Here is a 107265-nt window from a genome sequence, read left to right as displayed (position 1 = left end):
TGGAAAATTTCCAAGGTTAAGTGAAGCTAAGATAAAGGAAGGTGTCTTTGTTGGTCCTCAGATTCGTGAACTTCTTCAAGATGATGCATTTGGCCATGCACTGCGTGGCAAGGAAAAGACAGCATGGAAAGCCTTCCAGTTAGTGGCAATAAATTTTCTCGGAAACAACAAGGCAGACAACTACAGGTTGTTGGTGGAAAACCTCCTCAAGGCATACAAAAGCCTTGGTTGCAACATGTCACTAAAGATACATTTTTTGCACTCTCATCTTGATTTTTTTCCACCGAACTGCGGAGCAGTGAGCGACGAGCACGGCTAGCGATTTCACCAGGACATTTCAACAATGGAGAAATGCTATCAGGGCAAATGGAGCCCATCAATGCTTGCAGACTATTGCTGGACAGTGACAAGAGATGCTCCATTTAAGGAATACAAGAGACAAGCCAAGAAGCGCTGAGTAGACACTGAATAGGACTAAACTGTGTACATAATAGTTTTTGCCTTTTGTTTCATAATAAATTTTATTTATATAACCCTTTTGCTGGTTTTTAAAGTGTTACATAAACAGGACAGGTGAAATATTATCATGTAAAGCAACCATAAACACATGAAAAGACCTAGGTTTACAATTTAGGATTAAAACTCTACTATCTACACAATATACATAGACATAAAATGTAAAAACTAAATATCTTAGAAACAGTAGCCAATCAGTTTTTTAATTGTCATATTTGAATTCAGCACATCAAAATACATAATAAATAGCACATTTTATCTCTGAAGCAGACGACTTCTCAAAAATTGTAGACCAGTGTAACCTGCCGTTTAACAACAGCTCTTCTTACACAATCACCTTTTTTCAATAAACCTTACCCAAACTTTAAACTTGTCTCACTCTAGTCTTTTAACCTTTTTCTCTCACAGCTCTCCTTACTCAACCTCACCCAATAACCTTTTTCTCCCTTTTTTTCTCTAAACCTTACCCCAACTTTCTTTTTCAGCTTTAAAACTTCTCTCGCTCTAGTCTTTCAACCTTTTTTTCTCAATGTATCCAAGCACAAACACACACACAACACTTCCCGCATTCAAACACACACACACAAAAATAAGAAAAAAAAATCAAAATGGCCAACGGCGCCAAACTTCGGCGCCAACAGAAATGGGGTGGGAGGGCGGAACAAAAGCCGCGAATGGGGCATGGAATCCTGCCAAAAAATGCATGGTGATGAAAGCTATCAAACCATATACTACTTAGATGACCTTCTGAGGTCCCTTCCAACTCTGATATTCAACGATTCTATGACCTGAAGTGTTGGCATCTCCCCATTGGCCCTGGGGCCTGTCAGTCTCAAGATCCTGCTTTCGCTTCGGCCCTTCCCCTTTATTTTGGTATTGGGAGAGGGTCAATCAAACCCCCACCCCCACCTCCATTGTCCAGTTTCAGTGAGGGGCCAGCAGCTCCCTGGAACTTCCATGGGAATCTGTGAGGAAACTTTCCATCACAACTTTTTTTAATGGAAAAATCAGGGTTTTTTTACTCAAACTTTTTCACAGCAAGGGCCCCTGCATGGCTCCTAAATTTTAATTTTTGTATCCCCCTTCCCCCCAAAAAAACAAAACTATTTTTTTTCTGTTTTCAGCAGGTTTGGGCCATGTTCTTTTCATTTCTTGGCTGAAAATAGTCACGTTTTCTGAAGATTTGGACTAAAAATTGTCCAAATTTGAGTCCAAAGATTTTGGCAGGTTTGGGCTAAAGATTGCTTGATCTTTGCCTGAACTCGTTTGGTTTTCAGCCGAAAATTGTTCAGCTTCCAGAACATTTTGGTTGAAAATAGTTGGGAACTCAAATGTTTTTCAGTCTGTGACTTTTTTCAGCTTTAAGGTGATTTTGATTTTGGCAGTTTCTGGGCCAAAAAATTGTTCAGTTTTCAGCTGGAAACATTACATTTTTCACTTTTTTTTTCTGAAAACTGTTTGGGTTTTGATAGTTTGGCCTCAAAACATTGTTGGGTTTAGGCTGAAAATTATTCACGTTTAGGCCAATCATTGGTCACTTTGTAGCAGTTTGTAGCCAAAATGTATCCAGTTTTTAGCGCTTTTCAACCAACATTATTTTATATTATCAGCTGGACAATTTTCATTTTCTGGATGAATTTTTTTTTACCTGCAATTTTCCACCAACGGTTTTATGATTTTCAGATTTGTGAGGTTTTCGGCAGGGCTGGGTGTGTATGTTTCTGATTTAATCTGACATTTCCTCTTAGACTGGGGGCGGGAATCCATCTCTACGCTTGCATAACGTTTATGACACAGTGTGAGGGAGCTGGGGCTGACGAACAGAAGGAAGAGATGCAGAGGTCAAGCTCAAATTACAACCAGCTTGAAAATTGAGCTGTTGTCAAGGTCATTAGGAAGGTGATGGGAACCCCGGGCATGACTTTACCAGCCTGGTAGAATCTCAACTGCATTGCAGGGCCCGGGATGCTCTCCATGTTCAGGTTCCTCTGTTCCGTTCTGCATTTAAATGGGGCTTAAATTGTGTGTCAATGGGATGAACAAGGAAAAGGATCAAAAACACCCTCAGCGCTTTGGCCCTCATGCCCAAATGTACCAAGAATTTTGCAAAAGTTATTACAAGAGCTGGTGGAGGGGAGCAATGTTGTTATAACATGTGCAACGAAAAGGAGAGACAGATCCTGTGACTTTCCCAAGGACACAGAGTGATTGGAAGAGCTGAAAAGGGAAACCAGGTTCCTAGCCCTGCTGTAACCCATGAGCTCCTGCTTCCACCTAAGAGCTGGGCCTAGAACACAGGAGTCCTGACTCCCAGACCTTTGTTTTAATCCACCAGACCACACAGCTGGAGGCAGAATGTGGAAGTCCAGCCTCCCAGGCCCCCTGCTTTACCTTACTAGCCCCCACTCTCCTCCCAGAGCTGGAGAGAGAACCCAGGAATCCTGGCAACCAGTTTTAACTACTAGCCTCCCTCCCCCTCCGCCCCTATGGAATCCAGGAGTCCTGACCAGCTGGCCTCCTTCCTCCTGCATTAACTAGATCCCACGTTCTTATGGAACCCAGATTTCCAAGGCCCACCCAACCCTACTCCACTGTGCCCTGCTTCCACTCTATAGAACCCAGGCGTCCTGCTTCTCCCAAGGACATGACCTAGAAGTCCATCCGCTCTGTCCCTTGTGTGACCCGCTGCCTACGTTGCCACCCCAAGCCTCTTAAAGGGAGTTGGTTTCACTCATTCCTCTAATTTGATTCCCTGGCAGGAAGGGAGGAGAATTTGTGTGCACAGGTGCTGAAAGGGGGGCAGGGCCAGTGAGAAGAATAGAAATGTATATATTCTACCTGATGAAGCATGCAAATCTTACAGATTTCTATATTGCATCACAGCAGGTATCTGAGCCCTTCTATAAGAAGAGACAGAGAGAGCCCAGGTGTGACAGGCCAGAACGAGAGACGGGTGCAGCTTTTCCACTCTGCAGAGTTTTCACCGACTTCACCCCACGCAAATTTTACTTTAAGGAGCATTTGGGTAAGTGATACCCCTTCAGTCTGTTGATGCTGTAACCACTAGACTCCACTCCCCTCCCCAAGCCAAGATAGAACCCAGGAGTCCTGGCTGCCAGCCCCACTCCTCCACTCTATGAATGCTGATGAAGGCGAGAGCCAGCGTGCAAACGGGGTAACTGACAGCTGCAGCGGGGTCGTATCAAGGGAGAAGCACGGTTAAACTCCAGTTCTGTACCCAGCGAGTGCAAACAGCTGCCTGAAACTGACAGGATGTGTCAGGAGAAAGCTGCCTGCTGCCACACCGGAGAGGGGACTCTGACTTCAGTGTAAACTTTTGGACTCCTTCTGCCGGGAGCAGGGAAATCAGCTCTGCCCTGGCACAACAGAGCATGAGGGTGGCTGAGAGTGGGGAAACTGAGGCAGCTGCAGAGCACTGGCAATGCTGTGACACCCTGCAAGGGTGGGAAGTGCCCCAGCACAGTGCATGGGGGAAGGGGAGGCAGAGGTACCTGTCACCAGGAGGGAGGGGGAATGTCTCCCCCCAGCCTATGGCTCCCTGATGGCCTGTGGCAACGTGAGGGACCCCAACTGGGTGGGGGAGGTGTCACAGCTGTGTGGTGTGGAGAAAAAAATTCACCTGAGTGTGGGGAGGGGTCAGTGCAATTCCTCCTCCCCCTGGGAACCTGGGGTGATGGTGCAGGGGCCCCAGGCCCTGATCTGCAGGGTGGGGGCACAGAGGGAATTTGGCTCTGGAGGAGGGATACAGGTTTTCCCTTTTCCGGGCCCAAGGATCCCTCCGCTGTTAAAAATAGTGCGTGGCTGAGAGCCGCTTTGCAGAGACCTGAACTCTGTGTATCAAGCACTGTTTGCATTGGCAAGCTATTGCTTTAAGAGTGGGTGGGAGTGGGGTTTCCTGGTCCTTTTGGCAGTCGTGGGGGCTCTGCAGGGAGACATGGGACCAGATGCAGTCTGGAAAGAACCAGCCTAGAACAAGGTGGGGTGAGTTGTCTCTCGCTGCCACAGGAAGCAGCCTGCTTTGTCTCCCTCTGTTTAGAGAGCAGCCTGCTTTGTGTCCCTCTTGTTTGTGTTCTTGTCGGTGATTGTTCTGGATTCCCAGAAACAGAGTCACCTCACGCTGTAACCTTCCAGCAGGAGCATTTCAGGTTTGCCTCTGACTTATCTGTGTGGGTGCCACGAACATACCAGCCACCAAGGGCTCAGTGCTACGGCTACCCCAGAGCTGTAGCAAATGACTGTGGTTCCACCCACCGTGTCACCTGGATTGTGCATGTACAATCCTTCGTCTGATCTCATTTCAGCCTGTCTGTGATCAATCCCCCTGTCAGAGATTTAGCTGCATCCGAGACCCCAGCGCCGATCTACTGCTTCCCCATCACCATGGAGGCTTCTCTTGTCATCTGCATCCTCGCCGCTCTCCTGGCTACGGGTGAGTGGGGTCCGTTCCTATGGGGCTGATTTCCTAACTTCTACAAAGTACCAACAGCTCAGAGCCGCCTGCTGGGTAAAACTCTTAATGAACGTAACCAAAAAGAAGCCAGAAAATAACGGGGGCTGAGCTGGGGGCGTCTGAGTGACAACGTCCGAGAAGGAGAGGGCTGGAAGTCACGAAGTCCCTGTGATAAGGAGTGAAACAATTCTGGAAAAGGGGGGAAATATTTACACTTTAAATCACTAAAACCGAGTCGTGACTGGGCACATTTCAGAACTGGCCAGAAACCAAGGACATTCCTGAAAGGGGATTTCCACCAGTGCAGGGTGTAGTCTGCCTTTGCAACCAAGTCCATGTCTTCCGCCTCCAGGCCCTGCAGAGACTCCTTTATGGTGCAGGTAGTCCAGCGTGGAGCATGTTGGCGCACGCCTTCCTCCGCCACCTCCGAGGGCTCCGATATGACTGGCAGCTTTTTTCTCCACCCGAGGGGTCTTCCGCGAGACCTCTCAGAGCTGCCGGTCTTCTACCAGGACCTCCTCCAGACCTGGAAGCTCTTTTCGGTGACCAAGTCCTTTGTGGCCACTGAGGGGGCAGACCTCCTCGCAGATTCCCTGCTACACAACCCTGATCTACGTGTGCACGTGGCGGAGTCTCCCTCAGTGCGCTGGAGGTTGGTCCTGGCAGAAACCGCCAGGGTCGGAGACCTCCTGGACTACGATGGGGGGACTGGGTGGATCCCCATGTGCTCGGTCAACGCATGGGGATCTCCACCCTTCCGACCCCCCTGCGTGTACTTTGGGAAGTGGAGGCCGCCTTGTCACCCGTTTCTCTCGTCTTCTTTCAGTGGGCCCTGCAAGACAGCACTCCCCGCCCACCCCTCCCCCCGGGCCCTCCGGACATTTTTATTCGCCCCTGTTTCGTGAGCCACCCCGGCCTTCCCGTTCTCACACCCTGAGCCAGCTGCACACCCTGAGGCTGGTCCGGTTCCGAACCGTGCCTAGAGACCAACTGTACACGCTCGTGCTCCACACACTGCATTTCCTCACCCTCGCGTCCTGCCCCGACACCAAGTGGCGGGACTATCTTCCACCTAAAGGGGGTGAGAAGCCCTGGTGGGCCAGCCTTTATTCCACCTTGGTCCCACGGCTCGCCGAGGACATCAGTTGGCGGCTCCTTCACGGAGCCGTGAGCATGGGCGTGTACCTGGTGCAGTTCACACCCGTACCTGAGGCCTGTCCCTTTTGCGGCGTGAAGGAGAACCTGGCACACGCCTATCTCGAATGTGCCAGGTTGCAGCCCCTATTCCAGCTCCTCCAGAACCTCTTGTTGAGGTTCTGGCTACACTTTTCCCCACACCTGTTCCTTTTTGCACACCCCATCCATGGCCCCACGAAGTCGCGAGATCTCCTCGTCAACCTCCTCCTGGCCCAAACTCTCCATCTACACTACCAGGAGGAGGATGCTAGACGAGGGGGTGCTCTGCGACTGTGGGGCCTAATTCCGATCCTCCATCCGCTCACACATCCGGGCAGAGTGGCACTGGGCAGCGCTCGCTGGCTCCCTCGACGCCTTTGAGGAGCAGTGGGTGCTGTCCGGGGTTCTCTGCTCGGTGTCCCCATCCGGTACCCTTGTTTTGAACCTATGACCTTCACCTCAGTCCCTGTTTTTCTCATTGGTTGTCTCCTGTATTCACTTGGTCCCTGGGTCCAGTGGTCCCTCCTGTTAGGCTGGGGGAGGGTTTAGAGGACCCACCTCCCGGGTTTTCCAATAAGATGAGTTTGTCGGAAAGGAAACAGATCTGAATTTCATGCACGTGAGCTCAAGGCAATATAAAAGGCATTTCTACATCATGATTCCCAGTTGGGGTCAGTGGGCTCCACTGGTGTCAATGGGGCCAGATCCTCAGCTGGGGTCAGTTAAATTCAGGGGAAAGTGAGGGGGCAAGGAAGGGACAAATCTAGACCATCATGTTCTCTCTCCTTCTCCAGGGACCTGTCTGCAGTGTGAGGTTTGCAATGGACCAGGGAACAACTGCACGGGCAGCATGGAGACCTGCCCAGCTGGGCAAGACTCTTGTGCCATCTTCCTTACCGAAGTCATACTGGATAGGTGAGATGGACCCTAACCAACCTGGGTCAGGGAGGAGACTGGGGAGCCAGGACTCCTGGGTTCTGTTCTACACTTTCCTCTGGGACGGGAGTGGGGTGGCTGGGTTCAACCAGGCAATGGCTGGGAGCCAGGACTCCTGGGTTCTGTGCTGCACCTTCCTCTGGGATGGGAGTGGGGTGGCTGGGTTCAAACGGGCAATGGCTGGGAGCCAGGACTCCTGGGTTCTGTTCTACACCTTCCTCTGGGACGGGAGTGGGGTGGCTGGGTTCAAACAGGCAATGGCTGGGAGCCAGGACTCCTGGGTTCTGTGCTGCACCCTGTGGGCTAGTACACCAAAGGGGTCTCAGTCTCGGTGTTGCAAGCAGTGGGTCTCACATGAAAGGCCCAGCAAATTCACAGTGGCTGCAGTTTTTACAGTTCAGACACTGTCCTGGCGACAGGTTGACGTGCCGGCAGTACAGGCAGACACCCGGACGGTGTGAAGAAGAAGAGGTGCTAGATAGAATACCACCAACGGGACACAGTTGCGATGAACTGTATGAACTGAACAGAAGGAGTTTGCTGTAAAAAAGCGATTCAGACTTTTTTGGTAGCAAAGCCGTTGTAAATATCAGGGAATGATTTTCTAGTTCATCCGTGGCAAAGGGGGAGAGGAGAGAAAGCAAGATCCTCCCTCCCCCGGACAGAGCCAGCCTCCCTACGGCTCTCTAAGGAAACACCACCGCCCCCACAGTGCTGCTCCAGGGGGCAGAGCCAGTGCCAGGAGCTTGGGGAACGGGCTCTGGGACCCCAAAATTCACGGCGGCCACAATTGAAGCCTCTGGTGGCCACATGTGTCCACTGTAGCTGCGCCTGGGAATCAGTCCAGGTGACTAGCCAGCCCGTGGGCCGGGGCCCACTCAGGATGGGATCCGCAAAAGCCAGCACAGCCAGCAGGAGCCGCCTAAGCCAGCCAATAGGAAACGCCGAGGAGAGGGGTGTGGCCTAAGCCCCGCCCCTCACTCGGAATTTGGCCTTACCTCTTAGCTTCACGGAGGCGCCCAGCTCTGGTTGGGCTCCACAGCTGGGAACCCCTCGCCGGTAGTCGGGTGTCTGAAGGGTCAGTCCTTCCTTGCAGAAGACGGCATTGGAGGAGGGGCTGACAGGAGACCCCAGTAGCTTGGCCCTGGGGGAGCCAAGATCAAATCTCCACTTGGCCAAAATCAGGCTGGGGACTTCAGCCCAGATCTCTCCCTTCCTACGGTCTTGCCTGGCCCCCTGGCCTCTGGGTGGGTCTCCCCTGTTGAAAATGCCGCACGTTGTATTAAATAGTTAATCATTCCCTGGACCCTGATTCCCCCACATCCACGGGAAGCGTCCAACCCACTGGGCTCCTGGGTATCCGGGGGGAGCAACCCAGCATCTCCTCCCCCAGCTGGGCTTAGTGCAGGGCCGGATCTGGTGGGCGTGCTCCGAAGGCATCCCCTGGCTCCGGCCCTGCAGGTGAGATCATCAGGGGAACACCTAGTCTGTGAATCCCGCCGCGGCTAAGGGGTGGCTGGATGCCCAGTGTCGGGATCTCGGCGGCCCGGCACGTACCCCCTGGTGGGAACGTTGGCAGCGAAAGGACTTTCTGGGTAGGAGATTCGGGGCCCCCAGGGTTAGGTGGCAGCTGAGTGGGGAGCTGGAGGATCTAAGTGCTGGGTTTTGGTGCTGTTATCTCTTTGTCAGGCCCTGTGGGACCTTGGGTGAGTCACTTCTCCTCTCCGTGCCTCAGTTTCCCCATAGGCAGACGAAAGATAATGGCACAGGGCATTGTTGTACAGAGGACATTGATGGGGTGGGAGTGGAAGGGGAACAAATCTCAGACTTCTCCTCAGGTGCAGAGGGAATGAAGAGTCAGAGCTTTCTCAAGGGCTGTGTGCCATCCAGTGACTGTAAAGTTGGCACCATCTCCATGAATTTTGGATATGGAATGGCAACAAGAACGAGCGTCGTTTGCTGCGTGGGAGACGCCTGCAGAACAACCACAGTTACAAGTACCTATCCCCATGTCCGCCTCTCCTCCCCCATCCCCTGCACCTCCTGCCCCACGTTACCTTCCTGAGACTGGTCCTCCTGCCTTGTAGGGGCCACCCCATGGAATAATGCTGAGTCCCAGGATGGGTGGAGTTTAGTGGGGGGGGCTTTAGGGTCCTGCCAGGTGTGAACCCAGCTGGCCCCACCTGGGGCGGGGTCCAGGGCTCCCTGCTGCAAACCTCTCCCCTGCCCCTGCTGCCCCCGGTGTCCCCGGAGCTACAGCTCCCCCTGCAGGGGGCGCCCAGGGCTGAGCTGTGCAGCCCCCCAACTGCTCTCCCTGCCCCGACGCCGCCTGGGGCGCGTCCCCCGAGCTGACTGCGTTTGCTCCGCTTCTTCCCAGTGCCCCCGGCTGACACCAAACCCAACGGCCGGAGCTGCCGTGGCTGCTTCCCCTCAAGCCAGGGTCCATGCAAGGAAGGAACCATAGCGTGTACTGGACCTGAGACGCATTGTATTGACCTCGCTGGGACCGTAACGATAAGTAACTTCAGTTCATTTATTTTGGGGTTATTTTTCCTTTGCTGTTCCCTCCCCCCGCCCCGTAGGGTAGAAGCGAGACGCTGGGTGGGGGCCGTTAGATAACGGTATTGGCTGCAGATCAGGACACCTGGGTTCTGTTCCCAGCGCTGGCCTCCACTGTGAACTTGGTGTGACGGGTTGGATCACAGAAACCCCCTGGGGAACGGCCAGCTGATGTGCCAAGACTACTTCTGCCCCTGCTTTCCCTGCCCTGCCAGCTTGGGACTCCAGCGCCCTGCCTGGCTGTGCCAGACACGCTTGCCGGCCACAAACACAGCCCCAGGTCTGAACCACGTCCCACAAACTGCAGGCTTCACTGAAAGCAGCTTAAGAAGTGTTCCTGTCTTTAACACTCAGATGCCCAACTCCCGATGGGGTCCAAACCCCACATAAATCCATTTTACCCTGTATAAAGCTTATCCAGGTAAACTCATAAATTGTTTGCCCTCAATAACACTGCTAGAGAGATATGCACGGCTGTTTGCCCACCCCCCCCAGGTATTAATACATACTCGGGGTTAATTAATAAGTAAAAAATGATTTTATTAACTACAAAAAGTAGGATTTAAGTGGTTCCAAGTGATGACAGACAGAACAAAGTGAATTACCAAGCAAAATAAAATAGAACACACAAGTCTATGTCTAATACAGTAAGAAAAATGAATACAGATAAAATCTCACGTTCAGAGGAGTTCCAATAAGTCCAGCAATCACTCACACCCCCTGTAGTTCCTGTCCTTTGTTCCAGTTTCTTTCAGAAACAAAGAGTCTGGTGGCACCTTAAAGACTAACAGATTTATTTGGGCATAAGCTTTCGTGAGTAAAAACCTCACTTCTTCGGATGCATAGAGTTTCTTTCAGGTATCCCTTGGATGGAGAGGCTATCTCTTTAAACTGAAGACAAAATGGAGGGGGTCTCCCAGGGGTTTAAATAGACTTCCTCTTGTGGGTGGACACCCCTCCTCCCCCTGTGTAGAATCCAGCTACAAAATGGAGTTTTGGAGTCACATGGGCAAGTCACATGTTCATGCACGACTGAGTTCCTTACCAGCCAAGCCACGTTCCTGGGAAAGCTCCGATGTGGATTGGCATCTTCACGTTCATTGTTGGCTTAAGTGGTTCTTGATTGGGCACTTAATTTGCACATTCATTTCTCAAGAAGCTGACCAAATGCTCTACTAGGTTACTTAAAATCAAGCGAGTACACAGCCAATATTCATAACTTTGAATACAAAAATGATACATGCATATAAATAGGAGGAATAGATTCAGTAGATCATAACCTTTGCAGAGATATGTTACATAGCCTATTTAGCATAAAACATATTCGAGTTATGTCATATATACATTCATAAGCATATTTCCATAAAGCTTTATGGGGTGCAATGTCACACTTGGGCCGGTGTCTTCCCCTCCCTGTGCCTTTGGTTCTCCTCCATCCATTGCCTGTCAATAGTTCAGTCTCTAAACTCCTTATTGTAAGGCCTGGCTTAGTCCTGGGAACCCCTGTTGTGCCCGGCACTGGACAGACCCCTGAGCAAGATTTGGGTCCCTCTTGTGCTGGGTGCTGCAAAGACCTTTGACTGAGATCAGGGTCCTCTCTTCTGCCAGATGCTGAAGGAATCCTAGTGAGACACAGTCCCTGCCCACAAAGAGCCTGCAATCTAAGCAGGCAAATGAAAGATCTTTCACACCCATTTTAAAGGTGGGGAAACTGAGGCACGGAGCAGTGCCTTGACTTGCCCAGTGTGGCACAGAAAGGTTGTGGCAGAGCTGGGAACTGAACCTAGTTTTGTGGAGTCCCATCATGGTGCCTTAATTCACTACAAAGCTGCCCTGCTTAGAGATCCCACTACTGCCACCAGCACTGAGCTGCTGCTTTGTAGATGAGCCACGGGGTTAATACAGGCCTCATCCAATTTAGGAGTTGTCAGTGGGCTCTGGATTGGGGCTGCACGTGACTGGTTTACAAACACAGAGTGAAACTCTGTCCTAGCGGAGGAGAAGGGGGAGGCCATCCAGGGCCAGGAGGCTGGGGGGTCAGGGGAGGTTGGTGGGGCCATGAGGAGCGGGGAGGCCGTTGTGTCCTAGTCCAGCTGGAGGAGTGGAGCTGCTCCCCTGACAATCGCCTGTTTCTCCCAAACACGCAGGTGGAAGTCAAGTGCAGACCATCATGAAGGGCTGCGCTTCCGAGTCCGTCTGCGCCAATATAAAAGTGGGTTCAGGGACCTTCACAGGGATTAGTGCAGATCTAACCACAGCCAAATGCACAGCAGCCTCCGGCGCGGCGGGCGTGACTCCGGGACCAGCCGGGCTCCTCCTCCCGGCCCTCGCTGGGCTCCTCCTGCTGAAGCTTCTCTCCTGATTCCCCACCCGGTGCAACGGCGACATCGCACTGAAATACACCCTGCAGCCTGCGTTAGTCCCTCTCCCCTGCGCACGGGTTTTCCTCTCCAGGACGGACTCACATCCCCTTGATGTTGCCAGTGGCGTAGCCAGGATCCAAGAGCAGGGGGAGAAAACATAAAAAAGGCACCCCCCTTGGCTCCTCCTCTGCCCCCCCCCGTTTTGCTGGCTCCTCCGGCTGTGCCTTCCCCACCATTGGCTGCCGGCCGCCATGCTGCACCCCCCCTTGCTCCTCCGGCCACGGCTGCCGGCCGCGCTGCGGGCCACCTTGCTGCGCCCCCCGCCCCTTGCTCTGCCTCCTCTGGCTGTGCTCGCCACCCCGGCCCATTGGCTGCGGGCCGCCCTGCTGCGCCCCCCCCCGACTCTGCCTCCTCCTCCTCCGGCCGCACCGGCCGCCCCTCCATTGGCTGCCAGCCGCGCTGCGGGCTGCCCTGCTATGCCCCCCCTCGCTCCGCCGGCCACGGCTGCACGGGCTGCCCTGCTGCGCCCCCCCCCCGCTCCTCCGACCGCGGTTGCCGGCCACGCTGTGCGGGCCGCCATGCTGCACCCCCGCCCAGCTCTGCCTCCTCCTCCGGCCGCACCAGCCGCCCCCCGATTGGCTACTGGCCGCGCTGCGGGCTGCCCTGCTGTGCCCCCCGTCGCTCCTCCGGTCGTGCCGCGCCCTCCCCATGGCTCTTCCGGCCGTGCTGTCCCTCCTTACCTGCAGGTGGTCAGCGCCGGCCGGCAGGCGCGCCACTTTTTAAAAACGTGCTGAGGGGAAGCGGCTGCTTCCCCTGCACCCCACTAGCTACGCTACTGGATGTTGCTGCACTGAATAAAACACACTGGAGACCAAACTCTCTGCAATTTTTATTTATTTATTTATTTCAAAGGGGAAAAATTTAATTCTCGTGGGTGGGACCATCAAGAAGCCTGTTAGGAACAGAAGAGCGGCCACAGCTAGTCCGGTGTCTTGTCCCCGACAATGGCACAACCAGAACTTCCAGGGCAGTGCCTAGAACACAGCCATAGTGGAGGGACCCATCCCTGTCTTCCCGTCCTGGCTTCTGGTAGACAGAGGTTTAGGGACACCCAGAGCAGGGGGTTGTGTCTCTGAGCAATTGGCAAATTGCCATGGATGGCCCTATCCTCCAGGAACTGATCGAGTTCTTTTCTGAACCCTGCTATACTTTGGCCCATCCCCACATCCCCTGGCAGTGAGTTCCACAGGTTAATTGTGCATCATGGGGAAAAGCATGGCCTCTTCTTTGTATGAAACCTGCTGCCTGTTCATTTCATTGGGTGACCCCTGGTTCTGGTGCTGTGGGACAGGGGAAATAGCAGTTCTCTCGTCACCTTCTCCACCCCATGGCATGATTTTCTAGCCCTCTGTCACATCCCCCCTGAGTAGGGTTACCATACATCCGGGTTTCCCAGGTCATGTCCGGCTTTTGGGTCTTTAAATAGCCGTCCGGGGGGGATTTGTAAAAAGCTAAAAATGTTCGGGATTTCTCCCGGACGGCTATTTAAAGATCCAAAAGCGGCTGACAGGGCAGCCGCGCCGGCGGAAAGCGGTACTGGGAGCAGCATGGAGCGGCCGCGAGAGGTGGGTGCGGGAGGCCTGGCTCCCCCTGTCTGGGGCTCCCCTCGCCCGCCATGGGGCTGGGACTCTCCCGGGGCTCTGCCCTGCATGTGCCCAGCACCTCCGGGGCTGCTCCTGCCTCCCCGGGCTGGCCCCAGATCCCCTCCCCCGGGGGGGCTGGGGTCCTGTTGCGGCTTGCGCCCCTCTGCCTCCTCCGGGGGGCAGGCAGCCCCAGGGGGTTGAGGCCATGCCACCCCTTCCCCAGCTTCCCCCTCCAGCAGCCCCCGCACCGCCCTGCCGGGCCTGTTCAGCCCTCGGCCCCACCGGGTCCTGCCCTGCTTCAAGCAACCCCCCCGACCGTGCGGCGGCCCAGCCCGGCCTGACCCGGCCCGGGGGGACTGGGGGAGCCGCAGCAAAGCCTCGCCCGGAGCTGGTGCAGGAGACGAGTCTGGCTCCGGCATCGGCCTGCAGCCGGGAGCAGAGCCACCCCCCGCCGGCTCGGCTCAGCCCAGCCCGCTCTTAAAGGGACAGGGACCCTACCGCGGCTTGGCCCGGCCTGGGGCACATGGGGGTGTCACCTCACCCCCCGCCTGGGGGGCCCGGTGAGGGGGGTGCTCAGCCCCATAGCAGCGCAGCGGGGAGGCCAGTGATGCACCTTACTCTCTCCTGCACTGCCAGCCACGGTCTTGCCTCCTTTCCCCAGCTCTGTGAGGCACTGTACATCTCAGAGCAGCAAATGGGAGCAGATTCTGCTGTCTCCAAGCAGAGTCTAGCCCTGAGTGTTTATTTCCGCAGCAGTGAGTTTTCGGTTTGGTGCATTCACTCCTGAGCTCCCTGGTAAAGTGTAACAAAAGCCCTTGGCATTCATTGTCTCAGTGTTTCTGGGAATACCCTTTTCGGTTTCATAGATTGATCTGGGATCTTTCTTTTGCTGTTTCCGGAGAGAACTGTTGACAGCAGGGAGATACGTCCCTGACTAGAGGGCAGGAAGCAAATTTGACTAGAGCAGTTGTGACTTCCTTTTTATTTGTTACTATAAAATGTATTACACACACATAGATTGCTAATGAACTTTGTGAAAGTGAAATGAATTCTATTAAAGAAATAGAATGAATTAAAGAATGCTGTATGTACCTTTAAGTAGAAATGAGAAATGCTGCAAGCCAGGGGGGCAGGAAAGCAGACATTAACTGCTTAATGAATTGCCCCACTTAAGGGCAATTGGTGAAGCATTAGCCTTAGATCGATAAGAGTTAATAAGGAAGCAGGATATGCATATTGTGCCCTATGCACATTTTACAATTTTGCTCTCTTTGTCCCTTTGTTTAGTTTGCACCCTTTTATCTGTATAAATAAGACTGTTTGAATCTTGCATGGGGGCTCACATTCTCTGAATGTATTAGCAGAGCGCTGCGCTAATAAAACAGAGTGGTCTGACAAACTATGAGTCCTGAGTCTAACTTTGACAACTTCCACCTTTGGGTTTCTGGAAAACAACTCACTCTAATACTTGGAAGATGCAGGGACCTATGGTCTTAAAAAATGAACCATCAGACTCATTAATTTGGGGGAAGTGCAGTGGTCCATTTATGAAATGTCTTAAAAACATGATTCAAAAAATCCTTCTGAGACTGTATTTTAATGCTGAGATCCCAATAGCCTTACTATAGAAATAGAAAGTAAAACAAAGACATTCTTGATCCAGGTCGATTACAGCAGTGGTTGTCAATGTTTCCAGGCTACTGTACCTCCTTCAGGAGGCTGATTTGTCTTGGGTGCCCCTCACTTAAAAACTACTTGCTTACAAAATCAGACATAAAAATACAAGTGTCACAGCACAGCATTACTGAAAAATTGCTTATTTTCTCATTTTTACCATATAAATGATCAAATAAATCACGACTCCCAGATTGAGAAACACGATAGTATATAGAGCAGTATAAACAAGTCACTGTCTACGATGATGGTTGCATATGCTTCGAGAATTAGTTTGGCAAGGCCTTCTATAGCAAAGTTACACACATTTTTACCCAATATCAGGCAAACCAGCTTGGATCTCTCACTATTCATGTCTCTGTACTAATTGTGCTCTGCATCATTTCACAAAAAAGTTATTTAACTGAGCTTGAAATTTGTCATTATACTGAGATTTCTAAAAATACCCTTCTAGAAAAACTTCCATTTGGCTTCCCAGTAAAGAAAAGGAGTTTATATAGCTTGTTTGTTTGAACTTCGAGGCCCATACAGTCCTGAAATGACACTGCCTTGGTTAGTGTTGGGCCCCATTTCTCACAGTATGCATGATGGGTTGGATTGTCACAGCCCAGCTCAGCCACACAAGGGAGTAAATATTATCTTTTCCAAGTAGATCCCGCTGATATGCGGATGCCCCTTTAAAGGAAGACCCTGGGACAGGTATGGACAGGGGAGTCCCTCCAGTGGAGGGAGAGGTGAGTGTCAGAGGTAGGGTTACCATGCATCCGGATTTTCCCAGACATGTCCGGCTTTTTGGTCCTCAAATCCCCGTCTGTGAGGAATTTCCAAAAAGCCGGCATGGTAAGGGGACCGCCTCCTCCCCGGGCTCCAAATTTCCCGGCTCCCGCCGCTCTCCACCGCGGCGGGGGCCGAAGCAACTGCCCCAGCGCAGCAGCAGCCGGGGGGCGGGAGGGAGGAGGGGGAATGTGGGGTGCTCAGGGGAGGGGGCGGAGTTGGGCGGGGGCGGGGAAGGGGCGGAGTTGGGGCGGGGGCGGCGTCCCGTGGAGTGTCCTCTTTTTGCACTATTGAAATATGGTAACCTTACCCCTGAGTCATCTCTTTGCCAAGCTGAACGACCCTAATCTTTTTAATCTCGCCTCCTATGGAAGCCGTTCGGTGCCCTGAGATCAGGCTTAGAACGACCCCAGTGGGGACTTAGGCAGCACCGTGACCCGGGCACCAGGCTGGGGGCTCTGGAACCGCTTGGAATAAAGTTCAGACAGGCCCCTCCTGCAGTGACCCACCTCGGGCCAGCCTCTCACCAGGGCCAGCCTCTGCCCTCGGCCCGCTCAGCCCCCTGTTCACACCGCGAGCTCCCCGCAGGGAGTGCCCCTGAACCATACACCTGTGAAAGCCGTACCCGCCCCCGCAAAGGGACCTTCCACCCAGCGTGGCAGTCAGCAGTGACTCAGCCAGCGTGTGACACAGAAGGGTCGATTAGGCTACGGAGATAATGGAATCTGTGACTTCCAGAGACCTCTGTGACACTTTCTGCTTCAGCCCCGGGGCAGTGGGGCTGGAGCTGTCAGCCAGTGGGGACCCCAGAGCTCTGAGCTACCGTAGGCAGCAGGGCCCCGTGCAGCTCCCGGCTGCCAGCCCCAGAGCGCCAAACCATGGCAGGCAGAAGGGGGCTCCCACTGTTCACAGTCACTGTGGGTGGAGGGGGACCCCCGCAGCTCCCAGCCACCACGGTGGCGGGGAGGAAACCCTGAAGCTGGAGCTGCGGCGGGTACTGGACCCCCCCCCATGCCCCATTTTGTCAGGGTTATTTTTAGTAAAATCAGAGACAGGTCATGGGCTTCCATGAATTTTTGTTCTCCAGCTCCTCCGGCTGCCTCGTGCAGAGGATGGGCCCCGGCCATCAGGTGCCAGGGAGGGGGTGACTGAATCGGGGTGCAAGGACACATAGGGATGGGGGAGGAGGGCTTAGGGTGTATTAAACTCAGGACAAATGGCTGAGGGGGGGGAGAGTAGAAAGCAGTCCCAGAAGGTTAATAGGCCCTCCTCCCTATCAACTGGGGAGGGGTCACTATGGTTCAATTAGGTTCAGCTCAGAAGGGGTTACCAGAGGTCAGTTAGGATCAGCTGATTCCAAGGAAGGGCTGCCTGAGACCTTTTTTAAACCCTCCCCTGGGGGGGGAAGTGGAAGAGAGAGAGAAGGAAGGAGTCAAGCTACCAGTCGGTGAGTAGCAGTGACCGGGGAAGGCTCTCTGGGGGGGGGAGGCGGCATCCCACCCATAAGGGAGAAAACCAAGCCTAAAATACTGGCTGAGAGAAGGGCCGACTGCCCCTGTGCAGCCCAAAGGGATTGTTTTACCCCAGGCCCATCTCACCAAGGCTAAAAACAGTGGAGGCTCCTGAGACTGAGAAGGTGCCTTGCCCCAAGGGACACGTGGACATTGGCAGATCAGAGAATCTCAGGCTTGGAAGGGACCTCAGGAGGTATCTAGTCCAACCCCCTGCTCAAAGCAGGACCTAATCCCCAACTAAATCATCCCAGCCAGGGCTTTGTCAAGCCTGACCTTAAAAACCTCTAAGGAAGGAGACTCCACCACCTCCCTAGGGAACCCATTCCAGTGCTTCACCACCCTCCTAGTGAAATAGTGTTTCCTAATATCCAACCTAGACCTCCCCCACTGCAACTTGAGACCATTGCTCCTTGTTCTGTCATCAGGTACCACTGAGAACAGCCGAGCTCCATCCTCTTTGGAGCCCCCCTTCAGGTAGTTGAAAGCAGCTATCAAATCCCCCCTCATTCTTCTTGATGTGCTTGACTGAATGGGAGAGGCCAGGGGTCAGTCAGGGTCTGCATGGGGCAGGCTCCCCAACTCCCTAACAATCCCTCCCCCCACTCCCGAAAAAACCTGTTCCACACTTCTCCCACCCGCACCCAACAACCCTCCAGGGTCACTCCCAGGCTCCTTCCCTCTCCCTCAGCTCCTCCGTTACCCTGACTCCCCCCAGCCTTTGCCCTGCTTCTGAGGGGTACGGGAAACACATTGAGTGATAATTCATTTAAACTACAACACAGCAAAGTTCAGTATTAATGTGCCTAGTAAGGAATCTATTTATCAAAAAACATTTCCTGAATCTTTTTCCTTGTCTGTACTGTTACAAACATACTTGCTGACAGGTATTTTGAAATAAATTACCAAAATAATTGAAAGTGATTAGATATTGTTGTTTGACAAAGAATATGCAGAATTTTGAAGAATTTTACAATATTGTGTGCAGAATTTTTAATATTTTGGTGCAGAATACCCACATGCGTAAATAATTTAAATGATCGTTAACAGAAATCAGAGGGGTAGCCGTGTTAGTCTGTATCAGAAAAAACAATGAGGAGTCCTTGTGGCACCTTAGACTAACAAATTTATTTGGGCATAAGCTTTCGTGGGTTAGAGCCCACTTCATCAGATGCATGGAGTGAAAATACAGGAGCAGGTATAAATACAGGAAAGGTTGGGGGTTGCTTTATTAAGTAGGAGGTCAGTCTAACGAGATAAATCAATCAACAGCAGGATACCAAGGGAGGAAAAATAATTTTTGAAGTGGTAAGAGAGTGGCCCATTACAGACAGTTGACAGAAAGGTGTGAGTAACAGAGTAGGGAGAAATTAGTATTGGGGAAATTAAGTTTAGGTTTTGTAATGACCCAACCACTCCCAGTCTTTATTCAGGCCTAATCTGATGGTGTCCAGTTTGCAAATTAATTCCAGTTCTGCAGATTCATGTTGGAGTCTGTTTTTGTAGTTTTTTGTTGAAGAATTGCCACTTTTAGGTCTGTTATTGAGTGACCAGGGAGATTGGAATGTTCTCCTCCTGGTTTTGGAATGTTATGATTCCTGATGTCAGATTTGTGTCCATTTATTCTTTTGCGTAGAGACTGTCTGGTTTGGCCAATGTACATGGCAGAGGGGTATTGCTGGCACATGATGGCATATATCACATTGGTATATGTGCACATGAACAACCCTGGACGGTGTGGCTGAGATGATTAGGTCCTATGATGGTGTCCCTTGAATAGATATGCGGACAGAGTTGGCACCGGGGTTTGTTGCAGGGTTTGGTTCCTGGCTTAGTGTTTTTTGGTGTGTGGTGTGTAGTTGCTGGTGAGTATTTGCTTCAGGTTGTGGGGCGGACCTCGCAAGTTCAATTTTAAAATTCTTTTTTATGTTTTTACACTGTTAGTACCTTGAACTGAAGTGTGTTTTCATTTGTGCTGGAGAAAGATCAAAGGTGTTGTATAGATAGATTACAATGTTTAAGAGTTTATTTCTAGTTCCTGGGCAACTTAATAGGAAAAGAAAGCACATCACCATTGGAAAAAGGTGATAATGTATGTATTTACTGGAAACACACCTTGAGGTGTCCTAGAGCTGATTGGCCAACATGGGTTTCCCATCTATTGTAATATTTTCTTTCCAATTATCACTTTAAAAGCTTTTTGTCTTTCCTTGTTTTTATAAGGTAGTGCCAAAACAACTTTCTTCAATCACTTATTAGATATTCCATTTGTTTTAGAAGAATGTGTGACGGGGAAACTCAGCATCTTTAGACTTCATAACTTTTTCATGAGGAATGAGATGCACTTTTAATTTGTGTGTATATTTGCTTGTATATCATTTTTCAAAAGGCAATATAAATGAAAATAAACAAGTGTGTGGGTGTTTGAGGGGGATTGGTGGCACATGGTAAGGACAACGATATGGAGCAAATATTCTGCCTGGATTTTATTTACCAGTTAAAGTTATTAGTTTTTGTATTAAGGCCCCAAAACTGATATAGGAAAGTAAATGCAAAGTAATGCACATTTGAAAACCGAATCCAGCTATACATATACAATGATTGCGTCTAAATTAGCTGCTACCATCTAAGAAAGAGATCTTGGAGTCATTGTGGACAGTTCTCTGAAAACATCCACTCAATGTGCAGTGGCAGTCAAAAAAGCAAACAGAATGTCGGGAATCATTAAGAAAGGGATAGAGAATAAGACAGAAAATATCATATTACCTCTATATAATCCATGGGATGCCCACATCTTCAATACCATGTGCAGATCTGATCACCCCATCTCAAAAAAGATATATTGCAATTGGAAAACGTACAGAGAAGAGCAACAAAATGTTTAGGGGGCATGGAATAGCTTCTGTATGAGGAGAGATTAATATGACCAGGACTTTTCAGCTCGGAAAAGAGATGACTAAGGGGGGATATGATAGAGGTCTATAAAATCATGACTGGTGTAGAGAAAGTAGATAGGAGAAGGAGTAAATAACACTTTCTTAACACAAGAACTAGGGGTCACCCAATAAAATTAATAGGCAGCAGGTTTAAAAGAAACAAAAGGAAGTATTTCTTCAGACAACGCACAGTCAACCTGTGGAACTCCTTGCCAGAGGATGTTGTGAAGGACAAGATTATAACAGGGTTCAGAAAAGAACTAGATAAGTTCATGGAAGATGGGTCCATCAATGGCTATTTGCCAGGATGGGCAAGGATGGTGTCCCTATCTCTGTTTGCCAGAAGCTGGGAATGGGTGACGGGATGGATCACTTGATTCCCTGCTCTGTTCATTCCTGCTGGGGCATCTGGCACTGGCCACTGTCAGCATAGAATCATAGAATATCAGGGTTGGAAGGGACCTCAAGAGGTCATCTAGTCCAACCCCCTGCTCAAAGCAGGACCAATTCCCAACTAAATCATCCCAGCCAGGGCTTTGTCAAGCTGGGCCTTAAAAACCTCCAAGGAAGGAGACTCCACCACCTCCCTAGGTAACGCATTCCAGTGTTTCACCACCCTCCTAGTGAAATAGTGTTTCCTAATATCCAACCTAGACCTCCCCAACTGCAACTTGAGACCATTGCTCCTTGTTCTGTCATCTGCCACCACTGAGAACAGCCGAGCTCCATCCTCTTTGAAACCCCCCTTCAGGTAGTTGAAAGCTGCTATCAAATCCCCCCTCAGTCTTCTCTTCTGGAGACTAAACAATCCCAGTTCCCTCAGCCTCTCCTCATAAGTCATGTGCTCCAGACCCCTAATCATTTTTGTTGCCCTCTGCTGGACTCTTTCCAATTTTTCCACATCCTTCTTGTAGTGTGGGGCCCAAAACTGGACACAGTATTCCAGATGAGGCCTCACCAATGTCGAATAAAGGGGAACGATCACATTCCTGGATCTGCTGGCAATGCCCCTACTTATACAGCCCAAAATGCCATTAGCCTTCTTGGCAACAAGAGCACACTGTTGACTCATATCCAGCTTCTCGTCCACTGTGACCCCTAGGTCCTTTTCTGCAGAACTGCTACCAAGCCATTCGGTCCCTAGTCTGTAGCAGTGCATGGGATTCTTCCGTCCTAAGTGCAGGACTCTGCACTTGTCCTTGTTGAACCTCATCAGGTTTTTTTTTGGCCCAATCCTCTAATTTGTCTAGATCCCTCTGTATCCGATCCCTACCCTCTAGTGTATCTACCACGCCTCCTAGTTTAGTGTCATCTGCAAACTTGCTGAGAGTGCAGTCCACACCATCCTCCAGATCATTAATAAAGATATTAAACAAAACCGGCCCCAGGACCGACCCTTGGGGCACTCCGCTTGAAACCGGCTGCCAACTAGACATGGAGCCATTGATCAGTACCCGTTGAGCCCGACGATTTAGCCAGCTTTCTATCCACCTTACAGTCCATTCATCCAGCCCATACGTCTTTAACTTGGCGGCAAGAATACTGTGGGAGACCGTATCAAAAGCTTTGCTAAAGTCAAGGAATAACACATCCACTGCTTTCCCCTCATCCACAGAGCCAGTTATCTCATCATAGAAGGCAATTAGGTTAGTCAGGCACGACTTCCCCTTCGTGAATCCATGCTGACTGTTCCTGATCACTTTCCTCTCCTCTAAATGTTTCATAATTGATTTCTTGAGGACCTGCTCCATGATTTTTCCAGGGACTGAGGTGAGGCTGACTGGCCTGTAGTTCCCCGGATCCTCCTTCTTCCCTTTTTTAAAGATGGGCACTACATTAGCCTTTTTCCAGTCATCCGGGACCTCCCCCGATCGCCATGAGTTTTCAAAAATAATGGCTAATGGCTCTGCAATCTCACCCGCCAACTCCTTTAGCACCCTCAGATGCAGCACATCCGGCCCCATGGACTTGGGCACGTCCAGTTTTTCTAAATAGTCCCGAACCACTTCTTTCTCCACAGAGGGCTGGTCACCTTCTCCCCATACTGTGCTGCCCAGTGCAGCAATCTGGGAGCTGATCTTGTGCGTGAAGACAGAGGCAAAACAATCATTGAGTACATTAGCTTTTTCCACATCCTCGGTCACTAGGTTGCCTCCCTCATTCAGTAAGGGGCCCACACTTTCCTTGATTTTCTTCTTGTTGCTAACATACCTGAAGAAACCCTTCTTGTTACTCTTAACATCTCTTGCTAACTGCAACTCCAAGTGTGATTTGGCCTTCCTGATTTCACTCCTGCACGCCTGAGCAATATTTTTATGCTCCTCCCTGGTCATTTGTCCAATCTTCCACTTCTTGTAAGCTGCTTTTTTGCGTTTAAGATCAGCAAGGATTTCACTGTTTAGCCAAGCTGGTCGCCTGCCATATTTACTATTCTTTCTACACATCGGGATGGTTTGTTCCTGCAACCGCAATAAGGATTCTTTAAAATACAGCCAGCTCTCCTGGACCCCTTTGCCCTTCATGTTATTCTCCCAGGGGATCCTGCCCATCTGTTCCCTGAGGGAGTCAAAGTCTGCTTTTCTGAAGTCCAGGGTCCGTATTCTGCTGCTCTCCTTTCTTCCTTGTGTCAGGATCCCCTGACAGGAGAGGATCAGGACAGCAGACAGGATAGTGGGCTAGATGGACCTTTGGTCTGTGCCAGTATGGCCATTTTTAGGCTGTTATGACCCCTCAAGGCTTGGGATTGGGAATATCTTGCTGTGTTACCTCCTGATTGTTCTAAATTTACACACAAATGTAAAATATGGCTCTAAACTGGGCTTTATCTATAATCTTCTTTCTCCAGAAAGGAATTAGACACCGTGCTCCTGTTAGCTATTCTCAACAGTTGACAAGAAGGGGTGAATATTGGCCTCATTAATATTCACCCCTTCTTGTCAACTGTTGAGAATAGCCCACTTCCACCTTCATTGAATTGGCCCTGTTAGCACTGACACACCCCCACCCCCCTCCTCAGTGAGGCAACTCCCATCTTTTCATGTGCTGTGTATTTATACCTCCCTACTGTATGTTTCACTCCATGCATCTGATGAAGTGGGTTCTAGCCCACGAAAGCTTATGGCCAAATACATTTGTTAGTCTCTAAGGTGCCATAAGGACTCCTCGTTTTTTCTCTAACCTAGTGGCTCGCAACCTTTCCAGGCTACTGTTCCCCTTTCAGGAGTTTCCTCTCTCGAAAACTACTTGCTTACAAAAGCAGAAATACAAACACTAACATCACAGCGTTTTTTCAGTCCGTGTCTGACTTTTCTCTAAGCCAGTGGCTCTGTATCCCTGGTACACAGACGTCTTCAAGGGGGTAAATCAACTCCTCTAGACATTTGCCTCGGTTGTCAACAGGCTACAGAAAAAGCACTAGTCAAGTCAGTACAAACTGAAATATCAGACAATGACTTGTTTACCCTGCTCTATAGACTATCCACTGAAATGTAAGAGAAGTTTAAATACTGACCCTGCAGATGGGAACACAGGGACGTGAAAACGTCCCACCATCAGCCCTCAATACACACACAGACACACACACACACACCCTCAACACACACGCCCTTGACACACCCTCAACACACACACACACACACCCTCAACACACACACCCTTTACACACCCTCAACACACACACACGCCCTCAACACACACACACACACACACACACCCCTTGTCTGCCAATGCTCATGTAAGCAGAGGTGTTCCCCCCAAGTTTCCCCTCACCTGGAAAACTAAGACAAATCAGAGTCCTGCAATGGATACGGGAGTCTGGAAAGGTTGAGGGTCTAACCCACAAGATCCTGCTCCCTCTGAGAGCTGGGGATTGAGCCCCAGTGTCCTGGCTCCTGGCCCCCTGTTCTCACTCACTAGCTCCTGTCCCAGAGCTGGGAAGAGAGCGCAGGAGTCCTGACAACCCGTTTTAACTACTAGACCTCACTCACTCCTCTATGGAACCCAGGAGTCCTGACCCGCAGGCCCCTTACCTCCTGCATTAACCCACTAGACCCCACATCCTTATGGAACCCAGATGTCCAAGGCCCACCCAACCCTGCTCCCCTGTGCCCTGCTTCCACTCTATAGACCCCAGGCATCCTGGCTCCCACCCCCACTTCTCTAACCGCTGGTTCCCGCTTCTCCCAAGGACAGGAGTAGGATGTAGGAGTCCTGCCCTTAATCGACATGGCACCAGGAACAGAACCCAGGAGTCCTGCCGTTCCATTCCTTTGCTCAGACCTGTGACCCCATGTTTCACCCCAAGCCTTCCAAGGGGAGCTGGTATCGCTCATTCCCCTAATTCAATTTCCCGGCAGGAGGGGGGGAGAATTTGTCAGCGTGCAAAGAGCCGGCAAGAGGAACAGGAACGTACAGACTGTCCCAGGAGACGTGTGCAAATCCATTAAAGTTTCTATATTGCATCAGAGCAGGTCCCTGAGCCCGTCTATAAAAGGAGAATGAGACACAGGGATAGCCCAGGTGTGACAGGGAACAGGGAGAGACGGGCACAGCTTTTCCACTCTGCAGGATTAGTCACCAACTTCACCCAGGCAACTTTCCTCTAAGGAGCATCTGGTAAGTGATCCCCCTCCGGTCTGTTTGTGCTCTAATCATTAGATCCCACCCCCCTTCTGAAGCCAGGGATACACCCCGGGTGACCTGGCTCTCAGCCCCTCCTTCTCTAACCACTAGACCCCACTCCTCCACCATATGACTATTATTTGATGTTTTGTATTGAGGACTGTTTGCAATGGCACGCTCTCACTTTAATGGACTGGGGGAGAGTGGGGTTTCCTGGTCCTGCTGTCTGGCTTGGGGGCTCTGCAGGGAATTGTGGGAGCAGTGGCAGTCTGCTAAGAACCAGTCTGCTAAGAACCAGCCTAGAACAAGGTGAGCTGAGTTGTCTCGCTGCATAGAGAGCAGCCTGCTTTGTCTCCCTCTGATTTGTGGTTTTTGTGGGTGATTGTCCTGGATCCCCAGAAACAGTCACCTTACGCTGCAGCATTCTGGCATGAGTATTTGAATTTTGCATCTGACTTCTCCATGTGGGTGCCACGAACATACCAGCCTCAAAGGTGTCAGAGGTGCAGCTACCCCAGAGCTGTGGTCAATGTCTCTGAGGTTTCAACCCCCCGTCAATGGGTTCATGCATGTGCAATCTCTCTTCTGATCTCATTTCAGCCTGTCTGTGATAAATCCTCCGGCCAGAGATTTGGCTGCATCCAAGACCCCAGCACCGATCTACTGCTTCCCCATCACCATGGAGGCTTCTCTTGTTGTCTGCATCCTCGCTGCTCTCCTGGCTACGGGTGAGTGGGGTCTGTCCCTACAGGGGCTGATTTCCTAACTTCTCCAATGTACCAACAGCTCAGAGCCGCCTGCCGGGTGAAACTGCTACTGAACGTAACCGAAAAGCAGCCAAAGGATAACGGGGGCTGAGCTGGGGGCGTCTGAGTGACAACGTCCCAGGAGGAGAGGGCTGGAAGTCACAAAGTCCCCGTGACAGCAAGTGAAACAATTGTGGAAATGGGAGAAAATATTTATTCTTTAAATCACTGACTGGGTGTGTTTCAGAGCCGGCCAGAGGCCAAGGATATTCCTAAAGGGGATTTTCCCCACAAGTTTGTCTGAAAGGCAGATCTGAATTTCACTCACAAGAGTTGAAGATGATATAAAAGGCATTTTACTCCATCCCCAGATGGGGTTAATGGGCCGCAGCTCCGTTGGTGTCAATGGACCTCAATTTCCTTCAGGGGAAGGTGAGGGGACAAGGAAGGGACAAATCGAGACCCCTCATGTTCTCTCTCCTTAGGGTGACCATATTTCCCTGTGCTGAATATGGGACACCTGGTCAAATTACTCGTATTCCAGCGGCAATCAATCAGAACTGTGCAGTATAAACGTCCAAATTAACGTCAAGCTGGCAGAGCTCCTGATAAAAAGAAATCGGGCGTAACTGGATTCTTTCTACTTACCTTCTTATCTTTAAGGCTTTATTGTTTAGACAGGGAGGGGTGACACATGCACACCCACATGGGGGAGGTCACACACACACACACACACACACACCTCTTTCACATGGGCGGTGGGGGTGACCGACTGACCCTCCTCTCCCTGACTGGTGCTCTCCACCCTCCATTACTGGCTGGGCCCGATTTTCCCAGTACCCGGTGCTGCATCTTCCCAAAGCAATACGCGGGGGAGGCACAGGGTCAAATCCCCCCCGCCCCCCCCAGATTTCTGCCAGGGTTCATACTGGAACATGGCCAGCAGCAGCCTTTCGGCCCTGTGTGGGAGGGAAGGGCTGGGAGCTGCTGCCAGCCACAGGGGGTGTTGGTGGGGGGAAGAGATGACCTGGCTTGTGTCTTTGCAGAGTTCATCTCTCCATCTCAACCCCCAACCCTGGCTTCCCTGTGGCTGGAAGCTGGCCACAGACATAACCCAGCCATCCAGTGCCCTGGTTACACCACGGGCAAGAAGGGGTTAAGCCCTAAGGATGCAGTTTGAACCCGGGCCAGGGAACCTGACCGCAGGGGCTTTAGCGAACCCGGCCAGAGAGATGTCTCAGCGGGGCGGGTGCCAGGGAATGGAGCAGCCCCGTGTTCCCTGGGGGCAGGACCCAGGGTGGGGTGGGGGTCCAGTGAAGACGTTGCTAAGGTCCTGCTCCAGGGATGCTGTGAATCCTGCAGGTTCGGGGTGGGAACAGGCTGGAAATCACTTCTTCCCCCCCCCCCCCAACTCCAGAGCTTAGCTGAGGGGCGGGGCGCCTTCCCCGTGCCAGCGCTGGGCGGGGCTTTGGCACACGCTGGGCTCGGCTCCTCCTGGCCAGCAGCCCGAGCTGGAGAGTTTTTGGCTTTCCCAGGACACCGGCCCAGTCAGAGGCAGTGGGGGAGGGAGGAGCTGCCGGCCAGGCTGTGGTGAGCTGAGCGCTCCGACCGGGGGCTGGCTCTCTGCACAGCGCTGGGAGCAGGACCTGCTCCGCCGGGGGGATATGGAGGAGCAGCGGGGCAAGGGGGTTGAGGGGCAAAGCAGGGAGAGGACAGCGAGAGGGGGAGCATGTGAAGGGCAGCAGAGGTGACACATAACCAGCTGGTGCCTCCCCGCTCAGCAGCGAGCGCCGGCCGGAAACAAGACGGAGGGTGGGACCCTGCTGTCTGAGAGCCGACACGCAGCGGGGGCTGCACTGACAGACCAGCGGGGAGAGCAGCCGGCCCCGCGCGCTGCATCTTCGCCCCACCACCAGCCTTGCACACCCACCCCCATCGTCAGCCACTGGACCCCCCCACTCACCGCTGGTGGGTGGGCAGCTGGCGAGCAGGAATCCGGCCAGCAGCAGGACCCGCCAGTACTGATGGGGGAGACAGTAAATACGGGACATTTTGTCTGTTTTTAAGAAAAATTTGGGGCATCTGCAGGAGGCCTTAAATAGGGGACTGTCCCTTTAAATACTGGACGTCTGGTTACCCCCTCTCTCTCCTTCTCCAGGGACCTGTCTGCAGTGTGAGGTTTGCTCTGGAGTAGGAAACAACTGCACGGGCAGCATGCAGACCTGCGCCGCTGGGCAAGACTCTTGTGCCATCTTCCTTACCGAAGTCATAGTGGGTAGGTGAGATGGACCCTAACCAACCTGGGTCAGGGAGGAGACTGGGGAGCCAGGACTCCTGGGTTCTGTTCTACACCTTCCTCTGGGATGGGAGTGGGTGGCTGGGTTCAAACGGGCAATGGCTGGGAGCCAGGACTCCTGGGTTCTGTGCTGCACCCTGTGGGCTAGTACACCAAAGCGGTCTCCGTCTCGGTGTTGCAAGCAGTGGGTCTCACATGAAAGGCCCAGCAAATTCACAGTGGCTGCAGCTTGGCCAGTTCAAACACTGTCCTGGCAACAGGTTGACGTGCCGGCAGTACAGGCAGACACCCGGACCATGTGAAGAAGAGGTGCTAGATAGAATACCACCAACATGACATGGTTGCGACTAACTGTTCTGAACTGAACAGAAGGAGTTCGCTGTAAGAAAGCGTCTCAGACATTTTTACTAGCAAAGCCGTCGTAAATATGAGGGAATGATTTTCTATTTCATTCACGGCAAAGAGGGGGAGGAGAGAGAGCCAGATCTTCCTCCCCTGGACAGAGCCAGCTGCCCTACGGCGCTCTAAGGAAACACCACCGCCCCCACAGTGCTGCTCCAGGGGGCAGAGCCGGTGCTGGGGCTGGGAACTCGGGGACGGGGCTCTGGGACCCCAAAAGTCACAGCGGCTGCAACTGAAGCCTCTGGTGGCCACATGTGGCCACAGTAGCTGTGCTTGGGAATCAATCCAGGTGACTAGCCAGCCCGTGGGCCGGGGCCCACTCACGATGGGATCCGCAAAAGCCAGCACAGCCAGCAGAAGCCACCTAAGCCAGTAGGAAATGCCGAGGAGAGGGGTGTGGCATAAGCCCCACCCCTCACCCAGAGTTCGGCGCTAAATCCACGCCCAGCTCTGGTTGGGCTCCACAGCCGGGAACCCCTCGCCGGGAGTCGGGAGTCTGGACCGGGTCAGCCTTTCATTGTCAATGGCGGGTGTGGTAGAGAAAGGGCTGCCCTGAGACCCCAGCAGCTGGGCACTCAGATGGGCCATGGGGGAGCCAAGTTCAAATCCCCACTTGGCTGAAATCAGGCTGGGGACTTCAGCCCAGATCTCTCCCCTGCTGTGGTCATGCCTGGCGCTCTGGTCTCCGGGGGGGTCTCTCCTGTTTGAAAACGCTGCACGTTTCATGAAATAGTTGAACATTCTCTGGAACCTGATTCTCCCACACCAATGGGGAGCGTCCGACCCTGGGTACATGGGGGCAACCCCCCACCCTGCCATCTCCTGTCATGGCTGGGCTTTGTACGGGGTCCGGATCCGGTGGGTGTGCTCCGAGGGCGTCCCCTGGATCAAGCCCTACAGGTGATATTGGCAGGGGAACGCCTAGTCTGTGAATCCCGCCATGGCTAAGGGGTGTCTGGACGCCTGGCATTGGGATTTTGGCGGCCCGGCACGTACCCCCTGGTGGGAACTTTGGCGGTGAAAGGATTTTCTGGGCAGGAGATTTGGGGCCCTCAGTTAGGCGGCAGCTGAGTGGGAGGCTGGATGATTTAAGTGTTCAGTTTAGGAGTTGAAATTGCTTTTTTTTTTTTTTTATGGCCCTGCAGGACCTCTGGTAAGTCACGTCCTCTCTCTGTGCCTCAGTTTCCCCATGGGTAGAGGAAGGCTAATGGGCATCATTGTGAGGTGGACGTCAATGGGGTGGGAGTGGAATGGAATAAATCTGTCTTCTCCTCCTGTGCAGTGGGAATTAAGAGACAGAGCGTTCACAAGGCCTGCGTGACGTCCGGCCAATGTAAAGCCGACCTCGTCTCTATGAATTTTGGGAGTGAAATGACAACAAGGACGAGCGTCACCTGCTGCGTGGGAGACGCCTGCAGAACTGACAACGTTACGTGTAAATCTCCCCATCTCCGTCTCCCCTCCCCGTTCCCCTGCACCTCCTGTTTCCTGGAATGTACCCCACCTTAACTTCCTGAGTCTGGTCATCCTGCCCTGCAGGGGGCACCCCATTGGATAACACTGAGCCACTGGGGGAGGTGGAGTTTGGTGGGCGGGGCTCTAGGCTCCCACCAGGTGTGAAACCAGCTGACCCCACCCGGGGCGGGATCCAGGGCTCCCTGCTGCAAACCTCTCCCCTGCCCCTGCTGCCTCCAGCGACCCCGGAGCTACAGCTCCCCCTGCAGGGGGTGCCCAGGGCTGAGCTGTGCAGCCCCCCAACTGCTCTCCCTGCCCCGACGCCGCCTGGGGCGCGTCCCCCGAGCTGACTGCGTTTGCTCCGCTTCTTCCCAGTGCCCCCGGCTGACACCAAACCCAACGGCCGGAGCTGCCGTGGCTGCTACAGGATGAACACTGATCATTGCAATGAACAAACCATAGCGTGTACTGGAAACGAGACCCAATGTATTAACGACACCGGGACCATAACGATTGGTAACTTCAATTCTTTTATTCTGGGGTTATTTTTCCTTTGCTCTCCCCCCTGCAGGGCGGAAGCGAGATGCTGGGTTGCTAGGGAAAGGTATTGGCTGCAGGTCAGGACACCTGGGTTCCGTTCCTAGCCATAGGTGCTGGAGCTCGGGTTGCTGGGGGTGGTTTCCATCATATGCAGGTTTTGCAGTTTGGTTCCATGGCTCTCAGCACCCCCACTCTCCAAACTGACCCAGCGTGCCTGTTCCCAGTGTATCCCACACACCACCTGGGAGTGGGGTTCTGCCCCGTCTAGTGGCAGAGACCACTCAGAGAGAGAGAAAATGAGTCTGGTTTAAAACCTTAGCTAAGCATTAGTTGGCTTTTAGCTCATGCAGTAGGGACTCATTCACTAAGCTCCGGAGGCCCCAGGTTCAATCCCGCCTGCAGACGACCAGGGTCTGTCGGTGTTACACCAGCACTGGCCCCCGGTGTGACCTTGGACTAGTGTCTTCCCCTCCCTGTGCCTCTGGTGCGCCTCCATCCATTGCCTGTGTCTAGTTTAGTCCCTACATCAAAGACTTAGAGACTGGTTTAGGCCTGGGAGCAACTGACATGCCAGGCACTGACAGACCCCAGTGAAGATAAGGGACCTGAGCTGTGCTGGGTGCTAAAAACTCATAGGAAGATATAGTCCATGCTGCCAAGAGTCGCTGTAGGCATAATGAGGATCATTGTCACCATTTAAGTGGTGGGGAAACCGAGGCACGGAGCAGTGCCGTGACTTGCCCAGTGTCACACAGGAAGCCTGTGGCAGAGCTGGGATCTGAACCTAGTTTTGAGGAGTCCCATCATGGTGCCTTAATTCACTACAAAGCCGCCCTGCTTAGAGATCCCAGCGCTGCCACCAGCACTGAGCTGCGGCTTTGCTAAATGAGACGTGCTGCTAATCCAGGCCCGATCCAATGTGAGTGCTGTCAGTGGACTCTGGCTCGGGGCTGCAAGTGACTTGTTCAAGGACACACAGTGCATCTGCATTGGACGGGGAGGGCATGCGGGGCCAGGCAGGCTGTGGGGAGTAGAGCAGACAGGGAGATGGAGGCTGTGGGGAGTTTGGATGGGCCCCAAGGAGGGGGAGGCTGTTGTATCCTACTCCAGCTTGAGGAATGGAGCTGCTGTCTTGACAACAATCGCCTGTCCCCCAACCACACACAGGTGGAACGCCAACGGAGATGGTCATGAAGGGCTGCGTTTCTGCATCCGTGTGCTCCCACTTAAAAGTGGGTTCGTCGGACTTCACAGGGATCAGCTTCAATCTAACCAGGAACAAATGCACAGAGGCTTCCGGTGCGGCAGGCATTGCTCCGGGACAAGCCGGGCTCCTCCTCACAGCCCTCGCTGGGCTCCTCCTGCTGAAACTACTCTCCTGATTCCACAGCTGGTGCAACGGTGACACTGCAGTGAAATACACCCTGCAACCTGCCTTAGCCCCTCTCCCCCCCGAGGGGTTCTCGGCTCCGGGATGGACTCACATCCCCTTGATGGTGCTGCACTGAATAAAACACACTGGAGACCAAACTCTGGAATTGTATTTATTTCAAATGGAAAAAAGATAGTGAGTGTGTGTGTGTGTGTGTGGTGCCATCAAGAAGCCTGTTAGGAACATAAGAGTGGCCACAGCTAGTCCAGTGTCCTGTCTCTGACAGTAGTACAACCAGAACTTCAGGGGCAGTGCACAGAACACAATAATTTAGGACAGACCCACCCTGGTCTTCCCCTTCTGGCAGTCAGAAGTTTAGGGACACCCAGAGCAGGGGGCTGTGTCTCCGAGCATCTTGGCTAATTGCCATGGATGGCCCTATCCTCCAGGAACTGATGGAGTTCGTTTCCTTACCCTGCTATACTTTTGCCCATCCCCTGGCAGTGAGTTCCACAGGTAAATTGTGCATTGTTGGGAAAAACACGGCCCCGTGTTTGTTTGAAACCTGCTGCCTGTTCATTTCTTTGGGTGACCCCTGGTGCTGTGGGACAGGGGAAATATTATTTCTCTGGTCACTTTCCCCACCCCATGGCATGATTTTCTAGCCCTCAGTTGCATCCGTCCCTCCATTGTCTCTTTGCTGAGATAAATGGCCCTAATCATTTTAGTCCCACCTCCTAAGGAAGCTGCTCCATGCCCTGAGATTAGGTTCAGAAAGACCCCAGTGGGGAAAGCAGGTACCACAGGATGGGGGTTACACAGCCCAGGAGAACGTCAGTTCAGCCTCCGACGGGGGCTGGGAGCCAGGACTCCTGGGTTCTATCCCCGGCTCTGGGAGGTAGGTTGAAGTGGGGAGCTCTGGGAGCCAGGAGTCCTGGGATCCATGCAGAAAGGACTGAGGGTCCGGTGACTGTCACACCCTCCCTCCTTCCCCACAGCACAGTGCCCGTAGCCCTGCTGCTGCGTCTGACCACAGCGAGGCCCAGCCCAGGGTGTGAGCAGGTCTCGGATCCATCTCCCCAGCGTCACCGCAGAGGACAGTAGTTTGGAAGTGAAGTGGGGGGGTCCTTCCGGAGCACGTACACACGCACAGGGCGACGTGGGGAAAGAAGACCAGAGTGAGAGAAGGCCGACGTAGCTGTTCGGAGCCCCGTTTTCACGAGGAAGTCCAGCCAGGGAAAGAGCAGCTACCTGTCCGTGGTCCTGTTGCCTCCTGTCCTGCTGGGCCTGCGAGCATCCATCGTTCCCGTCGTCTGCGATGGTAGAGTGACATCTTAGCACTCCTGGCCACTGACCTTTGTGCTCAGGGTGGGTCTGACCTTCATGCTCTTGTGTTAACTGCCGACGCTGGTTTGTATTTGGCCCCTGTAGCAATGCGGGACTCACCCCGCGGCGCCTCCTGCTGGTCGTCTCTGGGAATTAGCATTTCCAGCCCCCGGAGCGCCCTCTGCAGGCTGGTGTCCCGCTGCTGTTGGCCCACGTGTCCCTCCTAGGACTCCAATGCCCCGTTATCTGGGGTGCTGCCCCCTGGCAGTACATCCCTCAGTCTCGGGGTCTCCCCTCCCTGGGGAACCCCCACCCACTAACCCCACCTCACCTCAGTATAAGGCTACTGCCAGTCACCATCTAGCCCCACTCCCTGGGGCAGACTGCAGTGTCAGCCACTCATCATAGGGAAGGTTGGGTCTGGACCTGCTGCCTCTCTCTGCAACCCAGTGCCTGTATGGGGCCTTGGACAAGGCCCTCAGGCACTAGGGGGCAGGACCCTTCTCCCCAGTGTCGGTACTTGTGGTCAGGATCAAGTCCGGTCTGCCAGGCCTCGTGCCAGGTGACTTTTCCCTGCATTGGGCCCTCTGTCCAGCCCCCCACCCCCAGCTCTCCCCAGCTGCTCGCTGCGCTCGGCACCAGTGGCATGTGTGGCAGGGCTGGTGTCTGCTGTTTCAGCTTCGCACCCGCAGCTCCCTCTGCAGCTGGGACCTGGCTCCCCATCGGCATGGCTGGTCTGCGCTGCTCCAGCTCCCGGCTCCCCCTTCTCTGCCCCCAGCCCAGCTCGGGCTGCTGCTCTCCCCTTAACTCTGCCCTACCCTGCCTCAGCCAGCCCCAGCTCACACAGAGGATAGGACCCGGACTCCTGACTCCCTCACTGGCCTGCCCGCCCTGTCAATCAGGCTGACCTGAGCGCTGGCCTCTCCCCATTGGCCCCGGGGCCTGTCAGTCTCAGCATCCTGCTTTGTCTTCGACCCTTCCCCTTTATTTTAGTACTGGGAGAGGGCCACCCCCCACCCCCCTGTGCCACGTGTCAGTGAGGGGCCACAGCCCCCGGCACTTCCACGTGGAGCTGTGAGGAAATTTCCCATCACAATTTGTTTTTTTTTTTAATGGAAAATCAGGTTTTTCAACTCAAAAAATTTCACAGCAGGGACCTGCTTTCCTCCAATTTTTTCCATTTTTGTCAACCCCCCTCCACCAAAATTATGTTTTTTCCCCAGTTTTTGGCCATGTTCTCTTCATTTGAGTTTTTTTGGTTAAAAATTGGTTTGTTTTTGACAGTTTCTGGCCAAAAACTTGTTCAGATTTCAGCCCAAACCAATACATTTTCCACCTGTTTTTTTTTTTTTTTTGCTGAAAACTGTTTCCGTTTTGACAGTTTGGGCTCAAACCATTTCTGGGTTTAGGTAGAAAATTATTCATGTTTACACCAATAATGGTTCAGTTTGTAGCCAAAACGTTTCCAGGTTTTAGCGCTTTTCAACCAACATTATTTTGTATTTTCAGCTTGAATAATTTTCATTTTGGGCTGAATTTCTTTTGCCTGCAATTTCCTGCCAAAAGTTTTGTTTCAGATTTTGGAGGTTTTCACGGTTATTTTTTTTTCTGATAAAATCTGACATTTCCTCAGGGTTGGGGGCGGGAATCCAGCTCTACTCTTGCATAACATTTATGACAGTGTGAGGGAGCTGGGGCTGACGGACAGGAGAAAGAGACACAGAGAATAAGCCCAAATTACAACCAGCTTGAAACCAGCGCTGTTGTCAAGGTCATTGATGGAAGCCCCAGGAATGATTTTACCAGAATGGTAGAATCTCAACTGCATTAGAGGGCCCTGGTTCTTCTTCATGCCCAGGTCCCGCCGTTCCACTCTGCATTTAAACGGGGCTTAGCCCTCCCCAGGCCCAGCACTTTGAGGTACCAAGAACTTTGCGAAGGTTATTACGAGAGCTGGTGGAGGTTGGCAATATTGTTCTAACATATAAAATGAGAAGGAGAGACAGGCCCTGTGACTTTCCCAATGACACAGAGTGATGGGTGGAGCTGGGAAGAGAACCCAGGAGTCCTGGCTCCTTGTCTGTCACCTCTAAACCACTTGACTCCCTACCTTACCCTGAGCTATGAGAGAATGCAGGAATCCTGGCAACCAGATTTAACTACTAGGCCGCACTCTCTCATCAATCGAACCCAGAGTCCTGATCTGCGAGCCCTCTTCCTCCTGCATTAACTAGGCCCCAAGTCCTTATGAAACCCAGGAATCCAGATTTCCAAGGCCCCCCCAACCCTACTCTCCTCTGTCCCACTTTCCACACTATAGAACCCAGGAATCCTGGCTCCCACCCCCACTTCTCTCACCACTGGATCCCGCTTCTCATAGAATCATAGAAGTGGAAGGGACCTTGGGGTCATCTAGTCCAGTCCCCTGCACTTAAGGCAGGACTAAGTATTATCTAGACCATCCCTGACAGGTGTTTGTCCAACCTGCTCTTAAAAATCCCCAATGATGGAGATTCCACAACCTCCCTAGGCAATTTATTCAAGTGCTTAACCACCCTGACAGTTAGGAAGTTTTTCCTAATGTCCAACCTAAACCGCCCTTGCTGCAATTTAAGTCCATTGCTTCTTGTCCTGTTCTCAGAGGTTAAGAAAACTTTTTCTCCCTCCTCCTTGTAACAACCTTTTACGTACTTGAAAACTGTTATCATTTCCCCTCTCGGTCTTCTCTTCTCCAGACTAAACAAACCCACTTTTTATAATCTTCCCTTATAGCTCATGTTTTCTAGACCTTTCATCATTTTTATTACTCTTCTCTGGACTTTCTCGAAATTGTCCAGATCTTTCCTGCAATGTAACAGCCCAAGGATAGGAGCGGGACCCAACAGTCCTGCCCTTAATCTACATGGCACCAGGAACAGAATCCAGGAATCCTGCCGCCCTGTCCCTTGTGACCCGCTGCCCCACGTTGCCACCCCAAGCCTTCCAAGGGGAGCTGGTTTCATTCATTCCTCTAATTCGATTTCCTGGCAGGAAGGGAGGAGAGTTTGTCATTGTACCCGACGGGTGGGTGGGGCCAGCGATGCGAATAGAAACTTACGGCTTGTGAACACTGGCACTTTACAGCACTGCCACTTTCTCGCTCGGGGGTGTGAAAAAACACCCCCCCCCGAGCGCTGCAAGTTTCCCCTCGTGGAGGTGCGGTTTTTATAGCGCTGGGAGAGCTCTCTCCAAGTGCTGCGCCGCGACGACACAAGCCACGTTAAAGCACGGGCAGCGTGTGAACGTTGCTAGTGAAGACGTCCCCTCATAGACTCTACCCGATGAAGCAGCAAATCCGTACACATTTCTGTATCGCAGCACAGCAGGTACATGAGCCTTCTACCAAAACCAGGGAGAGAGACAGACACAGCCCCGGTGTGACGGAAACAGCCAGAGATGGGTGCAGAATTAGCCACCGACTTCACCCCAGAGACTCTTTACTCAATGGAGCAGTTGGTAAGTGATACCCTCTGCTCTGTTGGTGCTTTGACCACTAGACATCACTCCTTTTCTGAAGCCAAGGATACAACCTGGGAATCTGAGCTCCAAGCCCCCCTGCTCTAACCACTCCATTTTTGGAGCCAGGAATAGAAGCACGGAGTCCAGGGTGCGAGCCCTCCCATCCACTCTAAGAACTAGACACAATTCTCCTTCTGAAGCCAAGAAAATAACCTGAGTGTCCTGTCTCCCAGGCACCCTGCTTTAACCCACAAGACCCCACTCCCCTCCTGGAACTGGGAAGAGAACCCAGGAGTCCTGGCTTCCAGCCCCACTCCTCAACCCTAATCATGTTATTGGATGTTCTATATTGAGGACTGTTTGCAATGGCAAGCTATCGCTTTAAGAGTGGGTGACTTGGGGGGCTGGGGTTTCCTGGTCCTGCTGGCAGTCTTGCGGGCTCTCCAGGGAAGTGTGGGACCACTGGCAGTCTGCAAAGAACCAGCCTAGAACAAGGTGGGGTGATTTGTCTCTCACTGCCGTAGGGAGCAGCACGTGAGAGCGAGTGAAACAATTCTGGAAATGGGAGGAAATATTTACAGTTTAAATCACTAGAACCGAGTCCTGACTGGACATTGTTTCAGAGTTGGCCAGCGACCAAGGATATTCCTGAAAGGGGATTTTCCCCACGACTTTGTCTGAAAGGCAGCAGATCTGAATTTCACTAACATGAGCTCAAGACAATATAAAAGGCATTTCTACATCATGATTCCCAGTTGGGGTCAATGCGCTGTTGCTCCAATGGTGTCAATAGGGCAAGATCCGCAGCTGGGGTCAGTTAAATTCAAGAGAAAGTGAGGGGGCAAGGGAGGGATGAATCTAGACCCCCATGTTCTCTCTCCTTCTCCAGGGACCTGTCTGCAGTGTGAGGTTTGCGCTGGAGCAGGAAACAGGTGCACGGGCAGTATACAGACCTGCGCCGCTGGGCAAGACTCTTGTGCCATCTTTCTTACTGACAGCATACTGGGTAGGTGAGATGGACCCTAACCAACCTGGGTCAGGGAGCAGGCTGGGGAGCCAGGACTCCTGGGTTCTGTTCTATACCTTCCTCTGGGACGGGACTGGGGTGGCTGGGTTCAAACAGGCAATGGCTGGGAGCCAGGACTCCTGGGTTCTATGCCAGACCCTATGGGCTACCTCCCAATGGGGCTTAGACTCAGCATTGCATGGCTGAGTCATGTCCCCTCTGCATGCCTCAGTTTCCCCATGGGTAGAGGAAGGCTAATGGCACAGGGCTGTTGTTCTGAAGAGGACAGTGATGAGGTGGGAGTGGAAGGGGAACAAATCTCAGACTTCTCCTCCTGTGCAGAGGGAGATCATTCTCACGGACTGTACAATATCAAGCGAGTGTAAATGCAGTCCCATCTCTGTGAATTTTGGGTACAGAATGACAAGGATGAACTTCACCTGCTGCCAGGGGGACGCCTGCACGCTGCCCTGCCCCTACTTCAGGTACATTTCCCCATTTCCACCTCTCCTCCCCCAGCCCCCTTGCCTCCTGCTGCCTGGAACCTACCCTACGGAAACTTCCTGAGACTGGTCCTCCCGCCCTGCAGGGGGCTCCCCAGGGAATAACACTGAGTCCCTGGCTGGGTGGAGTTTAGTGGGTGGGGCTCTAGGCTCCCCCAGGTGTGAACCCAGCTGACCCCACCTGTGGCAGGGTCCAGGGCTCCCTGCTGCAAACCTCTCCCCTGCCCCTGCTGCCCCCAGCGTCCCCAGAGCTACAGCTCCCCCTGCAGGGGGCACCCAGGGCTGAGCTGTGCAGCCCCCAGCTGCTCTCCCTGCCCCGACGCTGTCTGGGGCTCGTCCCTCGACCTGACTGCGTTTGCTCCACTTCTTCCCAGTGCCCCCGGCTGACACCAAACCCAACGGCCGGAGCTGCCCTGGCTGCTATGTGATGAATGCTGGTCAGTGCAATGAGCAAACCATAATGTGTACTGGAGCTGATACCCGATGTATTGATAGTGCTGGGACTTCAATGATTGGTAACTTCTGTTCATTTATTCTGGGGTTATTTTTCCTTTGATTTCCCTCTCCCGCATAGGGGAGAAGCGAGACGCTGGGTGGGGGCTGCTAGGTAAAGTTTTCGGCTGCAGATCAGGACACCTTGGTTCTGTTCTCAGCGCTGGCCTCCAGTGGGACCTTGGGCCAGTGTCTTCCCCTCCCTGTGCCTCTGGTTCTCCTCCATCCATTGCCTGACAATAGTTCAGTCTGTAGACTCTTTGTGGTAGGGCCTGGCTTAGTCCTGGGAACCACTGTTGTGCCAGGCACTGGACAGACCCCTGACCAAGATTTGGGTCCCTTCTTGTGCTGGGTGCTGCACAGACCTTTGACTGAGATCGGGTCCCCTCTTCTGCCAGATGCTGAAGGGCTCCCAGTGAGATACAGTCCCTGCCCCCAAAGAGCCTGCAATCTAAGCAGGCAAATCAAGGCTCATTCTCCCCATTTTAAAGGTGGGGAAACTGAGGCATGGAGCAGTGCTGTGACTTGCCCAAGGTGACACAGGAAGGCTATGGAAGAGCTGGGATCTGAACTTAGTTTTGCGGCGTCTCATCATGGTGCCTTAATTCACTACAAAGCCGCCCTGCTTAGAGATCCCACTACTGCCACCAGCACTGAGCTGCTGCTTTGTAGATGAGCCATGGGGCTAATACAGGCCTGATCCCATCCAGGTGCTGTTAGTGGGCTCTAGATCAGGGCTGCAAGTGACTTGTTTACAGTCACACAATGAGTCTGCGTCAGAGCAGAGGAGGAGCAGGAGGCCATCCAGGCCCAGACAGGCTGGGAGGGGGGGAAGCAGAGCAGATGGGGAGATGGAGGCTGTGGAAGAGTTTGGTGGGACCCTGAAGAGGGGGAGGCTGTTGTGTCTTAGTCCAGCTGGAGGAGTGAAGCTGTTCCCCTGACAATCACCAGCTTTCCCCCAAACACGCAAATGGAAGTCTAATGCCAATGGTCATGAAGGGGTGCGTTTCCGAGTCCGTGTGCACCCACTTCGAAGTGGGTTCGAGGACCATCGGAGGGATCGGTTTAAATCTAGTCCTGGCCAACTGCACAGTGGCCTCCGGTGCGGCAGGCGTGCCTCCAGCAGCCACGACCCCCGGTGCAAGAGACGCGGCTCCAGCAAGCACAACCTCCCACGCTGCAGGCGTGGCACCAGGAGCAGCTGGGCTCCTCCTCCCAGCCCTCGCTGGGCTCCTCCTGCTGACACTTCTCTCCTGATTCCCCACCCGGTGCAACGGCGCTGCCGCACTGAAATACACCCCTGCAGCCTGCGTTAGCCCCTCTCCCCTTCCCTCTGCAGGAGTTCTCAGCTCCCGTGAATTTTTGTTCTCCAGCTGCCTCGTGCAGAGACTAGGCCCCGGCCATCAGTTGCCAGGGAGGGGGTGGCTGAATGGGGGTGAAGAGATACATAGGGATGGGGAAGGGGGTTTAGGTACATGTGTGGCCATTGGCAGATGTGCCTGACTGAAAGGGAAAGGCCAGGAGTCAGCCAGGGTCTGCATGAGGCAGGCTCCTCAACTCCCTAACAATCCCTGCCCCTCCCCGAAAAAACCTGTTCCATACTTCTCCCGGCCGCACCTAACAACCCTTCATGTTCACTCCCAAGCTCCTTCCCTCTCCCTCAGCTCCTCCATTACCCCGGACTCCCCACAGCCTTTGCACTGCTTCTGAGGGGTGCAGGAAATACGGTTCTGTATTGTAGTTTAAATGAATGATCACTCAGAGTGCTAGTAATGTGCCTAGTAAGAAATCTATTTGTCAAAGAACATTTCCCGAATCTTTTTCGTTGTCTGTACTTTTTCAGACTTACTTGTTGACAGGTATTTTGAAATAAATTACCAGAATAATTGAAACTGGTGGGATTATACTGTGTTCTTTTGACAGATAACCTATGCAGAATTTTAAAGAAGTTTACTATATTGTGCGCAGAACTTTTAATTTTTTGGTGCAGAATTCCCCCAGGAGTAAATCATTGAAATGGTCATTAACAGAAATGACATTCACCGCCTAGTGGTGCATTGAAAAACTACAGACAAAATGATTTTATACAGTTTATATGGACAGTAATTCAAAAAAAGTCCCTCTTAATTTTTCACAGCTCCCCCAAAATGTCTAGGGGACAGAAATCCTCTATAAATGGAGAACTCCCACCCCTGGACACACACAAGAAATTGTACTCACCGGTGTTCCCGATGCTGGCAGCACTGGGGCAGCTGGCTGGATTAATAGCTGCATTTCTCTGATGAAAGCATCTGTTCTGGAACTGTAATGTTCTTGCTCGGTTGGTTGAAGAACTCAAGACGGGGCAAAGTGCAGTTTGTCCAGGCCCTGAGAATGGCTTTCCGGCATTTCAGCCTTGGATCCGGATTGTTCTGCTGGGCACAGAGTCATTCAGGGCAGAAAACACCCTCTGCACTGAAGCATTACGGCCAGGCGGGCAGAGGCTACATTCTGCGTGTGACACTGAGGATTGCCTGAGATGTCTGATTGCTTCATCCCATTGGCCACGTACTGTGATCGCTGTAGTGGGGTCATTCCAGCCACACAGTTTCCCACCATCACAAACTCCTTTAACCGAGGGACTCCATCCAACAGCGCCTCCTCGCCAATGGTCACATTCGGTCATTTCCCCTGCAGTAACTCGACTGCTGCGTCCGTCTCAGATCTGAATGGAGCTGGCTTTAGAAGCAGACACTTCAAATCTCTCCACGCAGCTGTGTGCTTTCCCCAGGCACGGAGGTGTTTTAGGGCTGTAGCGAAGCAAGTTCTTGATACATTGAGATAGCGCCAACGTGACTCTCCTGGGGACGGTGTTTGTCCAGGGACACAGGACCTCGCCTGGGAACTGGCCCCGGAGAACGGGGGTGTATCGTCACCCTACTGCGCAGTGGGGGATTTAGAGTTAGTGGGGCCCGGTGCTCAGCTTCAAATTCCTCTCGGGGGGGGGGGGAACATTCTCTCTTATCTCCCCCCCCACCCCGTTTTTCACTCTTTTTCTGCATTCTCGTCCTGGGGCTCAGGGTGTGGGGTGCAGGGTCTGGGGGGGAGTTACGCTGCAGGAACAGGCTGGGGATGGGGGGGTTGGGGTGCAGGAGGAGCATCCAGGCTGGGGGGGTGGGGCCGAGGGGTTCAGGGTGTGGGAGGGGGCTCCAGGCTCAGGCAAGGAATTGGGGTGTGGGAGGGGGTGAGGGCTCCAGCTGGGGGCTCTGGGGTGGGGCTGGGAATGAGGGGGTTGGGGTGCAGGAGGGGGCTCTGTGTTGGGGGGGCTCAGGGCTAAGGCAGGGGATTGGGGCTCAGGGGGGTGGCAGCGTGCGGAGCCCCAGGCCGCCCCACCTAGGGGCCAGACCTGCTTTCTGCTTCCCGGGTGCAGTGCAGAGCAAGGACAGGCAGGGACTAGCCTGCCTTAGCCCCGCTGCGCTGCTGACCGGACTTTTAACGGCCCGGTAGGTGGTGCTGACCAGAGCCGCCAGGGTCCCTTTTTGACCAGACGTTCCAGTCGAAAACCATACTCAGGGCAGCCTGTGGCCTGGGCTGGTTGGTGAGCCGGCACTCAGGGCAGCTGGGGTGGGGTCCTCCAGCTGCGGTGGGGGGCTCAGGGCTGGAGAGGGTGGGGACAGAAGGGGCAGGGCAGGGGCAGGACCTTAGGAGGAACGGGCGGGGCTGAGTGATAACATCCCCGAATGAGGGGTTCACGCGCGGCCCATGGCGGGAAATGTAAATCCCCGGCTGTGTGGGCTGCTCCGTGGCCAGGAGAGGGAGGGGGGAGCTGTCTGCGTGGCTCTGTCCGCCCCCACCCTGAGCAGAGCGGGTATAACGAGATCCCCACATGCCCCCTCCGGCTGGGCGGCTGAGAGCCTGGGCACCCCCTCCAGCCCCTGCAGCCAGCAGCAGCGCTCGCAGTCCCGGCACCAGCGGGCACTCAAAGCCCTTCCTGTGGGGAAATAGCTCCTCGGTCCCCGCGGGTGGGATGGGAGCCAGGGGAGGGCAGGTTCTGGGCAGCCTTGGCCCAGAGAAGGGACCTGGTGAGTGCTGAGCTCCAGGAGTCTCCCCCACAAAGCCGGGCAGTTTTATTTCCAGTGTCACCGTCGGTGCTGCCCTGAGACGTTTCAGTCGCTCCTGATGGAAACCAGAGGGTGTTATTGTCTGTACCTCGGCGTCTCCATCAGCAAATACAAATGTTTGCTTTCTGAAGTTATTCTAGGGACCCTGGGACTTTTTCACAGTTCCTGGATGGTTCTTAATCGTACCAGGTTGTTACAGCCTGGGAACAGGTCTCTTTCCCAACTTCTTTAATATCTGAGTGTGCCCTAGATATGACATTGCTTAAAGGGCAAAATTTCTTGATAACATTTAAGACGTCTCGTGTCAGATTGTATTTTCCTTAAGGCACGTTGAGAATCGTCCAGCTGGGTCACTGTAGAGACATACTCCGGATTCCTATAGGACATTATAAAACTGAACAGCTTCCAGAGGCTAAAACCGGCTTTTATTTCAGCCCTTTGTAAATACAAGTTCAATTTATCAATTTGTTGTTTTGAATCTTTACTCCTTGAGTTCCTTGAACAGGAGGGTGTTTCATTTGTGCTGGGGAATTATCAGATCCATTGTATACATAGATTACAATGTTTAAGACTTTATTTCTAGTTACTGAGTAACTTCATAAGAAAAGAAAACACATCGCCACCGGAAAAAGGCAATAACATTGTTATCTACTGGAAATACACCTTCCAATGTTGTAGAGCGGATGGAAAACCCGTGTTGGCCAATCTATTGTAATCATTTCTTTCCAATTATCACTTTTAAAGCTTTTTGTTTTTCCTTTTTTTTAAACTAGTGCCAGAACAAACTTCTCTAATTCATTAGTTATTCCATGTTTTAGAAGAATGTTTGCGGGAAAACTCAACTGCTTTACTTCATAACTTTTTCATGAGAATTGAGATATAATAATTAAAAGTGCGTATATTTGCTTGCTTATAATTTTCCAAAAGGTAATATACATGAAAATAACCAAGTATTTGGGTGTTTGAGGGGGATTGGTGTGACGACGTAAGGATAATGATATTGAGCAAATATTCTACATGAATTTTATTTACCAGTTAAAGTTATTAGTTCTTGTATGAAGGCTCCAAAACTGATAAAGGAAAGTAAATGCAAAGTAATGCCTATTGGAAAATATGATCCCAGCTATACATACGAAATGATGGGGTCTAAATTAGCTGTTACCACTCAAGAAAGATCTTGGAGCCATTGTGGACAGTTCTCTGAACACATCCACTCAATGTGCAGCGACAATCAAAAAAGGAAACAGAATGTTGTGAATCATTAGGAAAGGGATAGATAATAAGACAGAAAATATCATATTGCCTCTGTATAAATCCATGGTATGCCCAGACCTTGAATACTGTGTGCAGATCTGGTCACCCAATCTGGAAAAAGATCTATTGGAATTAGAAAATGTACAGAGAAGAGCAACAAAAATGAAGAGAGGGATGGAACGGCTTCCGTATGAGGAGAGATTAAAAAAACTGGGACTGTTCAGCTTGGAAAAGAGACAACTAAGAGGGGATATGATAGAGGTCTCTAAAATGTTGAAGGGTGCGGTGATAGTGAATAAGGAAGTGTTGTTTACTCCTTCTCATAACACAAGAACTAGGGGTCACCAAATGAAATGAATAGGCAGCAGGTTTAACACAAACAAAAGGAAGTATTTTTTCACACAATGCACGGTCAACCTGTGGAACTCCTTGCCAGCGAATGTTGTGAAGGCCAAGACTATAACAGGGTTAAAAAAAGAACTAGATAAGTTCATGCAGGATAGGTCCATCAGTGGCTATTAGCCAGGATGGGCAGGGATGGTGTCCCTAGCCTCTGTTTGCTGGAGCTGGGAATGGGTGACAGGGGATGGATCACTTGATGATTCCCTGTTCTGTTCATTCCCTCTGGGGCACCTGGCATTGGCCACTGTCGGAAGACAGGATACTGGGCTTGATGGATCATTGGTCTGACCCAGTATGGCCATTCTTATGTTCTCCTATAGGGGCACCGACTCTCATCTGACCCCAGGATGGGGGGACCAGCTGGCACAGAGGGGCAGGGAATGGGACATGAGGCCATCAAACAATGATGGGGTCTAAATTAGCTGTTACCACTCAAGAAAGAGATCTTGCAGTCATTGTGGACAGTTCTCTGAAATCATCCACTCAATGGGCAGCAGCCGTCAAAAAAACGAACAGAATGTTGGGAATCATCAAGAAAGGGATAAATAATAAGACAGAAAATATCCTATTGCCTCTATATAAATCCATGGTACGCCCACACCTCGAATACTGTGTGCAGATGTGGTCGCATCAAAAAAGATATATTGGAGTTGGAAAAGGTTCAGAGAAGGGCAACAAAAATGATTAGGGGTCTGGAATGGCTTCCGTATGAGGAGAGATTAAAGAGACTGGGACTTTTCAGCTTGGAAAAGAGACGACTAAGGGGGGATATGATAGAGGTCTATAAAATCATGAGTGGTGTGGAGAAAGTAAATAAGGACGTATTATTTACTCCTTCTCATAACACAAGAACAAGGCACCACCAAATGAAATTAATAGGTCGCAGGTTTAAAACAAACACAAGAAAGTATTTCTTCACACAACGCACTGTCAACCTCTGGAACTCCTTGCCAGAGGGTGTTGTGAAGGCCAATACTATAACGGGATTCAAAAGGGAGCTAGATAAATTCATGGAGGACAGGTCCATCAATGGCTATTAGCCAGGACGGGCAGGGATGGTGTCCCTAGCTCTTCTTCATGCCCAGCTCCCTCTCTTCCACTCTGTGTTTAAACGGGGCTGAACGTGAGTGTCAATGGAACAAAGGAGGGAAAAGAACAAAAACACCCTCAGCGCTTTAGCCCTCCCCATGCCCAGCACTGCAAGGTACCAAGAACCCTGCAAAGGTTATTACGATTACGAGATCTGGTGGAGGCTGGCAATATTGTTATAATGTTTACAATGAAAAGGAGAGACGGGTCCTGTGATTTAACAAAGGACATGGAGTGATTGCTGGGGCTGGGAAGAGAAGCCAGGAGTCCTGGGTCGAAGCCCCGATCTAACCCAGTGGCTCTCAACCTTTCCAGACGACTGTACCCCTGTCCGGAGTCTGATTTCTCTTGTGTACCCTCACTTAAAAAACAACTTGCTTACAAAAGCAGAAATAAAAAAATGAAAGTCACAGCCCATTTTGACTGAAAAATTGCTGACTTTTCTCTAATCCAGTTATTCTCAACCAAGGAGCTGTGTACCCCTGGGGGTATGTGGAGGTCTTCCAGGGGGGCCATCAGCTCATCTAGACATTTGCCTAGTTTTACAATAGGCCACATAAAAAGCATTAGCGAAGTCAGTACGAACTAACATTTCATAAGAGACTGACTTGTTCATACTGCTCTCTAGACTATCCAATGAAATGCAAGTGCAGTATTTATATTTATATGGTAAAAATGAGAAGGTCAGCAATTTGTCAGTAATAGTGCGGCTGTGACGCTTCGGTATTTTTATGGCTGATTTTGTGAGCAAGTCGTTTTTAAGTGAGGGGAAACTTGGGGGTACGCAAAACAAATCAGAGTCCTGCAAGGGGAACAGTCGTCTGGAAAGATTGAGAGTCAAACCCACAAAACCCTGCTCCCTGCTGAGAACAGGACCCCAGAGTCCTTGCTCCTAGCTCCCCGCTCTAACCCATTAGCCCCTACTCCCGCCCCAGAGCTGGGGAGAGAACCCAGGAGTCCTGACAACCAGTTTTAACTACTAGACCCCCACTCCCTTCTCAATGGAACCCAGGAGTCCTGACCTGCAGGCCCCCTTCCTCCTGCATTAACCCACTAGACCCCATGTCCTTATGAAACCCAGATTTCCAAGGCCCACGCACTCCTACTCAACTGTGCCCCACTTTCCACTCTATAGAACCCAGGCTTCCTGGCTCCCACCCCCACTTCCCTAACCACTGGATCCCGCTTCCCCAAGGACAGGAGTAGGACGCAGGAGTCCTGCCCTTAATCTAGATGTCATCAGGAACAGAACCCAGGATTCCTGCAGGCATGTGATTGGCTATCCCTCGTCGTCACCCCAAGCCTTCCAAGGGGAGTTGCTTTCACTCATTCCCCTAATTTGATTTCCCAGCAGGAACGGAGGAGAATTTGTCAATGTGCACAGACGTCCAACGTGCAGGGCTGGCGAAGGCACCAGGAACGTACAGACTCTAAAGCGTGCAGATCCGTTAAAGTTTCTATATTGCATCACAGCAGGTACCTGAGCCCTTCTATAAAAAGAGAAAGCGAGCCAGGAACAGCCCCGGTGTTAGAGGAAACAGGGAGAGACGGGCACAGCTTTTCCACTCTGCAGAATTAGCCACTGACTTCACCCAGGCAAAGTTTACTCTAAGGAGCATTTGGTAAGTGATACCCTCTGATCTGCTTGTGCTCTAACCACAAGACCCTACTCCCCTTCTGCAGCCAGGGATAGAATCGGGGAGTCCTGGCTCCCAGTTACCCTACTTTAACCCACTAGACCCTACTCTCCTCCTGAAACTGCCGGCAGAACCCAGGAGTCCTGGCTCCCTGTCCCTCCTGCTCTATCCACTAGACCCCACTCTCCTCCCAGAGCTAAGGATAGAACCCAGGAGTCCTGGCTCCCAGCCCCACTCCTCCACCATATAACTGTTAATGGATGTTTTATATTGAGGACTGTTTGCAATGGCACGCTATCACTTTAAGGGGGGAGGGAGGGGGGCTTCCTGGTTCTGCTGGCAGTCTTGGGGGCTCTGCAGGGAAGCGTGGGACCAGAGGCAGCCTGCAGAGAACCAGCCTAGAACAACCTGGGCTGAGTTGTCTCTTACTGCCATGGGGAGCTGCCTGCTTTGTTTCCCACTGTTTAGGGAGCAGCCTGCTTTGTCTCTCTTGTTTGTGTGCTTGTGGGTGATTGTTCTGGATGCCCAGAGACAGGGTCACCTTATGCTGCAACCTTCCAGCAGGAGCATTTCAGGTTTCTCTCTGACTTATCTGTGTGGGTGCCATGAACATACCAGCCACGAAGGGGTCAGACGTGGGACTACCTCAGAACTGTGGCAAAGGGCTCAGTGGTTCCACAACCCTGTCGACTGGATCATACATGTTCAATCTCTCTTCTGATCTCAGTTCAGCCCATCTGTGATCAATCCCCCGGCCAGAGAATTGGCTGCATCCGAAACCCCAGCACCAATCTACTGCTTCCCCATCACCATGGGGGCTTCTCTTGCCATCTGCATCCTCGCTGCTCTCCTGGCGATGGGTGAGTGGGGCCCTGTTCCTATAGGGGCTGATCTCCTAACAGGTCAGAGCTGCCTGCCGGGTAAAACTGTTACTGAACGTAACCGAAAAGCAGCCACAGAATAACGGGGGCTTAGCTAGGAGTGTCAGAGTGCCAACGTCCGAGGAGGAGAGGGCTGGAAATGGGAGGAAAGATTTATTCTTTAGATCACTAGAACCGTGTCCTGACTGGGCATGTTTCAGAGCTGGCCAGAGGCCAAGGATATTCCTAAAGGGGATTTTCCCCACGAGTTTGTCTGAAAAGCAGATCTGAATTTCACTAACATGAGCTCAAGACAATATGAAAGGTATTTCTGCACGATCCCCAGCTGGGGTTAAAGGACTGTAGCTCCATTGGTGTCAATGGGGTCAGATCCCCAATAAAATTCAAGAGAAAGTGAGGGTGCAAGGAAGGGACAAATCTAGACCCTCATGTTCTCTCTTCTTCTCCAGGGTCCTGTCTGCAGTGTGAGGTTTGCGATGGACCAGGGAACAACTGCACGGGCAGCATGCAGACCTGCGCCGCTGGGGAAGACTCTTGTGCCTTCGTTCTTACCGAAGTCATAGTAGGTAGGTGAGATGGACCCTAACAACCTGGGTCAGGGAACAGGCTGGGGAGCCAGGACTCCTGGGTTCTGTTCTACACGTTCCCCTGGGATAGGATGGGAGTGGGGTGGCTGGCTTCAAACAGGCAATGGCTGGGAGCCCGGACTCCTGGGTTCTATGCCAGACCCTGTGGGCTACCTCCCAATGGGGCTTAAACTCAGCATTGCAAGCAGCGGTTCTCAAATGAAAGGCCCAGGAAATTCACAGGGTTTGCAGCTTGGCCAGTTCAAACACTGTCCTGGCGACAGGTTGCCGTGCCGTGTCAATACGGGCAGACACCCGGACCGTGTGAAGAAGAAGAGGTGCTAGGAAGAATACCACCAACCGGACATGGCTGCGATGAACTGAACAGAACGAGTTCGCTGTAAGAAAGCGTCTCAGACATTTTTGGTAGCAAAGCCATTGTAAATATCAGGGAGTCTGGACCGGGTCAGCCCTTCCTTGCCAATGACAGCGGTGGAGGAGGGGCTGCCCTAAGACCCCAGTAGCTGGGCGCTCAGCTAGGCCATGGGGGAGTCAAGTTCAAATCCCACTCGGCCCGAATCAGGCTGGGGACTTCAGCCCAGGTCTCTACCCTCCTACGGTCGTGTCTGGCCCTGTGGCCTCAGGGTGGGTCTCTCGGTCTCCCCTGTTGAAGCCGCCCCACATTGTATGAAATAGTTAAACATTCCCTGGAACCTGATTCCCCCACGTCCAATTGTCTCTTGGGTATATGGGACGCAACCCCCTGCCCCCCCCCACCCCACATACACACCCTCCCTGGCTGGGCTTTGTGCAGGGCCGGATCTGGTGGGCGTGCTCCGAGGGCTTCCCCTGGATCAGGCCCTGCAGGTGATATCAGTAGGGAAACGTTTAGTTTGTGAATCCTGCTGTGGGGTGGCTAAGGGGTGAGCGGGACCCTGGGTGTCAGGATTTTGGTGGCCCTGCATGTACCCCCTGGTATAAACTTTGGTAACTAAAGGACTTTATGGAGCGGAGATCCAGGGCCCCCAGGGTTAGGCAGCAGCGGAGTGGGGAGCTGGAGGATCTAAGCACTGGATTTAGGTGCTGGAATAACTTTGTCTAGCCCTGCGGGACCTTGGGTAAGTTGCTTCCCCTCCCTGTGCCTCAGTTTCCCCAGGGTAGAGGAAGGCTAATGGCACAGGGCTGTCGTTGTGAAGAGGGTGTCATTGGGGTGGGAGTGGAAGGGAATAAATCTCTGTCTTTTCCTCCTGTGCAGTGGGAATTAAGACCCAAAGCATTCTCAAGGGCTGCGTGACATCCAGCCAATGTAAAGCCGGTCCCATCTCTATGAATTTTGGGAATGAAGTGACATCAAGGTCGAGTATCACCTGCTGCGTGGGAGACGCCTGCAGAACAGTCAATGTTACACGTAAATCTCCCCATCTCCGCCTCTTATCCTCGATCCCCCTGCACCTCCTGATGCCCGGAACCTACCCCACGTTAACTTCCTGAAACTGATCCTCCCGCCTTGCAGGGGGCGCCCCATTAAGTAGTACTGAGCCCCTGGGAATACTCGTCCCTCCCTGCAGGGGGCGTCCCATGGAATAACACTCCCTGCTGCAAACCTCCCCCCTGCCCCTGCTGCCCCTGACATTCCCAGAGCTCCAGCTCCCCCTGCAGGGGGCGCCCAGGGCTGAGCTGTGCAGCCCCCAGCTGCTCTCCCTGCCCCGACACCTCCTGGGGCGCGTCCCCCGAGCTGACTGCGTTTGCTCCACTTCTTCCCAGTGCCCCCGGCTGACACCAAACCCAACGGCCGGAGCTGCCTTGGCTGCTTCGCTCTGACCACTGAACACTGCCTTGAAGAGACCATAGAGTGTACGGGAGTCGAGACCCAATGTATTGATACCATTGGGATTGTAACAATTGGTAACTTCTCTTCATTTATTCTCGGATTATTTTTCCTTCACTGTTTTCCCCTGGTGGGGCAGAAGCGAGAGGGCTGCTAGGTAAAGTTATCAGCTGCAGATCAGGACACCTGGGTTCTGTTCCCAGTGCTGGCCCCCAGTGTGACCTTGGGCCAGTGTCTCCCCCTCCCTCTGCCTCTGGTTCTTGTCCATCCATTGCCTGTCTGTTGTTTAGTCTCTAAGCTAGGGACTGATTTAGTCCTGGGAGCCCCGGTCACACCGGGCACTGCACAGACCCACAACGAAGTTAAGGGACCCATCCTATGCTGGGCACTAAAAACTCATAGTTTTTAAAGAGCCTGCAATCTCTGTGGGGATCATTCTCCCCATTTAAGAGATGGGACACTGAGCAGTGCCGTGACTCGCCCAAGGTCACATAGGAAGGCTGTGGCAGGGCTGGGAACTGACCCTAGTTTTGTGCAGTCCCATCATGTTGCCTTAACTCACTACAAAACCACCTGTTTTAGAGATCCCACCGCTACCACCAGCACTGAGTTGCTGCTTTGTAGATGAACTGTTGGTCTAATACAGGCCTCATCCAATCCAGGTATTGTCAGTGGGCTCTAGATTGGGGCTGCAAGTGACTTGGTCAAGGACACACAGTGAGTCTGCATCAGAGGGGGCGCCCATCCAGGGCCAGACAGGCAGTGGGGAGCAGAGCAAATGGGTAGATGGAGGCTGAGGGGGAGGGGAGTTTGGATGGGGCCCTGAGGAGGGGGATTCTGTTGTGTCCTGCTCCAGCTAGAGGAATGGAGCTGCTCCCCTGACAATCACCTGCTTCCCCTCCCCTCTCCCATGCAGTTGGAAGCCCAACGCAGATGGTCATGAAGGGCTGCGTTTCCGAGTCCATGTGCCTCCACCTAAACGTGGGTTTGTCAGCCGTCGCAGGGATCAGTTCGAATCTAACCACAAACAAATGCACAGTGGCCTCCGGCACGGTGGGTGTGGCTCCGGGACCAGCCGGGCTCCTCCTCCCGGCCCTCACTGGGCTCCTCCTGTTGAAACTTCTCTCCTGATTCTCCACCCAGTGCAACAGGCAACACTGCACTCAAATCCACCCTGCAGCCTGCGTTAGGCCCTCTCCCCTGCAGGGGTTCTCGGCTCCCGCACGGACTCACATCCCCTTGATGTTGTTGCACTGAATAAAACAAACCTGAGACCAAACTCTTTGGATTTATTTATTTAAATGGGGAAAAATGTGATTCTCTTGGGTGGTGCCATCAAGAAGCCTGTTAAGAACTTAAGACCAGCCACAGTTAGTCCAGTGTCATGTCCCCGACAGTGGCACAACCAGAACTTCAGGAGCAGTGCACAGAACACAGTAATTTAGGACAGACCCACTCCTGACTTCTCCTCCCGGCTTCTGGCAGTCAGAGGTTTAGGGACACCCAGAGCATGGGGCTGTCCCCCTGACCATCTTGGCTAACAACCATTGATGGACCTATCCTCCAGGAATTTATCTAGTTTCTTTTGAACCCCCTTATATTTTTGCCCATCACCAAATCCCCTGGCAATGAGTTCCGCAGGTTAATTGTGTATTGTGGGAAAAAGCACGGCCTCTTCTTTGTATGAAACCTGCTGCCTGTTCGTTTCATTGGGTGACCCCTGGTTCTGGTGCTGTGAGACAGGGGAAATAGCAGTTGGCTAGTCACTTTCCCCATCGCATGGCATAATTTTCTAGCCCTCTGTTGCATCCCCACTGAGTCGTCTCTTTGCCAAGCTGAACGGCCCCAATATTTTTAGTCTTGCCTCCTATGGAAGCCGTTCGGTGCCCTGATATCAGGCTTAGAACGACCCCAGTGGGGACTTAGGCAGCACCGTGTCCCGGGCACCAGGCTGGGGGCTCTGGAACGGATCGGAATAAAGTTCAGACAGGCCCCTCCTGCAGTGACCCCCTTGGGCCAGACTGTCACCAGGGCCAGCCTCTGACCTCGGCCCGCTCAGCCCCCTGTTCACACCGCGAGCTCCCCGCAGGGAGTGCCCCTGAATGGGATACTGGGGAAGCCGTACCCACCCCCCCCAAAAGTGGCCATGTACCCCAACTTCGCAGTCAGCAGTGACCCTCAGCCAGCGTGTGACACAAACGGGTTATTAGTTGTCGGGAATACAGTGCAGAACAGAGCTTGTTAGCACAGTAAGCAGGAAGGTTCAGCAAAGTCGATCTCGGGGGGACCCAGAGCCCCCCCCCCACGATTCCCAAACCAGGAAACCACTCAGCTTCCAGCAGCCCACCCTCAGTAACACCCAGGTGCCCCTCCTCCATCCTGGGTCACCCGGCCTCCACCTTCCTCTGTTCCCAGCTCCTCTGGCTGGCACTTGCCGAGGATGGGCCCCGGCCATCTGTTGCCAGGATACAGAGTCTGGGCCCAGGCAGCTAGAGAACATGACAGTCACACCTGCCCTCTAGGGAACTCTGCACAATCACACACCCTTGTCCCACCACCTAGATACTGGTGCAACACACAGGGTAAACTGAGGCACACACAGGCTTCAGACAAACCATTAAGAAAATTCCCATTTTGGCACGCCCAGGCTGGGAGCAACACAGGAGAACGTCAGTTCAGCCTCCAGCGGGGGTGCAAACGCTTTGGGACCTGTCAAAGGAGCCATGGTACGAAACACGTGCTGGAGCCAGGGATCAGTAGCGGAGCCGTGGGGTTGTTCTGTGGGATTCTGGGGCCTGGTGATAAGAAGGAGACATTCCCAGAGAGCCTGTATCATGGTCAGACGCACGGGAAGCTCTGGGGTGCTGCAACGCGTCCGTCTCGCCTTAGCCCCACTCCCCGAGTCCCCCTGCTCCGTTTCAGACTACCCTTTAGCAGGGCCGCAATTAATCAGAGCCTTTTGTGCAGGGCCGTCCTTACCTGTGCGCAAACTACGCAGCTGTGTAGGGCAAAAGGAAATTGCTCCAGTGGCCAGCCCGATCCCCCAGCTGAGCCACCCAGGAAAGCTGTCCCCGCCCCTGCTCCGCCTCTTCCCCATAGCCCCCGCCCCTGCTCCCCCCCCCCCCCCCCCCTTCCCCCCCCCATCTGCCCCCGCCCCTGCTCCGCCTCTTCCCCATAGCCCCTGCCCCTTCTTTGCCCCAGCACCGCCTCTTTCCACCCCTGCTCTGCCCCCACCCCTGCTCTGCCTCTTCCCCATGGACCCTGCCCCTGCTCCGTCCCCACCCCACCTCTTCCTGCCCCTGCTCCACCCTAGCCCCGCCCCCACTCCACCCCTTCCCCTGAGCTGTGTCCCGGTGAGTACTGGGGAGCAGTTCCCCCCGGACCCCCAAGTCCCAAAACTGGGAGCCAGGGGAGCAGAGTGGAGTGGGCTGGGTCTGGGTCACTCCACTTCCTGCCACCCTGTGAGTGTGGGGTCGGGCCTGCCCTGCAATCACCAGGCGGCAGGAAGTGGAACGACCTGGCTTGTGCTGGGGGGCAGTTTCCCCCCTGCCCCCAAGCCTGCTCCTGCCCCCGCCCCCGCAGAGGCCTGGGGACAGCCCCCCCCCACGGAGGCTTGGGGCCAGGGACAGCCCCCCTCTCCCACAGTGGGTTGCATAGGGCACCAAAATGTCTAGGGACGGCCCTGCTTTTGTGTGCTGTCCATCCATGTCGGTTTGGGTCTTCCAACCCGCCTCTGAGCCTCCACTGCGAAGTTTAACACCCTGGTTCTTAGATATTCTTCGGATTTCCCCCAGCATGGACTCCCTTCGCTGTTCATGGGTGCCACCTTCCTGCTTCCCGCATTCGTTCCAGACACGGCCCTTCCTTGGTACTACAAGCATCCAGGATAACGTTCTGATTTCCACTCTGGTCAGGATCTGCTCCCGTCTCTTCCTCAGTCCCCAGCGTCCGTGTTACCTGGTGTTCTTTCAACCCAACGCTCTTGGTAACTTTTACTCTGTGCGAGGAGGTGTGAGGAAATAAATCAGGGGAGACACGGCCGTCCGACTGATAGATGGCTGGCACAAACAGGACAACACAAGAGTGATTTCACTTAAAGCTAAACTTTACTTAATCTCAAACACTTACACACGTCCGCAATAGGTTAGTAAAACACCCCCATCCCTCAATAATTACCAAAGCTGAGTTTGGCTCTCGAGTGACACAGCGGCAGGCTTCCGGTGGCCAAATCTTCCGTCTGCCGGTGGGGACTGCAAGATGTATCCAGAGGGAGAGTCCAAAAAGAGTCCCCCCATCTCAAGCTTTTCCCCCTTATTTATACATCAGTAATAGAATGACATGTCCCTTCAAGAAAACTTGTTAAGCAAGCGATTCCAATGGTCAAGCAAGAGGCCCCTTCTGATTATTGATTAATCAGGTGTGGGTTTTTCCAGAGTTTGCAGTCTTGAGACCCCAATAGACATTCCTAGGGCACATCCTGCTCTTCTAAAATGCATGGATCAGCAACTTCAACACAATTCTTATCGGGAAGGATGCGGGGTCAAGCCGCCCTTTCTGTGGCACCCAAAACTCTCCCTCCCCTCCTGCCTTGGTCAAGCTGAGGCTGCTTTAACATTAAGCCATAGTGGTTTCAGGCTCTTTACTGGTTTGCCAAAATCTCCCCGTACATCCGGAGCCATAGAAAAAGGCCGGCTCATTACCGGCTTTAATTTTTACTTTCAGTTTGCTGGACATTGGCCTAGCGCAGACCCGCACACCTGTTTGAGCCAGCGTGCATCTTCAGCCCCCGCTAGTGGCTGCACTGTGGCAGAGGTTTCTGAGTCTGGGGCTGCACGGCTGCTCTCGCCCGAGACCCAGTAGCGCAGGTTTGGGCTGACGGACCCAGCGGTTGCAGGTTTGATTCCACCCAGTAATAACATGCCCAGGAGGGCTGCTCCATCGAACGAGACAGCAGAACCTGTCTGATAAAGCACCTGCCCCTCAGCCTCTGCTGGAGGGGAGAGAGTTCAAATATCTGATTGCTATTGTTGGGACTAGGATTCCCCCCCAGTGCTAAGTACTGTACATTGTGATTGCTATTTATTAGGTGTATTACGGTAGCACTCAGACACCACAGTCATGGCCCATGACTCCACTGTGCTAGGCGTGGTACATCATTAGTGCTATTTATCAAGTGTCTCCATCCTGTCACGGTGACCTTTGACCCAGTCATCTCATCCTCCTCAGGGCCCTCCCTGTCCAGAATAGCTAATGGGAACCTGGGATCTCTCCCGACCAGGAGATAAAAAGGAGCGTGGCCCGTCGACGAATGGGTGTGGCCGTTGTTGACCAAGCCCAGCTCAGGGAGATGTTCCTACCAGGCCCGCAGCTTTTCAGGTGGGAGCGTCCGGAGAGGCCACGTGTGGTCCGGTGAAACCTCTCGCACTGAGCGTTTCCTGGTGGGCGACAGGGTGTTGTTTGGTTTTTTGCTATGCCGGACAGTTTGCACAATTCAGGTATTGCCTCTGACTGAAAATTCCTCCCACACAATGGCGTCGGCCTGCAAAAAGCTGAATCATTCATACATGTGACTTGCCCAGGTGGCTACAGACTCCATCTTGTTATTGTGATTTTGCACAGGAGAACAAAGGGGTTTCTGCCCACAAAAGAGAGAATATAAAAGGCCCTGGAAGCCTCTCCAATTTTGTCTTAACTGTCTCAGAAGATAGCCTCTCCACCCCCAAAGAGATGCCTGAAAGAAACTGGAACAAAAGAGAGTAACTATCGGGGAAGTGGGTGATTGCTGGACCCAGACTAGGAAGGAGTCTAGTCTGTGAAAGAAGCTTACTGGAACATCTCTGAGGGTGAGATTTACCTGCATTTAGTTTCCTACTGTACTTGCGTAGTTTTGTTTTATTTTGCTTGGTAATTTATTTTGTTCTATCTACTATTACTTGGAACCACTTAAATCCTACTTTTTATTTTAATAAAATCACTTTTACTTTTACCCAGAGAAAGTAATTCATTCTTGGGGGGTGAGGGGCAAACAGCTGTGCATATCTCTCTATCAGTATTATAGAGGGTGAACAATGTATGAGTTTACCCTGTATAAGCTTTATACAGAGTAAAACTGATTTATTTGGGGTTTGGATCCCATTGGGAACTGGGTATCTGGGTGCTGGAGACAGGAACACTTCTTAAGCTGTTTTCAGTTAAGCCTGCAGCTTGTGGGGGACATGGTTCAGATCTGGGTCTGGATTTGTAGCAGGCTAGCGTGTCTGGCTCAACAAGACAGGGTACTGAAGTCCCAAGCTGCCAGGTAAAATGGGCTCAGAGCTAGTCTCAGCACATCAGGTGGCAGTCCCAAGGGGATTTCTGTGATCCAACCCGTCACAGATATACCCCTACATTAGCGTTAATAGATACCGGAGCTGCTGTATCCTTAATCAAAACAGCCCCAAAAGCAGGAAAAAGATTAAAACAAGTAGCTTTGAAATCCTTTCAAGGGAAACCTAGTCTTGTGTGGGAATGGACTTAAGTCCCTTTTTCAGTACAAGGGCAGACTCCTGACATGGTTGATGAAATTATTCTGGGATCCACCTGGTTGTTCAAAAACCATGTGGTGATTGATATGCCCAGAGGTAGTCTTTGGAGGTTAGAAATTCCCCCTTCACATTCAGGAAAATGTGGGCAGGATGTTATGTTAACAAAAAGGGGAGAGGGACCAGTAGCCGCACTTACAGCCCAACTTGCTGAAAAGCGGTGCTTGAAATTCCCCTCAGGATGGACTCAAAAGAAAACAGATTGCGGTAAAATTAATGCTTGTGTTAAGATTGCTGGGGAATTTGTGCCTCCCCAAAAACAATACTCCTACCCGAGAGAGGCAGAGGCCCAACTGGTGCAAACCATCCGGGAATTAGAGCAACAAGGGGTCATTCGAAAAACAAATTTATCCTGTGTGGCCAGTGCTGAAGGCAGACGGCCAATCCTGGCGTCTAACAATTAATTACAGAAGAATCAATAAGGGCACCATCCCTACGGCTCCTATTGTGGCCGATGTGACACAGGTCGTACAAAGAGTGCAGGCCACATCTAAACATTTCTCAGTTACTGATGTGGCCAACTGTTTCTTTGCCATCCCCCTGCATCCGGACTCCCAAGGTCGGTTTGCCTTTACAATAAAGGAGCAACAACGGACCTTTTGTCGGTTACCCCAGGGATACCACAACAGCCCGGCTACTGCCCATCGGCATGTTGTGGATATGCTAGACCAGTTGAGTCCACAAGAAAGGCCTTTTGTGTTTTCAGATGTAGATGACTGTAGCGGGGTGGACACCCGCCCCTGCCCTGAAGGTCTTGAAATCAGCCCTGAAAGAGGGCTGCAGGGGTAAAAACTGGGCTGATTGGGGAAGCGGCCGCAGCTGGGCCACGCCCCAATCAGGCCCCAGCCGGCCTGTATAAAAAGGCTGTGAGCCAGGAGCCCAAACAGTCTCTCTCTGCGCTCTAAGAGAGACGGGCCTGGCTGCAGGGAGCAGAGACAGGGTACCTGAGTGCAGCAGGGCTGGGGAAAGGCAGAGGAGTTGGGGAGCTCCAGCCTGGAAAGCCCCAGGCTGCGGCCTAGCATTGGGCTAAAAGGTACTGGGGGTTGCAGAGGGCAGCCCAGGGGTAGGCAAAGGGAGCAGGTCTAAACCCAACCTTGCCTGTGATGAGTAGGCTGATAATGTCGTCTGCCCGAGGGCGTGGGGGCTAGACGATGACTGGCAGTAGCCTTATACTGAGGCGAGGTGGGGATAGTGGGTGGGGGTTTCCCAGGGAGGGGAGACCCTGAGAGAAAGGGCGTACTGCCAGGGGGCAGCACCCAGAGAAAGGGGCACCGGGGTCCTGGGAGGGACATGGGGCCAGGGGCAAGGCGGATCACCAGCCTGCAGAGGGCACTCCAAGGCTGGCAGAGCTAATTCCCATGGAAAACCAGCAGGAGGCGCCGCAGGGGTGAGTCTGAATGGCTACAATGACATTTTAATATTTGGGAAAACTAAGGCACAAACTCAAACACTAACGGGGAAAGTTTTGGCACTAATTCAGGAAACAGGGTTCAAAGTAGCCTCAGACCAGGCTCCGTTGGTGCTACCTTCGGTTACATACCTGGCCGCAGTGGTTGGACAAAAAGGGAGACAGGTAGATCAGAGGAAGGTCAGGGCACTGGTAGAAATGCTGGCCCCTATGGACGCCCACTCTTCTTTAAGAGTTCTGCTAGGAGGATTCCATTTCCTTAGACCAGCCATTTATACATATGTTGAAATCACTCACCCCTTGTGGAGACTGCTAAAGGAAACGACAGGATGCGATTGGGGAAAACAGCAGGGCTCCGCTTTAACCCTGCTAAAACAGAGGCTCTCACAGCCCCAGCCCTGCGTTTCCCTGATGAATCACAGCCTTTTGGTATTCGTTTGGCTGCCACTAACATGACCTTGGCTGCCACGCTATTGCAAAACAATAAAGAAGGAAAGCTAGTGCTGGTAGCATATGAATCCAGGAAATTACAAGGAGCAGAAATAAACTTTGATCCCTATGAATGTGAGTGTCTAGCAGCCGTCTGGGTGGTACCATCTTTTGAGCCACTCACAGGAACAGTCCCTATTACTATCCAAAGCCCCCTGGTTATATAGTGATCTTCCTTCATTGGGACAATGAGTTTTGCACCTTCGTGCTGTAATCAACTGATTGACAAGTGCTTGTTTTCTTACATTGTCCATCTCATCCTTTATCTTGTTCCTTCATCAGTCTCTCAGGGAGTTACCCCATGTGGGTTTTGATCAGCTGTCTTATCTCCATTAATAGGTTCCTGCCCCATCTTTTAGAGCCATCAATCTGCCCTCCCCTGACATCTCAATAGGGGAGTGTTGCAATCTCCTGGTGACTTTACGTCTGTTCTCAATTCTTCCCTAGACGATCTGGTCCGGTGATGGCCACAGTCCTCATTCACATGCAAAACAGGACTGATTTAAACGGCGCATTTGAGCAGGAACATCAAATTGCAATGCAGGAGAAAACAATCCTGGCATCCTTTTACTTATTTCGAAATGCTAATTTCAAACCTACAACAAAGTGGTGACCCTAAAGGTCTGTTACTGCATTGAAATCAGCTCCAGACACAAGATTCTAGCTGATGCATTTTTACCAATGGCCCACTAGGCCGTTCCTTCCTGCTTTCAGAAAAGGTGGCTGGCAGAATACGGTCAAATCCTACATCAATACATTTAATGCACGCTACATTATTATTCTTTATCCTTCATTCTAAATTATACAAATTACAAACATAAAATCCTGCTACTACAACTTGACTATGACCCACTTTCCAGTCTATAGAACCCAGGCGTCCGGACTCCCACCCCCACTTCTCTCACCACTGGATCCTGCTTCCCCCAAGGACAGGAGTAGGACCAAAGGGTCCTGCCCTTAATCGACATGGCACTGAGAACAGAACCCAGGAGTCCTGCCGCCCTGCCCCTGGTGTGACCCGCTATCCCCCATTGCCACCCCAAGCCTTCCGAGGGGAGTTGGTGTCGCTCATTCCTCTAATTCGATTTCCCGGCAGGAAGGCAGGAGGATTTGTCAGTGTGCACAGACGCCCAAAGGGTGGGCAGGGCCGGCGAGAGGAATAGAAACTTATAGACTCTCCCAGGCGAAGTGAGCAGATCCATGTAAGTTCCTGTATTGCATCACAGCAGGTACCTGAGCCGTTATATAAAGAGACAGAGACAGCCCCAGAGTGACAGGACAGACTGCGAGACCGGTACAGCTTTTCCACTCTGCAGTCAGCCACCCGCTTCATGCCAGGAAAACGTTAAGGAGCGTTTGGTAAGTGATACCTCTCTGATCTGTTGGTGCTCTAACCCCGAGACCCCACTCCCCTCCCAGAGCTGGGGAGAGAACCCAGGAGTCCTGGCTTCCACCCTGCCCCCTCTCTGACCCCCACTCCCCTCCCAGAGCTGGGGAGAGAACCCAGGAGTCCTGGCTCTCACCCTGCCCGCTCTGTGACCCCCACTCTCCTCCCAAAGCTGGGATAGAATCCAGGAGTCCTGGCTCTCACCCTGCCCCCTCTCTGACCCCTACTCCCCTCCCAGAGCTGGGGATAGAACCCAGGAGTCCTGGCTCTCACCCTGCCCCTTCTCTGACCCCCACTCCCCTCCCAGAGCTGGGACAGAACCCAGGAGTCCTGGCTCTCACCCTGCCCCCTCTCTGACCCCTACTCCCCTCCCAGAGCTGGGATAGAACCCAGCCCCACTCCTCCACCATATGAATGCCGATGAAGGTGAGAGTCAGCATGCAAATGGGGCAGCTGGCGGGTGCAGTGGGGTCATATCAAAAGGCAAATATCGTTGTACTCCAGTTCTCTTCCCAGCGAGTGCAAACAGCTGCCTGAGACTGAGGGGTGGGGTGAGGTGAGAGAGACGCCCGCTGCCGCACTGGAGAGGTGACTCTCTGAATCCTGTGTACACTCTTGGACTCCTTCAGCCGGTACCACGAAATCAGCTGTGTCCTCTCCTTACCAGGGAATATGAGGCAGAACAGACCCGGAGGGTGGCTGAGCTCCCAAACACAGGTGGGGAAACTGAGGCAGCTGCAAAGCATTGGCAATGCTGCGACACCCGCCAAAGGTGGGAAGTGTCCAAGCGCAGTGCACAGGGGGAGGGGAGGGAGAGGGCAGAGGTAGCTGCTGCCAGGAGGGAGGGGGAATTTATTACCCCAGTCTATGGCTGCCTGATGGTCTGTAGCAACGTGAATGACCCCAAGCAGGTGGAGAAGGTGCCCCTGCTATGTGATGTGCGGAGGGGTCAGTACAATTCCTCCTCCCCCTGGGGAATCTGGGGTGGTGGTGCAGGGCCACAGACCCTGATCTCTGGGGAGTGGGACACAGAAGGAATTTGGCTCTGGACAAGGGACAAGGGGTTGCCCTGGGATCCCTACTCTGTTGAAAGTAGTGTGTGGCTGAGAGCCACTTTACAGGGAGCTGGACATTGTGTCTCAAGGACAGGATTGCAATGGCAAACTATCACTTTAAAAGTGGGGGTGGGGGAGTTTGTGGGGTTTCCTGGTCCTGCTGGCAGTCTAAGGAGCTCTGCAGGGAAGCGTGGGACCAGAGGCAGTTTGTAATGAAGCAGCCTAGAACAAGGTGGGCTGAGTTGTCTCTTGTTGACATAGTGAGCAGCCTGTTTTGTCTCCTCCTTGTTTGTGGTTCTTGTGTGTGATCGTTCTGGATCCCCAGAAACAGACACCTTATGCTGCAACCTTCCAGCAGGAGCATTTCTGGTTTGTCTCTGACTTCTCCGGGTGGATGACACGAACACACCAGCCACGAAGGGGTCAGGGTTTTGGCTACCTCAAAACTGAGGATACCCCCACCATGTTGACTGGCTCATACATGTCCAATCTCTGTTCTGATCTTATTTCAGCCTGTCTGTGATAAATCCCCTGGCCAGAGATTTGGCTGCATCAGAGACCCCAGTGCCGATCTACTGTTTCCCCATCACCATGGAGGCTTCTCTTGCCTTCTGCATCCTTGCTGCTTTCCTGGCTACAGGTGAGTTGGGTCTGTTCCTACAGGGGCTGATCTCCTAACTTCTCCAATGTACCAACAGCTCAGAGCCGCCTGTCGAGTAAAACTGTTAACAAACGTAACTGAAAAGCAACCGCAGAATAACGGGGGCTGAGTTGGGGGCATCCGAGTGACAGCGTCCGAGGAGGAGAGGGCTGGAAGTTGCAAAGTCCTGTGACAGCGAGTGAAACAATTGTGGAAATGGGAGGAAATATTTACAGTTTAAATCACTAGAATCGTGTCGTGACTGGGCACGTTTCAGAGCTGGCCAGAGGCCAAGGGCATTTCGAACAGGGATTGTCTGTGTGACAGGCAGCGGGTCTGAATTTCAGTAGCAGGAGCTCAAGGCTATTTGAAGGGCATTTATATGTGATCCCCAGACGGTGTCAGGGGGCCCTAGCTTGACTGGAGTCAGGGGGGCCAGGGCCCAGCCGGTGTCAGGGGGCCCTAGCTTGACTGGAGTCGATGGTAGGTAGGACTTGGCCCTTGCTGCACAGCACTGGAGAGCGACACCAGCTCACACCCGCTGGGGATCTCTCTGGGGTTTGTGAGGTGGGAAAACCCACCAGGGAACTAAATTCTGCAGCAAAATCCAGGGAGACGCAGCCACCGAGCAGCGTGAAATGTCTGTAGCCAGTTGGGACCATCCACAACGCTGATGAGGGACCCCAGGGCGCTGTACCCGGCGCTTCCCCGCCGAGCCCAGGGGAAGGCGAGGGAGGGAGAAATCCAGGTGGCTCATGTTCTCTCTCTGTCTCCAGGGGCCTGTCTGCAGTGTGAGGTTTGCTTTGGCCTAGGAGTGAGCTGCAGAGGCGACCTACAGACCTGCGCGGCTGGGGAAGACTCCTGTGGGGTCGCGCTGACCGAATCCACGCTGGGTAGGGGAGATCGGGGTTAATTGGTCAGGAAAGAGGTGCTGGGGCTGAAGCACTCTTTTTACTTTCACAACTGACGCAGCTCAGCCTTGGCAAGCCCTGGCACAAACCGCATGAGATGGACCCTAAGTCAGGGAACAGACTGGGGACCTAGGACGCCTGGGTCCTCTGCTGGGCCCAGCTCCGGGAAGGGAGTGGAGTGCATTGCTGTGAGCACCGGTTAAGGAGCCAGGACACCTGGGTTTTATGCCAGCCCCGGGGATGAGTTGCAATGCCGAACTCCCAGGCAAATAGCCAGCCCGTGGGCCAGGGGCCCGCTGAGGATGGGAATCACAAAAGCCAGCGCGCCAAGTGGACAGATACAAGTCAGGAAAGAGATCTTGGAGTCACCGTGGATAGTTCTCTGAAGATGTCCACGCAGTGTGCAGAGACGGTCAAAAAAGCTAACAGGATGTTAGGAATCATTAAAAAGGGGATAGAGAATAAGACTGAGAATATCTTATTGCCCTTATATAAATCGATGGTACGCCCTCATCTCGAATACTGCGTACAGATGTGGTCTCCTCATCTCAAAAAAGGTTCAGAGAAGGGCAATTAAATGATTAGGGGTTTGGAACGGGTCCCATATGAGGAGAGATTAAAGAGGCTAGGACTTTTCAGCTTGGAAAAGAGGAGACTAAGGGGGGATATGATAGAGGTATATAAAATCATGAGTGATGTGCAGAAAGTGGATAAGGAAAAGTTATTTACTTGTTCCCATAATACAAGAACTAGGGGTCACCAAATGAAATTAATGGGCAGCAGGTTTAAAACAAATACAAGGAAGTTCTTCACACAGCGCACAGTCAACTTGTGGAACTCCTTGCCTGAGGTGGTTGTGAAGGCTAGGACTATAGTTTAAAAGAGAACTGGATAAATTCATGGAGGTTAAGTCCATTAATGGCTATTAGCCAGGACGGGTAAGGAATGGTGTCCCTAGCCTCTGTTTGTCAGAGGATGGAGATGGATGGCAGGAGAGAGATCATTTGATCATTACCTGTTAGGTTCACTCCCTCTGGGACACCTGGCATTGGTCACTGTCGGTAGACAGATACTGGGCTAGATGGACCTTTGGTTTGACCCAGTACGGCCGTTCTTATGTTCTTATGACAGCCGCCTAAGCCAGCCAATAGGAAATGCCAAGGAGAGGGGTGTGGCATAAGGCCTGTTTGGCACCTCAGTCCCCGCTGCACAGAGGTGCCCAGCTCTACTTGGGACCCATGTCTGGGAACCCCTCGCCGGGAGTCCGGCATCTGGATCGGGTCAGCCCTCCCTTGTGAATGACGGCTGTGGAGGAAGGGCTGCTAGGAGACCCCAGGGGCTGGGAACTCCACTGGGGGAGCCAAGTTCAAATCCCCACTTGGCCTGAATTGGGCTGGCGACTTCAACCCAGGTCTCTCTCCTCCTATGGTCGTGTCTGGCCCCCTGGGTCTGGGTGGGTCTCTCTGTCTCCCCCTTTGAAGCCGCCCCACGTTGTATGAAATAGTTAAACATTCCCTGGACCCTGATTCCCCCCATGTCCATGGGGAATGTCCGACCCACTGAGCTTCTGGGTTCACGGGGGGCCACTCCCCACCCACAACTCCTCCCCTGACTGGGCTTTGTGCAGGGCCTGATCCGGTAGGGGTGCTCCGAGGGCGTCTCCTGGATCAGGCCCCGCAGGTGATATCGGCAGGGCAACGCCTAGTCTGGGAATCCCACTGCGGCTAAGGCGTGAGCGGGACACATGGCATCGGGATCTCGGCGGTCCGGCACGTACCCCCTGTTGGAAACTTTGGCAATGAAAGGACTTTATGGGCAGGAGATTCGGGGCCCCCAGGGTTACGCGGCAGCTGAGTGCGGAGCTGGAGCACAGACAATTGGTGCCGGCTGATTGTGTGGGGGAGACGCGATTTAAATTTTCGTCCTCACTATAGCTTGAGTCATGGTCCCTCCAAACGTCCCCACCTTCCCCTCTGCAGCCCCCGCCTTCAGCTCTCACCTGTTTGCTGCTGCTCCTCCCCGCGGCAGGAGCTGCTGTGCAGGGAGTGGACCCGGCCGCACCATGTGACCGAGCGGGGCCAGCAAACCCAGGCCTACCGCCCCCCATCCTATGTGTCGCCTCTGAACTGGAGGTTATAAATGGTGGATTTAGGTGCTGAAATAGCTTTGTCTAGCCCTGTGGGACCGCGGCTGATTCACTTTCCCCTCTTCATACCTCAGTTTCCCCATGGGGAGAGGAAGGCTAATGGCACAGGGCCAGTGTTATGAAGAGGGCATCAATGGGGTGGAAGTGGAAGGGGAATAAATCTCCATTTTCTCCCCCTGTGCAGCGGGAATTAAGACCCAGAGCATTCTCAAGGGCTGTATGCCATCGAGTCAATGTAAAGCCAGCCCCGTCTCTGTGAATTTTGGGCAGGGAATGAGAACACAGACAAGCTTTGCCTGCTGCTTGGGAGATACCTGCAGAACAAGCACCATTACAGGTACCTCTCCCCAGCTCCGCCTGTCCTCCCCATCCCCTGCACCTCCTGCCCCACGTTAACTTCCTGAGACTGGTCCTCCTGCCCTGCAGGGGGCGCCCCATGGAATAACACTCAGCCCCTGGGTGGGTGGAGTTTAGTGGGTGGAGCTCACCAGGTGTGAACCCAGCTGACCCCACCCGGGGCGAGGTCCAGGGCTCCCTGCTGCAAACCTCTCCCCTGCCCCTGCTGCCCCCGGTGTCCCCGGAGCTACAGCTCCCCCTGCAGGGGGCACCAAGGGCTGAGCTGTGCAGCCCCCAGCTGCTGTCCCTGCCCCGACGCCTCCTGGGGCGCGTCCCCCGAGCTGACTGCATTTGCTCCGCTTCTTCCCAGTGCCCCCGGCTAACACCAAACCCAACGGCCGGCACTGCCCAGCCTGCGTCGCTGTGTTTACTGATCAGTGCAGTGAGAAGACCATACAGTGCACTGGAGACGAGACCCGATGTGTCAACATCGTCGAGACTCTAACAATTGGTAACCTCAGTTCATTTCTTCTGGGGTTATTTTTCCTTTGTTGTTTTATCCCCCGTCGGGCAGAAGCGAGACGCTGGGTGGGGGCCACTAGGGAAAGGTATCAGCTGCAGATCAGGACACCTGGGTCCTATTCCCAGTGCTGGGCTCCGGTGTGACCTTGGGTCAGTGTCTTTCCCTCCCTTTGTGTCTGGGTCTCCTCCCGTCCATTACCTGTGTATAGTTTAGTCTCTAAGCTCTTTGTGGTAGGACTGACTTAGTCTAGAGAGCCCCTGTTGTGCCAGGGGCTTCACAGATCCCCGACCCACATGGGGGTCCCCTTTTCTGTCAGATGCTGAAGGACTCCCAGCAGGATACAGTTCCTGCCCCCCAAAGAGGCTGCAATCGGAACAGGCAAAATAAGGATCGTTCTCCGCATTTTAAAGTTGGGAGAAACTGAGGAACAGAGCGGTACCGTGACTTGACCAAGGTCACACGGGAAGGCTGTGTCGGGGCTGGGAATAGAATCTAGTTTTGCAGAGTCCCATCATGATGCCTTAAATCACTGTGAAGCCACCCTTATTAGGGATCCCAGCGCTGACACCAGCACTGAGCTGCTGCTTTGCTAGATGAGTGGTGCAGCTAATACTGGCTAGCTCCAATACGGGTTTCATTGATAGGCTCCAGATCGGGGCTCCCAGTGACTTGTTCAAGGACACACAGCGAGCCTGCGTCAGTGCAGAGGAGAAGGGGGAGGCCATCCTGGGCCAGACAGGCTGTGTGTGTGTGTGTGTGTGTGTGTGTGTGTGTGTGTGTGTGTGTGTGTGGGCAGATGGCGAGATAGAGGCTGTGGGGGAGTCTGAAGGGGCCCTGAGGACTGGGGGGACCATTGTCTCCTAGTCCAGCTCAAGGAGTGGAGCTGCTCCCCTGACAACTTCCTGTCCCCTCCCCCCGCAGGTGGAAATCCAGTGCAGATGGTCATGAAGGGCTGTGCTTCCGAGTCCGTCTGCGCCCAGATAAAATTGGGTTCGGGGACCTTCGCAGGCATCAGTGCAGATCTAACCACGGCCAAATGCACAGCGGCCTCCCCGCGGTGGAGGTAGCACCAGGGGCCAGGCGGGGTCCTGCTGCTGAATCTTCTCTCCTGATTCCCCACCCGGAGCAACGGCGCCGCCGAACTGAAATACGCCCCTGCAGTCTGCGTCAGCCGCTGTCCCATGCATGGATTCTCGGTTCCCCGGATGGAGTCAAGCCCCTTGATATTGCTGCACTGAATGAAACAAACTAGTGACCAAATTCTTTGGAATTTATTTATTTATTTCAATGGAAAAAAATTTAATTCTCATGCCTGGTGCCGTCAAGAAGCCCGTTAAGAACAGAAGCGTGGCCGCACTGCGTCAGGTGAATGGTGCAGCTAGTCCAGTGTCCTGTGTCTGACAGTGGCCACTACCAAAGCTTCAGGGACAGTGCCCAGCACATGGCAATTTAGGACAGAGCCACCCCTGACTTCTCCTCCCGGCTTCTGGCGTCAGAGAATTACGGACACTCTGAGCATGGGATTGTGTCCATGCCCATCTTGGCTAATAGCCATTGATGGACCGATCCTCCAGGAACTCATCTAATTCTCTTTTATACCTTTGCCCCATCTCCAAATCCCCTGGCAATGAGTTCCACAGGTTAATTGTACGTTGTGAGGAAAAGTGTGACCTCTTGTTCATATTAAACCTTCTGCCTGTTTATTTCATGGGGTGACCCCTGGTTCTGGTGCTGTGCGACAGGGGAAATAGCAGTTCCCAAGTCACTTTCTCCATGCCATGGCATGATTTTTTAGCCCTTTGTCGCATCCCCCCAAGTTGTCTCTTTGTCAAGCTGAACGGCCCTAATCTTTTAAGTCTCGCCTCAAACATTCTGTGCCCTAAGATTAGGCTCAGAAAGACCCCAGTGGGGAAAGCAGGTACCACAGGATGGGGGTTACACAGCCCAGCAGAATGTCAGTTCAGCCTCTAGTGGGGACTGGGAGCCAGGACTCCTGGGTTCTATCCCTGGCTCTGGGGAAAAAAGTGGGGGTGGAGTGAGCTGGAGTGTGTGTGTGGGGGGTGTCTGGGAGTCAGGACTCCTGGGTTCCGTACAGAAAGGTCTGGGGAATCTGGTGATTGTCACACACACCCTCCCTGCAGCACGGTGTCCACAGCCCTGCTGCTGCATCCAACCACAGTGAGGCCCAGCCCAGGGTGTGAGCCGGCTCCCACTTCCATTTCCCCAGAGTCACTGGTTTGAAAGTGCAGTGCAGTGGGTGGGGGGCTGGGTCTACACTTCAATGGGGGCTGCTGGGTTCTCTCCCTGGTGCGGGGAGGGGAGTGCGGGCCAATGACTGTGACGGGGGATCCCTGTGGAGCAGCACGGTGCCCACCGACTTCTCCCAGACGCCAGTCAGCAACAAGCCCTCACCTCTACTTCCTTATCTGCAAAATCCAGGGCCTGGGGCACCAGGTAACAACTGCTGACAGACGGCGAGGGTGGGGCGGGGAAACACCTTTCCTGGGAACAGGGCTGGACAGACGCCAGAGGCTCTGAAAACACCAATGCCGGCATCTCCAAATGAACCCGGGGACGCTCCGGCCAATGCTGCTGCAGAGCAGTGAGGTCAGGGGCTTTGCTGATGCAGTTCCCCCTTTCCCACCGGAGCAGCTAGTCAAAGTTCAGCCGCGGTTAATGTTGGACCGGGTGGAATTGCAAAGCCCCCTGCACACACGCCGGAGACGTGACTCTCCCTGGCTCCAGCGCATGTTCTTGGCTGCCTTCGGCCATGACCCGGGAGATCATCTCTCTGCCCCACCCTTAGCAGGGAATCCAGGGCAGGACAGAGCGTGGCGGTGGATGAGCTCCCAGCCCAATGAGGAGTGAATCGCAAGCTAAGATGTACGTGGGTGTGAAACTGACCTGGAGTTTTTGGAGTAGGGCCAGAGGCATTTTTGCTGAGTGTTGTTTGAGGATGACTTGGTAACAAGGCAGCATGGTTCCAATGTGCAGGTTTGGTCACTAAAATATTAAGCTTGCAAAAATGGAAAGTTGCTCTCCACCAAATATTGGTGCCCGCCCGACTCGGTAGGACGGTTGCCCTCACAGCTAATGAGAGAAGGAAAGGCCGATAAATTCAAAGCAATTTGGGCTGATTTTTTAGAGGTCTATGATTAACATAGACCCTGAAGATAGATCTGTCTGGACAAACTGGAGAAATGGTGTGAAATAAATAGGATGAAATTCAATCAGGACAAATGCAAAGTGCTCCACTTAGGAAGGAACAATCAGTTGCACACATACAAAATGGGAAATGACTGCCTAGGAAGGAGAACTGCGGAAAGGGATCTGGGGGTCATAGTGGACCACAAGCTAAAGATGAGTCAACACTGTTGCAAAAAAAGCAAACATCATTCTGGGCTGTATTAGCAGGAGTGTGGGAAGCAAGACACGAGAAGTAATTCTTCCACACTACTCCGCACTGTTTAGGCTTCAACTGGAGTATTGTGTCCAGTTCTGGGTGCCACCTTTCAGGAAAGATGTGGACAAATAGGAGAAAGTCCAGAGAAGAGCAACAAAAATGATTAAAGGTCTAGAAAACATGACCTATGAGGGAAGATTGAAAAAATTGGGTTTGTTTAGTCTGGAGAAGAGAAGACTGGGGGGACTTGATAAAAGGTTGTTACAAGGAGGTAGTAGAAAAATTGTTCTTCTTAACCTCTGAGGACAGGACAAGAAGCAATGTGCTTAAATTGCAGCAAGGGAGGTTTAGGTTGGACATTAGGAAAAAAGTTCCTAACAGTCTGGGCGGTTAAGCACTGGAATAAATTGCCTAGGGAGGTGGTGGACTCTCCATCATAGGGGATTTTTAACAGCAGGTTGGACAAACACCTGTCAGGGATGGTCTAGATAATACTTAGTCCTGCCGTGAGTGCAGGGGACTGGAGCAGATGACCTCGCGAGGTCCCTTCTATCATTCTATGAGTCTATGTCGCTTCCCCTCCCTTTATCCCATTTACTTTGTGTATTCTGATGAATCTGGTATTTTGGTTGATTTCTTGTATTTGAAAAAAAAATCAAAATAAACCAAATACCCAGCTTTTTGCCATTTCATTTCCTAGTTTTTCAAACAGCCAGAGAAATTCTGGTTGGGCAGAGCTGGTGGTCTAGGCAGCTGTCGTTCTCACCAGGTTCGCTGCTGATATGATACCGTGGCTCGGTAATGATCAAAAGACCCCGCTTCACACAGCGCTTTGCCTCAGTTGATCGCACAGAACTTTACATCACTGTCGTCATTTTACAGCTGGGAAACTGAGGCATGGAGCCGCGATGTGACTGGCCCACGGTAGCTCACCCGGCCAATGGCAGAGCCAGGATTGGTCCCAGTCCAATGGGCTTTCCATTAGGCCACATGGTGGCTCGGTGATTCTTCAGGGCTCCCCGGGCTCCTGTATGCAGTACCGGGTTTACAATGGTGCCAAAAGGTGCCGTGGTGCCAAGCCCGTACTCAGAAGGGCCCCATTCTGGTTGCCAGGTGCATAGGAGACGTGGGGAGGACAGGCGAGGTCATGTCCCCCCCACCAGATTTCTGCTTGGCCCACCAGGAGAGAGGGACAGGGGCTCTGTCCTCCTGCTGCGCCCACCTCCTGGCTCGCTCGGCCCCTGTCCCTAGCAGCCGGGCCCAGGAGGGCAGCAGAAGGGGCAGGACCAGCCGGCTCTCACGCCTGGCACTCAGGGTCGCGGCTCTGTGCAGAGCGGCGGCTGCCTGAGAGAGGGAGGTGGCCTGCTCCGCTTCCTCCGCTCCCAGCCTGGCCTGGCTGCCGGGGACAGAGGCCAAGAGAGCCAGAGCAGCTGTCATGGTGCACAGAGCAGTGACCTGGAGCGGCCACCTTCAGCTGCCATGAGGAGTGGCTCCCTCCCACCCCCCCTCAGGCCCGGCCTCGTTTTCCAAGGAGAGTGACCCAGAAATGTGCCGGAGGGGGAGACACAGTGGGAGAAGAACAGAGCCCCCCCTTCCCCAGCAGGTAACTCTGGTGGGACAGGGTGGGACTCCTATACCTTGAGGGAGCATCATGGAGCCCCCAGATTCCTCATTTTTATATAATTGTGATATTATATATAAAGCATGCCTTGTAAGGTATCCGCGGAAAAGTTATGATCTCTTGAATATCATTTGTCTATCCATAGATGTGTATCATTAATGCAGATGAAGTTATGAGAATTGTGTTGTATGGTTGTCACTGAAACATGCTGTAAGTTGGGGAATCACCCAGATATTAGCTCCCCTGAGGCAACAGCAAGGAAAGTAACCAATGCCCGGGCGGGGTGTCAAACAACCCATCACCAGCCATTGTCCAGCAAGGGAGCTACAATGCAATGACTCACCGGCATGAGGCCACACCAGGGGAACTGCTCAACCTTGCCTGGGGACTCGGCAATGCCCCCCAGATGTGCCTGGACTTGTTTTCTCCAAGCACATGGGACTGAGGTTATAAAACAGAACACAGGGGGCCCATGCTGGGCCTTTCTTCTGCCCCCACTTTGGCTGCAATCCACAAAGACACTGAGAAGAAGACTGAAGACTCCAACCAAGGAGATGGCCCAGATTTAAGGGGCAAATCTTTATATAAAGGACTACAATATCCAGTGGGGTGAGAAAAGCTGCTTAATCTAGATGTTGCCCAGTCTAATGGGGTTGAGAGTTTAGACTGCGGGCTAATATTTTATTTCTTTTGGTAACTAACTCGGACTTTTTGCCTATCACTTATAATCACTTAAAATATGTCTTTTGTAATCAAAACACTTCTTTTACTGTTTATCTTTACCAGTGAGTTTGCCTGAAGTATGTGGTAAATCTACTCAGGTTTTACAACAGCTGGTTGGTGTATGTCCACTTTCCATTGATGAAGTGGTGAACCAATGAATAAATAAAGACGGTACATTCCTGAGGCACAGTGCTGGGAGCTGGAGGGATCTGGCGGGTGCCTTTCTCTGTGTGATTCGTGAGTGGCTCTGGAAGCATTCATGCAATCTAGCTGGGTGTGGGGCTCCACATGCGGTTGTGCTGAGTGATAACAGTGCCAGGAGGGGTTTGCTGCTGGTCACTAGCAAGGCATTGTGAGAGACAGCCCAGGCTGGGGAGAGTTAGGGGGGCACAGTGGTCCCACAGTCCCAGGCTGCACCCCGGGGGGGTCCTGTCACACAGGGAAAGTGCGGTGGGAGGTCCCGGCGCTCCTGCTGTAGTGTCCCATGGGGGCCCACAAATATGTTTGGCAGCGGGCCCACAAAAGGTTTAACCAGCCCTGCCTGTATGCTTTGTTCAGTGGTGTGGGGATAATGACACACACACACACACACACACTTACTTTTTTCAAGGTAACCTGAAAAGAAGAGGGCATGAGGGTAAGAGATATGTTCTGGATTTCAGGGGAAACTTTGACAATGTTTTGAAAACTCTATGTAGTGAAACGCATTCGTTTCCGTTCGTTGTGAGTTGGCAAGGTTTTACCCTGGGCAAGACAAAATCTCTCCCCAAACTCATGAAGCATCAGGTTACACCCTAGGGTTTTACCGATTTTTCGAAACACTTTTCCCCCCGAGTGTCAGGCACAGCGAACAAAACACTCTTACAAAGCTGTCGAGAGGCCTGGGCGCACACACGAGGGGTGAAACTGCAAGATTGGGCATTTCTAACAGAGATTAAGAACACTCACCTACCCAAAACACTTCTTTGCCTTTATGTGTTTAGTGATATTTTCTAGAAGTGCCTCAAAATCAGCATCATATCATCAGGTACGGGATCCTCCCCGGGCCTTTGTTAGTGATTTACTATTCGACAGCCTGCTGAAACGAGTGATTCGAAAGACTGGCAAAATGCAGTGTGGAGGAGGGGAATATTACTTTGTGATGTTGGGGGTCACATCTCTAAGAAAAGCACTTACTAACAAGAAAACATGGCAACTGGTAAAGAACAGATATGCGCTGTTTCACTAAGAAAAAAAACCAACCAACCTTACTCAAACCAGATTTCAGACCGTTGTCAAAGGTTTCCCTGAAATCCAGATTTCCCCCCCCCCCCAGCACACACCCATTTTATTCATCATGACATTGAAATATCTCCAAAGAATTAATTTTCTGGCATTTGTCTAAAACTTTTCATATACGGTCCCAAGCTTTTCACAATAGCGTTCACTTGCGTGCAACCCCCCCCCCCCAAAACCTTCAACCAAACACTTCGCCAAATGCAGTAAAAGTCTATTGTAGGGTCGGTATTCGGAAATTGTGAAGAAAATTTTAGATTACAGGTAAAAACCCCGCATTTACACAGGGCTTTCTACAGTTACAAAACTAAAATGTGAAAAGAACAGTCATAGCTTTCTAATTGCTGGCAGGACCGAGATACCGGCACCATCTGACACCTCCACCAGCACCTACCTGTTTTCTTGACTTTTGAGTTACTATCTTCAAAAAGCAACTCTTTCAAGCCTCCTCTCTTTTCCTGACTTTTTCAGATGGTTCCTAAAACTGCATCTTCTCCAACTAAACACATTGTTTCTAATCAAAGGCCTAATGCAATAAAGATGACATGAAAAAAGGTTGTACAATATGAATCATCTTAAACTTTTCAATAATAAATGCAAGAACAGAATGCAAAGATCGGAAGGGTGAGGAAGATCGAAAGATACACAAACACATCCCAGAAGCATGCAAAGAGGCAAATGAAAAATGGCTAGAACAAAGAGGCCTTGAAATAGAAGAACATGAAGTCAGACACAACCACAAAAGAAACCATAGAAAGACCGTGAATCAAATAAGTTAAGGAAAGGAAGTTACGAAGAGGAACAAACTCTATCAAAATTAATGAGTCAGAGTATGCTACAAAGCAAACAGCATCCTGGGAAGAAGGATGGAATACGTGAAGGAGCGTCTGATCCTGAAAAACTGGAAAATATAGAGATTGAAATTGGAGAAGAAAAACCACCGGCTATTACAATGCGGAAACTAGGCAGAGCGCTAAAAAAATATAAAGCAAGGTCAAGAAGCTGGGGAGGAATATATTGCGGTTGAAATGCTACAATCCCTGTGTCACGGACTCACAGATCGTGCCCACTCTTGGCCCCGTGTGGGGTGTCCCTTTCAGTGCGACAGCCCTTCTCGGGGGTCCACTCTCTCTCGGGGTCAGGCCCCTCCACCTCCTGGAGCCGCACCTCTGAGCCTTAGCACGTCTGTCTCTGCCGTGGGCCCCCTCAGGGAGTCCCTTCACTCTGGACCCCCGGGGCCTCCACCCCTGAAGGGGTTGATGCAATCCTGTTCTCTAGCCCGGAGTGACTCTCAGCCAGCATAAAACAGGAGGGTTTATTGAGAGTTGAACACAGCCCAGGAAACTCTCAGGGTCTCAGGCCTGGCCTCCCTCAGCCCAGCACATCCCAGTCTCTCTGCATCCAGGTGGGCTCTGCCTGCTCCCCCTCTCCAGCCCAGAGCCCGCCTGCTCCCCGCTGGGCATCTGAGATCACCGGCCCCAGGCCCCGCCTCTGTCCATTGTCTTCTCTCCAGGTAAACAGGGTCGTAAACCGGGGCCTCCGCTCCTCGCTTCTGTCCTCTGGCTGGAACCGGCTGGTTAGGTCACTGGGTCCTCTCTCTGCAGCCCATTGTCCTCCCACTGGCCAGAACCGGCTGCGTCTCCTCAGCTGGGCCTCCGGGTCACCAGGTCGCCAGGTCACCGGTTGCTGGGGTATCCATCCTCCAGGCCATCAGCTGGGTCCCCACGTCCTCTCTCCGGTCCTCTGCAAAACAAACTCTCTCTCCCCTCACCTCGTTAAACCAGTAACACCCAGGGAAACTGAGTCCCACCCCCTCCGCATGCAAACCATTGAAAACTCCACAGAAAACAAGAAAACCCCCCACTTCATCACACCCTGAAGGACGATCCAAATTCTTACCTGCTCAAACTTCTCAATCAGATATACACACCAGGAGAACTTCTGGAGGACTCCAAGAGGTCAATCTCTATTCCTCACCAAAGGTTGATAATGCTAGAAACTGTGAAGAACGTTGAACTGTAAACCCAAGAAGCCAGCCGTATACTCACAGATCTGTGGAAAACTGTTGGCACATGGACACGTCTTGAGACAAGAATTAGCAGAAGTCAGATGGGTTTCGACCAGGAGTGAGTACGAGGGAGGCAGTTTTTGCCGCTAGGGTCTTATGTTAGCATGGGAAAGAAGAACTTTGTAAATAGACTATTGAAAGCGATTTGGCAACATCCAACATAACAAGATGATACATATCCTTGAAGAATGTAGGATTGACTTCCAAGATCTGTAATTAGTAACAAGCTCATTCTGGGGACAGAAAGCAGCAATCCGAATGAAGTATGAACTGCGTATTGGAGCATTACAGAGGTAAATGCCATGGTTGCATTGTATAATTCCAACTATTTAGCATATACATAGAAGTTAGAATAAGGGAATGTTTAGAAGACACCAACCAGGGCATACAGGTCAATAGCGTAGACATCAACAACATAAGACACACTACGGAACCAATTCATATCACTTTGAGGAACTTCAGAACATGCTCACTTTTGGGAGCGATGGCAGCAAGAAATATGGAAAGACGATTAACGATGGGAAGACAAAAAATATGGTAATATGTAAAGGCGATAATGCACATGGAAGGCAACACCTGTATCTTGACAGTCAAATGGTGAAACAAATGAATAGTTTCCCCTATTTAAGGAGTCTAATAACATCCGACTGAAGAGGGGAGGAAGAAACCAGGAGAAGGACACAGCTTGCAAAAAATGCATCCAACAACTTCCCACGACTTCTGTGTCGTTAAAAGTTAAAACGACACATCTACACTAGATTGCTGCAGTGCTACAAGTGGTCAGTCCTGTTGTACCAAAGAGAATAACGTCTTTCTGTGGACACGTAGCTCGGTGATTGCAGATCAGCTCAATTCAAGGACACAGACAGTCCGGCAAGATGTCAGGCAAACCAGGAAGAGATAGAAGGAGAGCCAGCTAGGTTGGAACCGTCAGCAGATGGGCTGGTCTCCAAGGCAGAGGGGAAGTTTTATACCTCTGTCCCAATGGTGGAAGAGACCGTACCATGCTGACAGGTGGCTGCATTGGCTTTATCCCTGCCTCCATGTGGTACCTAGCAGAGGGTGAGAAGATTCGTCCCCCTGATCCCACAGCTATCAACGGGTTTGTTACCGTCCTCCAAAGCAAAACATACAAAGGGATAAGGTGCAAACCGTTCAAGGATTTATTGAATCAAGGTAAGTGTAGCGAGGCGGTGTGGTTCCCCGCCGCCCTGGAGAGGGACGAGTCTCCAGGAATCAGATAGACATCCAAGAATGAAACTTAAGGGATGGCAGAAAACTTGGTTCACGCCAGGTGAAGAGAAATCTTGGGATCCTTCCTTAGAGAAATTCTAGTTGTGCTCCAGCTTCCACCCACTTGACTCCCCTCCCCTCCCAGAGCCAAGGATAGGACCCAGGAGACCTGCCTCCTGGCCCCACTACTCTAACCACTAGGTCCCAGTCCCCGCCGGGAGCTGGGAGTAGAATCCAAGATGCCTCGTTTAATCCAACATTCCCCTAGCAGGCCAGGAATAGAAGCTACGTTACTTTGGGCATCTGGTTCATGGCAGGTCTCTGACCTTTTAAACTCCAACTTTCAATTGAAGCTTTTCTTGCAATTATGTTTTTCTAAAGAATATTGGGGCTTGTTGAAAAAATTCTCCACCTTTTTTCCCCCAACCAAACCAGAAACCAATTTTGGGGGGAGGGGGATGGAGGGACGTGGAAAAGAAAATAATTGGGGGAGGAAATGAGAAACATGGACAACATTTTTGAGGAATATTTTGGTGAAACTTTTTGGGTTAAAAAAACCGAAAGGCAAAGAAAAGGGATCTCCTTCTCAAAAACAACGCCTCGTTCCTCTAAAACAAATAACGAAAGCTGTTTCCCCCCCCTCCCTTTTTGCGACTTTAAGCCAACAGATGCAATTCTTGGTCAGAGTTTCCAGGAATTTGCATAAACGAGCATTTGGCAAGTGCTCCGACTTCTGCATTCATGGTTGGATCTTCCCGAAAATCCGTATGCCCGTAAAGGAGCCAGAGAAGAGCTAGTGAAGCAGAGTTGGCGTGATTTGGAGGGGGGATTCCTGAGATACAGCCTCTCCACCATTAAAAGTAGTGTGTGGCTTGGTGCCACTTCAGAGGAAGCCACATATTGTGTATTGAGGAGTGTGTTTGAAATGATAAGTGACTTAAGAATGGGGGTGGGGTGGTTTCCTGTCCTGCCGCCAAAGAGCTCAGAACGGAAGCGTAGGACCAGAGGCAGTATGCAAAAAGCCAGCCGAGAACAAAGAGGCTGAGTTCTCTCTCTTGTTTTTGGTTCTTCCATGTATTTTTCCTAGATTCTCAGAACAAAGTCATTTAAGACAGCAGCCTTCCAGCTGGAGTATTTGCGGTTTGTCTCTGACTGCTCCAGGTGGACGCTGCGAACATACCAGCCACGAAGGTCTCAGTGATGTGGTTACCCCAGAACTGTGGAAATAGATCTGAGGAGCCACCCACCCTATCAACTGGATGTGGCTTGTGCAATCTCTCTTCTTATCTCGTTTCAGCACAACTGTGATCAATCCCCTGGCCGCAGATTTGGTTGCATCACAGACCACAGTGCCGATCTACTGCTTCCCCCTGACCATGGAGGCTTCTCTTGCCGTCTGCATCCTCGCTGCTCTCCTGGCTACGGGTGAGTGGGGTCTGTTCCTACAGGGGCTGATTTCCTAACTTCTCCAACGGCCCAATGGCCCAGAGCTGCCTGCCAGGTGAAACTGTTAACGCACGTAACCGAAAAGCAGCCATAGGATAACGGGGGCTGAGCTGGGGGCGTCTGAGTGACAACGTCCATGGAGGAGAGGGCTGGAAGTTACCAAGTCCCCGTGACAGCGAGTGAAACAATGGTGGAAATGGGAGGAAATATTTATTCTTTAAATCACTCGAACCGTGTTGTGACTGGGCACGTTTCAGAGCTGCGGAGGACAAGGACATTTTGAACAGGGACAAGGACATTCTTGTCTGTTGTCTGACAGGAAGCAGATCAAAACTTCCGTAAAAAGAGCTCAAGGTTATTTGAAGGGCATTTATATGTGATCCCCAGCTGGTGTCAGCGGGACCCAGCTGCACTGGAGTGGGGGGGCCAGGGCCCAGACGGTGTCAGGGGGGTGCAGCTGCACTGGAGTCAGTGGGGCCAGGGTCCAGCCGGTGTCAGGAGGCCCCAGCTGCACTGGAGTCAGTGGGGCAGGGCCCAGTTGGTGTCAGGGGGGCGCAGCTGCACTGGAATCGATGGCAGGTGTGACTTGGCCCTTGCTGCACCGCACCGGAGAGCGACACCAGCTCACACCCGCTGGGGATCTCTCTGGGGTTTGTGAGGTGGGAAAAACCGCTGGGGAAATGAAATCTGCAGCAAAATCCAGGGAGACGCAGCCACAGAGCAGCGTGAAATGTCTGTAGCCAACTGGGACCATCGACAAAGCTGGGGCAGCGCATTGATGAGGGATGAGGGACACCAGGGCGCTGTACTCGGAGCTTCCCCACAGAGTAGGGTGACCAGATAGCAAGGGTGAGAAATCAGGACAGGGGGTGGGGGGTAATTGGCACCTATATAAGATAAAGCCCCAAATATCGGGACTGTCCCTATAAAATTGGGACCTCTGGTCGCCCTACCACATTGCCCAGGGGAAGGTGAGGGAGGGACAAATCCAGGTGGCTCATGTTCTCTCTCCATCCCCAGGGGCCTGTCTGCAGTGTGAGGTTTGCGATGAACCAGGAACCAGCTGCTCGGGCGACCTACAGACCTGCGATGTTGGGCAAGACACTTGTGGCATTGCTTGGACAGACTCCACATGGGGTAGGTGAGAGGGGCCGTAACCAACCTGGGTCAGAGAACAGGCTGGGGAGCTAGGACGCCTGGGTCCTATTCCAGTCCCAACTCTGGGAAGGGCGTGGGGTGGGTGGGTCTGAGCAGTGGTTAAGGAGCCAGGACACCTGGGTTCTATGTTAGACCCTGTGGGCTAGCTCCCCAACGGGGCCTTTCCCCTCTCCCCTTCTACAGTCGGGCCTGACCCCCTGGCTCCTGATGGGTCTCTCTCAGTCTCCCACATCCATGAGGCGTGTCTAACCCACTGGGCTCTTGAGTATATGGGGGGCACCCTTCCACCTCCTCCCGTGGCTGGGCTTTGTGCAGGGCCCAATCTGGTAGGGGCGCTCCGAGGGCATCCCCTGAATCAGGCTCCGCAGGGGAACACCTAGTCTGTGAATCCCCTTGCGGCTAAGGGGTGAGCGGGACACACGGCGTTGGGATTTCAGCGGCCCTGCATGTACCCTCGGTGGGAACTTTGACGACGAAAGGACTTTATGGGCAGGAGATTCGGGGCCGGGGAGCTGGAGGATCTAAATGCTGGATGTAGGTGCTGGACTCGCTTATCTAGCCCTGTGGGACCTTGGGTAAGTTGCTTCCCCACCCTGAGCCTCAGTTTCCCCATGGGTAGAGGAAGGCTAATGGCACCTGGGTGTCGTTGTGAAGAGGGCGTTGATGGGATGGGAGTGGAAGGGGAATAAATCTCTGTCTTCTCCTCCTATGCAGTGGGAAGCAAGACTCAGACAGTTATCAAAAAGTGTGTGTCCTCCGACCTGTGTAAAGCCAGCCCCTTCTCTGCAAATTTTGGTGATGCAATGACAAGGACAAGCTTCAAATGCTGCATGGGAAATGCCTGCAGAACCAATATTACAGGTACTTCTCCCCATCTCTGCATCTCCTCCTCCATCCCACAGCACCTCCCACTGCCTGGAACCCACCCCAAGTTAGCTTCCTGAGACTGGTCCTCCGACCCTGCAGGGGGCGCCCCATTGAATAACACTGCGCCCATGTGCAGGTGGAGTTTATTGGGCTGGGCTCTAGGCTGCCTCCAGGTGTGAACCCAGCTGACCCCACCCGGGGCGGGGTCCAGGGCTCCCTGCTGCAATCCTCTCCCCTGCCCCTGCTGCCCCCGGTGTCCCCAGAGCTACAGCTCCCCCTGCAGGGGGCACCCAGGGCTGAGCTGTGCCGCCCCCAGCTGCTCTCCCTGCCCTGACGCCGCCTGGGGCGCGTCCCCCGAGCTGACTGTGTTTGCTCCGCTTCTTCCCAGTGCCCCCGGCTGACACCAAACCCAACGGCCGGCGCTGCCCTGGCTGCTACGCGGTGAACGCTGATCATTGCAATGAGCAAACCATAAATTGTACTGGATCCGAGACCCAGTGTATTGATGCCACCGCGACCATAATAATTGGTAACTTCTGTTCATTCATTCTGGGGTTATTTTTCCTTTGTTGTTTCTCGCCCACCCCCTGTAGGTGTGCAGTGAGTCACTCTTTGGCGTCACTAAGTGAAGGGTATTGGCTGCAGATCAGGACGCCTGGGTCCTATTCCTAGCACTGGGCTTAGGTGCGACCTTGGGCCAGTGTCTCCCCCTCCCTGTGCGTCTGGTTCTCCTCCCATCCGTTTCCTGTGTCGAGTTTAGTCTCTAAGCTACTCGTGATAGGGACTGGCTTAGTCTTGGCGGCCCCCGTTGTGCCAGGCGCTGCACAGACCTTAGATGGAGATTGGGGTCCCCTCTTGTGCCTGATGCTAAAGGACTCCTGGTGAGATACAGTCCTTGCCCCCAAAAGCCTGCAATCTAAACAGGCAAAAGAAGGATCGTTCTCCCCATTTAAAAAATGGGGAAACTGGAACAGTTTGTGCCATGACTTGCCTAAATTCTCACAGGGAGGCTGTGGCAGTCCCATAATGGTGCCTTAAGTCGCTACAAAGCCACCCTTCTTAGAGATCCCACTTCTGCCACCAGCACTGAGCTGCTGCTGCTAGATGAGCTGGCGAGGGCTATAACTGGCCTGACCCAATCCGGGTACTGACGGTGGTCTCTAGATCGGGGCTGTGAGTGATTTGTTCACGGACACACCGCGAGCCTGCGTCAGAGCGCAGGAGAAAGGGAATCCATGTAGGCCCAGACAGGCTGGGGGTGAGCAGAGCAGATGGGGAGATGTAGGCTGTGGGGCATCCTGGTGGGGCACTGGGGGGGGGGGTGTTGTGTCTTAATCCAGCTTGAATAGCCTGACAAAAATTGCCTCCTTCCCCCTCCCCCCCCCCACAGATGGACATGAAAAGCAGACTGTCATGAAGGGTTGCGCTTCCGAGTCCATCTGCATCATGGCACAAGTGGCTTCGCAGATGTTCACAGATATCAGTGTAGATCTAACTGAGGTCGAATGCACAGAGGCCTCCGGCGCGGCGAGCATGGCTCTGGGACCAGCTGGGCGCCTCCTCCCAGCCCTCGCGGGGCTTCTCCTGCTAAAGCTTCTCTCCTGATTCCCCACCTGGGGCAATGGCCACACCGCACTGAAATCCACCCTGCAGCCTGCATTAGCTGCTCTCCCCCACAGGGGTTCTCGGCTCTCAGATGGACTCACGTCCCCTTGATAGTGTTGCACTGAATAAAACAAACCTGAGACCAAACTCTTTGGATTTATGTCTCTGTTTATTTCAATGAGGAAAAATTTAATTCTCGTGAGTGGGGATGTGAAAAGCCAGGTAAGACGAGAAGCGCGACCACACCGGGTCAGGTGAATGGTGCAGCTAGTCCAGCGTCCTATGTCCGACAGGGGCACACCCAGAACTTCACGGGCAGTGCCCAGAACGTGGTGATATTGGGGAGACCCAGCCCTGTCTTCCCCTCACGGCTTCTGGCAGTCAGACGTTTAGGGACACCCAGAGCATGGCGTTGTGTCCCTGCCCATCTTGGCTAATTGCCATTTATGGCCTTATTCCAGGAACTTATGTAATTCTCTTTTGAACCCACTTATCCTGTTGCCCATCCCCATATCCCCTGGCAATGAGTTCCACGGGTTAATCGTGCAATGTGCAGAAGGGTACCGCCCCTTGTATGTATTAAACCTGCCGCCTGTTTGTTTCTTTGGGTGACTCCTGGGTTTTGATGCTGTGGGACAGGGGAAATAGCAGTTCTCTACTCACTTTTCTCCACCCCATAGCATGATTTTCTAGCCCTCTGTCGCATCTGTCGTGAGGTGGTGTGGCCCCCCTCTGACCCAGAGGGGGGAATCACCCTCTGTGCCCAGGTGGGTGGAGCCAGATCCGCCTTGCCCCTCCCACCGGCAGTGGGTCAGCAGAACAGGAAGTCTGGCTGTCGCACTGCCGGAAGCACAGTCGGCGTCTTGTGGCTGGATTCCCAGCTGACTCAGTGGCGGCTTCTCCACCACTGCTGGGGCCCTGGGTCGGGTCCTGGTGGAGTTGGGTGGGCCCGGGCCCCCCCTGCCACCCCACCACGGGGTGGCAGCCTCCCCTCTCCAGGTCAAGAGGCCTGGGTGTGTCGGCCACCCGCAGGAGCTAGGACGCCTGACTTCGGTGTTTGCTCTGCCCCTGCTTAACGGGCCCAGGGACTATAGACAGTTGGCTGCTCTGCCCCCGGCCTGAGGACCAGAGCATAGGGACTCCTGGGAGGCCCTGCTCCTGCCTCGGGGCTGGAGTCTGTTCCCTGTTTGGGGGCCCAACCCCGTTAGACCGGTCGGGATGCTAACTCCTAGTATGCTAATTACCCTCTGATACTAGGTGGTGGTCCCGCCGGTGTAGTGGGGCGGTGTGGCCTCCCTCCGACTCAGAGGGGGAGGGACGATAACCACACGACTACACCCCCCTGACCCGTCTCTTTGCCAAGAGATCTTTTTAGTCTTGCCTCATATGGGAGCTGTTCCGTACCCTAAGATTAGGCTCAGGAAGACCCCAGTGGGGAAAGCAGGTACCACAAGCTGGGGGTTACACAGCCCAGGAGAATGTCAGTTCAACCTCCAACGGGGACTGGGAGCCAGGACTCCTGGGTTCTCTCCCCAGCTCTGGGAGGGGAGTGGGGTGTATTGGGTTAGGGGAGAGGGGGTTGGGAGTCAGGACTCCTGGGTTCCGTACAGAAAGATCTGGGGGTCTGGTAGCTGTCACCCCTCCCCCTCCCCGCAGCACAGTGCCCACAGCCCGGCTGCTGCATCCGACCACAGTGAGGCCCAGCCCAGGGTGCGAGCCAGCTCTCATTTCCCATTTCCCCAACAGCACCGCAGGTGGCAGCATTTTGAAAGTGAAGTGGAGTGGGTGGGGGGCTGCGGCTACACTTCAAAGGGGAATCGGGGCTGTTGGGTTCTCTCCCTGGTGCGGGGAGGGGAGTGCGGGCCAATGGCTGTGACGGGGGACCCCTGTGGAGCAGCACGGTGCCCACCGACCTCGCCCAGATGCTGTTCAGGAACAAGCCCTCACCTCTACTTCCCTGTCTGCACGATCCAGGGCTTTGGGCATCTGCTAACCACTGTTGACCCACGGTGGGAAAACCCCTATCCTGGGAACAGGGCTGGACAGATGCCAGCGGCTCTGAGAACACCAACGCCTCCAAATGAACCCTGCAGAGCAGCAAGATCAGGGGTTTTGCTGAGGCAGTTCCCATTTTCCCGCCCGAGTGGCTACTTAAAGTTCAGCCGCGGTTAATGTTGGACCGGGTGGAATTGCAAAGCCCCCTGCTCCCGTACTGGAGACGTGACTTTCCCTGTCTCCAATGGATGTTCTTGGATGTCTTTGGCCATGACCCGGCAGGTCAGCTCTTTGCCCCACCCTTAGCAGGGAACCTGGGCAGAGCAGAGCGTGGCGGGGATGAGCTCCCAGCCCAACGAGGAGTGAATCACAAGCTAAGCTGTATGGGGGTGTGAACCTGACCTGGAGTTTTTGGAGCGTTGTTTGAGGAAGCGTTTTTTTGGGGGTGCGGGGGAGGTAGAACAGACACGGGGCCACTCGAAGGCAGGGATAAAGCCAACTCAACAGCCTGCCAGCATGATACGGTCTCTTCCACCGTTGGGACAGAGGTGTAAAACTTCCCCTCTGCTTTGGAGACCAGTTCATCTGGTGATGGTTCCGACCTAGCTGAATCTGCTTCCACCTCTTCCTGGTTTGCCTGCTGTCCTGCCAGATCGTGGGTGTCCTTGAGTGGAGTTGCTCAGGGATCAGTGAACGACGTGTCCCCAGAAAGCTGTTATTCTCTTACCAAGAGTCTCAACTGATTGTGCTGTTGTAGAATTCATCCTCCTCATCACCCCGTCGGTCATAGTTTTGGTTATCCAGCTAATTTTTATCCTTCTTCTGCAATGCCGAAACTCAAACTCTGGCGTCATCTCTTAGTGTTCTTTCTAAGGACGTCTGGACAGGAGAGCTGACCACATGCAGCACTGCAGCGCAGATGTGGCCCTTTTAACTTTAGATGACACAGAAGTCGCAGGAAGTTGTTGGATGCAGTTTTTGCAAGCTGTGTCCTTCTCCTGGTTTCTTCCTCACCTCTTCAGTCGGATGTTATTAGACTCCCTAAATAGGGGAAACTATTCATTTGTTTCACCACTTGAGCATCAAGATACAGTGTTGCCTTCCATGTGCATTTTACGTATTTCCATACTTTTTGTCTTCCTATCATAGAATCATAGAAGATTAGGGTTGGAAGAGACCTCCAGAGATCATCTAGTCCAACCCCCTGCTCAAAGCAGGACCAACCCCAATTAAATCATCCCAGCCAGGGCTTTGTCAAGCCTGACCTTAAAAACCTCTAAGGATGGCGATTCCATCACCTCCCTAGGGAACCCATTCCAGTGCTTCACCACCCTCCTAGTGAAATAGTGTTTCCTAATATCCAACCTAAACCTCCCCCACTGCAACTTGAGACCATTACTCCTTGTTTTGTCACCTGCTACCACTGAGAACAATCTAGATCCAGCATCTTTGGAACCCCCCTTCAGGTAGTTGAAGGCTGCTATCAAATCCCCTCATTCTTCTCTTCTGAAGACGAAACAAGCCCCAGCCCCCTAATCATTTTCATTGCCCTCCGCTGGACTCTCTCCAATTTGTCCACATCCCTTCAGTAGTGGGGGGACCAAAACTGGACACAATACTCCAGGTGTGGCCTCACCAGTGCCGAACAGAGGGGAGTAATCACTTCCCTCGATCTGCTGGCAATGCTCCTACTAATGCAGCCCAATATGCCATTGGGCTTCTTGGCAACAAGGGCACACTGCTGACTCATATCCAGCTTCTTGTCCACTGTAATCCCCAGGTCCTTTTTTACAGAACTGCCACTTAGCCAGTTGATCCCCAGTCTGTAGCAGTGCATGGGATTCTTCCATCCTAAGTGCAGGACTCTGCACTTGTCCTTGTTGAACCTCATCAGATTTCTTTTGGCCCAATCCTCCAATTTGTCTAGGTCACTCTGGATCCTATCCCTACCCTCCAGCATATCTACCACTCCTCCCAGTTTAGTGTCATCTGCGAACTTGCTGAGGGTGCAATCCATCCCATCATCCATATCATTAATAAAGATGTTGAACAAAACTGGCCCCAGGACCGATCCCTGGGGCACACCACTTGATACCGGCTGCCAACTAGACATTGAGCCATTGACCACTACCCGTTGAGCCCGACGATCTAGCCAGCTTTCTATCCACCTTATAGTCCATTCATCCAATCCATACTTTTTTAATTTGCTGGCAAGAATACTGTGGGAGACCATATCAAAAGCTTTGCTAAAGTCAATTTATATCACGTCCCCTGCTTTGCCCGTATCCACAGAGCCAGTTATCTCCTCATAGATATCATCGTATCGTTAATCCTCATTCCATATTTCTTGCTGCCATTGCTCTCAAAAAGAAGCAGTGTGATGAATTGGTTCCTCGGCGTGTCTTACATTGTTGATGTCTGCGTTATTGACCTGCATGCCCTGGTCGGAGTCTTCTAAATGTTCCCTTATTCTAACTTCTACATATATGATAAATAGTTGCAATGCTACAATGCAACCATGGGGTTCACCTCTTTGATGCTGCAGTACGCAGTTCACACTTCGTTCGGATTGCTGCTCTCTGTCCCCAGAACAAGCCTGTTATTAATTACAGATCTTGGGAGTCAATCCTACATTCTTCAAGAATATGTATCATCTTGTCGTGTTGGAGCTTATGAAATCCCTTCCCATACTCTACAAAGTACTTCTTTCCCACGCTACCATAAGATCCTCAGGGCAAAAATTGCCTCTCTCATAGCCACTCCTGGGCGATACCTTGCTGGCTTCTGCTAATTCTTGTCTCAAGATGTGTCCATGTGCCAACAACTTTCCACAGATCTGTGAGTGTGCGGCTTCTTGGGTTTATAGTTGGATGTTCTTCACAGTCTCTAGCATTATCAACCTTCGGTAGAGGAATACAGATTGACCTCTTGCAGTCCTCCAGAAGTTCTCCTGGTGTGCATATCTGATTGAGAAGATCTGGCAGGTAAGTTTCTGAATTGTCCTTCAGGGATTGTAGCATTTCAACCACAATCCATTCCTCCCCAGTTACTTTACCTCGCTTTATACTTTTTAGCACTCTTTCTAGTTTCCACATTGTAATAGCCAGTGTTTTTTCTTCTCCAGTTTCAATGTCTCTATCTTCCAGTTTTTCAGGATAATCCAACATTCCTTCGTGTATTCAACCCATCTTCCTAGGATGCTGTTGGCTTTGTGGCATCCTCTGACTCATTAGTTTTGATAGAGTTTATTCCTTTTCTTAACTTCTCTATTTGTCTCATGGTTCTTTTTGTGGTTCAATGAATCTCTTTGTGGTTGTGTCTGATATTCTTTGATTCTAGCCATTTTTCATTTGCCTCTTCACATGCTTTTGGGATGTCTTTGTGTATCTTTCGATCTCCCTCACTCCTCCTATCATTGCAATCTGTTCTTGCATTTATTGTTGGGTGGTTTAGGATAAATAATTGTTGTAAAACTTCTTTGCGTGTCATTTTTTATTGCATTAGACCTTTGATTAGAAACCTCGTGTTTAGCAGAAGGCACTGGAGAAGATGCAGTTTTAGGAACCATTTAAAAAGGTCAGGAAAAGAGAGGAGGTTTGGCAGACATGATTTTTGAAGACAGTAGCTCAAAAGGCAAGAAAACAGGTAGGTGCTGGTGGAAATGTCAGAGGGTGCCGGTATCTCGGCCTTGCCAGCAGTTAGAAAGCTATGACTGCTCTTTTCAAATTTGATTTTTGTAATTGCCAAAAATAAAACCAGTTGTAACTGAGGGGGTTTTACCTTGTAATGGAAAATTTTCTTCACAATTTACAAATACTGAGCCTACAATGGGCTTAAACTGTCTTTGGCGAAGTGTTTGGTTGAGCATTTTGGTTGGTTGGGTTTTGCACGCTGTTCAATTTATTTCAGGAAACTTTGCAAGACAAGCGAATGCTATTGTGAAAGGATTGGGATCGTAAATCTTCTATACAGCATTATGTAATTCTTATTCCAGTCGATCTCTTCTTCTTTGGCTAAGGCAAAGCCGAACGGTTGACTTGAGAGGTGTGTGCCAGATGGTACAATTTGTGCAAAAGGCGTTATTCTAGTCTATATAGATTTTTATACCACGTCTATCACTGTAGTGTCTGAGTGTCTTCCAGAAGTCCTGCCACCCTGTCCCTGGTGTGACCAGTTACCCTATGCTGCCATCCCAATCCTTCCAAGGGGAGTTGGTTTCACTCATCCCTCTAACTCGATTTTCCATCAGGAAGGGAGGAGGATTTCTCAGCGTGCACAGACGCCCAAAAGGTGGGCAGGGCCGGCAAGGGGAATAGAATCTTATAGACTCTCCCAGGAGAGGTGTGCAAATCGAAGTTCTCATATTGCATCACAGCACATCCCTGAGCCCTTCTATAAAAAGAGAGAGAGACAGAGACAGGACAGAGCGAGAGACGGGTACAGCTTTTCCACTCTGCAGAATTAGCCACCGATTTCACCCCAGACACACGTTACTCCAAGGAGCTTTTGGTAAGTGATACCCCGCTGGTCTGTTGGGGCTCTAACCACTAGACTCCACTCCCCTGTTGTAGCCAGTGATAGAAGCTCCCAGCCTCCCCTCCCCACTCTATCCACTAGCTCCTGCTCCCTTTCCAGAGCTGGGGATAAAACCAAGGAGTCGTGGCTCCCAGCTTCCCCACCTCTAACCTCTAGACCCCATTCCCCTCCCAGAGCCAGGGAGAGAACCCAGTAGTCCTGGCTCCTAGCCCCCTGCTCTAACCACTAGAATCACTCCCTTGCCAGAGCCAGGGATAGAACCCAAGAGTCCTGGCTTGGAGCCCTGCCCTCCTCTAACAAACTAGATCCCACTTCCTCCCGCAGCCAGCCTCCTGGCTCCCAGCCTCCCCTTCCCGCTCTATCCACAAGCCCCCGTTCCCTTTCCAGAGCTGGGGATAGAACCCAGGACTCCTGGTTCCCAGGCCCCACCCCTGCTCTATCCATGAGTCACCACTCCCCTCCCAGAGGCAGGGATAGCACGTGGGAGTCCTGGCTCCCAGCCCCACTCCTCCACCACACACATTGTAATGAAGGCAAGAGCCGGCTTGCACCTGATGGGTGTGGAGGGGTTGTCTCAAAGGGGTAGCACCAGCGAGTGCAAACAGCTGCCTAAGCCTGAGGGATGGGGTGGGGTGAGAGAGCCGCCCGCTGCTTCACGGGGTAAATTTACTCCCGGGTCAATTCTTGGACTCCTTCAGCCGGGACCAGGGAGATCTGCTCTGTCCCCCTGTCACAAGGTTCAGTCCCCGCTAGTGGTGCCTCCTGCTGGCCATCCTGGGGATTAGCTCTGCCAGGCGTCACATTCTCCTCCAGCGTCTCTCTCTCCAGGAATCGCAGCCTCCTCTTCACGACCCAGCCCTCCAGCCGGGTCACCATAGGTGTCCCCCCCTCTTCCAGGGTATCAAATTCCCTCTTGACCAATGCACTCAACATCAGCAGCAGGGAGGGGGACCTGGGCCCACCCTCTAATCCAGCTCCCGGCTCAGGGACTGTGTAATCAGCAGCCAAGTTTGGCACTATCCCATTCCTCGCTGCTTTCCCCCTGAGCCTTCTCCTACCTCCTAACTCTCCCCACTCCTCTGGGTTTGTGGGTCCTAAACTCCCTCCGGTGGGCAACCTGCCTTTAGCCCCCACCACACCCCTTCACATAGACACCCCGCCCTTGCCAGGGAGCCTGGGGCAGAACAAAGCATGAGGGCGGCTGAGTGTCCTGACACATGGGGGAAACTGAGGCAGCTGCAGAACACTGGCAATGCCATGACACCCTCCAAGGGTGGGAAGTGCCCAAGCGCAGTGCACAGAGGTGGGGGGCACAGGGCAGAGGCAGTTGCCGCCAGGAGGGAGGGGGAATGTCTCCCCCCAGTCTGCCTGATGGTCTGTGGCAACATGAGTGACCCTAAGGAAGTGGGGGAGGCACCACTGCTGTGTGGTGTGGGGAGCAAAACCCCATCTCCTCGGTGGGAGGGGTCCGTAGATTTCCCCTCCCCCTGGGGAACCTGGGGTGATGCAGTGGGGGCCCCAGGCCCTGATGTCTGGAGAGGGTGGCTGTGGCAGGGTGGATTAGGTCTGGAGGTGCCATGCTGGAGGCCTTGTGGCCCTTGCCTCACCCTGCCCCAGAATAGAGTAGAGAGAAGTCCTCCAGGCAGCCTAGAGTGGCTGCAGAGGAGCGGCCAATCAGAGGGGCTGATGGAGCAGCCAATCCGGGACCAGAAGGTCCCTATATAAGACAAGCAGCAGAGGAGAGAAGTTTAGTTCCTGCCTAGAGCTCAAAGAGAAGGGGTTTGTGCCTGGCTGAGCCGAACCAAACCACAGGCCTGCAGGCAGCTCATTGCAGAGAGCTCACCAGGCAGAACCAAGCCCAGGGAAGGCTGCCAAATACTGGGTGTCTCGCTGGCTGGATAGAGCAGTAGCAGGGCCATGAAAATGTCAGTGCAGGCAGACTGAGCCCAGAACCTGGCCAGACCTGAGGAGATTACTGAGATGGGCCCCGGCTGGGTGGTTGAAGAAGGCAGTGCCGCGGGGGAGAAGCCTTTGAGCTACAGCCCCATACCAGGGCTGTGATAAGAACTCGGGACTGTATACCCTGGAAGTTCGGACAGCGTGTGCGGCTCGGCCGGAGACTGAGCTGCCGAAGACCAGCCGAGAGAACCAGCAGCCGGGGGGTGCTTGCAGGAGGCAGCTGCTACCCTGATGTAAGACCAAAAAAGACAAGCAGGTCACACCTAACCGAGAGAAAGGGGGCCAGCCATGAGAGGTGGGTGCCCCCACCCCAGTAAGAACTGTGTTTGCAGGCACTATCGGCCAGAGAAAAGAGGGCACACACGAGAGGCGGGCACACAAGGGAATTGGGCTCTGGAGGAGGGATACGGGGTCCTTCCGCTGTGAAAAGTAGTGCGTGGCTGAGAGCTACTTTGCAGGGAGTTGGATGTTGTGTATTGAGGACTGATTGCAATGGAAAGCTATCGCTTTAAGAGTGGGGGCAGGGAGTGGAGTTTCCTCGTCCTGCTGCCAGTCTTGGGGGCTCCACGGGGAAGCATGGGACCAGAAGCAGTCTGGAAGAAACCAGCCTAGAAAAAGGTAGGTTGAGTTGTCTCACTATCCGAGGGAGCAGCCTGCTTTGTCTCTCTCTTGTATGTGGCTGCTGTGTAGGATTGTTCTGGATCCCCAGAAACAGTCCCCTTAGGCTGCAACCTTCCAGCAGGAGTATTTGAGGTTTGTCTCTGACTGCTCTGGGTGGGTGCTGCGAACGTACCAGCTGCAAAGCGGGTCAGAGGTGCCGTTACTCCAGAGCTGTGGCAAACGGCTCTGTGATTCCACCCACTCTGTCGACCAGCTCATGCATGTGCAGTCGTTCGTCTGGTTTCATTTCAGCCAATCAGTGATCAATCCCCTGGCTGGAGACTTGGCTGCATCACAGACCCCAGCGACGATCTGCTGCTTCCCCATCACCATGAAGGCTTCTCTTGTCGTCTGCATCCTCGCTGCTCTCCTGGCTACGGGTGAGTGGGGTCTGTTCCTACAGGGGCTGATTTCCTAACTTCTCCAGCGTACCAACCGCTCAGAGCCGCCTGCCGCGTGAAACCGTTAATTTAATGTAACTGATCATCCCCCACAGAATAACGGGGGCTGAGCTGGGAGCGTCTGGGTCAGAGGAGGAGAGGGCTGGAAGTCACAAAGTCCCCATGACAACAAGTGAAACAACGGGAGGAAATATTTACTCTTTAAATCACTAAAATGTGTCCTGACAGGGCAGTTTCATAGCTGGCCAAGGGCCTTCCTGACGGGGATTGTCTCTGCTCTGAAAGGCAGATCTGAATTTCAGTTCCAGGAGCTCAAGACGATATAAAAGGCATTTCTGCAGGATACCCACCCGGGGTCAGTCGGCCATGGCTGCGTTGGTATCAAGGGGGCCAGATCCAAGCTGGGGTCAGTTAAATTCAAGAGAAGGGACAAATCTAGCTGTGTCATGTTCTCTCTTCTTCCCCAGGGTCCTGCCTGCAGTGTGAGGTTTGCGAAGGGCAAGGAACCAGCTGCACGGGCACCATGCAGACCTGCCCAGCTGGGCTGGACTCTTGTGCCATCTCTCTCACAATGACTACATTGGGTAGGTGAGATGGAGCCTAACCAACCTGGGTCAGCAAGCAGGCTGGGGAGCCAGGATGCCTGGGTTCTAGTCCCTCCTCTGGGGCGGGGACTTCAGCCCAGATCCCTCCCCTCCTACGGTCGTGCCTGGTTTCCGGGGTGTGTGGGTGTGTCTCTGTTTCCCCTCTTGAAGCTGCCCCATATTGTTTAACTATTTCAAACATGCCCTGGAACCTGATCACCCACGTCCACAAAGAGTGTCCAACCCACTGGGTATCCGGGGGACCACCCCACCCCCATCTCCTCCGCTGGCTGGGCTTTATGCAGGGCCCGATCCGGTGGGAGTGCTCCAAGGACGTCTCCTGGATGAGGCCCCGCAGGTGATATCAGCACAGGGGAACGCCAAGTTTGGGAATCCCACCATGGCTCAGGGGCGAGCAGGACGCACGGCGTTGGGATTTCAGTGGCCTGGCATGTACCCACTGGTGGAAACTTTGGCAACGAAAGGGCTTTATGGGCCAAAGATTCAGGGCCCCCAGGGTTACGCGGCAGCTGAGTGGGGAGCTGGGGGATGTAAATGCTGGATTTAGGATTTAGAAAGCTGAAATGGCTTTCTCTAGCCCTGCGGGACCTCAGATTAGTCACTTCCCCTCTCTGTGCCTCAGTTTCCTCCTGGCTAGAGGAAGGCTAATGGCACCTGGGTGTCGTTGTGAAGAGGGTGTCGATGGGGTGGGAGTGGAAGGGGAATATATCTCTGTCTTCTCCTCCTGTGCAGCGGGAGTGAATACCCAGAGCATTCACAAGGGCTGTGTGATGTCCAGGCAATGTAGAGCCGGCCCCATCTCTATGAATTTTGGACAGGGAATGACAAGGACGGGCATCGCCTGCTGTGTGGGAGACGCCTGCAGAACAACCACCGTTACAGGTACCTCTCCCCATTTCCACCTCTCCTCCCCCATCCCCTGCACCTCCTGCCCCACATTACCTTCCTGGGCCTGGGCCTCCTGCCCTGCAGGGGGCTCCCCAGGGAATAACACTGAGCCCCTGGCTGGGTGGAGTTTAGTGGGCTGGGCTCTAGGCTCCCACCAGGTGTGAAGCCAGCTGGCCCCACCCAGGGCGGGGTCCAGGGATCCCTGCTGCAAACCTCTCCCCTGCCCCTGCTGCCCCCGGTGTCCCCAGAGCTACAGCTCCCCCTGCAGGGGGCACCCAGGGCTGAGCTGTGCAGCCCCCAGCTGCTCTCCCTGCCCTGACGCCGCCTGGGGCTCGTCCCCCGAGCTGACTGCGTTTGCTCCACTTCTTCCCAGTGCCCCCGGCTGACACCAAACCCAATGGCCACCGCTGCCCAGCCTGCTATGTGATGAATGCTGGTCAATGCAGTGAACAAACCATAGAGTGTACTGGATCCGAGACCCGATGTCTTGATGCTGCTGGAACCATAACAAGTGGTAACTTCAGTTCATTTATTCTGGGGTTATTTTTCCTTTGTCCCCCCGCCCCCGTGCATAGGGCAGAAGCAAGACGCTGTGTCGGTTCCACGAGGTCAGGGGTTCACAAACTGTGGGTCAGGACTCGAAAGTGGGTCTCGACCTTATTTTAATGCCAGATGCTAATGACGTCTCTGAAGAAACCATCCCTGCTGCCAAAGAGCCTGCAATCTGAACAGGCAAAAGAAGGATCGTTCTCCCCATTTTAAAGATTGGGGAAACTGAGGCACGGAGCAGTGCCGTGACTTGCCCAATGTCACACAGGGACACGTGGCAGGGAATTGAACCTAGTTTTGGGGAGTCACACCATGGTGCTATCGCTCACTACAAAGCCGCCCTGCGTAGAGATCCCAGCTCTGCCACCAGCACTGAGCTGCTGCTTTGTAGCCCAGGTATGCTGGGGGGAGCAGAGCAGACAGGGAGACGGAGGCTGGGGGGGAGCTTGGCGGGGCCCTGAGGAGGTGGAAGCTGTTGTGTCCTAGTCCAGCTCAAAGAGTGAAGCTGCTTCCTTGCCACAATCAACTGCTTCCCTCCCACCCCCGCAGGTCGAAACCCTGTGCAGATGGTCATGAAGGGCTGTGTTTCCCAGTCCATCTGCAACCAGCTACAAGTGGGTTCGGGAACTGTCGCAGGGATCAATGCAAGTTTAACCACGGCCGAATGCAAAGAGACCTATGGTCCGGCGGGCGGGGCACCAGGAGCAGCCGGGCTCCTCCTCCCGGCCCTCGCCGGGCTCCTTCTGCTGAATCTTCTCTCCTGAATCACCACCTGGTGCAATGGTCACATCACCCTGCAGCCTGCGTTAGCCCCTCTCCCCACCAGGGCTTCCCGGCTCCCGGGTGGACTCGCATCCCCTTTGTATGGTGCTGAATAAAACACGCTGGAGAGCAAACTCTGGATTTGTTCTATCTCTGTTTATTTCAGTGAGAAAATTTTAATTCTCATGGGTGGGGTCGGCAAGAAGCCAGGTAAGAACAGAAGCGTGGCCGCACTGGGTCAGGTGAATGGTGCAGGTGGCCCTGTGTCCAACAGGGGCACACCCAGAACTTCACGGGCGGTACCCACAAGTATCAGGGGGTAGCCGTGTTAGTCTGTATCCACAAAAACAACGAGGAGTCCAGTGGTACCTTAAAGACTAACAGATTTATTTGGGCATAAGCTTTTGTGGGTTAAAAACCCCACTACTCACGCAAGCTTATGCCCAAATAAATCTGTTAGTTTTTAAGGTGCCACTGGACTCCTCTTTTTTTTTTTTTTTTTATACCCACCAGTGATTTTCATTGTCCATAGAGTGGGATCACAGCAGGGTGCGATAAATCACTACCGGTCAGAGGTCTCTCTCTGGACTCACCCAAGCCCTTGTTAAGAGCTTCCGTGTTAGAAAGCCAGCCCGGAGAAATGGTAGGGAAATGGAGGTGTCTCAAGTGCCTTTTTATACCCTGTGCACAGAAATGTACTGGCCCAAACGAAGGCCACAGCCCCTGTTTGTGGAAACTTACCGGCCCAAGATGGAGTCCAAGGTCACGTGAGCAGACCACACAGCTTCACGTGGTTTGCTGAATCACAGGGGTTGGCCAGTGGCTCCTCGGGGGCCGAGGAGTTTCTTCAATGGCCCATTGTTAGAGTGAAGGGTCCTCAACTTCCGCCACAAGGATGAGCCAGGCACACCAGCGCGATCCACGTGGACTTTGCCCTGAATGGTCGCTGGGTGGCGAACAGCATCGGGAACGTTCCCTCGACCGAGACCGGTACCTAGCCGGGGGTGACTACGGAGATCCCAGCGGCGGCTTCCCTCTGGAGTGTGGGGCCGACATTGGCGGTGCTCCTGGTATCAGCATGGACGTAACATCCCGGGCCGCCTGCAGGGCCTCCGGACATCCAGGGAGGCCTCCTCCAAATGGGCCGGGCTACTCCGCTCAACTTGAGTCGGAGGCCTAGAGGCCAGTGTGGATCGAGGACTGCCCAACATGGGTCTAGCCTCTGACCTAGGTTTCCTCCAGTGCCGTGGTGAAGAAGGCCTCTTCCTAGCCTTCTTGGCATGCCCCATGGACGGGGAGCGGCGCCGACTAGTCGATGGCGCTGAAGGGTCGCTGCGCACTGACACTGCGGTGCCTGGTGCCAACTCGGAGCAGCACACTGGAGCTGGGGTCAGAACTGACTCCAGAACAGCCCGGAGCTTAACATCCCTTTCCCTCTTGGTCCAAGGCTTAAACGACTTGCAAATCTTGCAGCGATCGCTGAGATGGGTTCCCCCCAAACAGCGTATACAGTCCGTGTGCAGATCACTCACTGGCATAGATTGCCTACAAGTGTTGCACCACTTAAAACCCGGGTCACGGGGCATGCCCCGGCCCAGGCGCTCTAGCTAAACGTAACTAGCTAAATGAAACTAACTAACTACAGGTACCACACACTGAACGAACAAGCAGTTTTGGGGCCCGAGCTACAACAAAGCTGGAGCAAAGCAGTTCCGAAGCACCTTCACTGGCGGCAAGAAGGAACTGAGGGTGGGGGGAGCGCGCAGCGCCCCTTATACCGCGTCATAGCAGTGCCACTCCAGGGGTCGCTGGGGCACTCACCTATAGATACTGCTACGGGAAAAACTTCCGGCACCGGTGCACGTGGCGAGCATGCACAGCTATTGTGGAATACACATGAGCAATCACTCGAAGAAGAACTTAGCGGTATTGTTGTTGGGGTCTGCCAAAAATGGTCTTCGCTGGATCCAAAAGCACCTCAGGCCTAGTCCCTACTTAGTCCAGACGTCGGACTAAGGTACGCAAATTCAGCTACGTTAATAACGTAGCTGAATTCGAACTACCTTAGTCCGAACTTACCGCGGTCCAGATGCGGCTGGAAGTCTCCCCCCGTCGACGCCGCGTACTCCTCTCGGCGAGCTGGAGTACCGGCGCCGACTGTGAGCACTTCCGGGATCGATCCCAGAACATAGATTGCATGCCGCCGGACCCTCCGGTAAGTGAAGACAAGGCCAAAGAAAAGTTAATTTTGTTTTTGTCAATTTTTCTCACAAGAAAAAGGTCATAATTTGCCAACGCGCTCCTAATGTCCACTGTACCGGAGTCAAGTAGCCTCTTTAAAAGCCCTCTTCACAACGCCACCCATATGCCATTAGCCTATGGGGGGGAGGGATAGCTCAGTGGTTTGAGCATTGGCCTGCTAAACCCAGGGTTGTGAGTTCAATCCTTGAGGGGGCCACTTGGGGATCTGGGGCAAAATCAGTACTTGGTCCTGCTAGAAGGCAGGGGGCTGGACTCGATGACCTTTCAAGGTCCCTTCCAGTTCTAGGAGATGGGATATCTCCATTATTTATTCTTATTCTTTATTCTTCCTCGCTCTACCCATGGCACAGAGAGGGGAAGTGACTCCCCCGACTTCCCACAGGGCTACACTAAGTTTTCAGCACCTAAATCCAGCATTTAGATCCTCTAGCTCCCCACTCATCTGCTGCCTAACCCCGGGGCCCCAAATCTCCTGAGACACCCACCCGGAAGCCAGGGGGCCAGGCACGACCGTAGGAGGGGAGAGATCTGGGCTGAAGACCTCAACCCGATTCAGGCCGAGTGGGGATTTGAACTTGTCTCCCTCAGGGTCCAGCTGAGTAGGGTGACCAGCTCGCAAGAGTGAAATATCAGGACACATTGGGCGAGCGGGGCGGGGGGGAGGGGAGAGGACGACAATGACAGACACAGGTGGACAGAGCCATGAGAGGGGACCCTAGGAAGCTGCGAGAGGGGTTGTACGGCCCCTGCTGCAGCCCGCACCGCAAACCACAGGGCAAGGACACCTATTGAATTCAATGAGAACTTTGCATGTGAATTGATGTACCTAGTTCTGAGATTATAAAGCCAGAAGGGATCCGGTGATCACCTGGTCTCACCGCCTGTATAGCACAGACATAGAACTTTCCCAAAATAATTCCTAGAGGATAGCTTTAGAAAAACACCATGACCCTTAGTATATGGTTAATTGTTAATTACTCTCACCATTGAAAAGGTGTGCCTTATATCCAGTCTGAATTTGTCTAGCTACAACTTCCAACCGTTGGGTCATGCTCTACCTTTCTCTGCTAGACTGAAGTGCCCATTATTAACGATTTGTTCCCCATGTAGATACTTACAGTCTATAACCACGTCACTTCTTAACCTTCTTTTTGTTAAGATAAATAGATTGAGGTCCTTGAGTCGATCGCTATAAGGCATGTTTTATAATCCTTTAATCAGTCTTGTGACTCTTCTCTGAACACTCTCCAATTTATCAATATCCTGCTTAAATTGTGCACCCCAGAACTGGACACAGGATTCCAGCAGTGGTTGCACCAGTGCCAAATACAGAGATAAAATAACCTCTCTACTCCTGCTTGAGATTCCCCTATTCAGGCATCTGGTCACCCTATTTCTGTAGGCATTTCCCCAGGGTTTTTTGTAAAAATCAAAACTGAACTGCCCCAGAAATTCTGGCCTGTGGAATCATCGCGAAACTCACATGGCTCCAACCCTGCCGATGAACCTTTAGATCCACTGCACAGACTTCTGCCACGTGAGCTAACGGAGTAAGTGATGGCAGAGGCAGGAGGTTGTCATCCTATATGTGATAGATCAGCTCTATAGGGGGATGAGACACTTTTTTTGCCACTGGGTTTCACAGATATCTGCTGACAGAAGAGGAACTGTGAAACTCAGGAATCCTGGGTCTATTCCAGACTCCTGAATGGAGTGGTCTCTAGTAGTCAAAGACCCTTCTTCCCTGTCCCCTCCAGTCTATGTCTATCCTATTGCTGTCTAACCCGCCCCAGCTCCTCATCTGATTTCAACTGCCCCCCACTACCGCTCTGGATTCCTTGTCCCAGTTTCCTGGTCCTGTCTCACTCTCCTCTCTCCCCGCCCCCATCCCTCAGATGGGATGTTCGTTCCAGACTGGCAAAATTATAAGGCTTCCCAACATTTCAACACTTCCCATTCTAATTTTTCGGTTGCTTAACTATAGGCTAGCTCTGCCTACAACAAAGCCTATTCAGAACCTCTGATTAAGGGGATTATAAGTGTAAGCAGAGTCAGGATGAGCTCTACCCTGACATCTGGTGGTGAATTATGGCGAGTGTGGAAAAGAACTCCAGGGGCTGATCTTGTTTGCATAGGCACGCCCACCCGCCTGGCATGAAACAACAGCAACTCAAAGTGGTTACTTTGGCTGGTGTGGGATCCCCAGTTTCTCTGTTATTGGGGCAGGAAGAATAAAGTTTTGTTACCCTGACTCTGTGAATCAAGGCCAGTGGAACTGTTGTAGGACAGAAGGACTGAGTGAGTCCTTCACCATTACCTAAGTAGCACTTGCTTGTCAAGGGGCATGGGTTACAAAACCCAGTGAATGGAGAGAGGATGGGGACAGGTATCTGTACCTGATGGGATGGGCCCCTCTCTGAGGGGTTGAAACACCAATTGCACTACCTCCTCTCTCCACTGTTGAATATCAGAGCTAACTTTGATTCCATTAGAAGTCTAGTTACTGATTGCTGAGCTGAATTTGCTTTGGGCCAGTGGTGCACTAGCACTGGGGCTCCCCTACTATGAGCTGAAATTGCTAAGAGCTGAAATCACAAAAGAGCTGAGATCACTGAGGCTATGTTAGCTAGTGGGGGAGCCTGAAGCTATATTGCTAAGCGGCTGGCGGAGCAGAGTGGAGCCTTGTGAGCGGAGTGGAGTGGCTGGAGGAGCAGTGAGCAGAGCAGAGCATTGTGGGAGCGGCCCAAGGGATGGCTGAACTGGAGCAGAGCTGAGCGACTCACAGGTCGGTGAGTGGAGCGGAGTGGCTGGAGGAGCAGCGAGCAGAGCGGAGCCTTGTGGGAGCGGCCCAAGGGACGGCTGAAGTGGAGCAGAGCTGAGCGGCTCACAGGTCGGTGAGCAGAGTGGAGCAGCTGCCAGAGCAGTTCGTGGGACGGCGGGAGCAGCTCACGGGGCAGCTGGTGGAGTGGAGCGGCTCGTGGTGAAGGCTGCGGCGGAACCCCGTCGGCCTTGGATCACGTAAGGTGCCCCTTAACGCCCTGCGTTCCCCCCCGAACTCTGGGGCTGCACTGACCAGGGACAGAGACTTTGGGGGGTTGTTGGACTTTTGGGACTTTGGTGATCCTTGGGTTGCTGGTTTCAAGAACCCAAGGGAAAGGACACAGCCCAACTTGCTGGGGTGGGTTTTTTGCTCATGGTTTGTGTTATGAATCCTGTTTGTGGTGTTTTTTCCAATTTAATGCTGATGTCATTTACCTCATGTTATTAAACATTTTCTGTTACACTCAGACTCCGTGCTTGCGAGAGGGGAAGTATTGCCTCTTAGGGGCGCCCAGGGGGTGGTATGTAATTGTCCCAGGTCACTGGGTGGGGGCTCGAGCCGGTTTTGCATTGTGTTATTGAAACGGAACCCCTAGATACAGAACCCGGCCCTTGTTGCTGCCAACTTAGATGGGCAGAAGGGCTACATAAGTGTAGCAACCTCCATCATAGCTAGTCACCAAAGATTGAACCCGAGCCATCCAGACTTAAAAGCATGAGCTTCTACTACTTGAGTTCAAGATATAACTCCCTTAGCTGGGAGCTATACAGTTATCCTCTGAAAATCCACCAGAGGAGGGCACAAAACACATGTTGGACAGTGAATTACAAAAGTGCCAAATATTATTATTAGATCTGCAATACTTTTCACAATGAACATCAGCGGGGGATAAACTGGGAGTTTAAGAATATTTGGAAAACAATTTTAGAATAACATTCAGTGCTGTGGTTTAAAAGAAAAAAAAACCTGTTAAAACTCATAACTTAGCAGTATTCAGTGTTTGGAAAAAAAAACAACTTTTAGGAGCTCTGGGATACAAGTGAAGAATGTTGAAACAGGAAGATGTTCTGCTTAGTTACCACGTGGGCAAGGCGGCGTGCTATGGAATACTTGCAAGATTTACTGTAATGTTTTACAATATGTAGCAGCGCAATGCTGATTCCATCGATATTGTTGAGCAATTCAGGCTGATTTTATTTATTTCAGCCCACATCTGAATAGTTTTGAACACTATAGATCACAATTTTCAGCTCAGTTGGTCTGAACATGCAGAGCTTTAAAATTGCTCTGCTCTAAACTGTATATTAACTACAATTTTATAAACCTGCATGTCAGAGAACTGTGTGCCACTACTACTAGACAGTGGCACAAGGCAATTCAGTGTGAATCACAGCAATGTAGGACTGGAAGGGACATCAACAGGTCATCTAGTCAAACCCCTGCACTGAGGCAGGAGTGAGTAATAACAACACTAGACCATCCTTGACAGGTGTTTGTCTAACCTCTTAAAGAACTCCAATGACTGCTATTCCATAACCTCTCTAGGGGTATGTCTACACTACGAAATTAGTTCGAATTTATAGAAGCCGGTTTTATTGAAATCGGTTGTATACAGCCGATTGTGTATGTCCACACAATAAAATGCTCTAGGTGCTCTAGTCGGCGGACCGCGTCCACAGTACGAGGCTAGCGTCGACTTCCGGAGCATTGCACTATGGGTAGCTATCCCACAGCTATCCCACAGTTCCCGCAGTCTCCGCCGCCCCTTGGAATTCTGGGTTGAGATCCCAATGCCCGGATGATGCAAAACAGTGTCGCGGGCGGTTCTGGGTACATGTCGTCAGGCCCCTCCCTCCCCCGTCACAGCAACGGCAGACAATAGATTCGCGCCTTTTTATCTGGGTTACCTGGGTTACCTGTGCAGACAACATGGAGCCCGCTCAGCACAGCTGAGCTCACCGTCACCATATGTCCTCTTGGTGCCGGCAGACGTGGGACTGCATTGCTACACAGCAGCAGCTGCTAACTGCCTTTTGGCGGTAGACGGTGCAGTAGACTGGTAGCCTTCATCGGCGATCTGGGTGCTGGCAGCCGTGGGGCTTGCCTTTTGGCAGTAAATGGTGTATTATGACTGTTAGCCGGCCTATTACAAGTCGGGTCATCGCACGTTAGCAGAGTCTTCCCTGAGCAGCAGCTCGTGCAATAGGCCTGAAGACCATCGTCATACACCGCCCCGTATTTGCTGCCAAGCACCCAGAAAGATGCCGAGGGCTATCAGTCACGCTGCACCGTCGTCTTAAGATGTAAAAAAATAGATTTTCTCTGTATTCATTTGCTTCCCCCTCCCTCCGTCAAATCAACGGCCTGCTAAACCCAGGGTTTTCAGTTTAATCTTTGGGGGGGACCAGTCTGTGACAGTTGTTTGTGTCTCTCCCTGATGCACAGCCACCGTTCTTTATTTTAATTCCCTGTGCCTGTACGCCATGTCGTCACTCGGCCCCCCTCCCTCCTTCCCCTAGGCCGTCAGATACTACGTTTGCGCCACAGCTCGAGCCGAGAAGCGGTTCGCGCCTTTTCTTTGAATTCTGGGTTGAGATCCCAATGCCCGGATGATGCAAAACAGTGTCGCGGGCGGTTCTGGGTACGTGTCGTCAGGCCCCTCCCCCCTCGTCACAGCAACGGCAGACAATAGATTCGCGCCTTTTTACCTGGGTTACCTGTGCAGACAACATACCACGGCAAGCATGGAGCCCGCTCAGCTCAGCTGAGCTCACCGTCACCATATGTCCTCTGGGTGCCGGCAGACATGGGACTGCATTGCTACACAGCAGCAGCTGCTAACTGCCTTTTGGCGGTAGACGGTGTAGCATGAGTGATAGCCGTGGGGCTGGCAGCTGTAGGGCTGCATTGCACCAACCCCTTCCAGGCGATGGTATATTATGACTGGTACCCGTCATCGTCATACTGGTATGGCTGTCAATCATGGCCACCTGGGCAGACATGCTACTGTTTCGATGATGACGGTTACCAGTCATAATATACTATTTTCTGCCAATTGCCCAATATTGTCTGCTAAGCACCCAGAAGAGGCCGAGGGCGATGCTGGGTGCTGGCGGACGTGGGGCTGGCAGACGTGGGGCTGCATTGCTACACAGCAGCAGCCCCTTGCCTTTTGGCAGATGATGGTATATTATGACTGGTACCCATCGTCATCGTACTGGTATGGCTGTCACTCATGCTGCAGCGTCGGCTGCCACCTTAAGATGTAAAAAATAGATTTGTTCTGTGTTCATTTGCTTCCCCTTCCTCCGTGAAATCAACGGCCTGCTAAGCCCAGGGTTTCCAATTTAATCTTTGGGGGGACCATTCTGTGTGACAGTTGTTTGTGTTTCTCCCTGTTCCTGTACCTGTACGCCATGTCGTCACTCGGCCCTCCCTCCCTCCCTCCCTCCCGCCCTCCTTCTCCTGGTCCATCAGATACTACTTTCGCGCCTTTTTTCTGACCAGGCGCCATAGCTAGCACTGGGATCATGGAGCCCGCTCAGATCACCGCGGCAATTATGAGCACTATGAACACCACGCGCATTGTCCTGGAGTATATGCAGAGCCAGAACATGCCAAGGCGAAACCCGGACCAGGCGAGGAGGCGATTGCAGCACGGCGACGAGAGTGATGAGGAAATTGACATGGCCATAGACCTCTCACAAGGCACAGGCCCCAGCAATGTGGAAATCATGGTGTCACTGGGACAGGTTGATACCGTGGAACGCCGATTCTGGGCCCGGGAAACAAGCACAGACTGGTGGGACCGCATCGTGCTGCAGGTATGGGACGATTCCCAGTGGCTGCGAAACTTTCGCATGCGTAAGGGCACTTTCATGGAACTTTGTGACTTGCTTTCCCCTGCCCTGAAACGCCAGGATACCAAGATGAGAGCAGCCCTCACAGTTGAGAAGCGAGTGGCGATAGCCCTGTGGAAGCTTGCAACGCCAGACAGCTACCGGTCAGTCGGGAATCAATTTGGAGTGGGCAAATCTACTGTGGGGGCTGCTGTGATCCAATTTGCTAGGGCAATGAAAGACCTGGTGATAGCAAGGGTAGTGACTCTGGGCAACGTGCAGTCAATAGTGGATGGTTTTGCTGAGATGGGATTCCCAAACTGTGGCGGGGCCATAGACGGAACCCATATCCCTATCTTGTCACCGGAGCACCAAGCCACCGACTACGTAAACCGCAAGGGGTACTTTTCAATGCTGCTGCAAGCCCTGGTGGATCACAAAGGACGTTTCACCAACATCAACGTGGGATGGCCGGGAAAGGTACATGATGCTCGCGTCTTCAGGAACTCTGCTCTGTTTCGAAAGCTGGAGGAAGGGACTTTCTTCCCGGACCAGAAAGTGACCATTGGGGATGTTGAAATGCCTATCGTGATCCTTGGGGACCCAGCCTACCCCTTAATGCCATGGCTCATGAAGCCATACACAGGCAGCCTGGACAGTAGTCAGGACCTGTTCAACTACAGGCTGAGCAAGTGCCGAATGGTGGTGGAATGTGCATTTGGACGTTTAAAAGCGCGTTGGCGCAGCTTACTGACTCGCTCAGACCTCAGCGAAAAGAATATCCCCATTGTTATTGCTGCTTGCTGTGCGCTCCACAATATCTGTGAGAGTAAGGGGGAGACCTTTATGGCGGGGTGGGAGGTTGAGGCAACTCGCCTGGCCGCTGATTACGCGCAGCCAGACACCAGGGCGGTTAGAGGAGCACAGCAGGGCGCGGTGCGCATCAGAGAAGCTTTGAAAATGAGTTTTGTGACTGGCCAGGCTACTGTGTGAAACTTCTGTTTGTTTCTCCTTGATGAACCCTCCAACCCCCCCCCCCCGACCCGGTTCACTCTACTTCCCTGTAAACCAACCACCCCACCCCACCCTCCCCTCCCCTCCCGCTTGCAGAGGCAATAAAGTCATTGTTTTTTCACATTCATGCATTCTTTATTAGTTCCTTACAGAGGTAGGGGGATAATTGCCAAGGTAGCTGGGATGGGTGGGGGAGGAGGGATGGAAAAGGACACACTGCATTTTAAAACTTTAACTCTTATTGAAGCCCAGCCTTCTGATGCTTGGGCGATCATCTGGGGTGGAGTGACTGGGTGGACGGAGGCCCCCCCACCGTGTTCTTGGGCGTCTGGGTGAGGAGGCTATGGAACTTGGGGAGGAGGGCTGTTGGTTACACAGGGGCTGTAGCGGCGGTCTCTGCTCCTGCTGCCTTTCCTGCAACTCAACCATACGCTCGAGCATATCACTTTGATGCTCCAGCAGACGGAGCATTGCCTCTTGCCGTCTGTCTGCAAGCTGACGCCACCTATCGTCTTCAGCCCGCCACCTCTCCTCTCGTTCATGTTGGGCTTTTCTCATCTCCGACATTGACTGCCTCCACGCATTCTGCTGTGCTCTATCAGCCTGGGCGGACATCTGCAGCTCCGTGAACATCTCGTCCCTCGTCTTACGTTTTCTCTTTCTAATGTTCACGAGCCTCTGCGAAGGAGAAACATTTGCAGCTGGTGGAGGAGAAGGGAGAGGTGGTTAAAAAAGACACATTTTAGGGAACAATGGGTACACTCTTTCATTACAAGGTCGCATATTTCGGCTTGCAGGCAGCCATCGTAGGCCACAGTGTTTTGGCTTTTTTAACCTTCTTAACATGCGGGAAAGGTTGCAAACAGCAGCGCATTTCCCATATCAAGGATGAATTGGGTTGTCCATTTAAAATGGGGTTTCAATGTAAAAGGAGGGGGCTGCGGTTTCCCGGTTAACATGCGGCACAAACACAAGTAAACCACCCCCCCCCCCACACACACACACGATTCTCTGGGATGATCACTTCACCCCTCCCCCCCACCGCGTGGTTAACAGCGGGGAACATTTCTGGTCAGAATAGCAGGAACGGGCGCCTCTGAATGTCCCCCTTAATAAAATCACCCCATTTCAACCAGGAGAGCTTTCTGGAGATGTCCCTGGAGGATTTCCGCTCCATCCCCATACACGTTAACAGACTTGCTTGCTTTTTTTTTGTAATGTTTACAAATATTTACAAAGTTACACTCACCAGAGGTCTCCTGTGTGCCCTGAGGGTCTTGGGTGAGTTCGGGAGTTACTGGTTCCAGGTCCAGTGTCACAAACATATCCTGGCTGTTGGGGAAACCGGTTTCTCCGCTTCCTTGCTGCTGTGAGCTACCTACAGTACCTCCATCGTCATCTTCCTCGTTCCCCGAACCGTCTTCCCTGTGTGTTTCTCCAGTGAGAGAGTCATAGCACACGGTTGGGGTAGTGGTGGCTGCACCCCCTAGGATCGCATGCAGCTCCGCGTAGTAGCGGCAAGTTTGCGGCTCTGCCCCGGACCTTCCGTTTGCTTCTCTGGCTTTGTGGTAGGCTTGCCGTAGCTCCTTAATTTTCACGCGGCACTGCTGTGTGTCCCTGTTATGGCCTCGGTCCTTCATGGCCTTGGAGATCTTTTCTAATACTTTTCCATTTCTTTTACTGCTACGGAGTTCAGCTATCACTGCTTCATCTCCCCATATGGCGAGCAGATCTCGTACCTCCCGTTCGGTCCATGCTGGAGCTCTTTTGCGATCCTGGGAGGACTCCATGACGGTTACCTGTGCTGATGAGCTCTGCGTGGTCACCTGTGCTCTCCACGCTGGGCAAACAGGAAATGAAATTCAAACCTTCGCGGGTCTTTTCCTGTCTACCTGGTCAGTGCATCTGAGTTGAGAGCGCTGTCCAGAGCGGTCACAATGAAGCACTGTGGGATAGCTCCCGGAGGCCAATAACATCGAATTCCGTCCACACTACCCCAATTCCGACCCGCAAAGGCCGGTTTTATCGCTAATCCCCTCGTCGGAGGTGGTGTAAAGAAACCGGTTTAAAGGGCCCTTTAAGTCGAAAGAAAGGGCCTCGTTGTGTGGACGTGTCCAGGCTTAATTCGGTTTAACGCTGCTAAAGTCGACCTAAACCCGTAGTGTAGACCAGGCCTAGGTAATTTGTCCAGTGCTTAACTACCTTTACAGTTAGGAAGTTTTTCCTAATGTCTAACCTAAATCTCCCTTGCTACAATTTAAGCCCATTGCTTCTTTGTCCTGCATGTCCTGAGTGGGACAGGGGTGAGTCCAGGCAGTGGGATTGGGGGGAGGGAGGTTGAGGAAGTCGGTGGGTGTGTGGGGATGGACCAGGGGAAGCAGGGTGGAGGAACTGAGGGGGACAGGACTGGGAGAGTCAGGGGGGCTGAGGGGGATGGGACAGGACTGGGATGTGGGGAGCAGGGTAGGGGCTGAGGGGAGCATGAATGGGACAGGGTAGAGAGCTGTGTAGAGTGGGGCAGGGCGGGGGATACAATGGGGCTGGGCTGGGGAGGGTCGGGGAGTTGGGGAGAGGGGATGAGAGAGGGGAGCAGGACTGGAATGGGGGGAAGTTGAGGGGATGGGACAGCAGGGGGAGCGATGGGGTGGGATGACGGGAGAGGCTGAAGAAGAGATTTGGGGTAGGGCAGGGACTGAGGGCAGTGGGTTTGGGGTGGGAGATACAGGTGGAACTGCAGGGGAGGCTGAGGGAACAGGGTCAGGGCAGGGACTGAGGGCAATGGGTTTGGGGTGGGAGATACAGGGGGAACTGCGGGGGAGGCTGAGGGAACAGGGTCAGTGCGGGGGCTGAGGGCAGTGGGTTGGGTCTACACCGGCACCTCTCAGCATTGCTGTGCCGGGCGGCAGACCTGCACCAGCGCTACCCTAGCAATGGAAGAGTCCTCAGTGGAAATGCAGACTTCATGACACAGACCCCCCTCGTCACTTCAAACCTGGCGCTGCTCTGGTCAGTCGCTAGGCGCTTGTCACTTTCAAACCCATGCAGGGGATCTGGCTCTTTTCCAGTTCTCAGGTTAAGAAAAGCCTCTGCATTTTGTGAGGGCTTCAGCATTCACATTCCTACTTCACAAACTGTCTGCTTGACACATTGCTCCCAGGGCATTCATCTTTAGTCATTATCGGCAGGTCCATCAGATTAACGAGCAACATGGGGAGGCAACACAATGGTGTCAAGGATTTTTAATTTTTCAAAACACTTTGGCCTCAACAGGGATAACAGCAAATCTGGACAGAGCAGATGGGTGTCAGGATGGGTTTGGGTATTTATTTATTTATTTTTTTAAGTGAAAATGTTTGGGTCTGAGCAAAGGCTGCAAACTTCCCTTTGGAAACCTCTGCTGATCTTTTGCCCCAGGGGCTAACGACAGCCTGGAATTCGGGACAGATTTCCACATCCATGCAGGGTGAGATGATTGGGGGGGGGGCAAGGGGAGAGACTGTGGGGGAGGTGTTGGAACAGGGGCAGGG

General features: G+C 52.7%; 4 protein-coding genes across 4 annotated transcripts; all 4 read left to right on the top strand.

Moving 5' to 3' along the window:
• The first annotated feature begins 4867 nt into the window (after window positions 1-4867).
• LOC117869775 (phospholipase A2 inhibitor subunit gamma B-like) lies at window positions 4868-12020 on the top strand. Its single transcript, XM_034756866.1, has 5 exons — window positions 4868-4966; window positions 6958-7069; window positions 8933-9096; window positions 9477-9617; window positions 11806-12020. The coding sequence occupies exons 1-5, from the start codon at window positions 4918-4920 to the stop codon at window positions 12018-12020; spliced, it is 681 nt and encodes a 226-aa protein (XP_034612757.1). The 5' UTR covers window positions 4868-4917.
• A 5494-nt stretch (window positions 12021-17514) lies between these two features.
• On the top strand, window positions 17515-81583 carry LOC117869899. The gene is made up of 18 exons (XM_034757002.1): window positions 17515-17559; window positions 25024-25173; window positions 25780-25907; window positions 48628-48744; window positions 50000-50152; window positions 50509-50649; window positions 51489-51684; window positions 62005-62132; window positions 62909-63025; window positions 65896-66036; window positions 66970-67111; window positions 77033-77144; window positions 77459-77562; window positions 77669-77796; window positions 78838-78954; window positions 79690-79836; window positions 80231-80371; window positions 81233-81583. The coding sequence occupies exons 3-18, from the start codon at window positions 25859-25861 to the stop codon at window positions 81445-81447; spliced, it is 2148 nt and encodes a 715-aa protein (XP_034612893.1). The 5' UTR covers window positions 17515-17559; window positions 25024-25173; window positions 25780-25858; the 3' UTR covers window positions 81448-81583.
• On the top strand, window positions 60301-67196 carry LOC117869776 (phospholipase A2 inhibitor and Ly6/PLAUR domain-containing protein-like). Its single transcript, XM_034756867.1, has 6 exons — window positions 60301-60409; window positions 62005-62132; window positions 62909-63025; window positions 65374-65526; window positions 65896-66036; window positions 66970-67196. Exons 2-6 carry the CDS (start codon window positions 62084-62086, stop codon window positions 67113-67115), a joined length of 606 nt encoding a protein of 201 aa, XP_034612758.1. The 5' UTR covers window positions 60301-60409; window positions 62005-62083; the 3' UTR covers window positions 67116-67196.
• Window positions 81584-87837: 6254 nt separating the features above from the next.
• Window positions 87838-93915, top strand: LOC117869729 (phospholipase A2 inhibitor and Ly6/PLAUR domain-containing protein-like). Its single transcript, XM_034756799.1, has 6 exons — window positions 87838-87951; window positions 90850-90977; window positions 91466-91582; window positions 92336-92485; window positions 92865-93005; window positions 93590-93915. The coding sequence occupies exons 2-6, from the start codon at window positions 90929-90931 to the stop codon at window positions 93802-93804; spliced, it is 672 nt and encodes a 223-aa protein (XP_034612690.1). The 5' UTR covers window positions 87838-87951; window positions 90850-90928; the 3' UTR covers window positions 93805-93915.
• The last annotated feature ends 13350 nt before the right edge of the window (window positions 93916-107265 follow it).

The sequence above is a fragment of the Trachemys scripta genome, chromosome 24 (assembly GCF_013100865.1).
Source record: "Trachemys scripta elegans isolate TJP31775 chromosome 24, CAS_Tse_1.0, whole genome shotgun sequence".
Taxonomy (NCBI): Eukaryota; Metazoa; Chordata; order Testudines; family Emydidae; genus Trachemys; species Trachemys scripta.
The sequence above is the reverse complement of the archived record's forward strand: the minus strand, read 5'-3'. Positions and strand labels throughout refer to the sequence as shown.

What these genes read in the sequence shown, in the direction of transcription:
- LOC117869899 (XM_034757002.1), top strand. Translation starts at nt 25,859, where the DNA reads ATGGAGGCTTCTCTTGTTGTCTGCATCCTCGCTGCTCTCCTGGCTACG. An exon ending in TCTTACCGAAGTCATAGTAG is followed by an intron (nt 48,745 to 49,999) that starts GTAGGTGAGATG and finishes CCTCCTGTGCAG; the next exon opens with TGGGAATTAAGACCCAAAGC. An exon ending in GCCCTCACTGGGCTCCTCCT is followed by an intron (nt 51,685 to 62,004) that starts GTTGAAACTTCT and finishes ATCTTATTTCAG; the next exon opens with CCTGTCTGTGATAAATCCCC.
- LOC117869729 (XM_034756799.1), top strand. Translation starts at nt 90,929, where the DNA reads ATGAAGGCTTCTCTTGTCGTCTGCATCCTCGCTGCTCTCCTGGCTACG. An exon ending in CGCTGCTCTCCTGGCTACGG is followed by an intron (nt 90,978 to 91,465) that starts GTGAGTGGGGTC and finishes CTTCTTCCCCAG; the next exon opens with GGTCCTGCCTGCAGTGTGAG. An exon ending in CAGAACAACCACCGTTACAG is followed by an intron (nt 92,486 to 92,864) that starts GTACCTCTCCCC and finishes ACTTCTTCCCAG; the next exon opens with TGCCCCCGGCTGACACCAAA.
- LOC117869776 (XM_034756867.1), top strand. Translation starts at nt 62,084, where the DNA reads ATGGAGGCTTCTCTTGCCTTCTGCATCCTTGCTGCTTTCCTGGCTACA. An exon ending in TGCTGCTTTCCTGGCTACAG is followed by an intron (nt 62,133 to 62,908) that starts GTGAGTTGGGTC and finishes CTCTGTCTCCAG; the next exon opens with GGGCCTGTCTGCAGTGTGAG. An exon ending in CAGAACAAGCACCATTACAG is followed by an intron (nt 65,527 to 65,895) that starts GTACCTCTCCCC and finishes GCTTCTTCCCAG; the next exon opens with TGCCCCCGGCTAACACCAAA.
- LOC117869775 (XM_034756866.1), top strand. Translation starts at nt 4,918, where the DNA reads ATGGAGGCTTCTCTTGTCATCTGCATCCTCGCCGCTCTCCTGGCTACG. An exon ending in ATCTTCCTTACCGAAGTCAT is followed by an intron (nt 7,070 to 8,932) that starts ACTGGATAGGTG and finishes CTCAGACTTCTC; the next exon opens with CTCAGGTGCAGAGGGAATGA. An exon ending in CAGAACAACCACAGTTACAA is followed by an intron (nt 9,097 to 9,476) that starts GTACCTATCCCC and finishes GCTTCTTCCCAG; the next exon opens with TGCCCCCGGCTGACACCAAA.